The sequence below is a fragment of the Andrographis paniculata genome, unplaced genomic scaffold (genome assembly GCF_009805555.1).
Source record: "Andrographis paniculata isolate CXL003 unplaced genomic scaffold, ASM980555v1 Contig79END, whole genome shotgun sequence".
NCBI lineage: Eukaryota > Viridiplantae > Streptophyta > Magnoliopsida > Lamiales > Acanthaceae > Andrographis > Andrographis paniculata.
Window position 1 is genome coordinate 3,685,863 of NW_026137616.1, and position 144,179 is coordinate 3,830,041.

Below are 144,179 nucleotides of genomic sequence, written 5' to 3' on the forward strand. Positions count from 1 at the left end.
AAAAATCCTAAAATAATATAGGTGTATTTAGTTTGTATTTCAAATACAAATCAATTTATATTTAATCTGTATGAAATCTCATAAAAATATATTATTTTATCTCATAATTACAAATCATCTATGCTTACTTTCTCTACTCTACTGTTTTATCCAATAAAAGCAATCCACGTGTGACAAAAAAATAAAAATATCAATTAATTAATCAGTTTTTTAAAATAACTATTAATCACGTCGATAGAGTTTGTCCTTTTGCTCACGCTACTACTATAGTTCGTGTTGGAAAGATTTTTCCGGTGTATCGGAGTCGCCATAGATTTCTCCTGACAGTCGATATATATCTTTTTATTCTACTGTTGTTTGCATCTGCTCTTGTTTACTGCCTAAAATTCAATTCTACGTAGGCTTCTACTACTACTATTATCTCCCTACTACTAACTCTGGGCAACTGTTCAATGAAATATTGTTATATTTCTTGTGTAATTTGTGCAAAATCGATTACTTTTGCCTCTCTTATACCATAAATATATGAAAAAAAAATATATTATTGCATATAGTGTTGAATTCCGCACTTATGGTATGCTTTTCATACTATAAAGTGGGATACGAGAATGTTAGAATTAGACATTTGCCGTGGATTCTATAACTGGATATTATTGGGAGGATAAGTGTTTTTGTTGGTAATGTGATTGTGGGAGCAAGAAGGATTTAAGATTTTAGAATTCTGAATTTGATACGATAATAATTTGAATATTAAGTTAAATTTGATACAAAAATAAGTGGTGAGTAGAGATTGTGTGATTATGCTAAATAATTGACTCATTTTATTTATTTATTTTTTTTCAGATGCAAGTAACAAAAAAAATAAAATCAGATATGTTATCTTTTTAATATTTATAATCATTTTATTTTTTTATTCTGATAAAGATGCTTAGACAATTTATTCTAAATAAAATTTAATATGCGATTGCAGAAAATTCCTAAAACTAATAAAGAAAATGATGATCATATTATAATTGGCGGGTGAGGTTTTGATAATTTTAATTTTCATGATTCATTTCATAAATTGTTCTCAAAAGAATACATTCCTCACAAAAGTAGGAAATTTGATTCTGAAAATTCTGTTTGAAAATTTTACTCTGCATATCTTAAAATGGTTAGAGTTTGGTATTAGAAAAAAATATTCAATAGTTAAACACTATTTCCACATCTTTTACATTACCAAACTACGATTCAGATTCAAGTTACAAAATGAAATAATCAACAACATAATTGGCAAAAAAAAATGATGGAATGTTGACATGCCAACAAATGATAATAGACAAATGCCCAGCACTTTAAAAATAACACTTGTCAAACATTTGTAGATCACGCGGTAAGACATTCATCGCTTGAGGGTTGGGTAAATTTCCGTCACTGTCAATACAATTTAATTTATAAATTATGTAGAGCACAATAAATAAAAGATTCAACTATAGTTTATCATCGAACCATCTTAATTAATTAATAACAATAAAAAAAAAAAATTTAAGTTTTTTTTTTCTTTTTTTTAAACAAAACAAAAATTGATTTAGAAGAAAAATCATATAAAATTCATAATTTCAAAACTTCAAATACTTTCCTATATCGTAAATGAGTTATCGATTTTGCACAAATCAATAAGGAATCCAACAAACTTTTATCAAATAGAAATGATTCTATGAAGTTGGTTATAAGAGTGAATAGTAGTATTAGAAGTGTATCTAAAATCCAATTCTAGGATTTAGGGCAGGTATGAACAGTGAAAAAAAAAATTATATATGTCTACTCCTTCTGAGCAGCGAATTAGGATAAACATCATTTGAACAAGCAAATCTACGTCGACTCTAATACTAGAAAAATTTCTTATGCAACGACCAAACCGATCAAGAAGCCAAACTATGTTATTGTCTATGATGAACAAAGAAACAAACGAGAAAAGACAAACACTCTGTCATATATTAGAAAATCGAACAAAATACATATATGATACATTATTACAAAATATAGAGGTAAAAAATAATAAAGATCAGGGGTACTAAAATATATATACATATATGCTATTACATTATACTACTATGGGCTGTTTGGTTCAAGGATTTGATGGGATTTCATGGGATTTGGATTTTAAAATCCTATGAAATCATGTTTGGTTAAGATAAAGAAAGTAGAATTTAAAATGATGGGATTTAAAAAATGGGTCTAAAATCCTACAAATAAGGGATTTTTTTGTAATGGGATACCCCTGTTACTTTTAAATCTCATTTTTGAAATTTTAATTTTTACATTTATATCCTCTTATAAAAAAAATAATAGTATTATATTTATATAAAAAATTAAATAATTTTAACATTAATTATTATTTGAATTATATACTTAATTAAATTTATATTATTTTTTATTGTACGATATTTTTTAAATAAATTAATAAATTCATTGTTTAAATTATTATTTATTATAAATTTTATTTGAATTATAAAATTATAGGAACAACCATAAGTCGGGTTCAGTCGGAACTGATATTCATCCCAAATATATATTGTTAAATCCGAGATTCAAATTGGATCCTATTATACCAAATCCGACCGAGACTATATCCGGTAAGACTTGATGGATTCGAAAAAATCCACTTTTTTTACAATTCTTAAATTTTAATTTAAAATTACACATGTACCGGATCCAATGTATATTAAAATTTTTGTATTTTATTAGAAAAATATTATAATAAAATAATGAATACGTTAAACTCAAAAAATATTTTTAATATAATTATATTATTCGAAATTATTTTTTGATATGTTTGGTTGATATATTATTATATTACCCTGATCATGATCCGGATACAGGCCTAATACTCAAATAATTGAACTCAACTTCAAATAAATAGGTCGGGCTCGGTCGGGTCTTGAGTTTACGCGAATCTATTGTCATCCTATAAAATTATTAATATATTTTCAATTTATATTAATAGTGAATTAGAGGTTTAATTTGTCAAAATAAATAAAATTCATAAGAGGACAATTATGTCATTTAGAATATAAAAAATCCAAATCCGCGAAATATAAATTCCACCACATTTTACTAACCAAACATAATATGAGATTCCAAATCCTAAATATAAATCCCACCGCATTTTACTAACCAAACATAATATGAGATTCCAAATCCTAAATATAATAAATCCCATCACATATAAATCCTACTGTGAAATCTCAATCCCACCAAAAAAGTCCATGAACTAAACAGCCCTTAGGGTATTCAAATTATGTACTATTAGGTTATCAAAGTATGCACCTTCCGGGTGCACAAAAAATTCAGACATATCTATATTTGCATTAGACCATCTCCAACCTACGACAGTTTTAACTCAAAAAATGCAATTGTTATAGTATTTTTATTACAATTTATAACTTTATTTTTTACTTCAAAAATAGTATTATTCAAATATTTCATTTTATATATTATTTTAAAACACTTTTTATATTTATAATTACTATTATCTTTGAAAAAAAAAATTATTAATTTTTTTTTAAAAAAGAAAACACATTGCGCCATTTTATGGCCATTTTTTATGTTAAGATTGGTGCAGGATTGGAGGACATGAACTCCATTTATTTGGGTAAAAAAATCAGCCCTATTGGAGATGCCCTTATCACCGCAATCTTCACTACAACTAACATCATTTTTTTAAAAGTTAATTTTTGGGATTTTGATATTTTCGGGTGTCTTACTTCTTTCCTTCAAAGAATCATGATATAACTCACTAAATATGAGCGGCAAGTTCGGAACTAATATTTTGTCATCTCACAATAATGACATTTATCCTCAGTTTTTTCTTGAACTTTAGCCAATATCATCATGAGGCCGCTCCAAGGGCCTTTTTAGTTTATGTTCGTCAAAATAATCATCACGGAAACAGTAAGGAATAAACTTGGCTCGACCACGTCCATGGTTAGTTTCACGTCCACGTCCATAATTCATTTCACGTCCACTGATAATTTCACCTCGATAACCTCGTTCGCAACCTCTTCCGCAGTTATATTTAGACCCATTATTCAAATATTGAGTCGCATTCACTTCAGGGAATGAATTTGCACCGGTTGGCCTTGACTCATGATTTTTCAATAATAATTCATTATTCTGTTCAACAACATAATAGAATTAATAAGACCACAATATTTAGTAAAACTCATCTTTCGATATTATTGTTGCAGAACTATATTAGAGTCATGAAACAGGTGAATGTCTTTTCCAATATATTTCTATCAGTAATGTTTTCTCTATAAAATTTTAGTTGTGACATCATTTTAAGCACCATGGAGTTATAATCAACATTGGTTTTAAAAACTTGCGGGTACAAATATTGTCATGCATGTTTCGCCTTTGGCAGGATGACCGATTTCAGGTGATCAAATCGATCTTTCAAATTTGCCTACAATTCAAGTGGATCTTTTATCGTCAGGTATTCTATTTTCAGAGCTTTCATGCCGATGACTCATTTTTCTTTTTGGTCTGTCCCATAAAAGATGACAATTTATATTTTTAGTAAATTTAACCTCATTGTTTCTCTCTTCTTAAAAAACAAATATTTTTATCTATATGTAGACTAAAATGATAAAAAAAAAAAAAAACAAATAATTATATTGTATATATTTTATTGAGATATAATAATAAAAATATTTAAAATACCAAAAATATTATTCATATAAAAAATAATAAAATAATATTATAATTTATTATTAATAACTTAATAAACTACACTGTCTCCCTAACAAAAAGGGTCATCTTACCCGAGATTGAGGGATCACTTTAGTACATGTATTTGTTCATCCAATTCAATTTTTTTTACATATATTGTTTTTATATATTTATATTTTTCTATTGAAAAAATAATAAAATAATATCATAATTTATTAATAATAACTTAATAAGCTACATTATCTTCCTAACAAAAAAAAAAAAGGTCATCTGACTCTATACAGAGGGATCACTCTATTATATTGGGTTAGTACATGAATTTGTTCATCAAATTAAATATTTTTTACATATATTGTTTATATATATTTATATTTTTTTATTTAAAAAATAATAAAATAATATTATAATTTATTACTAATAACTTAATCTTCCTAATTAAAAGGGTCACGTGACCCCTAGATGGAGGGATCACTATATTATATATATATATATTGTTTATATATATTTATTTTTTTTTATTGAGAATTAAGAATTTAATACAAAATATTACTTCCTGTCCCAGATACCATATCCACGTTGACGTTTCTGTCCGTCCCGCATACCATGTTACTTTTCTTTTTTTTTTTTTTTTAAATGATTACATACTTTAATCTCATTTTAAATTTTCTAATTTTATTTTTTTTAATTTTAATTAAACTAATTAGTTATCTTAATCTTAATTTATAATTATTTATATTATAAGATAATTATTTTCACTAATACATTCTTAATTATCTACTGGTTACACCCTCCTAAAATACCGTCTACCGACTGGGACGGATGGAGTAATATCTTTTATATTATTGATGTCATTCCTCAAAGTCTAATAAAAAAAAAATATTATGGTTCGCCTAGTGTGACTGGTCTGTCGAGCTTAATTTGCAGGATATTAAGTTCGACCGCACATTCGGCAGCGGCTGCGGTTCCCACGTAAAAAAAAAAAAAAAAAAAAAAAAAAAAAAAAAGAAATACTAAATAAATAAACTCTTGGATGGATATTATAGTTTTAATAATATCACAAAACAATATTGAACACACTCTCATGTATTCATATATTTATTTTTATTTAATATGTAAGTATTTTTCAAAGTAAGTCAATAAAGATAAAATAAAAATTCTCAAACTATATCTGTAACACGTCAGAAATATCTAAATAAATAGTATGAGACATAAATCTATTACTATGAATTGTGTTTGTAGTAAGTATCAATTAATATTAATTAAGTCAAATACCCATAAATATATATATATATATATATAGACAAAAACAGAATCCATTTGAATTCAATGCACACGCAGAAACACATAAATTCTGCAAAACTTCAATCAACAGTTCATGAAGAAATGAGAACAGAAAATCTCCACAAACAAGCTCGCTCGATATAGTGGATCGTGTTGTTTGTTTCTGTTTTGTAAGAACGGTTCTGCATTGATTTGTTGCTGCTTTGTTTTCGCACTGCATGTTTGTTGTATGATCCGTACTTGAGGATTCGATCGTGTATGTTGTCATCTGCGCTCGAGGTTTTTTATTCAATTGAAGATTGGATGTTCGCTTATTTAGTGCTGAATTTGTTTAACCTTCCTGCGCTGTACGATTAGGTGGAGTTTCGAAGCAAATTTTGTTTGGATAATAGGGAATTGGAGGAATTTTGATGCAGTGAGAACTGGTTTGTTGTTTATTTGGGGGAATTTTAGTGAGCTAGGGTTTGTGGAAATGTCGCAAGGTCCTAAAGCCATCGATGGGGATATTAAGGATGTCCGCAGTTCCAAAAAGGCACTTGATGAAGGGAAAGATGCTTCTAACGCGGCTGGTTGTTTTGCATTCAGATTTATTGGAAGGTGCTCTAAAAACGCCAGATATGAGACCTCTGATAATGATTCTGATCCCGAAAATGGTATATATATATAATATACATATTGAACTCTGTTTTCGTATATGCATATGGAAATATTTGGTAGATGTAAAATTACTCTTCTTATTGAATGCAAGATTTCTGGTTAATTTAGAGCGCAGTAATTGTAACTTAGCGATTGAATGAGTATTTGATTGTTGACTCTGTTAATTTGTGAAAGTTATGTTTGGTAGATTGTGCTTGTTGAATACTTTTTTCTGTCTATAAATTGGGGAATAGTTTATACAGTTGTTTTTTGAGTTCATGTATATTATTTTGGATTCACTGATGATAACCATTTTTGCATTTTTACTGGTTACACTTTTGGAGCCTAATATGTAACTTAAATATACAAATTATTTGATAATTACTTTCCCTAAATATGTTTGTCAAATGGCCTGGTTAATGACTGTTTCTGCAATCAATTCAACAATCAACCTTGAGATTAAGTTTTTATGGGCCAGAAACTGTTGTGTTTGTTAACCTTTTTGTTTATAGTTGTGTTTGAAATGATTTAGTGATCTCTCTGCATCTTCAGTAAGTAAAGCCACAACAGATTCGAGTAAAGGGCGTCCAGTTGTTCCAATCACAACAATCGATGTTGAAAGTATTCCATCAGCTCCCGACATAAGCACAACCGAATTGCTGATCTCTCCAAAGCTCCGGAAGTTCACCTACTATGAATTGAAGCAGGCTACAAGGAGCTTTAGGCCGGATTGTCTCCTCGGCGAAGGAGGCTTCGGCTCTGTTTACAAAGGATGGATCAGTGAAAATAGCAGTGTGCCATCAAAATTGGGCAAAGGGCTTGTGGTTGCTGTAAAGATTCTTAACCACAACAAGCGTCAAGGCCACAAAGAATGGCTTGTACAACACTACCGAATCTTTATTTACATTACTAAGCATGAAATAAATGTTCTTTGGAATGCTTACTTCCAATATCTGATGAATCATTCATTTTTGCAGACAGAAGTGAATTATCTTGGCCAACTTGTCCATCCAAATCTGGTTAAATTAATAGGATACAGCATCGAGGGCGAACAAAGGCTCCTGGTCTATGAATTCATGCCACGGGGAAGCTTAGAGCATCATCTGTTTAAGAGTATGACACTGAGCACAATCTCAATCTGTTTTGGGAACATCATTGGATATCATTCTTGTTTCTTTTAATTTTTATTTTTATTTTTTTTCTCAGTAATATTCTGCTGCTATGCACATTAATATGATGACATACAATATGTTTTCTTGGTGCTGCAGACCAGAATACTCTTTCGTGGGATCTAAGAATGAAAATTGCATTAGGTTCAGCAAAGGGTCTCGCATTCCTCCACGAAGAGATTGAGAAACCAGTCATATTTAGAGATTTTAAATCTTCGAACATTTTATTAGATTCGGTACACGGCGTGACAATATATATCCTAATTAATATGCAAGTCTTCAACATTAACTCACATTCCTGTGCTGACAAATGCTATTGATTGATCTTCCTGTTGTTGGTTCAGGATTTCAATGTCAAACTTTCTGATTTTGGACACGCCAAAGATGCCCCCGAGGGCGATGCAACCCATGTTTCTACCCGAGTGATAGGAGTACAAGGCTACTCTGCCCCTGAATATCTAATGACAGGTTTGCCTCTTTCACTTGCATTATGTTTCTGATGAGATTTATGCTGTCTTTTATGCATTTTTCAACCCCATTGTCTGAGCTTCTATTGATCTTCAAACTGTGAGATTAAGTTAGGAAAATCCATCTTCCATTGACAAATTTTAGTAATGCTTCATAATCTTGAGTTCAAAAAATTAAAAACAAAAGAAGCTTTTGGGCGGATAGTGTTACTTTTTGTGTGTAAAGACTTTTCTTTTTTTTTCCCACTTTTTACTTTAATTTGATAATGATATCGATGTAAATAAGTGTAAGTTTGAACGTATTTATAACGTTTAGTGCTGTCAAATTTACTAAAAGGAAAATGTATACTTTGTGTTTGGATTGATGAACTAAAAACACATATTAAAGTAATATTTTAAAATAAAAGTGGAGTAGGTAAAACATAAAATAAAATATTATAAAAAATTTATTAAAAAATTAATAATAATAATGCAGTGGACTAAGCAGAAGAAGTATAACAAATTGATTATTATTTGTTAAAGTAGGGATAATAAAATTGTGAGTGGATAAAGTTGTTTATGCATTGTGCATGAATTTAGCTGACACTAAGAAAAGAAAATGTGACATAATTATGGAGATAGAAAAAGTATATATCTTTTGATTTGATGGAAGTTTACTTGTAAGATTATAGATTTTGATGAAATAATTTTTTATATGATATAAATATAAATTGATGTGATGTGATATTTTGAATATAAAATTATATTTTTAGTGTAATAAAATAAATAAAAATTAAGTATTTAATTTGATATTTTTAGAAAAAAAAATTAAAATATCAAATCTACGGTAAAATCTTACAAATAAACAGATATGAATGGACGGAAAGAGTATAATAACTAATGACTCTTTGTAACTTACAGAAAGATCTTCTTTGGATAATTACTTCCAAGATATGTTTTTGACCAGGACATCTTACGACAAAGAGCGACGTGTACAGCTTCGGTGTTGTCCTGCTGGAGCTAATAACGGGTCAAAAATCCATGGACAAGAGCAGGAAACAGGGCGGGAAGTACCTGGTCGAATGGGTGCGCAAACATATAGTCGACAAGGAAAGGCAGAAGCTGGTAGACCCTCGGCTGGAGGGGTGCTACCCGATTAAGGCCATGCGGAAGACCATCCAGCTGGCCGCACATTGCATCAACCGCTGGCCAGCAGACCGGCCTCTGATGACTGAGGTCGTTCGATTTCTCGACCACTTGATTAATACTACTACCCGGGAAGCTTTTGATTCAAAGCGGGAGAGGGCTGAATCTGACGACGGCGAAGATTCCAAAAATTGAGGCTCGGGTATTTATTATTATTATTATTATTATTATTATTATAAGTTTCTAGCGTTGGTTTATTATAAATAAGGTTGGGGAAGGAAATTGGTTAATAGAGACGGAGAGAGTTTGTGCAATTTTTCTATGGTTAAGAATATATATATAAGAATATATATCTACATATATATATATATAGACAGCATCAAATTATGTTTGTGTTTCAATTTTGGTCCAAAATGTGATGTGATGTGATGTGATATGTATTTTTTGATAGCATTCATTTTAGAGGCAGCAATAGGGGTTGGGTTGAGCTTCTAAATGAGTTAAATTGTTCCACGGGAATTGATATCTTATACTCTCTCTGTCCCATAAATAAGTATTCATTTGCTTTTTGTACGTAGTTTTAAAAATATTAATATTATATTAAGATATAGTAGAAATAAAGTAGAAATGACCAAAATAACGTTATTAGTATGTGTGATATAAAAGTAATGACATTTGTGTAATATATTATAAGTTGTAAGGGTATTTGTAATATTAGGCAGATAGTACAGTTAGTAAAAAAAAAAAGAAAATTGATACTTTGTTATGGGACGGACTAAAATGAAAAAATGGATACTTTGTTATGGGACTGAGGGAGTATTTAAAAGATTCGGCACTAACCCAACTCATTTTAATTCAACCAATTCAAAAATTAACCGTTAACCAATTTAATAATTTTTTAAAACAAATTACATGATTCAACGGCCGACACGAACTCGACACAATTCGACTAATATAAAATTAATCTGTTATCAAGTTATTTAATTTTTTTATAATTAAAATTTTATAAATTAAGTAATCAATAAAAAAAAATAAGTTAAAATTAAAAATTATTACTAAAACTATTATATTTGGATTGAACTAATTTAAATTAATATTTTTGAAAATTTTATTAAATTAAAATTATTTTATATATATAATAAATATTTTAATTAATATTGATATATTATAATCAAATTGTCGAATTAAATCTATTTATTATTGTGTCATATTCATATCACCTTGTATCTATAGTCCAGCAAACAATTTCAATTTCAAATCTAATTGTCTCATGTCAAATTGTATCAATTTTTACCAGATTTAATTCTTTTCTATTCAGATAAGTGACAAAGATAGATAGCATAGTATCAATAACATATACAAGTAAATGGTCTTGAACAAACCCCCGACGCCTCGGGTCACTTGGCACACATGGTTCGTCTAGTGTGATTTGCACATCAAGTCTGATTTGCAGGGTATTAGATTCGGCCGAAGATTTACCTAATGCGCACTTATAGTTTGAATTTAAGTTAAGAACTAGTAATTGTAAATTTAAAATTAAGTCTAAATCAATATGGATTCAGATTTCGAATAATCTAATGAAAACCCACTTTAAATTTTTTTTATTTTTTTTTTCCGGTTTAAGGTAAATTATGCACATATATATATATATATAATAGTATTTATTCTGATACAAATCCATTCCTATTTAAAAATTTCATCATTAGAGTGCGTTTGTTAGGGAGATTGGATTGGATTTACATTATTCATCCAATTTTTTCCCTCAAAATTATCAAATCAAACACCTATTTTTCATTTTTTATATTATACTAAAAATCAATTTTACATTCAAAACATCACATCAACACCTATTTATATAGGTCATACAACTATTCAAATTCAAAATTTTTACTATTCAAATCTCGATTCAAAATCCAAACCCCCAAACAAACACAATTAGTAAAAAAATTATACATCAATTCCGATCAAATATATATACACAACAAACGCCTGTTATGTCATAATATTCAAATATAGGAATTTCGTGCATAAATTTTTATAGACACAAAGATGAACTATGCTTTATGAGAGTCCCCTTAGGGGATGACCGGATGGTGTGATGATGAATTTGTAATCGTAACGTCATTGATTTTTGGTTTATACCCCGATGCCTTGTCGGGCCGGGCCTAATTTGTGCTAAGAATTCCCACATTATCAAAATAATAATAATAATGACAGATTCAATGCAAAAATAAATAAATAAAAAGGCTTTACTTGACAACCACATAAACCATAGCATGAATAACTATATGAAAAGTGAATATGAGCTATTGAGAAAATGGAGATTATCTCAACTTAATCTGCCTTCACTTTGCAACTACTTTATTTTTTATCTACTTCACAAACCCCTATAAAAATATACTATTTCCCAAACACACACCGAAACTTCTGAAACACAATTACCTAATCCTACGGGAGTGCCGATCATCTTCAGCTCGGCATCCAATCCAGCAAACCATCACAAATTCACATGAGACAAAAAAAAAAAAAAACAAATACTTCGCAATTTTGATGCAAAACCACAGCTATTCAAAAATGCATATACACGATGGCGCTCTTCAGAATCGGATAAATATAAGCTTCGTAAGAATCAAATAAAAACGTACCTGAAACTGGACGGTCTCCAGCAAAATTCCTGACAGTTATTTTTCAAAAATGTAATAAGTTCGTAATCATAAAAGCTCAACCAGAAAAAAAACTGTTTGATACCTGAATAAGTCCACCGGGGCTTATCCTGCAAGCAGAGATATTTATAGAAAAGAGCTTAGAATAAAATTAAAACAATGGACTCCTAATTATTTCTCATTTTAACAAATGATGAGAATATCACAGCTAGCTATGATTTTAATCTAACTTGCAATATTGAAACAATTTGTGGCGAAACTACATACCTGATATTCCATCGCTAAGGTCGAGATCAGCAACAATATATTTAGAACATAAGGCGGCAGTAAAAAAAAATTCAGAAAGCACATTAATTTCCATTAAGATTATCCAAACGTAATGGAATACCACATATAGGCAAGCATAGATATCGGACCTTATAATGCAAGGATATTACGGACATACGTCAAATCAGCAACACAATATATATATATACATCAAATTAAAGACTCTTCATAGACCCTGAAAATAAGATGTCATACATTCTTACGAGTGTCGTCCAAACTGCAAGAACCGCTAATTTTTTATTTGTCTTTTTGTATTTTGCTGTTTTCATATAACAAACATTTTGGAGAAAACACAACCATCTACAGGAGAATCAATCTTGCAAATTCTGCTCATCAATTGTGAGCTCCAGGGCTAGTCTGCGGTCCAACTCTGTTCAACAATCTCACGAACTTTCCTGTTGTATTCACGCTTGTTCTCGCTGAACAACCTTGCAGCTTCTGAGTTTGCTGGTGAATTTGGGTTTGGATCGCACAACAGCGACTGAATTCAAAATGGAAGAAATTATGAGTATTGTATCATCACTTTGGAGAAAATCATAATGATTTTGACAGTTTAATTCCGCCAAAGTTTAAATATTTTTATATAAATGAACTTGTTTACACAGGCAATAAGCTCATACATTTCTACATCAACGTAATCCTTTTTCCATAAAGTATTCAGCCTACCAGAATATCGACAAACTTGGTTGTACAGTGCACAAAGATCAAAATGCTTGACAATGTAATTTTAATATCATAAAGAGAAAAGCAGTAAATTACAGAACAATTGTAGAAATAGAAATTGAAAAATTAATACAACTAGCAATGCCGCTGATGAGTTTGGATGACAATTAAGGTGTCTATCCACATGGGGCCGTGAGATACCACTAATTAATTATAGTGGCATCACACTGTATCAAGGCAGAATTACCAAAGAATTTAATGGTGTAGACAAAAATTGCTGGTGAGGCAGGAATTAATACAACTAATTAATTGTTGAGTTTCCTCAAATTAAGTTTAACAAAAAGAAGTTTGTTTAGTTTCCTCAAACATAAAAAACAATTTTTCATTTTTCATATTTTAGGAAACTCGACATAATGTGGTGACTAGCGAGCTGTTCCAACCTTGTGATAACTCAACACCTCATGTGGCAAGTTTCCAGAATCTCACTACTATTGTTGCATTAATTTCACAAAATTTATAAAATTTTACATGACTCTTAAATTTAATCTCTTTTTAATATTAAAATTAAGAGAAAATCATGGTTTTGGTCTAACAAATGGCATCCCTCGTAATTTGGTACTTTAAATGGATCCCATACGAAAATTATAATGCATATCATTTAGTGTCGCTCTAATAATCTTGTACTTGACCATGTCTCATTTTCTATAAGCATACATGAATGTCCGCATATATATGACTATTAAAGTGACAACAAATGATATATACTATACTATTTCTATATATGATCCACTTAGAAAACCAAAATGAAAGGTAATGCCACTGCAAGACCAACATTACAATTTTCCCTGCAATTAATTAGTTCAATACTTACTATATTACTTGTTTCATACATATATATAAGAATAACATATAAATAACCAGAGGTGATAACTTCAAGAGGGCCAAAGGTTTCAATTAACTGCAATTTTTAATAATTATGTGACTTATTTATTATTTCATCCAACTGTTTTCTGAGTTCTATATATTCTGATATCTATTCATAGTGTAATATACCTGGATTGATGTTAGTATTGCGGCAACATCATATATCGGGCTCCACTGATTTTGTAAAATATCCAAGCAAATACTTCCATCAGCATAAACTGATCAATGTGCATAAAGTCAGACCAGCAACAACATAAAAATGCAACCATATAATACACTATGAAAATAAATGACTGGTTTAGGAGTCAAAGGATGGGGTGTAATGAGTCCAAAAAGCAAAGTTTATCAACAGTGGTAATTATTCCTAAATTGCAGTTACTCCATGAGAAGAAAACTAATTTTATATGGTTATGATACTGCCTTTGCATCTACTAATCTTTAGATACAGTAGGAAAACAATTTCTTCTTTGCTTTGCCAAAACAGAAAATTTCAAAAGCTCAAAAAGAGAAGTTAGTTATTATATGTACCACCACAATACATCATTTCCACAATTAGTTATGGAATTGAAAAGGCAGGACCCAGCAAACAAAGAAGAAAAAGCATTCTTGACAACCCAGATCAGAACAAGAAGTCAGAGAGAAGCACACTAAAGAAGTAAGCATGTATGCAGAAACTCCTTCACAATAATAAGGCATCCTCAGCCTGCTAAATAAAAAGTACAACCTAGTAAGATGGTTTTTCTGTTTAGTAGTAGCTAGATATCAGGATGATAATAAGTTAGTTAGAACATCAAGGAATCACTTATGTGTTCATAATCAATCAGAAATATAGGAGCTGCCAAATGAGAATGAAGTTAGTCAATGGTAAGTCCAAAATGCATATCAATAAGACTTACATATATATTGTGATTCACAACAATCATAACAGTAACTATTAACATAAAAAAGGACAGGTTGGATATGCAAAACTACCAGTGCAAACCAACTTGCAAGAAAATTTTATGACTCCGTACATCAGTCGCAGATGCTGGTTCATTGTCACACAAACTTTTTCTCAGTTTTACAGTTCCAAAACATTTCTCATCGTGCCATTAATCATGGCTTCAAAAAATAATGCTAGTCCAACAATTTTCAATGACGAAAAATAAATACCGTCCAACAATTTTCAATGACGAAAAATAAATACCCAAATTAACTTACTGTTGGGATGGAACATTCTAGATACAAATCGCACTGTAGGAGGCTTATTTGGGTAATCCTCTGTGAATTGAAGAGTTAACTTAAACGTGCCTGCAAACGAAAATGTAACTAGCGATCAAATCACGAGATATACAAGGGAAAAAAACAGGAAAAAAACTGAATACCACCATATGCTGGCCTTGAGGAGTTCTGTGAAGAATTTCCTTCAATGGATTTAATATATGATGGTAAAGAAAAGCTTGTAAAATAACTACAGTACGCGTCTTATACACACACACACTATGGCATGGCGTTTAATCAAGAATCAAGACAAGGATCTATTCTAAATGATATATGAAGTCCTAAATGCAAAATAAGATAACACTTAGTACAGAATGGTGGGGCCGATAAGGCCGACTAATCAATATATTCAGCAAACTACTAGAGCTAACGTAGCCCATGCCCGAGTACTCATATTCTGGGCCAAAGGAATAAACCCGTTTGAAGATAAGTCCAGTACCGGCTACATCAACAACTCGTAGTTTAAGTAGTTAACCGAATAAACTATTAATGCATGCATTTCTGGCCCACGCCGCCCACCAAGCAGAAACAGGTGGTTCCTTGATCACAACAGGCCACACCTAAAGTGTAATTCCATTTTTCGTATTCACAGTCCTCTACAAAGCTCGACACCCATGCAAGTCACAAAAAGGAAGAAAAAAAGACTAAAATGAATGCAGCATCAAACCAAACATTTCTAACTAATTCAAAATCCTAGCTCAAGAGAAGAATCTTCTCACCTCCATCCCAAGGGGTATCATCAGGACTGCAAATTTAAAAACAACTCACATACATTAGTCAAACCAATAAGTTCAAAACGCATTTTCCAGCAGCATCCAAAGAGACCATTATTAATTCACAACAACATACCCAAAGATAACAGCATTCCAAAGCATAATGTTATTATCATACGGCGCCCCGCTGATCCCAGCCGGAGGATCCTGCTGCAGCCGCTTGAAATCCCTCATCAACCGCTTTCTCGCCGGGGTAGACATCCTCACCGCCTACAAGACAGAACAGATTAAATAACCTAATCTAAAGCTCACGGCGCGATTTTTACAATATCAAACACCAAACAGACCGCCACACCAACCACAAAACCTCGTGTAAACATGAAAATGATCGTATATAAAGCCAAAAACCCTAGATCCACAAACTCCAGGCATATCCATAATTAAACCAATGATTCATCGATTAAAAAAACTAGGGTTAGAGCACAAAAGCCATAATTAATCTGGCGGAGAAATAAATTAACCTGAAACGAAACTAGCAATAGTCCTTTCTAGTCACGAATTTCCAATATTGGTTCTTCTTCAGAGATGCATCGCCCAGCTGCCGCTGTCGCCGTCGCTGCTCGAAGATTGATTGTCTGGCGTCATATGCAAGCCAAGTATCTGTGAGGGGAATATATATACACACACAAGACGCGTTTAAATTTGTATTTACTTTCATGTATGATAGTATATGTTTTGTGAATTTATCGGTATTGACTCTATCTGTGTGTTTGTTAGGGTATTGATTTTAAATCCATTATTCATTCAATTTTTTAAAAAAGAAAATATCAAATCAAACACTTATTTTTTTATTTTTTATATTATACTTAAAAATTAATTTTACATTTAAAATATCACATCAGCACTTATTTATTTCACATCATACAATTATTCAAATTCAAAATTTTTACTATTCAAATTCCAACTCAAAATCCAAATCCGCAAACAAACACACCTTAATAAATTTAAATTACTGAGTGTGTTTATTTTGATGAGTTTAGAAAAAAAATTGGTTTAAATTTAATATAAAAATAATGTTTAATGAAACTTTTTGTGAGATTTCTTTGTTTGAAGATTGGATTTTAAATTTACTATTCATCTTATTTTTTCTCCTAAAAATATCAAATCAAACATTTATTTTTTATTTTTTATATTATACTAAAAATCAATTTTACATTCAAAATATTATATCAACACCTATTTATATCACATCATATAATTATTCAAATTCAAAATTTTTACTATTCAAAATCTCAATTCAAAATTCAAACCCCCAAACAAACACACTCTAAAAAATACATAGTCAAAAGAGTAAAATTTTTAAAAAAAAATTTACTAAAAAAATACCATATTTTTTCAGTTTATTTTAATAATTATATTTATTTTTGTGATGTTGTATTCAAATTAAAAATATTATTTATTATATTTTTATATAAATATTATTTTTTTTCTTTGATTTGTAAGATATAATAATTAATACTTCATCCGTCTCACATATCATGTCCAAGTTGCTCTTTTTGTCCCACATGCCATGTCCATTTCTTTTTTTTTAAAAATGATTACACACTTTAATCTCATTTTAAATTTTTAAATTTTTTTAAATTTTAATTAAACTAATTAGTTATCTTAATCTTAATTTATAATTATATATATTATAAGATAATTATTTTCACTAATACATCCTTAATTATCTACTAATTCTACTCCGTGTTTACAGTGTAACAAACACGATATGTTGGACGAAAGTAGTATCAAAATATAAATATAAAAGTAAATATAAACTTAAATGGATGGAGATATTATTAAATTTCTATATTTTAAATGTATGATTATAAAAAAATAAATTATTTCTATCTTTTTCAATAAATTTAATTAACTTTTTAATTTATTTGATCTACTTAAAAAAAAATTATTTCTCTATCTCTTTAATATACAAATATTTTTATATACTATGTACTTAAAATTTTCTATATTTATAAGAAAAACAGCTTATAGTAATTAAAAATATTTTTTATTTAATTATATTATATAGAACATAAAATTTTATTTTTTACACAATGATATTTATATATATTAGTTTATTCATATTATATAGCGTATTTTTTATTAAGATATAGGATTCAAAATATTTAAAAATAAATATTTGAAGTTTTTAATTATATATATAATTATTAATTTTTATTTTAAAAATATCAACATCATTATTCACATAAATAAAATAAATAAAATGATATAATAAATAACTACTATTAATTATTAAATTTGACTGCCTTAAATATCATGCACGTACCAAAAATATGAAGCTGAGTATTTTTTGGAGCCTAAATAAAAAATAACATACCTTTTATATTTAAATATTTTTAAACAGTATTAATGTGATATTAATATAAGGTTTATCCAATAAATTTTTATGATATACTTAATATTATTAATAAAATATAATATATACACACATTAATACAATATCTATAATAATGTATTTTATCTAAATTATCCAGTAGAAAATTGTCTTCCTTACTTTATTGTGTCTGGTTGGATTTTTCAGTTGAAATTGTTTTCATATACCCCCTTCGTCCATTTTTTCATTTTTGTCCGTCCCGTAATAAAGTATCTATTTCTTTTTTAGTAACTCTACTTCTACCTACCATTACAATACCCTTACAACTTACAATATATATTTATATCATATAAGGTTATTTTAGTCATTTTTATTTTATTCATACTATATCCTAATATAATACTAATATTTTTAAAATTAAGTGCAAAAAAGCAAATGAATATTTAATTTCGGAACGGAGAGAGTATTTCATTTGATTTTTTTGATGATTCCAATAGTCAATATTGATTTACCCTAGAAGATTAACTCATTGCAAGCTGTCCATATGTTGCACATCAAAGTCATACTGCTCCCACACAATACTTTTTTGTGTCACCCACAATACCTTATACTATTCTATAACTTCATTTCAATTGGCTGACGGTATATCACATAGCGGAAAGAGAACATGGTTTATCGTCTCCGTTGAAGAAAGAAAAAATGGAAAACTTGCTTTAACTCACGCTGAGGATTCCCCTGTTAGTTAGAAAAATATATATATATATTGAAAATCGAGATGCGGAAATCAAATTCAAATAACAGATCTTATTAAGAACAAATTCGAGTTTCGCGTTGCACACGATCTCCTTGAAGCAAATTCGGCTCGCCACCGGTTGCTTTCCAGGATAAAACGAATCAATTAGGAATTCACGATCCCACCACGAACCGAACCAATAAAACTTTGGAAGTTTTTGGAGGAATTTGAAGCGAAAGAAAATAGAGAGTAAGGGAGCATAAAGTATTTTCTTTGAAGTTGATTCACTCCAGCGTCTTCCATAGCTGCTTAGCCGTTAGCGCATTCCGGTAGACACCGTACAGAGAGTCGCTCAAGCTATTCAATATATAATTTTTGCACATAAAATCTGAGTGATTTCAAGCTTTCAGAATTTGTGTTTTTTGTTTTTTCGAGGATCCTTCAGGCACAACAGGTGTATCCTCCATCAGTCAGTATGCCAGATACAACGTGGTCGGATAAAACAACATCTTTTGCTGTTATGTTTTAAATTTATGTCCGTTGAATTTTTCTAGCTTTTCGGTGCCGCAGCAACAGGCTGCCTAAAAAGTTGTAGCGACAGACTGCATAAAAGTTGTAGCGACATACTGCATTACATGGTCCGTAACAACAACAAGCTATATACCCTCAAACTCGTCTAGTTGTTGTCCAGTAGGCACAACGAGACCCTGCGCAAGTCCTGCAGCCATACGTTGCAGACGAGGCAAAACAACATCAGGCTGTCTCACATGGGTATCAACAAGATCCCGTTTTTACCTCCAACAACAGATTGGTTGGAGGTCGCAGCAACAGGTTGCGCTCCCTCCATCGCGGCCTTGAAAGCCTGTTCGTACGCTGCCTTCACAACCTTTTTGACAACAGCCCTCCTGGCTGCGTTACGCGCTTGATACCTGGTAGCAACGATTTTAGTAGCCTCACTGAGTGGCTGCAATTTTGGAATGGATGGAACCATAATCGGAGTGTGCGATTCGTTGGAGTTCACCTCCTCGTTCTCCTCCTCTGCACCAATTTGAACGTCGTCGTTCAGATTTCTATCGCCTCCATCGCGCACAATGTCGATCATTCCTTCGCCATCAGGTATGTTCTAGGCAGCCGCGATATGATCGAAAATTTGGGGAATTTCGTAAGCTATCTCAAATTTTCACACAAATTTGCTTCAAGATTGTTAGCTAAAAAAAAAAACACATTGAAAATCAAGATGCGCAAATCGAAATCAAATAACAGATCTAATTAAGAACAAATTCGAGTTTCGCGTTGCACGCGATCTCTTTAAAGAAAATCCGGTCTGCCATCAGTTGCTTCCCATGATAAACGAATCAACTAGGGATTCACAATCCTACCACGAACCGAACCAAAAAAAACTTTGGAAGTTTTTGGAGAAAATTGAAAAGAAAGAAAATAGATAGTAAGGGAGCACATAGTATTTTCTTTTGAGTTGATTCGTGTTCAATTTTGTTGGTGAGTCTAATGTTTAATTCAAGGAAGAAAATTAAATTAAAGTGTCCAACCATCCTCCACTATTTAACACATATTGCATTATGTTGTAACTATTTTTTTCTATCCGATTAATTTGAATTTCAACGGTCAAGATAAATTAATCGAATAAAATATAAATTTTGAATTAATTAATTTTATCTCAATTGAGCCCGGCCCACGAGCCTTAAGGCCCAAGGCCCAATTTTAAATATATATATATATCCAATGCCCATGTCAATGCTAGGTTCATTCACAATTGAATCCAATCCAACAAATTAATTCTTTAATCATAAATGGGAACTATTATATTTACAGATGATGTAGTCTGTTTATTTTTCCAATATGTGATAAACCGTTCATATTCTTTTTTTTCTTCCTTCTTCACCTTCACACACCAACACCTTTCTTCGTAGGACATCTCAGAGTAGAATAGTTCGATCAATAACTCTTCATATCAAATAGAAAAACTTAAGAGAGGGTATCATTTTTCACGAGGTATTATTAATTTATATCCTTATATTTGACCGTCTTTTTAAATTATGTCCCTTTAATATTAATTTTGTAAAATATATCTTTAATTTTTACTGATCAATGTCAAATATAATTTAATTATCAGTAATTAGTGAATAGTTATGAGTTTGTCTCTCATCTCTCTTCGTTAATGTTTTTATGATTCTCCGTTCTTTGTTATTTATCTCTCTCTATATATTTAAGTTTAGATTATTATTATTATTATTATTATTTGCATTAATTTATATTAATATTTTATAATATATTTTTAATATAATATAAAAATATAAATAAGTATTTTATTTTATATTTTTCCAGAAAAAAGAATTACGAATAAAAAATAATCCTTCAAAAACTACTCGGCCAAATACGCACTTAAATGTCGTTTTTAGTCAAAATTGATTATACTATGAATTTATTCTTAAATAATAAGCACATTCAGGTGGTACATGCTTCCTGTTTCATTTCATATGACTCATTTGATTGAGACACAATATTTAAAATAATAAAAAAAATTAATTAATTAATAATATGAGTTATGATATTATTTTATTATATTTTTATAAAAGCAATATTATTGATAATTTTATTATAAGAATTAATATATAAGATTAAAATAAATTTAAAAGACATATTTAAATATTTTAAATATAATATCTTATAAAATATATATATGTGAATATTATTATATCGAGGGAAAAATATTTATTTTAAATAATATATTATTATTATTTAAAATATGAATTTTATATCGAGAATAAAATTTTAAATAATATATTATTATAATTTAAAATATCTTATTATTGCATGTGAAGTTTTAGTTTTGTGTTTTGACTTAGAATAGTAAAATTTTAAATTAAAATTATTGTTTGATATAATATAAATATTTATTGATATAATATTTTAAATGTAAAATTAAATTTGAATAAAATTTGACAACAAATAAAAAAGAACCAATTAAATAGAACGTAGAGAATATATTTATATATTAAAAACAACTTTTGGCGGGAGTTTTCTTTTTCTTAAAGAACATTTATAGGTGGTTTCTTAAATAAGCAAAAATATTTTTAAAAGAATTGAATTAGCTTATTTAGGGTGTATTTGTTTGGAGATTTGGATTTTAAGTTGGGATTTAAATAATAAAAATTTTGAATTTGAATAATTGTATGATGTGATATAAATAGGTATTGATGTGATGTTTTGAATGTAAAATTGATTTTTAGTATAATATAAAAAATAAAAAATAAGTGTTTGATTTCATATTTTTGAAAAAAAATAAAATTGAATGAACAGTGAAAAAAAAATTCAATCCCTCAAGCAAACACACCCTTAGGGTTTTTATGTGTCGTTAACATAAAAAGTAGTATTTCATGTTGTAGGTATGTTTTTTGTAATGGTAAAATATATATATTGAAATCATGTTATTTCTTAGTGTGTTTTTTTTTTTTTTTTTTTAAAACAAACCCTTTGGTTTTATAAAAATTTACTCAAATATAAGATCAAATGGCTTCTCTCTCTCTTCTTCTTCTTCTTTTGTTTTTTTTTTTTTTTTTTTTCCTTTGACTTTTGATTATTAAAGCTAATCCAAACATGCCCTAAACATTACTTCGTCCTTCCCATATAAGTCTAAATTTTTTATTTAAGTCTGTTATACATCTATTTTTTTTAAAAAAAAATAATTATACATTTTAATTTATTTTAAATTTTATAATTTATAATTTTTTAATCTTAATAATTAATATTATAAAATAATTAATATTATTAATATAATCTTTAATTATTTACTGATTATGCTTTTGTTTAGATTCTTATATCTACACAAAACAAAACTGGACAACTAAAGTTAAACGGAGATAATATACTTAATAAACATTGTTTTCAAAAACAATATACTCCCTCCATCCGGTAATTAAATATCTATTTAATTTTTATCGTGTTTATAATGACATTTGTACCAACAATCATTATAAAAATATTTTTAATATTAAATACAATGATACAAATAATAAATAAATACATTGTTACGAAACTGAGAAAATACTATTTACTCTTACAAAAATATCACATTCAAATATTATTTAAATATAAATAATATAACACTTCATTAAAAATTTAAAACTACAACCAAACAAGTATTTTAATAAATAGTTTACTGCCTCTAATAAAACAAAATTAAACTCGAAAATAGTATTTACAGAATATTTCATCTAAATATTATTTAAGTAAAATTTTAAATTCAAATCAAAACCAAATGTTTCTCTTAGCATCCACTATAATCTTTTATGAGCAAAAAAATCAAGTAATGTATTTATTTTTTATTTAAAATATAAGATCAAACAAAATTTCTATTTCCCCAAATGTAGTAGTAATGGCCAAATACAGTTAGGAGTATAAAACCATCTTTTATTAAGCAGTATTCCCTCCGTCCCTATAACACCGTGTCTGCTAGACACGGTATTTTAGGATCCCACGTATACAGTGTCTGCTACACTATAGATACGGTATTTTAGGAGAAATATAATAAGTAGATAATTAAAAATGTATTAGTGAAAATAATTAAGATTAAGATAACTAATTAATTTAATTAAAATTAAAAAAAAAAAATTTAAAAATGAAATTAAAATGTGTAATATTTAAAAAAAAAAAAAGGAAATGACATGGCATGTGGGACAGAAATGGCAACGTGGACATAATATCTGGGACGGAGGGAGTAGCTATAAGAAGTGAGAGAGAATATGTTAGTAGAATACAAATCCCAGCAACAACGTAACATACACGAATGAAACCCATCATCAACAAGCCTTAATCTAATCCATCATCCATCCATCCAATCAAAACCTACAATCTCTTCGGTCGAAAATAAAAATGATAAAAATATTAGTGGCGTGCCGTGAGGACGTATAGATTTTATAGGCAGGCATATAAATATTATTGTTCATGTCGACGACGACGACAACAACAGCAGCACGGCTTATTCATCAAACTCCAATAAACAACAAAAACTCAAATAAGGCAGCAGCAGATGAAATGAAATCTCAACCAATTTTTAGAAGCACGTATGTAGTCGGAAATTGTGATGCATTCATTCATTTCTTACTAGAATATGAAGACCACGCTGTCGTGTACTCGCGATTTCTGGTTCTGTGCTACGCATTCTGATATCCACATCAAGTTCCGGATCTCCTGCTCTCTCAACCTCATGTATGCGAAAAATACACCATAATGGAACTGCATGTCAAAATGGTCGCTAAGTCAATAAATTATCGCAAGATATCCGTTGGCGATGCCAAGATTCAGTAAAGGTGTGTATGTTTTAAGCTTTGGATTCTTAGTTGGGATTTGAATAGTAAAGAATTTGAATTGAAATAGTTGTATGATGCAATATAAATAAGTATTGATGTGATGTTTTGAATATAAAATTGATTTTTAGTATAATATAAAAAATAAAAAATTGGTATTTGATTTGATATTTTTGGGAAAAAATAGTGTAAATAGTGAAAATCTTTCAAGATCCTCCAAACAAACACAATGTAAACAAACCTGCTGCTCAAATGCCAAGCAGAGTCGTTTTACTTCCTCTTCATAAAAGGCTTTGTCGAGCATCTGACTCTCCCCGTAAGATAACTTGGAGAATATGGATTGGTAAGGAGGGTACTTTTCCATGGCACCACGGACCTATGAATATTGAACAAATTAAGAGAACGGGACGGGCAGAGGTTCTAATCAACAAGAAGAAGTGGACCAGGAAAATGCAAGAAAATAGTAACTATTAAATGACCATTTACCTAAAAGTTTAAACTGATAAGAAAATCCATCATTAATTACATATTATATAGTCTTCCAACGGTAACAAAAAATACAGCTACCATGCCTTAGGCAAATATATACCGAAGTAAACATGATGCCTGGTATAAAAATCAGGTCCCTTTGCAAAGAGGATTGACAAGAAAACTTGTAGGCACACGGAGATTCTCAACACATTAGATGCAACAAAATTTTTAAAGCTTCTAGTGATTAAGGTAAGTTTGCATGTCTGATCATCAAATAAGCTCCCAAGTACGCATCATCACATGCAATCCAGCCAGGTAATCAGACCACAAGGAATTTTACAAACCTCCCAAAGTAGAATTTAGTAAGATCTCAAATTACAAAAAAAAATAAAAGACGTTACAAGGAGGCTAGCTTAATTGCAGAACCCATTACTAGCAAACCACTCACCATTCCTCTTCGTTTACTTAATTAAAAACTACCATTACAAAGGTTTATTAAAAAACCAAAAAAAGTCCAATGTCAAAGAGCTTTAGTCCATTTTCTGAAGTCCTAACTTTTTGTGCTTTTCATGTCCGGGTAAAGAAAGACACCACAAACAAAATGCCTTTTGTTATCATAGATTAAATATCTTTCAGGCTGTATGATGGATAATCAGTCCTCAAGATCTATAGGAAAGAAAAGTTCTAGTGGTGCTCCAAACTTTCCATTTTCATTAGCAAGGGCAGCAAAATAACAGCATATGGAGTAAATCATTAAGTACCTGATCAATGTCTTCACAGATAGCAAGCTCCTCGTGACCATAAGGATATCTATAAAAAAAGAAGAAAAGAAAAAGCACACACCCCATCAGTGACAGGAAAAAGAAACTATAACAGAGCACAAAAACTAAACTTCTAATTTTAATTTTTCATTTTTATAGAAAAAGGTCCTTACAGTAAGCCAAAATTAGAGTACAGCTTCCTCCGGTCATCTCGAGTAAGCTCGGTGCCAATGCTAGAGATAAACACAAACAACAGAGTCAGGAAATGATAAAAGCAGATAATTTGTGGGTGTTTGCGTAAAGATCGGTCTGGACCATGACCAACCTGTTTATTGTGATATTAACTGCTCTTCTGTCAGCTTCAAATGCAAGGAGGTCAGACATAATCTCTGCTGTGGCACCACCAAGTTTCTACAAGTAATTTATGCATTAGTAAGCTTCAAAAACATATTCTAATGTAAGCAACTACATCAAAACACACCAAACTGACCATATACCTGGCAAAACCTGTAAAAATCTTCAAGGTATGCCTTGTAAAGAGTATTCCTCATAATTTCAATGTTCATGTCATCCAAATCCTGCCAAATAAGCCATGTTATGATAAACACACAATCATGAAAACATATACAGCATGAAAGTATTTACTGCTCGAAATTATTTCTACAGTTAAGTGGATCAGTGACAGGTCATCAAGCTAAATAAAATGGGAAGCAACATAAACCTCCGAAGTGATGCACTCAGAAAAGTATGGGGCCAGGGGTGTGTCAACAAGCACCAGTCTGTAAAGCTCCCGCATATTCTGGGCAACAGCTAGAGTCGCAATGCTGTAGAAATTATTGATTACATTATACCAAGATAACAGTTTTATATGAGCCAGAAAGTTGGATTATGCAAAGTTAACAGTACCTGTCAAACATCCCCAAAGGATGACATTTCTCCAATAACTCCTGAACATCCCTCTCATGCAAAGTTCCAGTAACAATGAGCACAACATTGTCGATCATGTGGCCATAACTAAATAATAAGATAAATTTTCTGGTGAGAAGTTCCCATGCCAGACAAATGATGGTAAAAATGCTTAACAAAAGAGAAAAAAGATGTGACAAATAAAGAGTTAAACAAACTTAGGGAACATTTCTAATTGTGTATCAGAAGTTAGGTTCCACTCGTTGCAGAATGAATATTGCACATGGCATTTTATTCCTAGATCATTAATTGAAAGCGTTAATTTGCAGTATGCAGGTGAAGTCCCCATCTAAACGTCACCAAAGATAACTACCCCTGAAACGAAAGCACATTATACATTTGACAGAAGCATCACAATGAACCCACATACGTGATGTACTCCAGAAAGGTCGATAGAGGTTCTGTGGCTTGGGTTAACATATGCTTGTACTCATCAACCAGTTTGAGGGTGCATTTCTCCACAATTGTAGTAGTATGCAATGGGGAGGGCTCTGCATAGACAGAGCATTAACAAATTATATGCCATTCTCCGAAAATTTCACCAAGCAGAAGAACTAGAAAAGCTTCTGACAATAGATGAAATAAAAAAACCTAACAAGGATTAATAAACAAATAGATATCCACTTTGTAAGTAAATGCTTCAAAGGAGGCTAAAATGGATTTGAATTGCAACGTAACATACTTTTTTATAGTGAAGCCTTTAAGTAATATACTAAGAATTTATTCTGATAAATAAAACTTGACCTGATGAAAACTGATGAACCCAACTTAACTATAATGGAACTAATAACAATAACCGATTGAAAACAGGCTCTTAAAATCATGGAAGCAGAGTTAAAATGCATATACACATTGAACATCTAAAATCTTCGACCAGAATAAGCATAGACCATCTCTCACTGATGATCCAATAATTTCCTTTAAAAGATGAATAATCAAGTAATGTGTTACTCAACTTCACTTTATTCAGAAATTCAACTTAATAAGTTTAAAACCATGCTGTCAGTTCCAATTTATGAATCTCCTATGGATCAATAAGAAGTCTACTCGCAAGCCCCAAAATTAAGAAAATTGAACATCAGCAAAACACAATATCCTATCGAAACCAATGATTTGGAAGATCAGGAGCGTGAAAACGAGATCAACAGGATCACTCCACAACGAACACTCTGATCCAATCCAGTAACACCAATTCAATATATCTCACGAAGGTCGCGCAAAAGAAGAGAAACTCAATCCCCTCGTTAAATTTGGAACGGATACTAACCATTTTGGAGGTAGGGCCCGTACTCGGTGGCGGAGAGATGCATTTTGATGTCGTCCAGTGTCTCACACTGACATAAGTTGTTGTAATCAGCGGCGGTGAGGAGACCGGAGCGGTATCCTCGAACGATCGCCTCCAGGTATCCACCGTGGATGTTGAACGTCAGCGCTTCGAATCCGTACATTTTGTTGCTACAGATCTGAAGCGAATCGGTGAATCGGAAAAGGGAATTGGCAATCGCCGGCCCCTTCGAGAAAACCCTAGGAAGAGAAGCTGGAGATGGAAAGGGGACCACGTTAATGGCGATGGGATGGATGGGGAGGGAATCGATCCGAGCCGTGCTGTAGGAGTATCGACAGTTGTGATTTGATCAGACGCGCGTCGCAAAACCAGTTAACATCTTACGGGGTAGAACCGAAAAATGTCATAGATTGAGGGGTGTATATGCAATTATGCATAATGTATTGCATTTAATCACAATTTTTTAGCTACGTTCGTATTCAGAATTATTATTATTATTATTATTATGTGTTGATAAAATCTAAATTATACTAATAATTACTCCCTCTTGCAGTTTCTGTCCATTATATATTCAGTGTCATTTTAAACTTTTTAATTTATTTTTTTAAATTTTAATTAAAATAATTAGTTATTTTAATTTTAATTTATAATTATTTATATTATAAAATAATTATTTTTGTTAATATATTCTTAATTATTTACTAATTACACCCTCCTAAATACAGTATGTACAGTGTAGATATTGTATGTGAAATTGAGGGAGTATAATATAATTAATATTAAAAATAATGATAAACTAAATAATAATCATCATAAAAGAATGTCTCAAATTAAACTCCAGTTTTGTTTGTATTTTTAGGGTATTTTGCTTGAATTTGATTGGTAAATTTTAGAAAAATTGAATTTAAATAGTTATTCAATAAATTGATATTGACGTAATATTTTAAAAATAAAATATATTTATAGTATAATATAAAAAAAATATAATTATTTGATTTGATATTTTAAAAAAAAATTAAATTATAATATTTTGAAATGTAGTCACCTAATAATATTTTTATATATGTTTAATGATTAATATTGTTAAAAGAATATAATGGGTATGTTCATTTTATATTTTAGTATGAATGTATTTTAATATTAAATGTACAAACTTCTCACAGTAATATAAAATTAATATTTTATATTAAATTATTTATTTTTATGAATAGATAATATATATTATATATATTGTGTTAATATATACAAATAGATTTATTTATTTTTGTTATAATATTTATGAAAAATTTTACCACTAGAAAATACAATATCTATTCATACTCACAATATATATATATAGATTTTATCAACTCATAATCAACAATAATTTATCATAAAATATTATTTTTATATTATCGTCATACACTTTATACTTAATATAGAAATACTTCAAATTAAAAAATGGCAAAATTGCCCATAATCCCATTGTGGTTTCGAAATTCAGCGTAAATTCCCCGTCTACTTTAAAAATTGTATGGTACTCCCTTATACTTTAAAAAATATTGCATGAAACCACATTGTGATTTCGAAACTCAGCATAAATTCCCATTATACTTTAAAAAATTGCATGAGCTCACTTATATTTTCAAAAATATTGCATAAAATCCCCTGTCATGCAAAACATATAGATAGGAAATCATCTTCATATCACATGAGGAAAGTTTCATGGTGGTGGGGTTTCATGCAACGTTTTTTAAAGTATAAGGGGGTACCATGCAATTTTTAAAGTAAATGGGGAATTTACGCTGAGTTTCGAAACCACAAGGGAGTTATGGGCAATTTTGCCTTAAAAAAACTAAACAGATACACCATTTTTTAACGTAAATTGTTCTCTAATCCCGTACATGAACTGTATTATTACCTTAGAACTATAAATCGATTTTGTATTGAAATTGTCAAGCAATTCATTTTTTTTTCGTGGAAATAGTCTCACATCATTGAAAATGACACGTTGTCGAGAATATGTCTATGTCGATTTGACATTTACATGTCTAATTTGTTAGTGTTACATGAACGACATGTAGATTTTAAAATTATTTTTAGTAAAATCCATGCATTGACTTTAGTCAAAATTGTAAACAGATTTTCTAGAATTTTGTCTAATTAATTAAATTAAAATAAGTGTCTACAAAATGAATCGAACCACACACTCTCTTATTTGTTCTTATTCCCAATCTTGCGTGTCCTGGTGAGTGACGTTCACTGTGAATCTCATCGCTAATGCCATCAGAGTTGAAGTTTGGTCGAATCTGATCTTTGAGATTGATAAAATAATTCTTTTGTAGAAATTTTGAAGTTTCATAATGTTGATATGTATATACAATCCGAATTGCAAATTTATAAAATGTAATGTGATTTAACAACTTTGCAAGAATGCCAACTTAATCAATAACAACCGACATCAGTGAATATTTGTGTTGACGACAGAATGTCATTAAAACATCCTAGACAAATGAAAATCCAGAATGAAGATTTAATTCTTGCTAGCAATAGTACAGTTTCATATTTTTGTATTTTTATAAATTATTATTTTACCTATCTATTTATGTAACCAAATACAAAAAGTTATTATGGCGTATTTGAAAAACAATTTTTTGGAGAGCTTTTAGCAGTCAAATAAATTAATATAATGAGTGTTTGAAAAACAATTTTTCAAATAATTTTTAGCTTTTTGAAGTTTCACTGATCAAAAAGCTAATTTAAACATTTGATTTAATTTTTTAAAATAGTTTATTGGACCAGCACTAAATTTTTAAATATAGGTATCCCAACTTTTCAGAATAATTTTTTCACTATATTTTTCCTTATTCATTTTTGCTGCTAAGAATTAAATATTTATTTCATTCCTGTTAATATAGTTTTTTATTACAATATCATTAATGATTTATTATATTTATTCTAAAGATATATAGATCTAGTTTATAAATTTAAAGTAGTTGAAATTATAATTGTTTTTTAAAAAACTTTGTTAAAATAAAGAAAAAATAAAAATACGAATATAATTAATTTATTTATATATATTTTTTTATGACATAATTTTTTTATGGAAAATATTAAAATAAATTTATTTAACATTATAAATGTAATGAAAATTAAATTAATTAAAAATATATATACAAATAATTTATTCTTTATATATTACATTATTTTTAATCAAATAACTCATATTCTTAAAAATATTATAAAAAACAACAAAATCAAATAATTTAATAAAACTTTCATGATTTGGAATAACTAACAATCAAAATTCTACCAAATCTTATGCATCAAAATGATGCAATTAGATATTTTTAGAAATATATAAAATGTCGTTAATTATTATTTTACGTATAAGTAACTAATATCAAATAACTATTTTACCAAATATTTTAGTACAAATAGTCGATTAGTCAAACTAACTAATTAAATCAACTAGCAGTTTAAATAAATATGAGCTAATTGCCAAACATTTCTTAAATATTTGATAAATTAACTTTTTGAAATAACAACATTTCAAAATAAATTTATTATTTAATTTCTTTTATTTTTTATTTGTCTTTAAAATAATTAATTCATTTTAGATATATTAATATAATTTTCATTGCAATATTATTTATTATTTTAATATATTTTTTAATAAACAATAAATTTACTTTTAAAGTATTATTATTTATAAATAAATTATTTTATTTGTAGAATTTTTAAATTTGTCCAAAAAAATAAAAATTATTATTATTATTAATTTATTTAATATATACTATATAATTTTGTCACATAATTTCTTTATTGTCGACAAATATATTAGAAAAAATTTATTTAAAACTATAAATTTAATGAAACATAAATTAATTAAAAATTAATTTAATAAAAATACATATACAAATTATTTAGTATTTATTAAAAATTTATACTATTCCTAACGAAAAAATATTTATATTATTTCATTAAAAATACATTAACTTTTACAAAATATTTAATAAATTTTCATATTTTTAATAAGTAATAATAAAAATTTGAAAATATTCTATACACAAAAAAATATAACTAATTATTTTAAAAATAAAATATAAATATTTTTAATTATCCATTCATGTATATAACTAATACTCTCTCATTCAATGTGACTTTTTTTTTTTGTTTGTTTGTCATCTAAATTTATTCCGGTTTATTTTTTTAAGTAAAAAAATATCGTTTTTTTTACTGAAAAAAAAATAAAATTTTCTATTCTTACATATTTTTCTTAAAACCACAATTGGATGATTGAGGGAGTATTAAAAGAACTATTTTACCAAATACAAATAGCTAATATATTAAGCCAATCAAATTAAGGGTGCGTTTGTTTGGGATTGAGATTTAAATAGTAAAAATTTTAAATTTAAATAGTTGTATAATGTAATATAAATAGATATTAATGTGATGTTTTGAATGTAAAATTGATTTTTGATATAATATAAAAAATAAAAAAAAACTATTTAATTTGACATTTTTGGGAAAAAAAAGAGAAATAGTGTAAATTAAATCCAATCCCCCCAACAAACACACCCTTGACAATTAATAAAATCTAATAGCTACCAGACAAACACCACAATGCTCAAATCTCAAACTCCAGGGTTTGTTAACAAAGGGGTATTTTTTTTTTTAAGAAAAATTTGAAAAATTGGAAAAGTTTTAAAATTACTCTGTTTCACGTAATTAAAAAAATGGATTATATATTTTAATAATATTTTTAAATTTAAAATTTAAATTTTTTTAATGGTAATTAACTTATTTAATTATTTTAATTTTAATTTATAATTATTTTTACTAATATATTTTTTAATTATTTAGTAGGATAGAGAAAAAAAAATAATATTTAATTTAATATTTATGTAAGAAATGACTGAAAATGTGAAAATATGTCGAGTAAACAGAGATACCAATCTCTATGAGAGAAAAAAAAAATAAAGGGCTTCAGCTTGAATCTATTACTATTTGGAATCACTTTTCAATCGCAAAGTTTACGGGGAGATGTTGAGGAAGGCGCTGCTCCGAGCTTCCGCTCGATGCCTCGCGGCGTCGGCGCCGCCTCCACGGCCACACGCATCACTGCTGCGGCACTGCTTGTTCTCTTCCTCTTCTTCCTTCTCCTCCTCCTCTCAAGTTCCAAGCGATCATTTCGTCGAACACTTGGAGGACCCTTCTCAACCGCAGCCTTCCGCCACTGTCTCCATCGACCGCTCCGCTTTGTTCCATCCTCCTGGTAACACTCCATTTCTGATATCTATACTTCGCTAATTATTTCTTTAGATTGTAATTAATTTAAGCGTGCTTATGATTTCAGAGCATTCTCACGAGCCATCTACTGATTCTGAGCTTGTGAGGCATCTTAAAAATATCATCAAGGTACTCCGGGTGCCTTTCCTTTTATATGTATATATATAAATTTATGTTCAGTGGAGAATTATGGAATTTTGGTGATGTTAGTTTAGAGGGGGTCCAATTACTGTTGCTGAGTACATGGAGGAAGTCCTGACCAATCCGAAGGCTGGTTTTTACATCAATCGGGATGTATTTGGAGCTGGAGGCGATTTCATTACCTCCCCAGAAGTTAGCCAGATGTTTGGAGAGGTGTTTACAACATCTCCTTTTTGTCAGTAAGAGTCGCAGAGATTGAAATTTAGTGCTAAAAATTTAATTGCATCATGAATTCCCGAGGTTCTTGAATCTTACAGCTACATATAAGATTAAATGATTAGATGAGTGACTATGTAAGTGAGTTTAATATTTTTAGGAGGGTCATCTTCATTTCAGATTATTTGAATGCAATTTGTTTAGTTCATTGGTATTATTTTCTTGCTTCAGATGATCGGTGTTTGGACAATGTGCCTTTGGGAGCAAATGGGGCGACCAGGAAAGGTTAACTTAGTTGAATTGGGACCAGGCAGAGGAACTCTTATGTCTGATCTTTTACATGTATGGATCAGAATTTCAAACTTTTTTTTACAGAGCACACTAACCATACATGCTAATGATCTTGTGACCTGAAATGTATGTATCTATCTATTCCCTTAGTTTGCTTTGGGGCCTCAAAATTTTACTCACTAAGGTTGTATGCAGGGTACATCGAAGCTAAGGAATTTCACAGATTGCTTGAATATACACTTGGTTGAATGTAGCCCTGCATTGCAGAAACTGCAGTATGAAAAATTGAAATGCACGACTGAAGCTAGCAGTGATGGAAGTGGTGCAGAGACACGGTGTATTAGTGGATTATCTGGGACCCCTGTGTCATGGCACGCAACACTTGAACAGGTTCCAACAGGATGTAAGGAATTTATCCTTGTAAGATTCATATTATATTCTGTAGGTAGTTGAAGTTGAAGTGTAGTTGAGTGCATTTCATAGAGCTAGAAAAAATGCTCGTAGTTTCATCATGTAGATATCCGGTGACATTGTTTAATTTGGCTTATTACCAATGACTATACTGTCGCACGTGTTAGCAAGTGCAAGTTTACGATTTCATCATGTCAATATAGCCCATGGATTCTCATTTGGATCCTAGTATTTACCTAAATTGCCGCCCCTTGTGTGAAAAGCAATATCAGTAAGGAAAGGTGCACAAAAATCACAATATAGATGGAAATTTTTTGTGGGCTGAGCTAATCAGTGTTTTCATTCTTTTACTTTCAGTGCCTACAATCATCATTGCCCACGAGTTCTATGATGCTTTGCCAGTACACCAGTTTCAGGTTTGTCTAGCCCCTGGGTATAATTTCTGCCCGATGCTCTCTGATTGTGTATTCAATCTATGTAATATATCTATTTTATTACAGTACATATCAATAGTTTGCCTTAAATTTCTTGGATTGAAAAGCTTTTTCTTTAAGTAACAATGTATTGGCACAGGCTATATAAGTACATTATTTGGATTTTGGCTCCTTATTTTTCTAAGCACTACACGTGGAAAATGATCGCTTGAATGGCATTTAAAGGTGAGTTTAGCTTAAGATTATCGCAATTTTCTTGCAGAAAGCTTCTCGTGGTTGGTGTGAGAAGATGGTCGATGTTGATGAGAATTCATCGTAAGCTTCTGAATCCTGTGTCATTTTATGCATTAGTCACAAGTCCTCTAATTGATATTGTGGATTAATTTCTTACTTGTTAATACATTTTCAGATTCCGGTTCGTTTTATCTCCACATCCCACACCGGCAACTCTCTATCTTTTGCAGCGATGTAAATGGGCTGGTTCTGAAGAAACTGCTGGTGTCAATCATATCGAAGTCTGTCCAAAGGCGATGGATTTAACTCAAGAAATTTCCAAGAGAGTAAGCACTGATGGTGGCGGAGCTCTCATAATCGACTATGGCCTCAACGGAATAGTTTCGGACAGCCTACAGGTCTGCCTTTAAAAAGTCTTTATAATATATGCTCTAGAAACAATAAACTGACTCTAATTAATTGCAGGCCATTCGGAAGCATAAGTTTGTTGACATACTTGATAATCCTGGAACTGCTGATCTCAGCGCATATGTTGATTTTGCTGCTATTCGTCATTCCGCTGAAGAAGTCTCAGGTTCCCTACTAATTCTATACTCAACCGTTATATGTTCTGTGAAAACCTCAAAGAAAGCAACTATAAAATGTCATTTCTGGGATTGACATAAGGATATATGCATGTTGGAAGTATGTGAGATAGTTTTGTTTTGTGGATATGAATATTGATAAATAATATTTTAAATAAGCATTTCATTTTATTGAAATCTTTTGCTCACTTATATCTTCAACTTTGTTTTTGCTCTATTGATCAAAGTTTCTCTTTAAAAAACATCATATTTAGAACATTTTTTTTATAAAAATTTTCTATTCAAAATATTTACATCCAACACATCACATCAAATATATATATATTTTTTCATTTTTTTTACTTAAGTCATGGTTTGAAGATTTTGGGGAATAATAACTAAAAATAAGTATATGATTTAATATGTCTTTGATGCAATGTTTGGTATAGAAAATAGATTTTTTATGCAATATTTTAAATAGAATATGAGTATTGAATGAGATGTATTTTACAGATAAAACTTTATGAATAGTGCCTAAACAAATTTGGAAACGAATGTAAATGAATTGCAAAATACTTGCAAAACATGGAAACATGGTTTATGGAAGTTATGTTTAGTGATTAGGTGTGGCATAATATTTTCTAAATGACCTCTTAGTCGTCCATCTCATGCGACAAAATGGTTTCTAAACTCAAGCGCGTGCTGCAGGAGATGTATCCATCCATGGTCCAGTAACTCAATCCCAATTTCTTGGTTCTCTTGGAATCAACTTCCGGGTTGAAGCTTTGTTGGATAAGTGTAGTGATGAGCAAGCTGAATCTCTAAGAACAGGATATTGGCGTCTGGTGGGTGACGGCGAAGCCCCATTCTGGGAGGGTCCAGAGGAGCAGGCCCCCATTGGGATGGGCAATCGGTACTTAGCCATGGCAATAGTGAACAAGAAGCAAGGAGTTCCGGTGCCGTTTCAGTAAATCATAAAACCAGGTATTGCTAACTTGTGTTCATTTTTCCGTATTATACTCAAACTTTGTCCTGTCATGTCTTGTTTTCCTTTTTTCTCATGAGTTTAGGAATATTTATGTTATGTAACATGAATATTATACAATGAGGTTATACTGTTCTTCACTGGCCTTTTACATTAAGCTGCTGCTGCTACTTGCTTGCTTTGGTCGGACTATTTAATTAGTTTCGGAATTTTTGGAATGAAATAAATTCCCTACTTGGTTGTCGCATCTATTCTCTATTCTCTGCTATAAGTAAATCGAACAATACCAAAAAAAACAAACTACAAACACTTGGATCCTCTTCAATTTATTCTCTTGTCTATCTCAGAAATTGATTTTGTGTAACCCCATAGATAGGGTGAAATATAATTTTCGAAAAGTATTTTCGTAATACGAATGATTGTCCATGTTGAATATGTAACACATTGGTAAACATGTGGTAACTTTCTTGGCTTATAAAAATGAAAAATTATTCCACCAAATACCAATTGATTTTAGGTTGGAAGCTCAGATCTTTTTTTAAAATGTACATGTTTTTTTGAATAATTAAAAAGTTTATTACTATAAATAATTATTATTTATTAAAAATATTATAAATTAAATTATAAAATTTAAAATTTAAGATGTCAAATGTATAATAATATTTCTAATAAAAAAACGACAAATTATGCGGGACTAAAGAAAAGTAATACTATATATTTGTGATCTTTTAGATCTTTAAGTAAAAAAAGTAATGGAGAGTAAATGAGAAAGAAAATTATGAATGAGAAGTTAATAAGGATAGACTTTGGTAATTTATGTAAAATTCTCCATAAATAGAAACAAAGTAAATTGTTTTTCTTTACACAATATATTTGTTGAAAAAAATTTATACTATTCAATCTTTCAAAAATATTACTATATATATATTTAAAATGTCATATCAATTTGTTTCAGTAAATATATTTACAATAGTACCATATAATTTAGGAGAAATGTTATTATTGAATAATTAAAAAATATATTACTAAAAATAATTATTATATGATACAAAATATTTTTAAATTAAGATAATTAAAAATTATAAAAATAATTATGATATAATATAAAATAATTATAAATTAAAAATTAAAATAATTAAATAATTTAAAATACGATTAAAATACATATTTATTTAAAAATAAATTATGTAAAATAGAAAAAAAATAGTTTGATAATAATATTTTATATGAGACTAACGAAAATAATATTTTTAGTAATAATTTTTTTAGTTTGATCTAAATTTTAAAACTCCATCTTCTCTCCAAATTATTTTTCCTAAACGGAGCCTGGTTTCTTGTGATATCCAAACCCGGATCCAGGAATTCTCCAATTTTCACCCGGCTATAAGTAACAGCCCTTAAACGAAAAATAAACCCATGTACTGAAAATATCCCATGGGTGGGTTTCTCTCTTCCGTGATAGGCGGCGAGGCGGCGGCGGCGGCGGCCGAATCATCATCCGAACCATCGCGTGTCTCGGTCTACCACTCGTCGCAGCGCTGGAAGCTCCATTTCCAATCAATCAAGGAATCGAACAAACTGGTTCGTCGCTTAATTTCTGTCTCTTACATACTTCTCGCAGAACTGCAGCGGCGTTGCTACGACATCAGATCTCCGGTGGAATAACGCAATTCGGCTTTGGTTGAGCTGGTTTTCGGATTTCAAATCGGAGATCATTATTCGTTGCACCCTGAACTTACTGTTTGACAATACCTAATTCCTGTTCTCGTCGAATTCTCCGTCTAATCTTCAATTTGGCTCTAAATTTCTCCGATCTGTTTGTTTCTATAGGTGGTTGTTGACTTCTCGGCCTCATGGTGCGGTCCTTGCAAGTTCATATTTCCAGCCGTAGAGGCGATGTCCAGTAAATATACCGACGTCGAGTTTGCCAAATTAGACGTGGATGAGGTCCCCGTACGTGTCTTCTCCTTCCTATTTCGATCCAATTGAACTTTAGCGTTTCTGCTTTACATAGTTGCATTTAATTCATTCTAGTTTCTCTCATATCTATTTTACCCTTGTTTTTTGATTTGAGAATTTCTTCAATTACTGAAACATGGTTGGTTGGGTGAAGGATGTGGCGCGTGAGTTTGAAGTGCAGGGAATGCCAACATTCGTGCTGCTGAAGCAAGGGAAGGAAGTTGATCGAGTGGTTGGAGCCAATAAGGACGAACTCGAGAAGAAAATCTGCAAGCACAGGGAAGTTCCTAAATTTGCTGCCTAATTAATACTACTATCTATCTTTCTTTCTTTCTTTACCTGCAACTGGAAATATTGCTTCTCTTGTTGTGTTGGCCATCATCTATATATGCACTGCACGCACCAACAAAGAGACTGAAATAAGTTGAAACCTGCTTTAATTCGGAGATGTTGGGAAACTGAAATTACTTGTTGCCATCTCTACCTATGATTGAAATCTCAATGTTGATTAGAAGGTGTTCCATACTTTCCATACTTTTACAAGTCGCCAATGTCAACCAATCTTGTGATATGTTGTACAATGTCATTTTTTGCAATTTTGTTGTAAGTTTGATTAGGAATGAGATTAAGAAATAATAGTATGCAAGTGTTAGAGTAGAATAGATAAAAATAAATTAAAGGTATTATGAGAAATTTATTAAAAAATTGGTAAACATGCTATGGATTATATAGTGAGGAATTGATTATTATTTGTTAAATGAAAGGGTAATTAAGTTATGAAAAGATGAACTTATTTGTTATAAATAGAATAGATATAAATTTAGGGTTTGTTCTTTACTACTTACTCATTCTCGAAAATTTAATCTCACTTTTTTTTGTAAAAATATAAAAAAAAAAGGGCTAAATATCCGGGATTGAGAAAGTATTTTCAATTCAAATAAATATTATTTATTCCATATAGTTTTCAACAAAATGTACTTTCTCCGTCAGTTTTGAAAGTTTACATTTTGAAAGTTTACATTTACCTTATGCGTCATTATATTTAACTTAACGTTAAAAATATTATTATATTGTATAAATTTTTATACATATGTCATTATATTTGTATTATAAGACACTAATAGAAATATTTTTGTCATTTTTATTTAATTTATACTATGTATTGATATAATAATTAATATTTAAATATCAACATCGCAGAAAAGTAAAAGTAAACTTTTAAAGTGGATGGAGAGAGTATCATTTTTCTTACAAAATATTGCATCAAAATACACTAATTTGTTTTTTAATCAATAATTTTATTTCAAAGCAATTTTATACCATAACTAAACAAATTTTTAGTAGTTTTTTTTTTTTTTTTTTTAAATGATAGAGAGAATATTATTTCTTCATTATTTGTAACATATATATATATGTATGTATGTATATTATTAAAAAATATTCAAATATAAAACAATTCAAAATGACCATGGTGTGCTTATTTGCGTGATATTGAAGTAATCCGGTTAGTATATATAAAAAAACAATTTTTATTTAACATGACACAATAATACAACATTGTATTGTTCAATTGCAATACGAATATATTTGTAATGAATCGTAGCATGTATTATGTTAGATTATGTAAATTATTAATTTATATGTTTTATTTGTATTATATTAATATAATTATTTGTGTTTTAAAAATTTGAAATCTTTTAATTTAATAGTAGCGATTAAGGTACTAATTAGAGTTAATTAAACATGTGGCAATAGGCAAGTATGCATTGCTGTTGACAAGTATTGGTTCATGTGCTAATTAGGATGGCAAAAGATCTCTTGATTTTCAATTAAAGATACTTGAATTCGATTGACGAACCCATTTGGCTATAATCAAGTAGTATAACATGCTTTCTTAGAGAGACTTGTGACCTGGACTCAGTGTGTTTTCCGGCCAGATTTTGATTTTAAATAGTAAAATTTTGAATTGAAATAATTATTTAGTGAGATAGAAATATCTATTGATACGATATTTTGAATGTAAAATGAAAATTTAATATAATATAATAAATAAATAATAATTTTTTTAGAGAGAAAAAAATTGAAATAGTTAAATTATGTAAAATTTCACAAGTAAACAAACCCAAAGTTTTTAAGAAATTGGGTTGTGTGTGATGTGAGTTTTTTTTTTTTTTTTTTTTTTTTAAGTTAAAGAACTTGCTTAGAGCATCTCCAACCATGCTCCATATCTGGCTTTTCAACACCATTTTTGCCGCCGAACTGCTCCAATCTAATGCTATTCCCAGAAATTTAGAGTTTGCTACAGTGTAACACCATCCTATTTTTTTTTTAATTTTTTTTTTAAATTATAAATTAAATTTTTAATTTTTAAATTTTTTTATATTTTATTTTAAATTATAAAAATAAAAAGTTATTTAAAATAATAGGAAAAATTGAATATTTTTAAATTGAATATTTGAAGAATAATAGTAAAATAATTCAGAGTAAAATTACGCAACTGTATATTTGGAGTTAAAACAGGATAAATAAATAGAGATGATGAGTTGGAAATGGCGTTAGAGCATTTGCAAAAGCCGAAGCAAGAAAAATAAAAAAAAAATTTGAAAAAATGATGTGTTCATCAAACCGTGAGTGATTTGAACCGTGAGTGAGTTATTGTTGCTGCTCTCAAAGACGATGATAAATGAATTTGTCAATTAACAAAATAAATAAATAAATAAATAAAAATTCAAAAGATTGGACTTGTGGTTATTCTCTTATATTATATATTTTATATGATATTGTTTTAAAATTGAATAATGTTTATTATTGTATAAACAAAATCTTAATAATATATTCTCTCCGTCCTACTTATTATGTTCACTTTTCTATTTCTGTGTCTCCCGTTTATTTTGTCACTTTTATTCTTTTAATCTTATTTTAATAAAATTATTTATAATTTTTAAAATTTTAATTAAACTAATTAATTATTTTCATTAATTCATTATTAATTATTTACTATTTATATCATTTATATAATATATAGTATTTTTTAAAAATTCTTTAATAACCTTTATTTTTAATATTAATAGTACTAATATTTATAAAAAGATTAATAATTCATTAAAAACAATTTAATATTTATGTTTTTGTACCCTACTAGCCTATTAGTGGGACGTTTGGCATAGAGAATGAAATTGTAGAGAAATAATAGTAGAGAATAGAATTGGAGAGAAATAGAATTCATTAGAGAATGATAATCAATTCTCTTGTTTGATAAAATAGAGAATTCATTTGAGAAATTTAAAAAAAAAATACAGATATATATATATGAATGATCAAACAAAAATAAATGATTAACCCGATAAAAAGAGAGTTTTAACAATTGAGAATTCATGAAAAATATTTTTGGTAATTTTTTTTTTAAAAAAATTATAAATTATATACGATATTTTTTAAGATTATATTTTAGTACAATATCGTAAAAATTAAATACTTTAAAAAAAATTAAGTTTGTTTTTTGTAAAATTAAAATAATATAATTTTAAAAAAATTATAAAAATTAAATAGTACAAAAAAATTTTAAAAATGAAAAAAAACATATATTGCAACATCATTTCTCTGCATATGGGAGAAAAATAAAAACAAAAAAATAGAAATAATTTATTTTTCAAATTCTATTTCTCTAACTCAAACAAATAAGAGAAATGATATCATTTTTATTTATCTGGTCTCATTTTTTTTTTTACCAAATAAAACATAAATCTACTACAGGCGCCGCCGCCACTCACCCATTCTGTTTCACACCATCATCATCGCCAGACGCTGTTCAGATTTTAGAACCGGCGGTTTCACAGGAGCTGGAACCGAACCGTTAAAAACTCGGGTTCGGTCCTGTTTCGGGGCGGTTCGGTTTGTAACCGGGCGGGTGAGCTGCAAGTTCCGATCGTCACTTCCAAAAGTGCCGAAATTCCATTCCATTTCATTCCATCCCAACCAAATCATCTTCGTCTTTCTCTGCCCTGCCGCCTTCCTCGGTTCTACATCGTCCTCCGAGGCAGGGCACCATCCTCGTCGTCTTATAGTTTTCTTCTTCGTAAGTTCGATTCTTGAATGATTTATTTGCTGTTATCATATTTTCAATGGCGGTTGCTAGGTTTACATTGATTGGTGTTGGTTACATTTAATTGCATTGATTTTAGATTGGCTCGAAGGATTGAAGTCTATTGGTTTAATTTTATTATTGGCTTTGTACGTTCTTTTTGGGATTTGTGGTTTCACTTTTTTTGTTTCTCGAATGATTTTGGATGATTCTAATTAGTAACGTGCTTTGATTTGAAACTTAGAGAAGATTATGCGAGGAGTCTTAGTAGTGAATTATATATATATACATATATACATTTTCCTTTTGTATTTGGTTTCCTTACAGACACTGGTGATATGCACATTTGAGATGTTGTATCTAATGATTAAGTTTCATGACAATCTCAGTTTCCATTTAGATAGAAGTTTTGAAACTTTTGAATGTTTGACGTGGTGTTTTGTGCTACATGTGATATTTTTAGAAAAAATTAGTGTACAAAAGTATTTGATGTTATGTTTTCTTAGATAAAAAAACTGTTTGATGTGATTGTTTTGAAGACGCTAATTGTGATGAACAGTGCCAAAAGTTTCTAAAGTATCTTTGAAGCATGATTATGTGTTTATTGAATTTTGAATATATATGTGTTTGTGTGTATGAGATAAAAATAGGATGCTAATTTGTGAACTTTGCATGAAAGTTATATCAGATTTCAATTGAGTTTTTGCTAGAAAAATGACTATCCGAGCCTGTGACCTATTTTAATCTTTACATCCCATTGAGTTATTTTTCCTGATAGCACCCAATTTTATTTTTTCTTTTGATCAGGTTGTGTTTGTTCTTATGGCATTGTCTTCTACTTTTTCGGGATGGTCCTTGAATGGGAACACACATTGCTCCTATGCTTCTAAAAGCAATTCTTCGATGATTTGCAATTATGGGAATGGAATTTTCAAGCCATCTGTAAATAAGAGATGGAGAGAAGGAAAATTGTACATGATGAGCGATGGCTTCCCGAGCAAAGCGTTGAAGGTTGAGACAAAACCTTTGTTTTCAACTGGGAGCAAGTTTCATCTGACAGACATTATTGAAGCTCAACAATTCGACCGAGAAACCCTAAGTGCCATATTCGATGTAGCACTTGATATGGAAATGATCGAGAAGAGCCCCGTCAGAAGCCAACTTCTTCACGGATATCTGATGGCCACACTATTCTATGAGCCCTCAACCAGAACTCGGCTTTCATTCGAGTCTGCTATGAAACGTTTAGGTGGGGAAGTCTTGACTACAGAAAATGCACGGGAGTTCTCGTCAGCAGCAAAAGGGGAGACTCTTGAAGGTATGGTTTTTTAGTATATTTACTTTTTATTTTTATCCATGCCTTCGATTCTCATTTGATTTAATAATCGAGATGAGCTAAACTACATCCGAATGTAACTACGATTAATGTCATTATGGTTAGGCTATTAGAATTGAAATAGAGTTGTTTGTTGTAACGTGCTTAACTAACATCTATATTGATTTACAGATACCATTAGGACAGTCGAGGGGTACTCAGACATAATAGTACTAAGACATTTCGAAAGTGGGGCTGCCAAAAGGGCGGCATTGACAGCTGGAATTCCTGTTATCAATGCTGGAGATGGCCCCGGACAGCATCCGACTCAGGTATCAGTTATAATTCATTCCTTATGTTTGTGCATTTCAAATTGTGAGTCGGTGGATGAAATCGGTGTTTTTCGACTGATAATGATTTATTAGAAGTTTTTATATACCATAGAAAGTGGCTTGATTATGTTATCTCGAAGTTAAATATTCTTTGGTAACGAGCAGGCCCTTCTGGATGTTTATACTATTCAAAGAGAGATTGGAAAACTTGATGGTATAAAAGTCGGGCTTGTTGGTGATCTTGCTCACGGTAGGACAGTTCGCTCGCTTGCCTATTTGCTCGCGAAGTACGAGGATGTTAAGATCTATTTCGTGTCACCTGAAGTCGTAAGAATGAAGGTAAGAGAAGCAACATTGATCCCGACTAATCAGTGTGAAATGAGAAATTACGACCTTTTTATTTTCCTTTAAATTTACACTTTTTTTCAATTTCAGGATGATATAAAAGATTACCTAACATCCAAGGGAGTCAAATGGGAAGAAAGCGCTGATTTAATGGAGGTGGCATCGAAATGTGACATGGTGTATCAAACTCGTATCCAACGAGAAAGATTTGAGGGGAGAGACGATCTATACGAAACAGCCCGGGGCAAATACATTGTGAATAAGGATGTGCTGAATGTGATGCAGAAACACGCAATTGTGATGCATCCTCTACCCAGGCTTGATGAGGTTAGCCTTTCGATATCCACTTATACATGTATATCCTTACATTCGAAGTTTGCATTTCAGTCCCATCTTCATATAATGAATTATATGCTCGGATTTCTTTCATTCAATTTCAGATAACCGTGGAGGTTGATCTTGATCCAAGGGCTGCTTATTTCAGACAAGCCAAGAACGGCCTCTATGTCCGGATGGCTCTCTTGAAGCTTTTACTTCTCGGTTGGTAAGGTTGTTATTCCTCATTTTGGACACCATTATTCTTCGTATCCTTTATAAGCCATTCGATTTTGGTCAGCCTAGAACCATTCATCCGTGGTAGGTTTTTTAAGGTAACTCTTGCCAATTTTGATCATAGAAATTTTCTCGTTTATTGCTCAAATATATATGTAGTAATATTTACCAATTACTACTTGGTTTCAGTCAATTACTAATTTACTATCTATCTTCCTCAGCACTCAGTAGCATGTTTTCTCATTTCTTGTAGGAATATATTTGGATTTAATTCACTTGTTGAACTAACTAACTAACATCTCAAGATTAGAGCCGGCAATGGGTCGATTCGTGTCGGGTTGACTATTTTAAACGGGTTAAATTACTCAACTCTAACTCGACCCGTTTATTATCATATCGGGTTCGTGTTAACTCGTTTATCATCGTGTCGGGTTCGGGTTGACTAGTGTTGATCCGTATACATAATTACGTCTAATTTCTTGATTCAAATTAAATAATTTTTTGTTTTGTTGTCGTGTTATATTAGTTTTTATTGATTTGAGTATAAATCAGGTTGAATTATTTAAAATTGAATTTAGTTTAAATTAATTTATGAAAAAATTATTAAATTATGATTATTTTATATGTATAATAAATATATTAATCAATATTAATATATTATAATCGGGTTGTCGTGTCGGATTCGAGTTGAGAGTCTCAACCCTAACCCGACCCGTTTATTATCATGTCGGGTTCGTGTCAACATGTATACATAATTGGGTTGAAATATTTGACCCAAATTCAATTATTTTTTGTCGGATCGTGTCGAATTGTCGTGTCGAGTCAGTTTTTGCCAGCTCTGCTTCCATTGTTATTCTCTTTATGCTCCAACATAGGGAATAAATATGATCAATCTGTGTTTTTCCATATTTGAAGTCTAGGTGGAATTTGGGTGGTGTTTTATTTCTTTTTTTTTTGTAAGATTTTGAAGTTGGGCTTTAGGTTTTGAATACTAAAATTATAATTTGAAATAGTTGTTTTGAATATAAATATTGAAAAATTGATTGTAGGTTTTGAAGTTTGAATACTAAGATTTTGATTGATAATAATTGTTACATAGCAAGACTTGCATACCTTTCTCCTATTTTTTTTTGCCAATAATATGACGTGTGTTTTCATGAAAACTACCATATTCAATGCTATTTTTTAGTAACAAAATTTAAATATATAACAATTCAAAAGAAATAGATGAAATTAGGTTTAAAAATATTTTTTTCAAAAAAATATTATATGCACTCGTTACTTTTTGTATTATCTACACAATTTTATATACTTTACATTTATTACTTTTGTATTATCAAAACAATTTTTTACTTTTAATCAAATTATTATAGTCATTGAATATATGTAAGTTTGCTTTTCAAAATTAATATTATTGAAAGTAATAATACTACTACATATTATAGACTTTATTTTATGTCGGATTCTAATAATGCATAGTAAATAAGTATATGATTACATTAGGGTGTGTTTGTTTGGGGGATTGAATTATATTTCCTCTGTTCATCCTATTTTTTCCCTCCAAAAATATCAAATTAAACACCTATTTTTCATTTTTTATATTATACTAAAAATCAATTTTACATTCAAAACATCACATCAACACCTATTTATATCACATCATATAACTATTCAAATTCAAAATTTTTACTATTCAAATCCCAACTCAAAATTCAAACCTCCAAACAAACACATAGAATCATATTATGTGACTTAGTTATCCAAGGTCAGTTCTAAAGCTATTTTTTTGTGTTGTTACTGTGCAAAAATGGTGCTCTCTCTATTTTTTTTTTTTAAATTTTAATTTTTACATTAATTTTATATATTTCTAAATTTTTTTAAAAATTATTGTAAATCATAAAAAAATTGTTTAAAATAATATGTAAAATAAAATATTTGAAGAATATTAGCGAAAAATAAAATTATAATATAAGTAAAAATACCGTAGCAATTGGATTTTCTGGATTAAAACGATATAAATAAAATTTATGAGTTAGAAAATGGTTTAGGGCTTGTTCTTTAAGTAAAATTTATTTGGGTGAAATAAAATTTAAAATATTTTCAACACATCAAAAAAAGAAAGGCATTATCAAAGAAAGTATTTTATTACTAATGCTTTTGTAATTTGTGTTAAAACTTTATAAATTATATTAAAAAATAAATTATCTAATAATAATTTAAAAATTTTATAAATTTTTGATTTGGTATCTCAATTATCTTTTTCAATTTAAATTTTAATATAATATATAAAAATAATAATTAAAAAAAAAATTATATTTTAAACTATTTTAATTATTACTATTATACAAACCGATATTAAGTATCAAGTCTATCCGGACTCATTGTAAATTTGAAAATCTGATGGATTTTTTTTTAATAGATAAAAAAAAAAAGAAAAAAAATTACACCCTAATACTTTGAAGGATTTTTCGAACCTCACAATTATCATCCTTTATAAAGACCATTACAGAACTATTTTCCTCTCATAAAACTTCAGCACCACCCCATAGTTATTCATCGTTAAGTTCTGAAATCACTTAGGAGGTAGGAGGTGTGTTTATTCGTGGATTTTGGTTTTGGTTTTGAACAGATATAAATATGTATTAACGTAATATTTCGAACTGTATTATAATAAATAAAAAATAAATATTTGATTTGATTTTTTTGAAAGAATTTTTTTTAAAAAAAAATAATAAAACCAAAACCGAAATGACACGGGCAACACACTCTTTGTTTTAACATAAAAACCTGATAAAAGTAAATGGAAGACATTAATATAGTAAGGATCACCAAATTCGCAAGTCATTTAAATTAAAATGCATATGCAAACCTGGAAAGAACAATTATGGAAGGGGCCAGCAGTGTTCAAAGGCTTTTTCAGCTTCATATTAGTAATATTCCTGCAATGGTTGCCGATGCTCCTTCGGTTTCTCGACTTTGTTACCTTCAACAGCTCATTAGCAATCGAAGCATATTAGTACACTCTGATATGTATGCTAACTAAGTCGTTCTTATAAAGAAATGTCTAGAAATTGTACCATTGTTTGTATTGTTCCCATGCTTGTGGAAGGGCCAGAGATTGGCCAGGCGTTCGAGAACTGCTGCGCTTTTGGAGAAGTAGCCCGAGAATCCATGAGGGATCGATGGTGGAAAGTCTTCAGCTGGCATTGCGAATGGCCGGATCATCTTCTCCATCATCTCTAGTGTTAAACAAGATCCTACTTCCTGTAGTCTCTCGGGGCCCATTATTGGCAATGTATGCTCCTGGTGGAATGAAGCTGCCTCGCTGTCGTTTCTCTTCTGCAGGAGGTGAGAATAATATATTAACTATATTATGCGCTCGGATGATTTAAACCGAAAAGCTATGTCAATTGAAAATTGCTATGATCAATGTTTTATTTGGAAGTTACCTCCAGAGGGGATAAATCTGCGCCTCTGCTAAAAGTCATCTCCAAACGGAATCTCTTTGGATCTTCTAAAGCCACCTGCATTTGATTCGAACTATTAACTAACCATCACTTATTTTGTGCTTTCGTTGAAAAGGACAACATCAAGAAATTATGTTCATGTCAAAACTCAAAACTATAATAGAGAAGAGTTTGTAATTGAGAGAAAAAAAGGCCCACAAGCTCAAAAGCTTGGAATTTGATCGGGCAAAAGATGATTTCATTGTTCAATCTATCTTTGCTACAACGGAATGAAGAATAAATTTGGCTAGAGTCCAACTGCATACGAAAAATCTTGGTTAGACTCCCTGATAAGCTCACAGATAAAGTCTGATTGTAGTTGGACCCTCTGAAGAGACCTATGTAGTTTTTGTGTTTGCGGAAGTCAAATATGGACATCAGAAAACCCACAGAATTGATGGATTTGGTACCAGAAGGTCTTGGTAGGATGGTTAGAGGCTCAAAGGTTGAGATTAAGGTGAAGAATACCACACATAATAAGGAATTCATTATAAAAGGGAACGCCGAAAAATAGTATGAATGGTGCAAACTATAAAAGAAAAAAAGAGATGAAGGATTTATAATTGGGAACACAAATCTGATAAGATGTTACCAGATTTCCCTACATCAACCAAGAAATTGGGAACACAAATCTGATAAGATGTTACCAGATTTCCCTACATCAACCAAGAACCAGCAAGTGTCCTAACAAAGTCTCTCTACCGATACAATCATTTTAGAGAATGAGCAAGACTTGGGAAGAGACCACCACCAATGCCAAGACATAGAACAATGGGAGTTGAGTTGAATTCAACCAACTGAACTATTTTCTATACAACCATGTTGACTACACATTATCTGCTATTCAATGTCAGAAGAATGCAGCTAAATGATATCCATTACGGAGTTCACTATTGCCCTAAGAGTAGAAAAATTGGCTTATGAGTGTTTGATTCCAATCAGGGCAGATAAAAATACACCAAAATGAAACAGAATGCAGTATTCTTCGAGGTTTGTTCTTTTGAATGGAAATGGCGAAGTTCTCCCATGCAAACTACTAATTTATTCCAAAACTGATAGAAATGGTTAAAATAAATTAATAAACAAACTCTGACCTCTGTGTTTTCAAACAATCTCAGTACGATGTAACTCATGTAGTCGAGCTCCTTTGTCCTATACAAGCGCTCCAAAGCAATATTTTTAAAGAGGCTTGGTTCTCCTTGAAGACTTTCATCTAGATTGCAATAACGAAGTACATTCATCAGTGAGTGGATATGGGATTCCTGCAAATTCATAATGAAATATGATCAGTTTATTTCGAAGAGGCAATGGATAAAAGTAGAAATACTTTTTCACACCTGGATTATATATCCTACCTTTGTGTAATCTGAGTTAAGTCTAAAGTATTCTGGCTTGACAGAAAGCCAAGAATATATGAAAGGCAAAATTCCAGTAGCATTTTTATGAGTTTGTTCATATTTAGAATTAATTGAACCAGAATTCTTGAAGGGAAAACCAATATTTCTCTGATATGACAGATTACAGGTTACGACACATATCCACAAATATCTTGGAAGATGCTACTCTAATTAATGGAACTATCAACCATGAAGGCCTAGCATATCTATTTTCCAGATCTCACTCTAATATATAAATGTTGTTATATCTCAGTAAACTACTTCTGTTTTTAATGACCGAATAGGCTGTCTAATAAAGTTTCCAATTAATTGAGTTTAACTTCAAGGAAAATAGGGACATGGTAAGATTTTTAAGGAAACCATAACAATGGAAAGCACTACGATCTCCAATCTCCAAATATGAGCATTCTATATTCCTTTCCATCAACATCTAAATGATGAAGGTATTAACAAGGCCAAATGATCAGCAGATATCTCAACATTTGCATTTCATTGTACAAAATTGCGTCAATTCAGCTTCTAAACATATCATGCTGCAAGCCTATAAATGTAACCAGAGTGCATGAATTGCTCGCAGTGAAAAAGTACACAGATATAGCTACATAAGCAATGTACCATGAGTCATTTCAAGACAGGTTCTAGAGACAAGCAATTGTAGGAAAACAAAGGAGTAATCAAGTCATGAAACAATAAAACTCACGGATGTGAAATATAGCCGGGTTCGCACATGACGCCTCGGGGTTTTCACATTTGCATATCTGATGAAGAAAGAAAGGATGTGAATATAATTGATAAAAACTATTTTCAAGAATTTAATCGAGCGTTGGATATGCTTTGACTTAAAATAATGATGATTATGTCTGTGTGTGTGTCTGTGTACATAATTAGTAATATTTACTTTGGGTCCAGTCGATATTTTATTTCTCCGTCATCATCATCCTCTTGATCCATAGACTTGTCACTGGTAAAGCTAGCTCTTCTTGTGTTGTCAATTTTGCTGTGAGCTTTGTAGTGTTGATTTGCATCGTCTTTACCATGACTAGAGACTACTGAATTGCTGCTCTGATTAGTCTTGAGTTCTGCAACATTGATTGCTTCTTCGCGTGTATTTCTCAGATCAATCAAGATCTTCCCCAACAAGCGGCGAGCAATCTAAAAGTTTTGCAAGGCTAGGACATGCTATTATTTTATAGAGAACATTTAAAATAATCTACTGACAATGCATAATTTATAAATCAGCGCAGAACAAGATGCAAAGCCACATGATAAATACTTTTAGACATTTATTTAACTTCCCAATTGATCTTAACTACAATAAATTTGGTGAAACAATGAGTTTTAAGCAAACTGAAATAGTGGGATGATGTACATAAAGTTTAGAACGGAAACTACCTTTGATCCAATCGCTAGTTTTTGCCTAGGATTGATACCGTACTCGTTTGGAATAACACCGTCTGCAAGTAACTATAACAGAAGGAACAAATGATGTGATATTAGTCATCAGAACTATCTAACACTGAACCTGCTTCATTTTTACTTGATAAGAGATTGCAAGTATCTTAAGATTTGCCAATGATCATACCTGTGCAACTTTGAATAGTTCATCCAATCCTTCAAGATTTAAATGTGCATTGTGCAAGAGATCGTATCTGTTAAGAGGGAAGGCATGATGGGATAGAAGCATGATTTTAGCACAGAGTTAATCCATCTTCTGAACACCTTCACTTTACATTCAGATTCCAAACATATTCATTTTATGTCTCATGGTTCCACTCTGAAATATTGTTTAAGTACTACACCAACAGAGTTGAAACTTCAAATGAATTGCCCCCTGCGCAACCCAATGTTCTCTTCGCTTGTCCAAAGTCTAGGACTCCACACTTGACTATGATTAAATATTTAATGCATGCCACAAGTGCAATTGAAACCAATATTCCATGTGAATACAAGAAGAGATATAATAAACTTATCCAAATAAGTAATTTAAATACTAAAAATACTTACTTGCAGGAGTCATAAACATCAGGGATTTGTGTTATATCATACCTCCTGCAATATGTGCAGTTTGTTGGCTAAACTTTCTATAGCAGTAATCTGGTTGCAGATTACTTTTTCTGGTGGTAGATGAATAAAAGCAAAATAGTGGACAAATTTATTTTAAAATAGTTACCCTTTTCGTTCATTGTACAAATCCCTCTCAAGTTTTCTCCAGCGAGCAAACATGAGTAAAAATCCCTCATTACCACAAGGTAAACCTGCAGCAATCTGGTTCGCGTCTATATTTGTCTTGCCAAGAGCCTTAGCTTGATCATATGGAGTAACTACATCAAATGAACTCCTCTCTGCAAGCTCCTCATCTTCATCCTTGGCTAGAAGTCGTACTTGTTCGGTAACTTTCTTTGTTAATTCAAACTAAATATCATTCACAAGAACACATAAAAACTCAGAGATAATCGTTAATGTAACTCTCTCTTCGGCGAAGCAACTCTATCAGCAATATGTAAAGAACATGTATTACTAGGAAGTGATATAGATAAAGGAGTGGTAGCATTGATGACTTGCACAGCATGTTAGGAATATTTACCAATTTGGGTAAAAGCTCAGAGGCATTTGAAGTAACTCCTGCACCATCAACCATCCAAGGTTTCTCAGGTGCCTTACTGTTTTGGTCAGCTTTTGCCCCAGATGTTATTATCTCATTTAGCTTTACCTGATAAAAATTTTGGAGGACACCAGTAATGAAAAGAAAAATAGCCCAATTCTGTAAATTTTCACGAACTGATTTTTCCAAAAGTCATGCTTAGATCTAAAACTGTAACTTTGCCATATCCTTTAAACAAAAATTGTAAGGAAAATAAAATCAAATTACAAGAGGCACTTGGATTGTTTGATAATCAACATAAATCACAAGGACAATATGTAGGAAATCTTGAATGAGAGATAGTTTAGATAAATTAGTGGAGGTAATCAGGGTACAATAGTGATTTAGTGGAGTAATATCAGGACTAGTGTAACAGGAACTTGTACAAATTGATTAGAATGCATTGCAGGAAAAGGAATAGAATTATGCAATTCCTCATATTCTTTTTCAACATGGTATTAAAGCTTGTTACGGTTCCTGAAAAATTACCACTGTTGCTTCTTGAATTCCAGCCTTAATGGTTGGTTCCTTTCTTATTCACTCTAGCCTTCACTATTGTTTCTTTTACTATACATTTTTTTTTTTTGTTCAATTACTTGACCCCATCAATTATGGTGGATGTTACATCTTCAATGCAGCATTTTTCTTCAACGGTGGAAGAAGAACAAATCACACAGAGCACATTAGATAATTAGAACTTCAAAAGATCCAGGCAGCATATAAGATTGAATGGAAAAAATTATTTGAAGTGGTCTCAATTGGTTAGAGCTTTTTGGAAGGAAAAGAAAAGTAGGCCATCTATTGGAATCAACACTAGATACAAGAACGACAAGGTTTGAAGCATGGAAAGAAGAGGACTCAATGATAATGTCTGGATAATGGAATTCTATGATTCTTGACATCTTCATTAGACATATTCCAAGGTTAAAGATGCAGTTCTTATCTATGATATCAAGACAGACAATTAGGACTGAATAACTGTTAAAATGTTGCTCACAACACAAACCTTAGCTTCTTTTATCTCAATACTGGCATTTTCAAGTCCATCCAACATTGAGGAGTCCTTGCTGACAAGTGAAACCTTAGCAAAAATAAAAGATGATGACAGTGAACTCATCCACCTGAAGATAGATATATATATATATATGAATATCAAAATATATGAAAGTACCAACCAAAATAGGTGTTAATTCTCCTTCCAAGTCAAGGAGTCCTTTGGCAAAAGCTGCCGCTGACATCTGCCAACAGTAAACAAATATCTGAAGCAAACACTTTATTACATTTACAGCAAATGAAGATTGCTGGACAGCCAGAATGAAATGAGTAAAGGTCAAAGAGAAGTAGTAAATTACACTACTTTCTACAAATATATTAAGGAACCAACTGCATACATAAATGGAATAGAGCACTTGGCTTCATTAAATGAATCAACTAAACTTCAGAATCTTAACCTGCACACGGCCTTCATCTGAGCTGTATATTTTCAAGTCATGCCGATATGTACTATGGAGACGAAGCAAGCCAGTACCTTCTCCTGAGACATAGCACCAGAAAAAGAGAAAAGGTAAAAGCTTAAACAGAACTTGGGAACAATAAATCCAAATATCATTATGTTGCTCAAGTTCAATGGTAAATTGCACACAAATTTACAGCCAGGAGGAAGAAATAAACAAGCTGAAGATAACTTAGTTACAATTCCAATTGACAATTGTAAATGTTTATTTTATTCCCAATATATTATAGAGCTACACAACACAACGAATAAATATACATAGTCTAAACATGCGTAAACTAATAATAAGTAATTGGCCTAATCTCATTCTTCCTATCAAGTTAGAGCGGACAAATCATACGATCCAAACTTGTCACATATGAACTCAGATCTAGAACCTTTAATCTGTTCTTCCACCAATTCCAAAAAACACATTTCGCCCCCAAAATTAATATATTACACACACTCATTATTTTTATATTACTTATACAATTCTCTATACCTCACGTAGAAAAATATCTTTTCAAACAATTTCACTAAACAAACACACCCTAAGGCTTTCGTTATATGTCTATAAGTTAATCATTTGAAGACACATTTGGTACCTATGCACCCAAATAATACTCTACCTAATAAATAACAATCTATTTCAATATGCTTCGTTCGCTCATGAAATACCGGATTTCAGGCAATGTGGAGTGCTGACTGATTATCAATTTATCACTGATCAACTTCATCTTTGAAACTAATAGAAAAAATAAAATAAAATAAATAAGAATGTAGAGGAATTGATAAGAAAAATATCTTTTCTTTTTTTTTTTTTCGTAATGATTATTATATACAAAACTATTAGAATATATATATAATGGATAAACACCATATATTATTAATTTACTACTTCATTATTCAATCACAAATTAATAGAAAATAATACTCAATTAATATCATAATTAAACTCCGACACTAACCCTATAAAATTTGAGTTCAAAAAGTAATTGTTTCACTTATATAAACTCACATATAGCTAAGGCCATGACATAATATTGAGCTTCGGACTAGAACTAGAAACGACATCTTGTTTCGTACTCTTCAAGATATTAGATTATCTTCAACAAACACACAATAGCCTGAGGTGACGCCTATCAACTAGAGATCCTGAACAATCAACATATGAATATCCAACAATTTCAGAATGACCTTGATTTGTGTTAGTACCTTTCCTGGGACCTCTTTTTGTACTGCATGCATATAAGTGCTGGAGACTGAGAGAACTAACTCACCACACTAACCAAATGATATATATGGTCAGGTGATAGATAATTAAGCTTTCTAACTAGTTTATAAATCTTCCAACATTTGAGTACGTACTTTTTCTATGATAGAATAACACCTTCTTTGATAGGCAACCTCAATCCCTATTGTGGTTGTGGTCCCAAATCATTAGTTTGAAAATGGTTGTGCAGGTGCTCCTTCAACTGTGTGATGTCATCTATATCATCTCCGGTTATGACTGTTAAGCTGTAATTTACAGTTATGGATTTTATCGTTATTTACTTTCTACAATTGTAGATATTTACTCACCAAGATTAGGGTAGAATTAGAGGATTCATATATGTAATTTAGATATTTACTTACCAAGATTAGGGTAGAATGAGAGGATTCACATATGTAATTAGTTTTAATTAATTGCTGAAAATTAGCTTGTAATACCTATATATTGTGTAGTTGTTAGGAGGTGAATACACATAAAAACATAATTTTCCTGATCGTTTAGAAATCACCCTCAAAGTTTGTCATGATATCAGAGCCAACTCTGATCTAAATACTTGTTCTGAGTCAATCTTTTCTTGTTTCCGTATTCTCTTGTCCAATTCCTCGAAATCATGTCTTCAGAAAACTATGATACTCCTCTTGTTTGCCTTAATGGCAAAAATTATTCAACGTTGGCATTCAATTTCCATACTTTCGTCAAGAGTAAGGATTTATGGGGCCATGTTGATGGCACAACTTCTGCTCCAGACAAAGGATCTATGGGGCCATGTAGATAACCCTCAATTTGGGCTTATCTTAAGAGGATTTACAGTCAGCATAATACTGCTCGTCGATTCCAACTGGAACACGACATAGGGAAACTTCATCAGGATAGTTTCTCCATCTCCGAATTTTACTCATGTTTCATGAATTTGTTGGCTTAGTACATTGATATTGTCTATGCTAGCCTACCTCCGGAAGGTCTCATTTCTGTTCAAATTGTTCATGAGACAACTAAAAGAGATCAATTTCTTGTGAAATTGAGACGTGAATTTGAAGCCACCAAGTCTAGGATTATGAACCGAGACCCTGTCCCTTCCTTGGATAGTTATTTAAATGATCCTCTTCGAGAAGAGCAACGCCTCTCCAACCATCGTAAGGACCTCTCCACTCAAAATCATCTTACAGAGCACGGGCTGCATCCGTTACAATGGGTTATGCAACACAAAACAAGCCAAAATGTTTTTCTTGCAAGGAATACGGACATTATGCTTAATTATTGCAAAAAGGAAGGTCATATTATTAAGGAATGCCTTATCCGCTCACTTAGGAGATCTGAGATTGCATACATAACCTCAATTGTACTTTTAGGCGCTGATGGTTCTGCAAATATATCACATGTTCAATCTGTTACTCCTGAAATGGTCCATCAAATTATCGTTTCTGCATTTTCAGCCTTGGGAATATCTGGCAAATCTCTTCCTAAATCACATACTTGGTATTTTGACTCAGGAGCCTCCAATCACATGACATTTAGGGTGTGTTTGGCAATCAGCTGATAGCTTTTAACTGTTAGCTGATTCAGTTGGCTATTAGGGTTTAGCTGATTCAATCAATTAGCTGTTTGTATTAAAGTGTTTGGTAAAATAATTGTTTGATATTAGTTGTTTATATGTAAAATTACAATTGAAGACATTTATATTTTAACTTTTAAAATTTTTTAATTGTGTTTTTTAGTTTTAAAAATTTTAAATTTTTTATTATTAGTTATTTGAAATTACGAATGTGTTATAAAATATTTTTTAATTAATTTTAGATTGAGTAAAATAATAGCATATATTTTTATTAAGAAATATGAATATTTTTTATTAAGAATGATATAAAATATAAAATAATAAAATTTTGGTATATATATTTATTATATTAATTATTGATTAATATATTATATTTATAATTTTAGTAAATTTATTCTATTTTATTTAATTTTAATATAAAAATAAAATAATATTAAAAATATAATTACAGTTTACAAATAAAATTAATTATATATAAAAATTAATTAATTTAAATTTATGAAAATAAAATTATAATTTAATAAATAGTATATTAAAATCATTTATAATTACTGCAGTATAAAATATATTTATATGTATGCGAAATAAATAATAATATTTTAACGGTAAATAAAGAATAAAGAAAATTAAAATGAAAAAATTCTTTCAAAACGCTGGATTATATAATTTTTCGGAAATTAGTTTTTTTGGGGCCAATAAGCTTTTTCAAAAAGCTAATTTACCAAACACCTAAATTAGCTTTTTGACCGATCAAATAGTTAAAAACTCTTAAATAAGCTAAAAGCTTTTGAAAAAACTGTTTGCCAAACACCTCGTTAGGTCTCATTTTTTGTCCATGTAAAAACATATTGTGGAAATCTTGATATTCAAACCACTAGTGGGAGCCATTTGCCTATTACATCCACCGGTGATATCTCCCCTTTAACTAATGTCTTTGTCTCCCCTGGTCTTACCACAAATATGATTTTCATTGGTCAATTGGTTGACAATAATTACAAGGTGAAATTTTTTAAATCTGATTGTGTTGTGCAGGATCTATAGAGTCGGGAAGGATGATTGCGAGGGGGCCTAAAGTTGGACATGTCTTTCCTATCAAGTGTCTTTTTGCTTGTTTTTCGTCACCATGTGTCTCTTGTAATTATGCTCATGTTGACCACCAAACATGGCATAACCGTCTTGGTCACCCTAACAATAAGGTTCTATTTTCGTTGTTCAAATCTGGTTTACTTGGGAATAAAAACTTGTATCTCTTCGATCTATCCAATCTGATTGCAATTCTTGTTGACTTGGAAAAAGCAAAACATTACCCTTTCCCACATATACACCAAATGGGGCCAAACTTTTTGATATGGCACCTTTTCCTTCTCATGCCCATTTCATTGATGACTTTAGTAGATTCACATGGATTTATTTCATGTATTCTAAGAACGAAGTGTTTACCATTTTCAAGTTTTTTTATGCGTATGTCCAAATCGAAATTTCTACAAACATCAAAACACTTCAATCGGATAATGAGGGAATATATGTCTGGTCCATTTCAAGAATTTTTGCGAGTCAACAATATAGTTTCTCAAAGATCTTGTCCTTCAACACTTCAACAAAATGGGGTGGCTGAATAGAACAACCGTCACCTTCTTGATTTCGTCCGTACTCTCTTACTAGAATGTTTTGTCCCCACTAAGTTCTGGTGTGAAGCTCTCTCAACAGTGGTCTATCTAATCAATAGGTTGCTCTCACCTTTGTTGGCCAATACTTTTCCTTTCACTCGGCTATTTGGTCGTCTTCCAAACTATTTTCATCTATGTTCATTTCCCTAAGCACAAACGCACAAAATTCACAGCTCAATCAGTCAGATGTGTTTTTCTAAGATATTCAGTCCACCAAAAGGGTTTTGTTTGTTATAATCCTGATTTACATCGTATTCGGGTTTCTCGAAATGCGATATTTGTGGAAAATCAACCATTTTTTTACTAATCACGATGATGGATCATTTCTTTCTTCATCTCATTCTTTTCTATCTCTCTCATTGATACATCTACTCTTTCAACCTCCATTGACCTTGCACCTATGAGTCCAGCCCCAAAGCCCCTCTTGGTATATCGGAGATGATAGTTAGAAATCGCATGCATTAAATGTTCATGTTATATGCAATATTTGATTGATTTTGATTGGATTCTACCTAATTTATATGCGTATTGTTTATTTGTTGTGTGCAGAGGGCAAATATCAAATTTGACGTAATTGGTAGAAGAAGTAAAGAAAAATTCAGATTTCCATCACCTAGTCAGTCAGGGCCATGACTAACTATACCCTCTTGACATGAGAATTTAATTAAGGGCCCAAAAGCCCAACTACAAAATAATTAGGGCAAACATTAAATAAAATGAGGGATCACACGTTTCAAAAGGGGAGAACGGCTAGAGCAGATGCGCACAGGAGCAGAAGACTGACGGACTCATAGATCGCGCAGGAGCAAATCGACAGAGAAGATTCCCCCCTCCCGCTATGACTTTATCTTTATCTTTTGTTCTTTGTTATTTGATTATGAAGTAGATACTTTTCTGGTTTGAGGGGTGATAATGTTTTGGTTCTTTTGTTTTGGAGATTCTTAATTTTCTTTATAAAATTTCTTTTTTATTATCAATATTTGTCTAATTCTGAGAATAGCGTTTGTGATTGTTAGATTGATTGAATATTTTGGTACCGATATTTAAATTAGTCTGATAATCTAAAGTCAATTCAGATAGGATATCCGTAATTGTATTCGCACTTAAATAGGTGACAACCGGGTTGAATAGTTCCTTCCCGGGGGTTAGAGACAATCAAATCTAATTGCTCCTCCTAGGTAGTAATTGTTTTGAATTGGGTTTTTCTAGATTACAATGCAATTAGACAATATTCTTGTGGGCGCACCTAGGTTTATTTGCTTAATTAGGGGTAGTTAACTGTCGTACCTTAATTACCTACACTGTAAGGAAAAATTTTGTCAGAGCTTGTTGATAACTATAACCAATTTATTGATACTTTAATAAGAATTAACTTTATTGAATTAATAATAAAACACAAGTGCCATAACTGCATCATCCCTTGAACCAGACATCCCCTTGATAGTTAGTTCCCCTTAATTTAATTGCTTTGTTATTTTATTTTCACTAGATAATAAAATAAAATCCCCCTTTATTTACTGCATTAGAATACGAAAGAATGAATCACACAATCCCTGTGGAGACGATCACTTCCCCTGTATTACATTAAATTGTGATAACGGATTAGGTGAAATATTTGATTGACCGCGCGACAGGTCAGGAGACATAGTCTAGCCTCTAGTACTAGATCAAACTGTCCAATTCTCATCTCCAGCACCAGATAAGAATGTCCCAATTTCAGCTCCAGAACCTCCAACTTCGAACTCCTTGCTGTTGATTCCTCTACTGTTAATCCTGCTCTGGCAACCACTTCTGAAATTACCAATTGCAGGCATAGTTCTCGGGTTACTCGTCCTCCTGATTGGTATGGTTTCCCTAACCATGTTTCTTTAATGGCAACCTTATCCTCTATTCCTATTCCCTCATCTTATAAGCACGCAATGAAACATGAGTGTTGTAGAAGAGCTATCAAAGCAGAACTTCTTGTCCTCGAAGAAAACCAAATATTGGATGTCGTGCAATGTTCACCATCAGTGCGACCTCTTGGTAGCAAGTTTTGGATTCACTATCAAGTTAAGCTCTGATTGTTCTCTTGAATGTAATAAAGCTTGGCTAGTGGTACTTGGGAACAAATAGAAGTACGGCCTCAACTACGAATAAACCTTTGCAATAGTAGCTAAAATGACCACAATGCGAACCATATTAGCTCTGGTTGCTTCTCTGACGTGGCCTTTGTTTCAGATGGATGTTAAGAACGCTTTTTTACATGGGGAGCTCAAAGAAGATGTTTACATGAAACTCCCATTTGGTATGTTGACTTCTTCACCAAATGATTGCAAATTAAAGCGTTTTTTATATGGTTTAAAGCATGCACCAAGAGTTTGGCTGGAGAAATTCTTCACCAAATTTTGCAAATCCCTCGGTTTTGTTTACGTGGTCTTCTCGTAGAACTTGGTTTTCCCCAAACCCAACCAACCTCTTTACACGCTGACAACACAAGTGCCATCCAAATTGAATTGAATCCAGTCTATCACGAGCGCACGAAGCACATAAAAGTTGATTGCCACTATATATGTGAGGCTGATAGGAACAAGAACACAATTTAATAGAATTAAGAACCAATTTTATTACTCAGATGCCCAGCCCTAACTGCTCATATTTCTTCTTTTTTGGATAAACTTTTCTAACCTTAATTTCATTTATTTATATCAACTTATAAATATTATTATAAATAAGATAAGGACTAATTTGCAATGCAAATATATAGTAATTGTGGTAATGCAGTGACTAGACCAAAATTCTCTTTTCCACGTCGTGTAGAAACACGCAGCGGTATCGGGCCATTGTTTCCGGTGTTTGGCGGTTGTTCCATATCAATTCTATCCCCCTCTGCAAAAGCCTTGTCCTCAAGGCGAAATTCTGGAAATTGGCCATGCAAATCCTCAATATCCATCCAGGTGGGCATCATCCTCGGAAAGCCCTTGCCACTTGACCAAAACTTGAGTTACATCTCGCTTTTCCTGGTGTTGCACTCGCTTCCCCAACACTCGCTCCGGTTCAAATAAGGGGATGTCAGAAATATCTAACCCATGGGGCAGCTCGGATTCGACTGGATGATCCCCGACTACTCTTTTTAGTTGTGAGACATGAAAAACAGGGTGAATTCGGCTGGATTCCGGGAGTCGCAAGCGATATGTTGTAGCACCAATACGCTTCTCTACTCGGAAAGGGCCATAATAACGCGCAGATAACTTGTGGTGGCCTGTGATCTGAATCGATGTTTGCCTATACGGTCGAACCTTCAAGAACACTACATCCCCAACATCAAATTTCACCTCTCAACGGTTCGCATTGGCGTACCTTTGCATCCGCATCTGCGCCTGTTCTAGGTTGAATCGTAACAGCCGAAGCGCTGCATCTCGACCACCTAGAAGTTCAACCACAGCTGCTACCTTACATTCCCCTGGGAGGTAGCGGCGTAAATCCTGTGGTGGCCGCCTATAAACTGCTTCAAATGGGGTGATCTTGACTGTTGTTTGGAAAGCAGTATTGTACCAATACTCCGCCCATGGAAGAAACCCAACTTATTTACGTGGTTGCTCCGACGAAAAACATCGAAGATATGTTTCCAAGATACGATAAGTACCTTTGTTTGCCCATTAGTCTCAGGGTGATATGCAGAACTAAATTTGAGAGTAATCTCTTGGAGCATAAAAAAAGTTACAGAACGGGCTGAAAAACGCATGCGTAAAGCAATAAAGTACGCATACTTGGTTAAGCGGTCCACCACCACTATTACACAAGAGAACCCTTGGGATTTAGGCAACAAGGTGATGAAGTCCATTGAGATATCTTCCCAAATCATCGTCGGAATCGGCAACAGTTGTAGAAGACCCGCCGGAGAAGATGTTTTATATTTAGCTTTCTGGAAAACGATGCAAAGGCCACATAATCCCGTATCTTACGGTACATACCCCGCCAATACAAAACGATGATATGTGCGATAAACACCCGCATGTCCTCCACCCTGGGTTGAATGAAACTCACAAAGCAGTCGCTGAATCCATTCAGAACCCTTCGGTATGACCAGCTGACCTCAATAGAGCAGTTGGCCACAATCAGCTCAAAGTTACTATGCGTTGTGCCTCCATTTTGTAACTCTTTTCGGATTGCTTGGAGAGAAGGATCTCTACATTGTTCATCGCGTATCTCCTCCCAACCTAGCCATATGGGTGCACTTATGGCTCATAACTCCCCTCCCTTCTCACCATGCCGTGACAAAGAATCAGCTGCAGAGTAAACTCGGCTCGGCTTATAGACGATATCGAAATAGTACCCTAATAGTTTGGCCATCACACTTGTTGTGAAGGGATAGCAATTTGTTGTGTGGGCAAGTATTTCAGACTATGGTGGTCTATCTGTACTGTGAACCTTCGACCAATTAGATAAGGACGCCAATGCTGAATTGCAAGAACTAAACCCATCAATTCATTTTCATAGGCGGATGGGGCAAGGGTTCTATCTGCTAACTCCTTACTAAAGAATGCGATATGTCTCTCATCATGCATAAGAACAGCTCCTACACCTGTTCCGGATGCATCACACTCTATTGTTAAGTGCTTTTGAAAGTCAGGCATAGCTAGTAAGGGCGCCGTAGTAAGAGCAGCCTTTAAGGCATCAAATGCAGCTTGTGAAGGGGTTGTCCATAAGAATGGCGTGGCTGTTTTCTTCAGTAGTTGTGTAAGCGAACAAGCTATGACTCCATAATGTTGGATAAAGCGCCTATAGTATCCTGTAAGACCAAAAAATCCTCTTACTTCCCTCACCGATTTAGGAATCGGCCAATTTACCACTGCATTAATTTTCTCTGGGTCCATCGCCACTCTTTTTTCCGACACGACATGCCCCAAGTATTCCACTGAAGTGCAACCAAAAGAGCATTTTTTTTCTGTTGACTTTAAATTCATTTTCCTGCAAGATCGCTAGAACACGAGATAAGTGACCGAGATGGGCTTCCCACGATCGACTATATATAAGTATATCGTCAAAGAAAACCAAGACAAACTTTCGTAAGAGTGGCCTAAATAGATCATTCATAGTAGCCTGAAATGTTGCCGGAGCATTCATGAGCCCAAATGGCATGACTAGAAATTCGTAATGGCCACTATGTGTCCGAAACGCCGTCTTTGGTATATCAGATGGTGCAACTCGAATTTGGTGATAGTCCGAACGAAGATCAATATTTGAGAAGACCACTGCACCCGCAAGCTCATCTAACATCTCTTGAATAACAGGAATCGGATATTTGTTCGGGATGCTAAGCTTGTTTAGTTCCCGGTAATTGATACAAAATCGCCAACTACCATTTTTTTTCTTCACGAGCAACACGGGGCTCGAGAATGGGATTGAGCTTGGCAATATGATGCCTGTGCACAACATATCTTCCACTAGTCTTTTGATTTCGTCATTTTACCCATGCCCATAACGGTAGGGACGAACGGAGATATGCTTTGCTCCATTCTGTAAGATGATATGGTGGTGCACCGATCTGGTTTGAAGGAGTTCCGTGGGCTCACCAAACACCTCTGCATATGTCTTTGGCAAAGTTTCGAGAGCTGCATTGGTTTGAGAGGTTGATGCACCCTCTTTCCGCAGCATCAAACACCATGCTGAGTCCACTACGATGGCACAAAATTCTGATTGGGTAATGTGGAGCATGGATCGGATGGCTACCGAGGAACGGCTAAGAGCTGGATCTCCTTGTAAGGTGGTCGGCACCCCATCCACTTTGAAAGACATTGACATCGTATGCCAATTTACCCGCACATTCCCTAATGTCTTAAGTTATGCAACTCCCAAGATCACGTCCACCCCACCCAAGGGGAAAGCATAACAATCAGCTTGGACTATGCATCCTTCCAAAGTAATCTGTAAGCCTGGGCATACTCCTCGGCATTCCAAACGTCGCCCATCCCCTAGTGTGACTCCAAACTTGCCTGTAGGCTCTGTCAATAATCCCATCTTTGTTACGATAGAATGCGAAATGAAATTATGACTTGCTCCGCTGTCGATCAGCACAATCACACTTTTATCCTGCAAAAGTCCTCTAATTTTCATAGTGCGAGGTCCTGTAAATCCCGCCATCGAGTACAGAGGTAAATCTCCCAAGTTTAATTCATCTTGAGCTGCAGCCCCCTTTTCGGGATCCATAGGTGCGTCACCCGTCATTTCCTGCAATTCTCCACCCCACGAATCTCCCTCCTCCATTAACAAAATTCTCAATTGTTTCTGAGGGCACTCATGTAAAGCGTGATAAGGAAGATTACAACGAAAGCAGAGGCCTTTACCTCGTCCCTTACTGCATTCCTGTTGCGACAAACGACGAAAAGAAGTTCTTGCTGTAGATTGACCCGTGCTGGTGGATCGATTCGATCTAGCCTTCGAGACAGTAGCACCTCCTTTTTCTGGCAGCCTCGAGTTAGTGCCCCTAGGTTGAGGCATCAAATTACCAACTGTGCAAGTCCCCATGATGCCCCGCATGATTGTGGTGGCCGATCAGCTCTAGATCCCGAGTAGGCTCATTGCGATTCCTACAAATCCAATTCCACACTTCGACTCACTCGAATGGCTGTTTCCAAGTCTTTTGGTTCAAAGGCACGCAACTTATTGCGAAGAGAATGTTGGAGGCCATTCAGGAAATACCCCAAGTAAGGATCCTCAACGAGTCCCGGCACCTGATTCGCTAACTGTAGAAAGTTATCCACATAGGCATCCACCAGGCCAGTCTGTTTCACAGCCGCTAAGCGTTCAAAGGGGCTTCCAACATAGCGATCATCAAAACGGACCATCAAAGCTTGGGAAAATTCCACTCGATACCACCGGAACCAGTGCAGGATGGATCCCTCCATTGCAATCATTGCCAATTGCACTCGTTGCAGACCGTCACCCGATGTAATTCAAATTGCTGTTCTGCTCGTGCAATCCACCCGATAGGACCGGTGCCATCAAAACTCGGTAAGGTGACATCAGAAAGGCGTCGTATAGGGGCTTGATTATCTCCAACTTCCTTTTGCTGCGGGAGTGTATTCGGCGACTTCCAATTGATGCGGACGCAGATGGGTCTAATGATCTTGTAGGGGCTCTTTGAAGGGCCTGAACAACCGCAAGGATTTCCGTAGTCTGCTTTGTAGCGCTTCTTGTTGTGTTGCGACGGACATATTCAGTGCTTCAAGTTTCTGTCGAATGTCTCGCTGCTCCTCACGGACCCCTCCCAATGTATTCTCTATTTCCACAATTTTCGCATCTCTTGTAATCGACATGTCGAACAGATCCGGCAGGTAAAACCAATTTGATAGGAACAAGAACACAATTTAATAGAATTAAGAATCAATCTTATTACTCACCAGCCTTAGCAGCTCACACTTCTTGTTTTCTGGATAAACTTCTCTGACCTTAATTCCATTTATTTATATCAACTTATAAATATAATTATAAATAAGATAAAGACTACTTTGCAATGCAAATATATAGTAATTATGGTAATGCAGCGATTAGACCAAAATACCCTTTTTTGCGTCGTGTATAAACACGCAGTGGTACCGGGCCATTGTTTCCGGTGCTTGGCGGTTGTCCCATATCAGAGGCTCACAAAAACCTTGTCATTACTCTCCCTCTTGTTTCTACTACTCAACAAATTACTGATATCTAAGTGTGTTACATGTCAGCGCTATCACTTTCTTGTTGGCAAATTGATGCTTTTTGATTTAACCGCATCAATTTGGGGGGGGGGGGGGGGATGTCAAGCTCTAATTTACAGCTGTGGATTTTATGATATTTACTTACCAAGATTATGGTAGAATTAGAGGATTCATATCTGTAATTAGATATTTACTTACCAAGATTAAGGCAGGATTAGAGGATCCACATCTGTAATTAGTTTAATTAGATGCTGAAAATCAGCTTGTAACAGCTATATATTGTGTAATTGTTAGGCGGTGAATACACATAAAAATATAATTTTTCCGATCGTTCATAACCCTCAAAGTTTGTCAATGACAATATCACCAGCATAGACAACGAAGTATAATCGAGTCTCTCTGGAGCATGCGTAGAGAATATAGTGTGATCAAATGAATATTGTGTCATCCTAAATTCTTGAATAACAAGACAGAATCATCCAAACCATACCTGTGATAATTGTTTCAAATTATGGCGATGCAAAATCCTATGATACTATGTAAATGTTTATTCTATTCCCAGTTATTATAGAATTACATAACACAACAAATAAATATCCATAGTCTAAACTAGCCTAAACTAATCATAAGTAATAGATATAATCTAACAAAAATATTTTCTATTTCAACTTTTATTATGCCACAATGTACCCAACTTTGAACATATAGAATGTCACTAAATCCACGCCTGCACAATTGTAAGCATATGTAGAAGAATATCAAGAATATGAAAAAGAGATTCAGATGGATGAAACAAACATCTTAATAGACCACATTATTAAAAATATAAAAGCCTTGAAAGCTACAAACTACTTAAACAGGGATCTTCTATGTGTAATGCTCTAACCACACGCACAAAAGTAGTATTTGTAAAATTCTGACGATAATAGGCATGAGATTTTAGCAGAAACAATGACGAAAAAGAATTAGTTGGAATATACATAACTACAGGTATTGTAGTTGACTGCTAACCTGGATACATATGGTAGCGGAAGTACCTTCCCAATTCTTCAGCCTGTCAAGTAATTATATAGATTACCACAGTGCAGGTACTACTAATCAATGAATGAAGTAAGATATTCCCATAGATTACAGCATCGCTTCATAACAATTAAAAGAGTAAGCCTGTGGCACATTCTAGGATCAATATAGATTGAATTACATGATCCAACTTTTTCATTACCTGCTTTCTGCCAGCATGAGTAAGAACTCCACCATATTTCAGAACCATTAGAGCCTCAGTCGGTCGTTCCACTTCTTCACCATTTTCTTTTGACACTTTCACCCATTTTAATGGTTTAAGTTGAACCTTTCTATATATTCCGGAAAAATGCCCTCCCTAGTACCAAAAGTTCAGATACTCATTAAAAATACCATTACAGCCATCTCCAAGAAATCCCTTAGAAGCAAATTGAAAAAGGAAAGGAGAAAAAGGGAAAGCAATAGAGTAGGCAAAACAAATAATATACCTAGAGAAAAGAGAGCAAAAACAAGAGCTTTGGTTTTGAAACACCATATTAACAGGATACAAGCAACACTAAAATGTGGATGTACATATGGTTCCACCAATCAGGGTTGACATGTACTTTTCACCAAGGTTGTCACGACGGCCTTTTGCAGAGGCACGTGCGGACAGCCCATGGCGGGTGCCATGGTGTCGCCGAACCCCCTTCTTTAAGAAAACAAGGCAGATGCTCCCAGCGCTCCCCAGAAAGCCGGGGACGCCGTGAAAACACTGCTTTTAACAACATAATATATCAACTAACAACATGCTTCATTATCTTTTTTGGGCCCTTTTTGTTCCCATCCCCACCTTTCCAATGAAGTACTAAAATAGTCCATGGCCAAAACAGATGCCGCGCATCAAAATTATGTTAATCACAATAGTTACCTAAACATGCAAATGCAAAATTTCTATGGATCTATTATTTTTCTTTTGTTCAATATGACATGAATCATTCATTAGCAAGCATATGAAGAATCAGAGATGATCTACTTAAAATATTCAAATCCAATCAATCAACCAAAAAGAGAAGCATTTATTTTATATACATTCAAGACATAATATTCAGTTGACCTCCTCTAGCACAGCTTTCACTTGGCGAAGCTTTTCTGCATGCTCAAATTCTTCTGCTTCACTATCACTTCCACGACCAGGTCTGCATGATTGCTTCATCAGTGTAGTCAAGAAGCAACTAAGAAATTGTAGAAACTATTTATATTTTAGCCACCTAGCATAAGAAAAATGATGCCACGTGGACACTCCTCTATAAGAACATCAACTAGTGCTCCATATTATTCAAAATGATAACCAATATGCACATATTCACAAGAATATTAGTTCCTTGAATATATTAAGAAACAGTATTCACACACCTATTACGACGTACTAAAGTCCGTGTAGCATCCAAAAGGTCTTGCAACTGAACTGCACTTTTCAGCTTTGTCTGGAAATGCACATGAGATACTGAAAAGGTTAAGACATAAGACTTGGACATGAAAACTAACAAAAGAGTATGCGATATAAGACTTAATAAGCACCTCTGCTCTAGGTCTTCCCCCATTGTACTGTAACATCAAATTTAAAAGCTTTTCCTCAGTAACTTTCAGCTTCACTTTCTGCTTTGGAGTTCTGTCACCACTATACAAGCAAAACCCAAAAACAAGAGATATCTGAAGAGCACACAGACCTACAAAACTAATATAGAAGCAAAAGTGATATTATCTTACTGACGGATAATGGCAATCACACAGCGCAGCTCTTCAGATTGCCCAGATGCCCCAATTATACTGCGGCTTTGATGTGTTAATCCTTCAGATGGTTGAACTGGCTCATTGACCATCCATGGTAGTGTAGGAGGAATTGCTGAAGAAATATGTGGAGCAATTGCATCAAGAAACATCTTCCTCAACACACAAGCAGCATCATCATAATATCTGAAATTAACAATAATAATCACTATTCAAAAGGAAAGAGAACTAAAAAGAAACTGTAATGACAGCATGACTAAATCTTCTGCTTCAAGACAACAAACATCCAGATCAGACTGGTGCAGTTCGAAACCCAGAAATGAAAGAAAGTGGAATCAACAACCAGAAAGTATTACTTGTGGGAGTTCTTGACGAAGCTCCATCCATTGACATCACAAACATATGATCGCCCCTCACAACGCAAAAGATCAAATCCACAAACCTGAAATAAAATTAACAGAAAAATGTTCATTCAATAAGTTCTCTGCAAGGCTCTTCTCGAACAAACTGAGTAAAGACAAACCATGGATGAAATAAAAAGGTCATAAGCAAGACCCTAAACACAATTATTGAATAGGGAATTAAATTTGAAGTGTCCAATATGAGTTCTAACAAGAAGAGTAGGTAAATCATCTCTCAGAATGAATATAAACACATTTGTATAGCAACAAGCACCAGAAAAATAATTTACAAACAGAAACAATACAATCTGCCCAGCTGCTTAATACAGTTTTGGGTGGTAATGTTGCTGCATTTCTTTAAGGTTATCCACCAAATTCAAATGATAATCAACAAGCTAAGAACACACATGGCGATCCAATATTTAAAAAGCTCAGTTGCTAAAATCCATTTCAGGCAATAAAATATTCAAAATTCTAATAAAAGAATTCATTGCATTCGAACAAGAAATGCACAGTTAAGTTTACATCGACTTACACCTTGACTGAATGCAAGGCAAACCTCTCTTGCTATTTGCTTCTCTGCAGGAGTAAGCAAAACAGGATACCTGACCTGAAAAGAAGGTAACGTTTCAAAATATGGCAATCAAGATGAATTAAATAAATAAAAGAAGAATCCGCAGAATATGTAGAACATGGGTACAACATTTTATAACTTTATTGGGTTATTACATTGCATGTGAAACATAAATTTCAATCTGAAGTTTTGTATGGTTAGATAATAATTCCGTATACAACTTTAAGTTGTAAATGGCAGGAATCTAAATGACAATTATCTAAACATTGTGCAGATAAAGTTTAGAAGAAAAACACGATGTAATTCAGTTATCATTGTCTTATATGAGGCCATGAAATATCTTTGATCACATTTAATATTGTTTATATGTGAACATCTATAGAAATAAGGAAGCGAACAGGACATGAGAATTTAGAAATGGTCATTATATTTCACTATCTTCACTTATGCATATACAAAGAGTAAAGAGCAGCCAATATAGAAGATAAGCTTCATGTTGCTCTTTTATTTCCTTAGTGGAATAAAACCCCATGTGGCTGCAACCATTACCAAAATTCTAATCCAGAATATCCAATCGCAGATCACTTACTTCTTTGCCATCAGGATTTCTCATAACAACACCATCAACCACAGGAGACTTCCTTGCCTCAGCATGTGCATATTCAGGGCCCACTGTATATACCTGAGGTAGACTGAGGATTATACTTAATTCTTCATTATTCAAATGAAATGGAGAATATACTAGAAAGTTTAAAAATCATCAATAGTACTCTCAAATTAGAAGGAAAAGAAAGATATATATATATATATATTAGCTCATTATGAGGTCATTTGACCTATATATATACATGGGCTGTCAAATGCGGATAACTAGTTCTAGAGAGAGAAGTCCCTGTGATTATGGTATTCTTTCTAAGCACATACCAAGATATAGTTGTGATAAGAATCGAACTACAAGAGTATAAAATATAAAAAATTCTAAAATAAAGAATAAACAATACAGTATTGTCACTGTTCATCATCTTGGTGAGTAAGTGCTCCATTCCCATCTTGGATATAATTCTTTCAAAGACAATGCAGTTCAGCCCCCTGGTGGGTATGTCTGCAAGTTGACTTCGAGTGAACTTGATAAAATGTCCATCTTAATATGAGTAAACAGGTTCTTTCCCGCTTTTCCTTGATAAAATGTCTTCCACCTTAATATGTTTAGTTCTATCATGTTTCACGAGTTATGGGATTGCTTTCTAACCAGCATTCCTAGTATTAATAACAAGATACAGTTGTAAAACTACAACTATAAGACTTCCTAAAATACACAATATGCAACGCAGTCTTGATAATTACAGTTAAATATCAAAGAACAGAACGATGCATTCATCCCTTAAGAGAGACACACACAAGAAGTTCAAATGATCACAGAGAAGACAACGTAATAAACAGTAAAACAATAAAAATTATGTCATGAGGACTCGAGGAAATAGAAGAACAATAACAAGAGAACACAGTAATAGCTATTGGTTTTGGTAAAGCTCTGAGGTGATAGATGAGAACAAACCTATAACCCTACATTTGTTATGAGTTACGAGGCATTGCAATTAAATGAGTAAACATAGCTGATGGAATCAATCATTCATTAGAATTTTCATGCCCACAGACACAAAAAATTTTAAGACAGCTATTGTGAGACACAAACTCAAATAATGAGCAATCAAGGTCAAAACTCAAGGATACTCAAGGACAAAAAAGTATGTCAATAATAATGTTCATAATACAGCACAGATAACAAAAAATTGAACAGCTAAAGCAGCATGTGTATATATATATATATATATATTTGTCTTGTAAGTTGACTAGTTCTTGAAGGATCAAGAATTGAACGTGCAATAAGACCAAAAAGGGACACGTGGACCATTTTTCTAAATCAGAAGTCTCAAGACTCAAATAGTTAAGATACTAAAAGAAAAAGTACAAAAACATCATAAAATTTATTAACAAAGAAAATCTCAGAATGGTAAATCATAGGTCAAACAACCTTTACATCGGTCCCTCCAGTAGGCATAAATTCCTCATATATGTAAGATCCTTCACGTCTTACCCTTCTAACCTCTGGATGGAACTTACTAGAGCGATTACCAATCTGAGAAATAACATGAGGATTTCTGAGAAACCATTAAGAATGAGTAATCATGAATAAAAGAAAAAAGGAGAACATAAACAAATGAAATTTAGAATGAAAAGTGGGGGGGTGGGGGGGGGGGTGGTCTCTTCATCTAAATTAATATTTGGAACAAAGAGGGCAACAAAAAACAAAAGAGAGCTCACAATGAAAAAGAATGACGTTGAGCATACATATAACTTTGTTAGACATAAGAACTAATGTATTTCAATATATATATGTAATGGCAAGTGGCAACAAAAAGATGATTAAAAATCTTCCACAATTGCATATGGACACAAAATTATTACAAAGAAAAGAGAAGAAGCTAAACTGGATGGATCGAATCCTTGTGCACTTGTACCGGGCTTCAATCTTCCTTTCAGGAAGCATTTTGGACTCAAATTGTGTGAAGCTCGGATGTGGTTCAAACAGGTTTTAGAATGAGAAGATGTACTCGCGAGTAATGGGTGTTTGGAAGCTCATTTGAGGATATTTCATGGTTCGAAGCAAGGTGGAACTGGTGTTCATCATTGATAACGTTGGTTTTCAAGTTTCTTTGGTTTCTACTAGGCCTACTTGTGAGTTAATATTCAAGGTTCTTACATCATATACTTTTGAGAGTGGAAAGCGAGAATAGTTAGGAGATTTTTTTCAAGGTGTAAAAATGGAGGCTATAAAAGTGAGCTTGCTGGATAAATTGTTAGATGTTTACAGCAATCAACTTTCTGCTATGGGGGGGTGAATCCCATTGAAAATAGTAAGATTTCTTGTTGTTTTTACATTCATTTGTTACCTATTATTAAAATCAATGTAAATAGAGCACAGGCTGTTACACTTACTCGACTTCACACAATGTATCAAATTGACAAGATAACGATAGTAACACGGCAGAAGTACAAACCACAGTGACCAAGTAAAATTAACTCAATATCAGTTACAGACATCACCTTTCGAAACAACTCCTTCATTCCCCCTCCAGCTGAACTAGGGTAATATATCATTATGCTGTGGTCATCACCTTCACACAACAGAAGTGTAAATTAGCAGGCATTGTAAACTATAAGAAAATCATATGTTAAGTTATGCCATTTGAAATTGTTGCAATTGTAACCCTAAAAAGGCTAGAAAAGGAATGCCACCCCCACCCTTATAAATAAATAGAAGAATATGAAGGAATAAGATTACTTTACATGTCTCCTAGAGTGAAGTTCAAACTCTAACTATAGTTTGATTGGCCCACTCCCACAATTCAAGTGCTTATTGATTTACATGATTTCTTCTGTGAAATGTTAAAAAGTACACCAATGAACTAAGCTCTTGGTAGAGATACTGACTAAACAAACAGAATGAATTGATGCTACATAGAGTAGCATCCATAATTCATAATGTTACAGCTCCATATTGAGTTTTGATTTCGACAACAATGCCCAGTAGTAAATTACCATAATTTTTTGGTACTGAAAAACCGGAAACCATGAAACAATCATTTGCAGTGAATAGCACCCAATACACAAGGGCAACAATTTTATCTTTCAGCTATCGTGTATCCCTTCTTTATTGTTTAAATATTTTTAAACACAAAACTCAACACTGTTTTGCTTTGTGAGTTTCGAGTTAAATGCCAACCATGGGCAGTCCATGAAAACAAATTACACAAATTCGTGATAAAAGAAGGTGAGACAGGACAATACAAACTTCCTTTATGATGTGGCCAGAGGCACAAAAACTGTACCCCAAAAAATAAAAAATAAAAAGAAATGATACTATCTCAAACTCAATAGAAACATATCATGCATACCTCAAGCAAGCAATATGTGCAACGGTGCAACATTTTTATATTGATGTAACAATCATATTTATATAATGATGGCAAGGTTAAGATGATGATGACAATTCAAAATTAGAAAGAAACTAGATTTGCTAATATATATTTATATAATGCATGACTATATTACCATCAACAGGTTTCTCAACAAAAGGCTTCCAAAACCGATTTCCATGGACCTCCACAAAATCTTCCTCCTCAACCAAATAATCCAAATCTTGATTTGGAAACTGCCGATTAACTAGAGCATATCTTGGGATGGGGACTTCATACATTTTAAGTCGCTGGAATGCTCATCAAAGAAATCATCCCAGCACCAGTCCAACATAAATAAAGTTAATAAGAAAATTGCAATATTTGAGGCCTGTTTAGAGAAAGCAATTAATCAAACAAACAATGCTTGGAGACAATGAGAATCAAATTCAACAGGGGGCGATGATAGGAAATTTGAACAGCAGCAAAATCAAGTGCAGGAAATAAAAAGTTTAATTTGGAAACAATCAATGTTCAGTTTGTGAATGCAGCAAATGGAATCCACAAACATTATGGGTGTGTTTGTTTGGGGGTTTGGATTTTGGATTGGGATTTGAATAGTAAAAATTTTGAATTTGAATAGTTGTATGATGTGATATAAATAGGGTTTGATGTGATGTTTTGAATATAAAATTGATTTTTAATATAATATAAAAAATGAAAAATAGGTGTTTGATTTGATGTTTTTGGGGGGAAAAAATTGGATGAATAGTGGAAATCCTTCAAAATCCTTCAAACAAACACACCCTATGTGTATTAACTAGGTGAATGATGTCCTGTTGATATGATGTGGATATATATAATCCCTCAAGAAGCTAAAATTATACAAACCTCATACACTTTTGTTCTATCATGAAGAAGATGTTGCTGTCCCAGCGCATTGACCAGAAAGGGCCTTCAACAAGAAGAAATAAAAGGTGATACATCATAATAGAAAGAGAATTTCGTAAGACAAAATTAATAGTATGTTCCAACTTATGGTGTTAACATTCACATGCACAAGAACATTTATATGATAATATGAATGTTGAGACACCATGATCAACATATTTATAGGGATTTTGCAAAAAAATCTACTATTCATCCAAAATTTTCCCCCAAAAAATATCAAATCAAACACCTAATTTTCATTTTCTATATTATTTTAAAAATCAATTTTACATTCAAAATATCACATCAACACCTATTTATATCACATCATACAATTATTTCAATTCAAAATTTTTACTATTCAAATCCCAACTCAAAATTCAAACCTCCAAACAAACACACCCTTAAGGAGAAGCAATCATATTGGTGAACCTGCACAGGTATACAAATCCATTCAGGCAGCCAGGCTGTAATCACATATTTTCTTCTTATATTGGAAGTATAATAAATATTTCAAATGAGAAAAAGAAGAGGTTGGAAAAAACAAAAATCAAATTCTCAATTTGTGCAAACTTCAATCCAATGTGTTATATTTTATCTACAGGGTTCCACCCACCATGTTCACATTGTCCTCTGCAATCATTTAACATGCATAAATGTGTTATATTAACTCATTTTGAATATCTTATTTTCCTGTTATTCAAGATAGTTGCATCCATTTCAACAGAGCAATCTTCAAAACTAAAATAGCATGGTATTCACCAACTGGTATATGATCACACAGAATGAAAGCATTTGTTTATCATATGTTCTAAGATTTTGCTAATTAAGGCTTCTCTAAAGCTGGCTATGAAGCTTACACTAGAGCCTTTAAGTTCAAATATATGCCGAGATTATTATCATAACTCAGTGATAATTACGCTTGTGACAGTTGACAGGATTTATGACGTAGGAGCAAGATCATAGTTCTGTGCAAGTGCAAATAGCGAGTGAACTAGCTTGCTGATTAAGATGATATAGATGGATGCAATAAGAAAAAAAATTATGTAGAAATACAAGCATACTTTCGTAGTGCAGCATATGCTTCAGCCTTCTGCAGAGGATAGCCAGTTGAATAGAAAGCGATCAGGCATTTACATATAGGCCACCTGCAATTCAATACCAAGAACGCTATCAATCAACAATCAAGCATCAGTTCACATGTTACGAGTATGAATCCTTGCTAACGGCATATTGAAGATGTGGATTTAGCAGTAAGAATTGGGTATAGAACTCCTCTCTGTAACTTCACATTGTCTTATCATCTTAGAGATGAGGATTCAATGGAAATTTAGTACACAAATATAATCATCATCTCATAAATATAATATCACTCAAAAAAAAAACTCACCTCTCAACAGGCTCTTCTAGGATTACCTTGTCCCCAAAATGCACTATCTGTAACCATACATGTTAAAGTAGTGATCTTTATAGAAATAATAGTAAAACTAAGAACTTACATAATGTTGTGAACAGTGTAACAAAGTCATTTCCGCATGTGTCATAACTAATCTCTTGAGAAATTCACATATTATTGACAACTGTTTAATCACCTCAAATTCTCCAAACGCCTGCAGTCTTTCCAAAATCTGGAACATTGGTGCCGAAGAAGCCTAAATCATATGGAACAGGCAAAAATTAGCACGAGACATGTACAAGAAGCTGAACCCTCGTCACAGGCATTCCAACTAAACGACGCATGGTTTTGTGCAGTGAGATTTTGAAAAACGAAAAATTCTCGGAGCTTCATTTCACCTTCTTTTCTAATGCACACACTCCTATCGTTATTTTCTTCATCCGCCTATCCTCTTCCCCCTCCATTCAATATGTACCTACGAAAGTCTGACCAATACTTCTTCCTAAGCCTTCAATCCGTAAAACCAAACCAAAAAAATAACTACATTTATTCATTAACATCCAAAACAAAACCAAAAAAAAAAAAAAAAAAAAACAAGAGAAGCTAACCCAATCAACTGAATTACCACCGAGAAGCTGAGATTTGAAACGAACTATCGCACACCGACTTCCAAACTGCAGTAGGTTCTACTGATCGCGAACGGAATAGCCACGAGGACTGCAACTAGCTACAGCAAGACGACGAGAACAACGCGCGCACTCACATACATACACTAGATAGATAAATATATATATATATATATATATTGTCGGATGCGCAGAGTCCCAACATATATTAAATAAGAAGGATGGAAGACAAGAGCGTGATTCGGGTATATACGAAAATAAAACAATGCAATGGTACCACCAAATTTAGTGCGTAAATTATTTCAGGCAAAATTACATGCCAATTTAAAACGTTAGCACCGTTTTCTTTATCCCAGGGATCAGTCTTATTTTTATTTTTTATTTTGACCAAAAAATTCCAAGATTTTACTATTCAAATTTTATATTTTTAAAAATATATGTATTTTTTTAAATAAAATATCACATTATACATTATTTTAATATAAATTTATATTAAAATTTTTTCGAATTCATCAAAAAAAACACACCCCCTAAAATTAAGAGAGATTCGGTGTGGTTTTAGAAGTGTGACCGTGAGGTTATAGCTCAGATCACTTACAAGACATGATTGGGATAGCAGCTGCGAATTTTCGTATTATAAAAAAATATATATATTAAATATAAATAATAAAAAAATATATGAGACAAGGGTGGGTGCGTTTGGGTCGTGGAAAATGACGTACAGGCGCAACTTCCCGGTCATGGTCGATTTTTATTTTTTTTTTCCGGTCATTGTCGATTGAATAACGCACACTTGTTTGTCCTTATTTGCGGGGAAATATATATACGAAAAAGGGTCGTGTCATTTTCCTTTTGTGACAAGTGAGATTAGGTATGGCTTTTCTTTAATGTGTATTTTATTTATAAATAATAGGCTGGAAATTTTAGGAATATACTTGGAACAAATGCGTTAGGAAGATGGGTTTTTATTGGCTGGTGTATTTCGGAGACTTTGATTAGTCGCAGTCTTTTTTTTTTAGGGTGGGTATTGTTTGGGATTTTGAAATTATTATTATTATTATTTTTTTATAGAATTTGAATATAAATAGTTGTATGATCCTATATATATTAATGTTGATATAATATTTTATATATAAAATTAATTTTAAATATAATATAAAAAATTAAAAATAAATATATGATTTGATATTTTTAAGAATTTTTTTTTAATAAATAGTAAAAATCTATAAAATTTTGATAAAAGCATACACACTTAAGGTGTGTTTGTTTGGGGATTTGGATTTTGAGTTGAGATTTGAATAGTAAAAATTTTGAATTTGAATAGTTGTATGATGTGATATAAATAGGTGATGATGTGATGTTTTGAATGTAAAATTGATTTTTAGTATAATATAAAAAATAAAAAATAGGTGTTTGATTTGATGTTTTTGGGGGAAAAATTTTGGATGAATAGTGAGATTTTGTCCAAATCTCTCAACCGAACACACCCTTAATGTCATTAGCAGAACTAGTAACTTTTTTGGTAATATTTTTAAATATATATTATATATGTTTTAGAAATATATGATTGTTGCATACAAAAATTCATATATTCTAAATTGTACGATGGCTTGATAACATCGATCGAAGAACAGCCAAGAGTTCCCTAGGACACTCCAGAAAGCCAGTAGGTGATATTTCGCGTTTGCGAAAATGAAATTTAGCGAAAAATTCTCCGATGGAAATTCAAATAAAAAGACTTTAAAATTGTAGTTGTATCAAAAATGGAAAGGAAAGACTTGGAAAATACATTTGGAATCGAAAGAAAGGTTGAAGAAAAGTTGCGGAAAAATAAATTGCAAGGAATATAAAATGCAGAAAAATAAAGATAAAATGATAAGCAGTTTGGTCACTAAACATTTCTCAATGGAACAATTTCGCATAAATATTATTAAAAAATACAAATATACACACACATTAATATAATATATACATTATCCACTCATAAAAAGTCAACCATTCAACATAAAATATTATTTTTTATATTATCAACTAAGTTCTCGTACCTAAAATAAAAAATCAATTCATCTGAGCACCGACTAAAGAAATTATTGTGTTGGTCAAAAACCTCTTCCCCATCATCGATCATAATTTTTATAGCTTTGTTTGAGGTTGAATCTTCATCATTAACTATGCGTAACTTATTTCATTAAAACATTGGGTGTGTTTATTCGGTATTAGCTTGGGAAGATTTGGTTTTAAGTTTTGGTTGAATTTGAATTTTTTTTAGTCTTTGGGAAGATACATTCGTTTGAGTTAATAGGTTTTGTTTTGATTTGAGGAATTTTGATAGATGTTGATTTGATATGTAATAATAATATAATGATGTAAAGTTATTAAATTATATTATATAATTAATATAATGTGAATTAAAACTGAAATTCTCTATTTTAATCATAAGAATACGCACATAGTTATAATAATATACAAAGAACTTTATAAATTTCGTAAATAAAATAACTACTATAAATATAATATATTACTTCTAAATATATTTTAACACCCCTCTTCAAACTCAAGTTATGATCGAACAAACTTGAGTTTGTCAGAAGTGACCGAAAAAAATATAGCCGAGATATTCCATGAATTTGAATTCGCCAAGATTGACTGAAGTTGGTGTAACCGTTCACTAGATCAAAGTCGGAAGCAGAACTCTCAACACCGTTAAAGTTGGAAACAGGACTCGTTCGCTCACAACGGAACTAGAGTCGAAAACATGACTCGCTCGCTCACAACAGAGCTAGAGTCGGAAATATGACTTCCTCGCTCTCAATAGAGTTAGAATCGAAAAGAGGACTCTCAACGGTGTTATAGTCGAAAGTAGACTCTGTCAGTGGAGTAGTAGACGGAGACGATATGAAAATGACAACATGATTGTGAATAGAAGCAAATAAATCAATAAAATATAAAAATATATACGGGATATAACGAGTCATAGATGTACCCGGAGAGAATTTGGCTATGATACCATGTTAAAATGTGAAACGAAATTCTCTATTTTAATCATAAGAATACGTACATATTTATAATGATATACAAATTTTCTAAATAAGACAAGAATCCTATAAATTTCTTAAATAAGATAACTACCATAAATATAATATATTACTTCTAAATATATTTTAACAGTTCTACTGTCGCACGACTAAGCAAACCAAAGTGTATTTACCTGTTTTGAAAAAGTCAAAACATATTTATGTAGAGTTTAGATTTTGTCTTATGGAGGGTGGTTTGGCGCTTAATTAGGCTTCTACAGTAAAAACTCAGTAAGTTTCCCAAACTCACGGCCAAAGAAACGGACTATGTTTACTTGTGAGATTGTATTCATGATTTTATTATTTCAATTTTATTTTTTCTCTAAAAATATCAAATCAAACACTCAAATTTTATTTATTTTAGTACATTAAAATTTAATTTTATATTCAAAACATCATCCGCTAGGTTTCTAACGGATCTGAGCCTTCTTCCACCACTTGCCTCCTAGGATCTTGGGCCAACGTGTGGATTTTCTGCAGCAAAATGACTTTGAATTTCTTCGTGGATTGACACTATTTCTTTTGAGTTTTAATCCGCTTGGGTCACCATCTAAGTGGATTACTTCATTATTTTGGATGTGTTTGTCAATTAGTTGATAGTTGTTAGCTGTTAGCTTATTCGATTAGCTATTAGCTGATTTAATTAGCTGGTTTGACTAGCTGATTCGATTAGCTTTTTGTATTAAAGTGTTTGGTAAAATAGCGATTTGATATTAGTTGTTTATACATAAAATGACAATTAAAGACATTTTATATTTTATTTTCAAAATATTTAATTGGGTTTTTTCGGTTGGTAAACTTTTTTATAATTTTATTATTAATTTTAAAAATTAGAAAAATTTTAGTAAAATATTTATTTTTATTATTTTAAAAATATTTTGTAAAGAATTAATACTAGTTTATTGAAGCAATTTCTTCCGTATGTATTTGTATTATGTTCTAGGGTTTGGGGGTTGGATATATACCATTGCATATGCTCTTAATAACTGATCGGATTGGCGTTGGCGATTGCCCCTTCCCCAAAGGAGATCAAAATGACATTTTGCATTCAAAATTACTCTGCTTTGAAATTGAGAGTTTTAATAGATCATTTTCAAATTATTTAATTTGGTATTCTTAAAAGGGCAGTTTCAACTCCTAATTTTAAAATATTTTAAAAATTTCTCATTTATTTTCTATATAATTATTTTTTTCTTTTATTCCTTATTTTTGATAATTTTTTTTCTTATTCACTCCATATATATATATAAATATTACTTATAATATCTCTATTTAATTAGGGATGTCAAATGGGTCCGGATTAGCCTTGGACCCGGTCTTAATGAGCGGGTTCGGGTTTAAAAAATTTAGTTCGGGCCGGGTTGTAAATTTTGAGTTTTAGACCCGGCCGGGTTCGGGAAAGGTTACGGGTTTTACTATAAATCCGTCTCACCCCGGACCCGAACCCGAATATTTTAATAATTATTATAATTTATTATATTTTTATACAATATAAATTATATTATTTTTTATTTAATTTTTTTTAAATATAAAATAAAACTTTAATTCTAAATCAAATTTATTTTAGCATTTGTTTATCCTACAATTATCTTTATAATTGCAACTATTGTTGGTCGTCATCACTACGAACTATAGTCAATATTTGATTGTTTTTATTTTTCGAACTATAATTTTTTGGTACTTTGACGCATATTTTTTTTAATGTTAAATTATTTTTTTTAAAAAAAATTATTATTATTATTTAAAAAAAAAAACGGATTTGTCGGGTTGTCTCTGAATCCGGAGGGACGGGTCCTAGAGCCGGGTTGAAGTGGGGCGGGGCGAATCTTGGGTCATAATATTTTCTAACGGGGCGGGTCCCAGAGCCTGCAAAAGCCGTCCCGAACCCACCCCGTTGACATCCCTATATTTACAAACCGGGTATGGTCCTGAATACAATATTTAGGACCGTCCTGAAAAAATATCAGCCGTCCGATCAAAATTTTAATCAACGGATGAGATTGCAGTCAGGGGTAGATATGTAATTTGACTTTAATAATTAATAAATCAATGTTTTGTTTTAACATAAATTAAGAGAATATAAATAGAGATAAATGCATATCGTATTCATAATTTTAGTCGTTTCACATCCAAAAGCCAATTTTTTTTTCACTGATGTCCATCGAAGAAAATAAATAGTGGAGAAGCGGGAGCATATAATAGGATGAAGCAAATTGATGCGCATTCCACTCAGTTCCAATGTGACGCAGATGGATATAGCGTTCCAAAAATGCAGAATGTGGTAAGTGTTTTCTATTTTTTATCGATCGCGAGAGTAACATTTTGACGATTTTTTGTTACATCATATCCATACTTTATTAGCATCTTATTCTAAATATATATGCATTATAATCATATTAGTCATTCACCATAACAATAGTTGCAATTAACATTAATTGAATTAATTTATAGAAGTTATGTAAGTGCTAATTCAAAAATGTTAATTTTCTAATATAAATTATTCGATTGCTATATGAAATCATATCTGTAACCAATACGGTAAACAAGATCACACTATCAAAATTGAGAAGTATTGAATTATACTAGATTGCCCTTGAAATTAGGGTCAACATCTTAAAATTATGGGTAGTTGGACGACTTGGGGCAGTCCCCATATTAAATCATATCCACTATTTTTTTTATTATTTTAATACCTCAAACACGTATAGAATATTTACCCAGTCATATAATGCACAAAAAGATGGAGGTAGGTTTAGTTACTCAATATTTGCACCGGAGCAACATCATAATACAATGTTTCATAAACCATAATAAACTACTATAGACATCATACGTTTTAACGTCATATATCATTTGATTACCCAAGTGACGATTATTGGGCTAGTGTATCTTTTTCAACTTCAGACGATGCGTACGAGTCATATTGTAGATACACACATATATGAGGATTTTCCATGCGAAAAAAATGCAAAAAAAGGCAAAAAGTGATCCTCATCGTGTGCAATACATTCACTATTGTTGCAATAAAGAGGGGTACAAAAAGGACAGTAAAGTAGACCCTAATAATAACGAATATCTTCAGAGGATGTTGGCGCTCCATCATATACATTCATGTTAAGAAAAAGGTACGAGACGTGTACTGGGTGTGAAGCAAGATTGAAGTTACAATTCGACGAACAAATGCAGAGATACTACGTCACCGAATATGTGGACGAGCATAACCATGAACTGCATCCTCCTAACTACGCACATATGCTTATTTTGAATAGGGCTGTAGATGACGCTCAGATGACTGTAGCTACAATTAATAAAGAGGCAGACCTTTCCTTAACAACTGGAAATAAAGAAAAACTCGAGTTTCTTAAATCTGATTTAACAATCAAATAAAAAAAAGAAAGTGTAATTTCGTGATAGAACATCATAATAGTATCACAGAGACATCATTTTGGGATGATGTATACATCATTATAACTTGAGTGTATACAATTTTGAAAGTAATTACTTGAGAAACGTTTTTGTTATATAAGAAAAATATTTCGTGGTAAAACATCATAATAGTATCATAGAGACATCATTTTGGGATGATGTATACATCATTATAACTTGAATGTATACAATTTTGGAAGTAATTACTTGAGAAATATTTTTGTTTGTTTAAGAAAAACTTAATCCCGAAATTATCAGAGGTAGTTACGATAATTTTTTCTAATTGATTTTTTTAATTAAATATCTTAATTATTTTTTTTTCAATTACCATAATACCATCAATCAAACACAATCGTTGGATTGTCAATAAAAACAATCCAACGAATTAAAATGATTCAGGATGCTCCTAAAATTTAACCAACCTCAAAAGGAAATTGCTATATTTAATATCTTTTTACTTGTTGTCTTCTCATTTACACCTAAATGTAAAAATAAAATTTCTTTATTATATTTATGTTTTTAGCTTAAAAAAAAAAGGACAAATAATAGCAATAATTAATAACAGTATAAATGTCTATCATCTACATATGTATATATATAAGATATCGGTATTTTTTCTCACTTTTTTGGATTTTTTAAATAAAATAAATATGTACTAAATATTATTAAGTATATTATAATTAATACATTGTTAAAGATAACAAAATAATTCATTTATATCCCTAATTATCCTAATTAAGGGTAGTGAAAATCTAATAATTTTGAAATATAATTTTTATTATTTTTATAATTAAAATAGTTATATTGATCATCAATAAAATAAAAAATAGCTGATTATATTTTGTAATCCTAATATATATATAAACCAATAAATTTCATAATTTTATAATTTTTTTTCATTTTTAATTCTTAAAATTAATTTTTTGAAAATAATGTAATATTTTCTTAATTTTTATTTATACCAGTAATTAATGAATAATAGAATTTTACTAAATTTTCAATTAATTGATATTAAATTATTATAAAATTGATATAGTTATAAGGGTTAATTTTTCTAAAATCCCCAATTCCTAAATCATTTTTTTTATCGGTTCCTATTCATATAATTTTTTCATTAGCTCCCTATTTATTCCACATCACTCCCTTACTCCCTATTTGTAATTATTACACATTTTTACTCATTTTACCTTCTAAATAACTTTTTATTTATATTTTTATCCACAAAATATAATTCAAAATCCTTAGGTAAATAATATTTAATTATATTATTTGTTTATCTATGGAACAAATCTATTTATTTTATATAAATAAATTTTTGTATATAAAATCTATTTACTTATGGCTCAATAATTTTTGCATGTTACAATACAAATTATATTTCTAAAAAGAAAAAAATATTACGTGGGACATATCGAAATAGAAAAAAAATACAAATTATGTGAGAAAAGTGGAGTATTATACTATTTAAATGTATAAAAAATATTGTTATGTAGGTTATTTTATTATACTACCTCCATCCCGTAACATGAGTAGCATTTATTTTTTGTACGTAGATTTTTTAATATTGTTATTATATTAGTTTGTAGTAAAAATGACAAAAATACTCATATTTTATTGTCTAATATAAAAGTAATGACATTAGTGTAATATACTGTAAATTGCAAAGATATTTATTATATTAGGTAAGCAATACAATTGGTAAAAAAAATGATACCATTATTTTGAGACGAATAAAAATAAAAAATAAAAGTTTTTTTTATGGGACAGAGAGAATATATTTTCAGATAACAGTTAACAATATTACAACAATTTTGGATAAGAAACTCAATAACCTTAATATAACAAAAAAAATTGTTCAGTAATTTACATAAGCTCAATTATAGCAAATATCCATATATTAACGGAACCTATAAGATGATATATAATCACAATTACTAAAAATCAAAATTTGAATATATTGTTTTTTTTTTTTTTTTTTTTTACCAAGAACAGTTTAAAATAATCATAGTAAAGAATAAATATAAAAATAAAAATGACTGAAAACAACTTTGATGCCTTATGAATCTCGTGATGTTGGTGTAACAACGACGACGTTCATAGTCGCCCTGTTAGGAGGAAGGGACAGTCGAAGAGGATAGAGTTTTCCGGTTACTTTGTTGCGAGAACACACGATTATGTTCTCAAGCCCGGTTTCTTCCTCGAGCTTACGAGTCAATTCCTCGACCCCATCCCCTTTAAATTGAAATGAATGCCCTTCATACTCGTCGTGTACTTGGTGGTCCTCGTCCGCAACATGGTAATATATTAGTCGTCCCTCGGATTTTCTCGGTGAATCTTCATTCGAGCGATTCGACTGCTGAGAATAATGCATTTAATTAGTAATAATAATTATATAAAAAAAATACAAATAATAGTTTATTTAGTTGGGATATATACTTCTTTGAAAAGTTAATTATATGTTATTTTAGTGAGATAAAATAGTACTTTTTAATTCAATACTTTTTTTTTTAAATAAAATACAAAAGAAATGAAATCAAAATTTCCTCTCACACAAAGAGATTGATGGTAAATAGAGGTGACAATTCAGGCCGGACAGCTAAGCCCGAGCACAACCCGTAAGAATCGAACTTACAACCTAATATAAATAACTTAAACACTTTGCTATCAAACTATATCTGTATTTTTGTTATTATGTTATTAGTTATTATATATATAAATATATTATGTTATGTTCTTTTGTGAATTTTAGGTTTTTACTTTTCAGAATTTTTTTTTTTAAAAATATTAAATCAAACAATTATTTTTATTTTTTTATATTATACTATAAATTTATTTTACATTCAAAACATTACATCACAATCTATTTATATCACATAAAACAACTATTCAAATTCTAACTTTTTACTATTTATAAATCCAAACCTAAAACTCCAAACCCACAAACAAACACACTCTTAAATATTATTAATTTTTAAAAATCGGGTCGGGTTAGGCATGACCCAACCTTTATGGGTCCGAGCACGGCCTGGTTTATTAGCGTGCCAGGCCAGGTACAACTCGAAAAAATTCGGGTATATTTTTGGAGCTCCGAGAACAATTTTTTCATGCCAAGTTCGGACCAAAAGTTTGGATTGCGCCTATTTTTGCCACCTCTAATGAAAATAATATATTTTTATGAAAAATCGTATCTTTAAAAAAAAAAATTACGAAATAACCATAGTAAAAACCAAATAAGGACTAACCACATGGTTGGGAAAGTGGAAAGAATCTTCCGGCTTGTCGTTATTGATCGTGTTCTTTTGTCGGGGCTCAACTACCTCAACCTCCCACAACACCCATTCGTGGTGCACGTTGGGGATATCGTGTGTGATGGAGCTTTTCCATGGCGTCAACCCACCGTTGGCGCGCAAGTAGTTTCCGTACCTTGTCTTGAGCTTCACCATCATGCCATCCCTCAACGGCTCCCACTCAACAGATGAGTCGAGCCTCTGTGGCAAGCTTTGGATAACTTTTCTCCCAAGCTTCATAAATTCCTCGTCTGTAGCTGTAAGGTACTTTCCGTGACAACTTTTCAAGCGCACAATGTTTTCTACTCCTTCGACTAGTTCTACCGTCCATTTGGTGGATTCTTCGTTAGACATACGATCTTGGACGATCGATGTTTTGTCAGTGTGGGCCGATAAGTATTTGTTGTGGTAGCTCTTGAGTCTAATTGATTCAGCGTTTTTAAACATTTTCATCGCGGACACCTTTAAAATTTAAAAATAAAAAAGTAACTATAAGTTTTTTTTTTTTTTTTTGTAGCTTAATATATATTCTAGCTTAAAAGGTATAAAATCAAATACTACTTATGTCCCATAAGAAAAGTACCATTGATTTTTTGTGCGTTAATATTTGAATATTAATTATTACTACAAATCAATAGAATAATACAGATATACATTTATTATAATACAAATACAAGGACATTTGCCAAATAAATTATACAAATATAAAGATATTTTTAATATTAAATAGAGTTACTGCAACAAACAAATAGTACACTTCTTATAGGTAGTATTAATTTTATAAAAATAAACACTTCCTACGTTCAATATAATTTGTTTTTTTAAATATAATTATATACTTAATTATATTTTAAAAATTTATTTATAATTAAATTATTTAGTCATTTTAATTTTAATTTATAATTATTTTTATTATATTATAATTATTTTATAATATATTTTTAAATTATTCACTAATTATATATTTTTAAAGTTTTATAGCCTAATTAAAATGGACAAATTAGCTGGAGGTGGAGGATTAATAAAAATGATTGCTTAAACAAAACTTTATTTCCTTATTAGTTTAAAAAAAATTGCAAAGAGTGTTAGAAAATTAGAAAAAGAAAAAATAAATAAAGCTGACACGTGATGCATTTCATTGACTTTGATTTGGTCACACATTTGTTCACCAAACTCAATGATCAGCTGATTAACTATTTTTAGTAAATTGAATATTTAAATTTTTCAAAATTAATATTCTAGACATTGAATTTGAAAAGTAAAATTATTTTTAAATTTTTTTTTAAAAACGAAAGAAAAGTAAAACGAGAAATACCTTGTTCATTGACGAATTCCCCAGCTTAGCAGGAGGCCGGGCGGCAAACGCCGACCGGATCTCCGGCGAACCGGAGCAATCATCGGCGGCCGATGAAACGCTCGATTCCGGCGAAAAATAACCCGAATCCGTAATTGTATCCGGATCCGTATCCGAATCCGAAACCACAATGTCCACTACATCCACGCCCCACAGCACCCAATCCTGCGTCGCCGTCCTATGCGGCACGTCGTGCGTGACGGAGTTCCTCCACGGCGGGGGGCCGCCGTTACCTCGCAGGAACTTTCCGTCATTCGTCATTAGCTTCACGTGGAAGCCTTCCTTCACTGGCTCCCACTCGACGCTAACGTCCGTTTTCTTTTCCGTTAGGGTTTGGCGTACCTTCTTCCCCGTCATCCCCAGAAGGTACGGTTCGTCCGCTGCGGTTAGGTACAGTCCGTAGCAGCTCTTCAGACGAATCCGGTCGCTTTTCCCCTCCACGTGCTCCACCGTCCACCGCGCGTTCTTCGACGCGCCGTCGCGGCTTTGGTGGACGGCCTCCTCATCCTCGCCGGCGATTAGGTACTTCCCCTGATAGCTTTGCAGCCGTACGGCTTTGGCTCTGCTGAAAAACTCCATTCCTTCCTATATCAAAATAAATAAATGAATAAATCTGGAAAGTTCCATACTTATGGAATTAATGCTGCACATTATACCGGTCGCCGGCTATTGTTATGGGAAGATCTGACAGACGAGATGGACGGTCGAAATTCAACGAGCGACGGCGAGTCGGAAAGTTCTTCCGGCGAGGAGGAACTGAATCTGGACAGATTTCCGGGCAGGTACTGATTTTCGAAAACGGATAAATCGATGGAATCGATTTCCCAGAGGACCCAATCCTGGGTGGCGGTGCGGTGGGGGAGGTCGTGGGTGATGGAATTTCTCCACGGCGGCGTTGCGCCATTGGCCCTAAGGAACTTTCCCCCTCTGGTCCTCAGCTTCACTTTGTAGCCTTCTTTGATCGGCTCCCACTCGACGGCGGCGCCGGCGCCGGAGACAGGGATGGTCTGGAGCACTTTCTTTCCGGTCATGCCGAGGAGGAAGGGATCGTCGGCGGCGGTGAGGTAGCGGCCGTGGCAGCTCTTGAGGCGGACGGCGTGGGGGTTTCCGGCGACGAGCTCGACGAGCCATCGGGCCTTTGTGGAGGAGGCGCTGCGGCGGCTCTGGCGGACGGTGAGCTCGTCGTCGTCGGCGACGAGGAATTTTCCGATGTGGGATTTGAGCCTGACGGCTTTGGCGCCGTTGAAAAACTCCATTTGGATTTTTTCACTTTTTTTTTTTTAATGTGGAAAAGGAAATAGAAAGGGAAAGGGGAAAGGCTGCGTGTGTAGTTTAGTTTATGGAATTTATTGTGTGTATCATCACATAATATAATAGTATTAAATGTACGTGTGATTGTTGTAATAAATTTGGGGGGAGCTTTGGGATGTAGATTTTAGGAGGTTTCTGAGATGCTTAGCGGGGCGTTTTATTGTTGACCGTTGACTTGCGCTAGGTCAACTGATACAAGTTGTGGATGAGGGAATTTATTTTTATTTTTATTTTTATTTTTAATAAATACGAGACCTGTCCTTTCACAGGACAAAATTGAGGTCTTGTATTTTTTATCCGTGAATTGAAGGTGTTGGAACTAAAATAACTACGAACGTATTTGGAAATTACATAGCTTTTAACTTTTTATTAAAAAAAAAACTACTTTATAAAAAAACTATATACTCCCATTCCAATAGAGTTGTTTTATTTTTTTATTTTTGTTCTTTCTAAAACAATTGTCTTATTTTTTATATTTAGTAATCATTGTTTCCACTCTATAATAAAATTATTTCTATTTTTTTAAATTATTCTTTACTATTATTCTAACATATTTTTTAAAATTATTCAAAAAGCAAGGTTATACTCACTTTCAATAAGACATATTTTATGGGACCGAATAAAGTATTTCATTGTAATAGTACATATAATAGGTCTTTTAAAAAATAACATCGAAAGGATGATGTGTCAAATTCAAATGCAATAAATCGAATAATGGAAGATAAATTTCATGCAGTGACTCTTTCGTTCTACAACACTATAACTTATATTAAATTGAAGAGTAAATAAGTAATTTTTTTTTATTTATTTTCTTCTTCTTCTATCTTTGTTTTTTTTTCATCTTCTACAAATCACTTATTGTTTCTCAAATTTTTCTCATCTAACTAATATAATTGATTTATTATATGTTTTTATCTTCTTACTTCACAGACAACATAAGTAAAATGTTAAATAAATAAACATAAAAAAATCAAACAACTCAATCAATTAAAATTAATTAATAAATTAAATAATTATATATGTAAAACAAGAATGAAATAAAGACAATAAATAGTTACTACTTAAACAGTGCTTAGTGTTCTCTGTTACTGAAAGTATTGTTTTTTGTGAACAGAAATAGTGTTCTATGTTAACAGAGTGACACTCTATTTAAACAGTGTTTTGTGCTTTTGAAAAAGAATAGTTATGCTTTCTTATAATTAATATTGTACTTTTATAGTAGTATTATTGTAGGAAGAGAACTGTACGAAATACAATGACAATAATTCATTAATATTATTATTGTGATTTTTTTGTAATTAATATTATATTTTTATGATATTATTATTATGTTTTTGTAATATAATTAATGTGCTCTTCATATAAGTTTTTGAGGGTTTTTATTTTTATTTTTTTTGCTTTTCTTTAATAATATCTGTATTCTTCTATTTTTTATTTTTTATTTTAAATCAATTACTTCTTAAATTCCCGTCTCTCTCTATTTTTAAATGGATCATCACCTTTGTGTATTATTTAAATATTATTGTTGTCCTATTCTATGATTAATATTGTGCTTTGCCAATATAATCATTGTTAATAATTGTACAATTGTGATGTAATTATTGTGCTAGAGATAATCATTCTGTTTTTATATAAGTTTCTAAATTTCTTTTTTTTTTTTTTGTTTTGTTTTGTTTTGTTATTTTTTTATTCTCAAATTAGTATGAATTACAGGTGTGTCCAAATATATATGCGGTGACTTATGTGCTGCAATTTAACTTATTGTGTTTTTTTATCATATTTTTTGTATTTTTTAAATATTATTATTTGTACTTTTTTATAGTTAATATTATACTCTTATAATATAATCATTGTGCTTTCATAATATAACCATTGTCCTCCCGTTATATAATTACTGTGGCTCTTTCATATATATATATATATATTTTTCTCAGGTTGATGTTTATTGCACTATCAAATGTTATGGATTCATATATTACTAAATCACAACAATCAATCTCAATCTCAAAATTTCATTAACTACAAGCACACGCACACCCACACCCACTTTTATTGTTATTAGTTAAATTTGACTATAATATAATTAGTTTGGACAGGTAATTATACATTTTGATTTGCCAATTGGATTTTTATTCGAAAGCAATGCTTACACTCTTATTTTTATTTTTATATTATTGTGCTATTTTGAAAAAAGTTTATTGTGTTCTTTTGAAGTAATATTTGTACCTTTTAAATATTATTATTGTGCTCTTTCACAATTAATATTATATTTTTTTTGATATAATTATTGGGTTTTTCAAAAAATTTAGTAATAATATATATATATTGTGTCGCAAATATAATTTAATTTATTGATCATAACTTTTTAGAACCTTAAATTAATTCTTTTTGTATTTACAAATGCGGTTATAAACACAAAAAATATTTTTTAAGAAATCAAGTATAGTTTAGTTAAAAACAGAATTATTAAATAGCCATAGCATATAAAATATTAATAAAAAAAAATATATTGTATTTTGTCTGTAGCAATATATTTATTGTCTTACCGTCCCAAATTATTTTATCTTTAAAAAATATATATAAAAAAATTACAAAATTAACTTTATTAAAATAATGACCCTTAGATGCTAAATTAAATAAATTTGACCGTTCAGATTTAATCAAAAACCCTACTGATTCTTTAGGTATAAGCACAGTAACAGAGCCGAAAATATAATTATTGTATGAAGAGAGAAAATATCTCTTCCAAATCATACGAAAACTTTCCTTACCTCTCTTGCCGAAGCCACCGCCACATCCTCAAATCCACCAACCACCAAATTCAAAGTGTTATGAAACTGAAATTATTTATTTCAATCATAAAAATACGTATATATTTATAGTAATATGCAAATTGTTTAAATAAGACAAAAATTCTACGAATATTTTAAATGAGACAACTATCATAAATATAATATATTGTTTCTAAATATATTTTAGCATCCTTCCTCAAACTCAAGATATGATTGAACAAACTTGAGTTTGTCAGAAGTGACCGAAAAAGATATAATCGAGATCTTCCACGAACAAACTTGAAGTTGCCATTGACTAAAAGTGGTGTAGCCGTCCATTCGATCAGAGTCAGACGCAGAACTCAACACCGTTAGAGTTGGAAACAAGACTCACTCGCCCACAAAAGAGCTAGAGTTGGAAATATGATTCATTCTTTCTCAATAGAGTTAGAGTCGGAAACAAGACCCTCAACGGCGTCAGAGTTGAAAATAGAACTATGTAAGTGGAGATCGAAATAGTAAAGATGGAGACAGCATAAAAATGACAGCATGATCGTGGATAGAAGCAGATACATCAATAAAATATAAAAATATATACGGGATATAATGGGTTATGGATGTACCCGGAAAAAATTTGGCTCTGTTAGAATATGAAACTGCAATTTTCTATTTCAATCGTAAGAATACATACATATTTATAGTGATATGCAAAATCCTATGAATCTCTTAAATAACACAACTACCATAAATATAATATATTACTTTTAAATATATTTTAACAAAAACCTTGTGACCGTGAAGTCATGGGTTCAAACCCCGACATCTCTAGATTCACCTGTAACACATGGTTCGCCTAGTGTGACTTTCCTTGTCAGACTTAGTTTGGAGGTATTAGATTCGACCGAGGATTTACCTAGTGCACACTTTCGAGTAGCGCACGTCATAATAATAATAATAATAATAATAATAATAATAATAATAATAATAATAATAATAATAATAATAATAATAATAATAAAATGCAATCGTCTCTCAATTTGAATTGCTATATTGTTGGATTAAAAATCTAATTGTGGGTTAAATGTAATTATTTGAGCTATTCAGTCAGATTAATCATAAATTAAGTGATTTATTAATTTATTGTGCTTAAATGTATTTAATAAGTGCAGACCTCCTATGTGCAGAAATTCGGTAACTTATTAATTGGATGATGAGACCAATTAGTAATAAAGGATATAAATAGAGTTGCGATCTCAAGTTTAGATACAACATCTATTACTCCTCCTATGTCATTAACAGCAGAAACCCTAGCGGTTCTCTCAGGAGCAGGCTTGAAGAACACAATATCCTTCATTAATTTGCAAATCTAAATTCGACTATACTGAGGAATAATGTTAGATTTATTTGTTTTATTTTTTATCTAAGTTATTTTAACACGGTAGATCCTGGGTTTAGGGTGCAATTCCTGATAAGTTCCAATAATTGGTATCAGAGCCTTTCCGTGTTGAATTATTTTGAGAAATTAATTTTTGCAAAACATGTTTGTTTGAAAAAAAAATCCCTCAATCTTGTGCGTGAATTCCCATTTAGTTGAAATTTTAATTTTGATTAAAGTCATTCTCTGCGCATCTATTCTTGGAATCAGTAGATACATGGCCTGAATGAGCCCTGGAATCCGCGTGTGTTTGTTTATTATTGTAATACGTAATTCATTAGTATTCATTATTCTTTAATTGAATTTATGGAATCATCTATATATATACACGTATATATAAGAGATCGGTGTGGGGTCCACTTCTCTCAAATCTTTTTTGTCAAATTTTTTGATTTTTTTGATTTTTAATTTTTTTAATAAAATAAATATGTATTAAATGTAATTAGTATATCATAATTAATAAAGTTATAATTAATACATTTTTAAATATAATAAAATAAGGGAGACTTAGACTAAAATCCCTGTCAGTGTAATTTACTTGCAATTCAGTCCCTATTGTAAATTAATTGATCTGCAGTCTCTACTTTATTGATTGGATATGTTATAACTCTCTTTTTGTATTTTCTACTCAATCACAATTGTATATGCAACATGTACTTACGATTGATTAATAAATACTTCCAATTTTATAATATATACATACATTACCTCCCACTCTACCCCCAGTATACGATTAGATAATTCCATTTAAATACTGCGTACCTTATTTTGTGATTTTTTTTAAAAAAAAAATCACAAAAAATATGCACGATTTAAAAATTGAAACATTCCCTAACTTCCCTCACTCTCCGTTCAAGCCCTAGTTCTTCGAGAAGGAAATCGTCCCTCGCGAACTCGACGATCAGCAGTAAGACATTTTGTTCAGCGAAATGGTGAGAAAAACCGCGAATCCGCCGCGATCCCCCACGAGGAGTTCAAAAAAGTAAGTGTCTGGTTGAAACCCTTTTCGTTTTATGATTTTGTTGACAATCGAATTTTATATCGTAGTTTGTTCGATTGTTTGGGGTAGAAGCCTTGGTCCCGTGTTTGTATGCCTCGGTTCAGTGATGAGGAGCCCTGGGTGTTCGGTGTTGTGTTTGTTCAACGGGTGGTTTGAAATTGTTCGAATTTTTGGCCAGGAAACCCGGTTCGGCCGATTTTGGGTGATTTTATCTGTTTTATCTTTGATTTTGTTAATTTTGGAGATGTATATTTTGTTTAGTTACTCGAAGTTGCATATTTTAGGTTTTTTTGTGGATTGTTCAGTAATTAGTCATATTTGTGGGTTGACAAATGCGGTATTATTAGGCACTAGGAGTTTCATTTGTTTGGTCTAATTTGCCAATTAATATACCTGAATGGCACTATTGTATACTCGGAATGCGTTTTTACTCCTGATAAATTGTGAAAAACTTTTAACTAAATTAGAGATTTGGATAACGTGGACTTATGGTTTTTACTTACAGGCCAGGGAAAGAGCACAAATCGGTAATTAGCCGATTTGCATTACCATTTTTTCATAATGAGCTGGGCAAACTGAAGCAACACATGACAGACGAACACATCACAGCTATAAAAATGACACCGTTTGGGCATTTAAAGGATTGCCCGAAAATGAAGTTTCCGTGGCACCGACTTGTTGCCCTCGTCAATAGCTTTAGTTCGGAATCTATGTCCTTCAAGATTGCAAGTGACATTGAGCTTCCGTTTGAAGTTGAAGAATATTCTGTAGTATTAGGTCTAAATGCGAAAGGAGTCTACGTGACCGAAAACACATCGGTCGAAAGCGAATGGTTTGTTCGGATTTTTGGGAGCAAGCCACGTTCTGTAACCTGCGGCCAGGTGTTGCAGAAGCTGCGTGAGGCTCTGTTGCAGGGGCTGGAGCCTCTTTCTGTTGCAGACGTTGCTTGTCTCTTTATTTTGCTTGTTTTTGCAAATATTTTATTTTGTTCTGCGAATTATTCTGTACCCCTTTTTTTTGTTACCGTATGTGGAAGACCTGAGTGCGATTGGTGACTACGCGTGGGGACCCGCGAGTCACCGTTATCTGTTGAAGTCTATAAGCGACTTCAAGTCCGGGAAAAAATATTTGACAAGTTGCACCGCGGGTTTGTTGGTAAGCAATGTAATATCGGATTTGTTAATTTTTTCTACTTATTTTGGTATATTGCACAATATGTATTATTGTTGGTAGTAATGTCTATTACAATATGTGCAGGCTTGGTTCAATGAGAGGGTCCTAACTCTGGACAAGGCACGGTGCCTTCCGAAGGTACCGCGTCTCTTTCGGTGGCTGAATAGCCTCGGTCCAATGTCCAGGGTTCATGCAGTTGGTGAATTGACATCCCTAAAGCGGTCAGATATTCAGGAATTCTATCGGATAGGCACGGAAGAAAAGTTTGTCCGTGCAATTTGCCATGCTTCAGAGGTAAATGCATTATTCAATGTTGCTACCATTGTAAATGGATAAAATAATTTCTTATATGACATTATTAACATATGTTGCAGGAAGCAGCTTAGCAAATTGCGGCATTGAAGGTGGAGCTGCGGAAAAAAGACACTGCAATTGCCAGACTTGCTCATAAATTGCAAAGATCTAGAGCCGGTGTTGTCGATGACGACAGTGAAGGTGAGGGTGAGGACGAGAGCGATGGCGAGGAGGGTGATGCAAACTATGGGGATGAGGAGACAGCAGACCGGATGGCTGTGGAGTCAGAGAGGAAAGAGAAGCAGGCCGACATGGAGGAGAAACAGGGTCAGGAGGAGGAGAGTCAGGGTTAGGAGGAGGAGGAGGAGGAGAAAAAAACTGGGGAGGAGGAGAGTCAGACTGAGGAGGATTCCGAGGAGGCAGCGGAAGAGCGAGCGAATACGGAGCGATGAAGCAAAAAAAAAATGGACATCCTTTTGGCCGAAGTTGATCCGATAAATGAGTCAGATGACGAAGGGGTTGGTAGCCTGCTAGAGTTTAACCAATTGATGGCCATTGTTCCTTATATTGCACCGATAGATGTCAAGGTAAGCTAATTAATATAGTAAGTACAATTTGTAGGTCGTAGTTGTCTATCTGTTGAATGATTATTTGCTTTGTTGAAATTGTAGCAGGCCGATGAGTCCGACCGTGAGACTTGTAGCAGGGCCGCAGATTCATCGATTGTACGTGGTGTAATGGCACGTAAGGATCGGAAGAGAAAGAAAAAGCCTGAATTCGTGACATCTGTGTCGACACCGCGAATTGAGAAAGCGAGAAAAACACGGAGGGCGAAAGGAAAGTCAGCGGTCGACGTCAATAATGAGCAGGTACGTAGTTCCATACAAATATAAGTCGTCTGGCTCAAAATACTTCGGATAGATTCTTAAATACCTAGTGTTTCTGAGTCAATACCTGTACAATAAATACAGATACCTACGGAAACATGATTATCTTCATTGTTGGTTCAGGAACCATTTTTCGTCAGCGACGATGGGGACTCGGATGCTAAGGTTGTAGCAGACCCTGGAGCACAAAAGTGGGAGGGATATCGCAATAACGACAGCTACTGTGGAAAGGGTACCTTATCTGAGGATGAGACGAACACCATTGAACATTTTCTCGCGTCATTCGCCGTCCGGTATTGCTATTCACTATTAAGGCTTTATATATTTTTCTCAATCGATGTTTTTATCCGTTTGCGACTATCATCTTGTAGGGACACTGTTTGGCAGCAGGGCGTCGTGTTTGTCTCGTCCGATGCCGTTTTAGAACTACTGTTTGACGAAGCTGTGAAAGGCGAAGTCATCGACGCGTACCTATATCATCTATGCAGCAATGAATATCAGCTCCAACACAATCCGCAGGTGCGGTGTGGTTGTGTGCCATGGTTCGTATCGGTGAGTATCCTATTTGGAATTTATAAGGTTAGTATTACAAATCACATTGTTATTATTGCGTTGGTTGTTGTGTTCGATTTTCAGAAAGCCGTGAACGACGCGCTATCACGACCAAGCAGGGGAGCGAAAAAGCCAAGCATCAATAAAGGTAATGTGCTCGCGTTTGCCAACTCGCTGCAAGTGACCGTAGGCCAAGAGATTGCCGGAATCATGGACAAAATCCGGTCTGGGTGCCGGTACATATTTCTACCCGTACACACCCGGTTCCACTGGCATCTCTGCATACTGGATACCGTCAAACGTGTTGTGTTGGAGTGTAACTCAATGCGCGACCCCTTTGGCCAGGGGAATGCAAAGATATTGGTACGTCTTTCGAATGATCATAATTAATTGCCTATGGGTAGGGTGAATTCCTTAACGAAAGAGTAACGTTATTTGTGCAGACGCGATTTTTATCGTTGTACATGAACGCGTCACGACTATGGCCTATGGTCAGCGACACGCCCGAGTACATTAGATGCCGACACCAGGGTGAAACGTTGGACTGTGGACCTTTAGTCTGCATGTTCGCAGAGTGTTATGCGCGGGCAGGTCCAGATGTCAATGTCGTGGGCGTCCTCGGCGAGGACTTCGGCGATGTTAAGAGCTACCGAGGCACGATTGCGGCGAGGATATTGAAAGGTCCCCCCTTCTGAAACGTAGACCCCGATGGAAAAATAGGGCAGGTTAACACATGTAATGAATTTGGATTGATTTGGGAAGTTTTTGCGTTGTGTGGCGAGGTGATGGATTTGTTGAATGTCTTCAGTTCGGATTGATCTGGGAAGTTATTGTGTTGTGTGGAGGTGATGGATTTGTTTAATGTCTTCAATTTGGATTGATCTGGGAAGTTGTTGCATTGTGTATCGAGGTGATGGAATTGGTAAATGTCTTTTATGTGGATTGATTTGTCATCTTCATTATCTACCTGCGTTGTGTGGTGATACCCGTTGATAGCTTTTATGTGCCTACGGAAAACTAGTATGTACTTCCATTTATATATTACATGCTCCAGTCACTTGCGTTTGTGGGACTGGTCATTTCTTTTGCACTGATCACTGAAATAGCGTTCACTTTGAATCAGTTCAACCGTGTCGGCGTTTCTCATAAAACCTTACTGGACGCCATGTTTTAATCGACTGGAGAAACTGCAAGGGCTTACTCGTTAATTTAAAACAAACAGTACTAAAAAAATATGATAATATTACAACAAAATATTTGTGCGGGACATAGGTGTCTGGTAATTGCGTGTGGGCCAATGTCTAGATTACAATCAACTATTTCCTGCGGAATGCTAAGCAACACGTGGTTACAGATAAGTGCTACTATACCTACAACTAGGATACCTACAACTACAACACAGATACCCGCATACGCAATCTGTGTACCTCGTTCAGCGAGTCCGGTACTCAGCTCAGATGCATAAGTAACGGAGTCGTTACTAAAAATACCCTATAGTATCTATTATGTACCTACGGAAATAGACTTTATACTTCCGTTACCATTTCAAATGCTCTGGTACCCTACGGGTGGGGACTCGGCCTTTTCTCTTAAAATATTCACGAAATGATGGTAAGAGTGTATTGGCTTAACCATGGTAGTGTTTCTCGTCAACCCCATAATCTTGAATGGCGTGTTTTAGGCAACAGATAAAACTTACATCGCTTACCCTTTAATTGAATTAGAACACAATAGAATAGACACGATAATATAACCACAATATAGTTGTGTGGCATATGGAAGTCTGGTACGTAGCAGTGTGCTGAAATTTAATCAATACTACGCCTTCAAGTTATTACACGGTAATACAATTTAAATACCGTATAAACAAAATAAAATATGGTTTGTACTCGGACCGTAACCCTATTTGTTGGAATAATTATTCATATACCCTCTGTAAGCTATTGCGTACTTACAACAACCGTGACATTATACTTCAGTTGCAATTATGTATGCCCTGGTTACTTGTGGCTGGGGAAACGGTCTTTTTTTTTTTTTACTTCAAATAGCATGTATTTACTGCTGATGGTTAAAGAAGGCATCAACAAATACTTAAGTTGTATGACATATGCACTTGGTTAGTATGACGAGTTTAATACAACACCTATACCTCCTAGTAATAACCCAAAAATAGGATAGCATGTACTTTCAAAACAATTAAATATTACATTAACCATTCGTCCCTACAGAGCTACATCATCAAATGCCTCAGTACATGAAAAATATACCTGCAGAATATAACTATGAACCTTCACAACTTCATCATATACCTGCGTGAGAGGGCTACATACCATTTACTACTGCAAATAAGTCGGTGGATCCAACCGGTTACATCCAAGAGACACAAAAAACAATTACAATATAGCTATTGAATACATACCTACTGTCTTAATATATACTCCTGGAAGCCAAAAAGATGTACAATGAAAAAAAGGTTCGCTAATCTATTTGTTGCTTGCAACTTCTTCTATTATGTCCAAGACGCCCACAACGACCATATTTTCGTGGATTCTTTACCTGCTGGGACTCGAACCTTCGCTTCTTTGGCCGGCCTGGTTGGACAGACGACGGAGGAGGGTGAATTTGGTCCGCCTGAATTTCAACAATCACGTCCATATCATGCGTCGGTACGGGATTTATTGGTTCCTGGTACGTTTTTCTGTAGCATTCAATGCTATAGTAAAGATCGCAAAAATCATAAATTGACATACTGCATTTTTCAATGCAAGCGCAGGCATGCTTGCAGGGCAATCTGAACATTTGCCATTCTCGACAAGAGCATTTGCGCGCCTCCAAATCGACTGCGTATCTTTCATTACAATCTGTTACCTCGAATACAGTTCTAGAGGATGAACTGCATTGTAGCTGTCGAGACGCCATGTACGATAGTGCCAACTTGCTCTCCTGTTTTGGACAGAGCCTTCCGTGCATTATCTCCGACTTTTCGCGGCGTTCATTCATCATTACCATCACTTGCCTTCTAATGGTATCCAACATCCCAACGAATGGCATTGACCTCACGGATCTCACCCAACTATTCCATGACTCAGCAATGTTATTATTTATTATTCCCCAACGAGTGCCTCTGAATAGTGAATTTGCCCAACATTCTGGGTGTGATTGGGTAATGAAGTCCCTGGCCAATGGCATTGATTCGACCACAGAACTAATGTGGTTTTCGAAATCTCTCCTCAACGGAGCATAGACGGCCTTATTGAAAACAACGGTCCATCGTTTCTTATTATGCATTGGGTATCTCCGCATAACCTAAAAAAAAGACATTTTTAGGCTGATCATAACCAGTGATGTTCATTACAAATTAATATTGACGTACATATACCTGGGTACGGAAGTTGTCCACTAAGTGTCGGAGACAGTACACATGATGTGCTCCGGGAAAGACGCACGAGATTGACTTTAGTAAACCCGAGTGCCGATCCGAGAAGAATGTGTACTGTTTCCAATGAGTACGTCCCTCACATTCTAAAACAGATCGCAGCTTCCAGCAAAACCACTCCCAATTTTCATTATTTTCCGTAGACACAGCTGCAAGTCAACAAATAAGAACACAAATAACTACAAAGGTTTCCAACGTATAAGGGTACATACGTGCCTAAAGAGAGCATGGAAAACAGCATACACGAACAGCTATACCCAGCATTCTAACAAAATGACAACTGTAGCTAATATCAAATTACATACCAGAAAATGCTAAAGTAAACATCCCATCATCCCCATCCACTGCAATTGCACTTAGCAGACACCCTTTGTGTTTTTTTTTTATATGTGTCCCATCAAGAAAGAGTAGGGGCCTGCAACCCCTCAAAAAACCCAGCCGGCATGCACCTAAACAAACAAAAAGGCGCTGGAAACGTTTGGTTGCCTGCTCAACTTTGCAGTCTATAATACTTCCCGGATTTGACTCCCGAAGTGCATGACAGTACCACGGAAGTTGTGAGAAACTGTCTCTACCTCCACCATTAATTGCCCTTATCGCATTCTCCTTGCCACGCCATGCTTTATGATATTTCACGTCAATCCCATAATCTGTTTGGATATGCTCCCGGATGTCGGATGCCTTATACGCTGGCATAGAACGTATCTTATCTTTGTAGACCTCAGAAATCCAGTTCGCATCGGCTGCTGGATGATCTCTTGATTGCAATAGACTCATAGTACATGTGTGATGTAAATTGCACTTACGAATGTTGAATGATGCATCACGAGCATGGAAGGATGCATAAATACGCCAACCACAGCCTTTGTCGATGCACACCGCAATAATTTTGCTCGAATCATTCTTTCGGTACCTGAAGTGTTTCTGAGTGGCAATAGAATAATTCTTCAGTAACTTTCTAAACTCCTGCGGTCCCTTGAATGTCTGACCTTCCCCGACAATGCATCTCTGCATTGCAATTAGACTAGTACTTTCGTCGGGAATAAAGATACCATCTATGCAATCTTCGTTCAATCCCGAACATTCGGCCTCACCCCTACATTAAAAATACAATAATAAGAATGAAAATTATATCAGATGTAAGTAGTTCTAATTTTATATGGTAATAGATATTTTCTTCGTAAATAGAAAAACATGGGTACCCATCTTACTCAACCGAGTATGTCCACGGTGTCTATGGTTACCTACCGTGTCATCCAGGGTATTTAAAAGAACAACTGCATCTATTCACCGCAGCAGGCTACGTGATGCAGTAAATGCCATGGGCTACAGAAATTTCAACGCATCGATCATGGTACACCTACCTAAACCGGATTGCTAGAGGATATTGACAGTGGCGTGTAAAGAAGGAGTGAAAATCGTTAAATACCTTCAAGACGTTATATCCCCACTACATATCTTTACAATCTCTTCAGTGGTTCGTTCTGCACCGCGCTACTACAAAATCGCGGAGGTAGATACTTACTACCTACAAACAACATCGCAACAATATACCACGGTATTGTTGTATGCCAATATCATGAAAGAATTATTACTAACGTAACCTATAAACAATATGTTTTTAGATGTGTTGAACATGACATTATAAGTGCTTACAGACTGCATTCTTACATACTGCATTATAAGTGCTTACAGACTGCATTCTTTCATAAGGAACAATTGTGACTGCATTCTATAACAAAGTTTAATAAAGACTACTTAATTACAAATGATGAGTAACGTACCTGCGTCCAACCGTGCTTCGGAGAGGCACGCTCTGGTGCTCGCTTCTACACCGTGCAATCATATCCACAAACATTACCTTTAACAAGATATGCATTCTCCACATATTAGCGACATCATCGTCACACAGTAACGTCACGTAGCTTTTCTGAATAGGTGCAATATATTGGAGTTTTACCGCCTCAATACTCACTTTATTCCATCTTTTCGATATATTCCGGTAAAGATCCTCCAGCGTGGTGCCCTCTTCTAAACGAATTACATGATGCTCACCTTCGTAGGAACATATAATTAATAATTTCAGACTACTTTGCTCCATGTCCATCGGAACCTAACGATCCAACCAATGAATGTATGAACTATATTAGGTCGTATGGGCGATTAGATAATCTTACACAAAATACACTAAAATCATATGTTCTTACGGAATTCTAGTAATGTCTTGATCCTCAATAGCAACAAATTACCCATTTCACAAAATAAATATTACCCTTAAACCCTAAATAGCAACAAAATTTATTATCAAAATCACCCAAAATAATACCCAAACATTTTCTTCCAAATAATAATTTTCCAATTAAGATATCGATACAAAAACACACCTGGTACATCTAATTTCGCCGGAGAACAAGAAAGACAGGCCAGGGAACCGGTGACAGCCTTCGGTAGTTCTTCGACCGAATCAACTGACACAAAAACACACCTGGTACATCTAATTTCACCGGAGAACAAGAAATACGGGCCAGGGAACCGGTGACAGCCTTCGGTAGTTCTTCGACCGAATCAACCGACCGCCGACGACAGGGAACCGGAACAGGATTCGGAGAGTGCCCTAGGAAATTTTTCAATCGAACCAGACAAGAAGCGGCGATGTAAAATCGGGCGAACAATTAAGAACCTTACCTGTGCGGGATGTGGCTTTCGAGCTCACGGAAGAGGACAACGGATTGAGAAGAATTTTTTGCGCGAAGAGAAACAGAATGAAGAAAAATACGAGTAGGGAGGAAAAAGAAGGAAGAAGGAAAAATGGGGGAGTGCAGACCAATTTTTTATCATTAGGGACTGAATCCCAATTGATAAATGGATAGAGGGATTTTTGCCCAATTGTCCGATAAAATAATTGATTTAATTAATATTTTACCAAATATTAAAGACGTCAATTACAATTAATTAATGTCGACATTAATGACGAATTTTATGACAACCATCATTTGAATGTATATAAAAGACCATATCTTCACCCTCATTTCAATCACGCATCACCTCTCATCCTTTCATCATCTCAATTTTCTTCATTTTTCCGGTAATGTTTAAATAACGTTTTTATTTTCCTTCAGCCACCCAATATAGTTGTTTATTTCCCTGCATTTTAACAATCGGAGTTCCAAAATATTGTGGCGCCACCTAATCTGAAGATGATGCGTTGTATTAACGTATAATTTACTTATACTATTTTATTTTATTTTTATTTTGTACCGTATATAAATAATTTCATATAATTTTGTGTTTACAGATATTTTTGTATTATTTATTTTTAGGTATTTCATATATTAGTTTATATTTAATAATAAAATTAAAATTAAAAATGGATTTATTTTTATTTGCAATATTAATTATATTTTTGTGTTATCCAGATTGCCCCCACACGACAAGATCAGTTTTTTTATCCATTTTAGTCATACTTTAATCTCATTTATTCTGTAATTCTCTTATTTTTTAGAAAATCTTTTTTCTGTGAGTTTTTCCTCAATTTTTGGATAACGTTTCTCTCTTTTTAGCTACCACATACAATTTTTTTTCCTTCATTTTAGTTCATTGAAGTTCCAAAATATTGGGATTGTATCTAATCCAAAGATAATACAATAGTTTAAAAGTATAATTATTTATAATATCTTATTTTGTTATTGTTTTGTACTTTGTATAAATAATTTAATAGTATAACTCTTTTTTTTTTGTATATTATAGATATTTTTCTATTATTTGCTCTTTAAATAATTTCTATATTAATTTCTATTTAATAATAACGTTACAATAAAATTGATGATTTAATGGAGTTCTTATAATTTTATTTACATATATTTGTGTATATATAAATTTTCAATAAATCTATACAGTTTTTTTTTTATATTTTTATATTTTTGATATTTTTATTAAAATAAATTTATATTAAATATTCATAATTAATACACCATAACTAACATATTTAACAAATTATAATTAACACAATCAATAAATATTTTATAAATATAAAAGTTGATAAAATTATTAAAAATATGATACTATGATGTATATGTAGAATACTTATCTATTTAATTTAAAATTAAATAATAAATTTGATTTTAAAAATTAAATTTGCTATTATATATATATATTAATTACATAACAACTGATTACATAATAGATGTGTTCTTTTAATAAAAATTTAACGAAAAAATAAAAAAATATATAAAAATATTTGATGAACAAAAAAATAAAATATAAAAATGTTGTGCATCGCACTGGTTTTCCACTAGTATATATATATTGGAACAACACGTGACATTGTAAACTTAGGTTGTGTTTGGTACATAGAAATATAAATGAAAATGGTATTATTTCTCTTCTTTGTTTGAGCCAGAGAAATGAAACTTAAGAAATAAATCATTTCAATTTCTCTATTTTCATTTCTCTCCCATACACGAGAAATTGAGAGAAACGACGTTTTAGTATATATCTTTTTTTATTTTTTTAATTTTTTTTATACTATTTAATTTTTATAATTTTTTTAAAATTATATTATTTCAATTTTACAAACTTAATTTATTTTTAAAGTATTTAATTTTATTGTACTAAAATATAATCTTTAAAAACATCGTATATAATTTATAATTTTTTTTTAAAAAAAATTATCAAAAATATTTTTCATAAATTCTCAATTCGTTAAAGCTTTCTTTTTATCCGGTTAATCATTTATTCTTGTTTGATCATTCATATATATGCATTTTTTTTTTATATTTTTCAACTGAATTTTTTGTTTTATCAAATAAGAGAATTAATTCTCATTCTTTACTCAATTCTATTTCTCTCTAATTACATTCTCTACTCTCATTTCTCTACAATTCCATTCTCCATACCAAACGCTCCCTTAGGTTCTCCACGCCATTTGTTTATATATCTATTTCAACAAAATAATCATGCATGTTTATTGAAATAATTAATGGAATAATGCCAAAATTAATATGGAATCATGGTATTTGTCATTATGGAATGAGATTAAGAAGCTAATGGAATCAGCCTTTATCGGTGAATAATTCCATTATTGTTTATTCATAATTTTATTGGAAGCGATTATTTGAATAAATATGTAATCCTGTCTCTATCTTGCAATATAAATTGCATGTAAGCCAATCCGTACACGTCTATATTATTATGTATGTAATTATTAACTTATCAAATCAATATGCCATCTTTGTACTATTGACATGCTAAGAAAAATTGACATATGCAGTTAAGTGAGATATTTATTTATTTATTATTATTATTATTATTATTATTATTTTCAATCAATTGATGTCTAATAGATAGCTATTTTATTGATACTCAAGAATATATTTTATTTATTTGATTGGTTCAATTAATAGATGCAACCAATATAAATATGAGTGCAATTTAAATAAAATAACATTTGGATATTTGGTTATTTTTATTCGTTTATTCTGGAATCAATAAATATGTCTTAATATTTGCACCGATTTTGGCATTATGATTAGATTAATTTATTATTTAATCAATCGGATGGGTCGAAATTGACGTCCAATTTATATATGCATCCGATTTGATGATTGCGGAGTTTATTAATTAATGTGCGTATGTTTATGTATCTGAAATTAAATTTAATACGTGCAGAATTTATTTATTATTCATTAGGGCTGATTTTCTATAAAATTAGATTCATTATGAACTATTTTAATTTTCAATTAAATTTGGGATACGACAACATTTAATTTTGACAATATGTATTTGTGCAAATTCGACTATAAATATTCATTATATTAATTTATAGTCTCTTTAGGTGACATATTTTATATGTAATTCCGTTGCATTTAGTATTTTCTGGACTATTTAATTATTTTAATAAGTCCATAAATTAATTGATGTTGTTATAGCTTTCATATATATTGGATATACATATTTATTTAAGGTGAAGTTAATTAGCAATAAATAATATAATATATTTTATGAATTGATTGAAACAGTTATGTTGTCAAAGCAGCCTCTGCTGTGTAAATCAGTTTATTTTATGTATTAGAAAGTTGTGTGTGACTGATAAGGCTGCTGATTGACCCAAAGACAACTCATCAATTAAATAGTTACATGCATGTTTGGTGGCATTGAATGTGGTGATGATTATTTGGTTATTTGTGTGTGAATAATAGATCTCTCCAATGATAGGGTGTTGTTTAACACACTACTTTATTGTCAACATTCGATTGTCAAAACAAATTTACCACTAGTGAGTCAGTAATTTGTCCAAAGACAATTGCTGATGTTGCTTCATAACTTATGATATAATTGCTAGTTTATTTTATAAATTCACATATGGAACATTCAATTGCTTATAGACATATGCATTCAGTTGCTAATAAACATTCTTTATTTTTTATGGAATCAGATTCGTATACATTGAACGTGATTTTTATTGTAATTTAGTTTAAGAAAATTATATATTCATTAATAATGCATGCTACGTTTTGACGGTGAAAAACAAGTATTTGACGTTGCCAAAGTAACATCTTTTATATGAAACTTTTACTTGATGATAAGTGTTTATATGTGTATTTAATTCATGTGATTATTTTTCGGCCCAAAGGCGACAAAATAAAATATACATCTGCGATAATATGTATGGACGATTATATGGATTTAACTTATGTGAATAGTAAATCAGTCCAAAGATTGGTTGATGTTTGACATTACTTATTGTCCGTATATGATTATTGCAACAAGATGATTGCTAGCAATCAATGTTATTGATCCAAAGATTGATCATTGATGTTACACTTAGTGTCTTGGGATAAGAATTCATTATTATTGAGCTTCATTATGATTCATTTGGTTGCATGAATCTTGATTTGGCATTAAGAATAGACCAACCCACTCATATGGTGAAAAACACTGCATATGAAAATTAGTTGTTCGAGAAGTGGGATAGCTCCAATGCCTAAGTCTGATGATCATTAAGAAAAGCACTCCATAAATTTTAGGAGTACAATATATAATGATATGGATTTCTTCTCGAAATTAAGAAACGTTTTACCAAAAGCGATAAAGCGAAAAATGAGTATTCTTCTTAAGAGTCTCATTACCATGAAGTACAACGACAAAGGAAACATAAGGGAGTACATCCTGAATATGTCTAATATTGCTACTAAATTGAGGGCACTTAAGTTAGACTTTTCGGAGGACATGTTTATCCTATTAGTCTTTCTCTTGAAATTAATTTAATTTCAGTTCATAGACACACCTAAGGGTGGATTTTGGTGTAACAACACACATCAGTGTGTCTATGCAATATTATTTTATTGTCAAAATCAATTGATGTTGAAAGATACATTTATACGGGTGACGACACGAAAGTTCAAGTTGAATTCATTGACAATTTTAGATTATTACTGAGTACTGGTTACTATTTGGATTTGGATGAGACATTTTTTGGTAACATCTTTAGACAAAATTTAATTTCGATCTCTATTTTGAACAAATTCAGTTATTATTATTCATTCGGATATAGAGTTTTGTCTATTCCAGAATTCAAAATTGATTGGAACTAGTGCATCATTTGATAATAATAATAATTATTTACTTAATAGTTTGACTTCATATCATAAATTATTTATTGAACATTTCATATAGCTTCCATGATTGCGGATCCACTTAGTTAATAAAGGGTTTTCACTTAAGTTCTACAGTGAACATGTTGCTCGTTTGAGAGTGGAACCATATTTTCATACTTTGGTTTAGTGGGAGCTAATTAGTAATGTTCAAATACACTAAGGTTACTTTATTTTGTACTGTAGTATTCAGTATGCACTGTTCAGTATTTAACTTTAATTCAGTATTCAGTTATTCTGAATTAAAGTTAAAGTAGATCAGTTGGAAATAAGTATGTTAAGATCACATTACAAGAAATTTCCATGTTGTGCATCATCACTTGATCGAATCTTAGATTATATTAGTATTGTGACCACTGTTCGGTCCCATTGCGATAAATGCAGTGACGGCCGCTTTGATCCGTACTGATGTGACTTATAGATAAAATTGATAATATACATTAAAGAATCCGCTTTAAATTTTCATGAGCTCATAAGGTTATTCAGTGTACACTTACCCAAGTGGGAGATCGTTGGATTAAAAATCCAATTGTGGGTTAAATGTAACTATTTGAGCTATCAGTCAGAGTAAGCCTAGATTTATTAATTTATTGGACTTAGATGTATTTAATAAGTGCGGACCTCCTATGTGCAGAAACCCGGTAACTTATTAATTAGGTGATGAGACCAATTAATATTAAGGGATATAAATAGGGTTGTGATCCCAGGTCTAGACGCAACATCCATTACTTCTCATATCTCATCGTGAAAGTAACGGCAGAAACCCTAGAGGTTCTCTGAGGAAGGGTTGCGCCATAGGCTTGAAGAACACAATACCCTTCGTTAATTTTCAGATCTAAATCCGACTATACTGGGGAACAATGTTAGATTTATTTGCTTTATTTTTTATCTCAATTATTTTAACACGGTAAATCCTAGGCTTAGGGTGCAATTCCTGATAAGTTCCAACATATATTTCACCTCCGATCAAAAAAAAAAAATTATGCAAATTGTAAAGCAAGATATGAGGAGAGAACTTACACAGTTGCACCTCAGTTATTTCCGAAGGAGAAATTCGATTAATCAAATGTAACAACATTTGCATCTTTTTTGTTGCAGATCGGCGTTCTCCAAAACGTCGATAAGGTTTTTGTGGAATAAGAGAAAGAAATACAAAATCTTTGGTACATTTTTGTGAAAAGAGAATGGACCACAAAGATGAGGTGGAAAATAGCACAGAATGGCGGAGATAGGCTGGTGTTTGCGGCGATGGTGCTAGCTTTGGGGAGAAGAGAAGAGAGAGCCACGTAAAGGAAGAAACCGACCCCGATTGTACTTCGCCTACACCAGGCTCAATCCATTTTTAATCAAAACTTTAATTTGAAGAGTTGAGTCACTACATGCATTTATCGATGAAGAGACAAAATGCCTCAACAAAAATAGGACTTCTATATGTGAATAGTTGCTCTAACGCCAATGAATCATATACACCTAGATCAACTATAGACGGTCCACGTAGGGGCTTGCCTCTGTTCCCTAAACCTTAAAAAAAGGGATAATTTTTATAAAAAATAATTTACTTTTTTTTTTTTTTTATCTAATTATGTTGATTTTCCCTTCTTATTTTTATTATTTAACTAATATCTTAAATTATAATTATATTTAATAAAAAAACCAATGTTGAACTACTGATTCAAATACAAAATTGATAGTTTATAGTTTGAAATGTGTTGAAGTAAAAATATTAAATTGACAAGACAATTCTAACCCAAAGTCTGAAAGTTGAATCATAAATCACAATAACAGCAGCTGCAATGGACGCATTTGTATTTTAGAGATGCGTCACCTCAATATTTTTTTAAAAAAATAAAAATAATAAGAGATGTTCTTTCCTTTTCTGCTATGTATCCTATTTTAATTGGGATACATATATGTATGATATATATTAGATATATATGTACATTATTTGTTAATTTATATTAAATATATTATTATATTTTTAATTTATAGTATTTTTATAATTTATAAAATTTTATATTATACAAATGATATCAATATTGGATATATTTTTATTGATTTAAATTTTAAAATATATAAATATAAATATTATTTAATTTATTGAACAATCAATATTGACAAAATAATACTCCATCCCTCCCGAGGGATTAGTAAGTTATTAATAATAAGTTATGATATTAGTTTATTATTTTTTATAGGAATAGTATTATTGGTATTTTAAAATTTTTTAAGATTATATCTCGAAAAAATATATGCAATATGGATATCATTTTGTAGATAATAAAATTTTATATAATACATTTTTATTTATTTATCATTACCATAAATTAGTTTTATAAAAAATGAGAAGTTTTAAATATAGATAAAAAATTATGTTAATTGAGGAGAGATACAAATAAATGGGTTTTGATTGAGTCACGTGTAAGATGTTAGAAGTTTCATTAAATTGATTTATATTTGTTAAGTATGTTTAAAATTAATAAAGTTACCAAAAATGGAAAAGGGTCATCTTTTGTGGGACGTACAAAAAAAGAAAAATGAGTCATCGGTGGCGGGATGGAGGAAGTATAATTTATTGAATAAAATATATTTAATATAAATAATATAATATTTTTGTTTCCATAAATTTTTAATAAATCAAAATATTGAATAATAATAATATAATTAATTACAAAATAAAAAATATAATTAAAAAATAATGTGTGTATATATAATATGATAATAAAAATTAATTAAAAATTAGAATTAGTATCTTTGTTGTGAGTATAAAATAAAATAGATTATCTCGCTGATGTGAAGAAATGAGGTGCATAGTGAAAAGGGGAGTAGAGATATCCAAAAATGCATATCTCCATGACTCATGGTCTAAGTGTACATATTCTATATTTACCGCAGTAAAACATAACATATGTATATGCGGTTGTTAGTGTAAGAAAATAATCTAGAACCAAAATCAAAGATTCGCCCAAAAAATTAACAATTCTAACCCGAATCGACAACAAACAACACGATTTTATGAATTGCATATTATATACCTCAAATAAAACCAGTCTCAGGCTCTTCACAAACCCATCCAAAAATGATGACCAAGCCAAGAAACAATGAACCAAACCCAAACTAGGCAGCCAACAACTCACACTCACCACAAACCCAAAATATTCACCGACGGGGCAAAAGAAAGAACACACGAATGCTTATTCGCGACTAAATCTTACTGCAGACAACTTACACTGCTTCGAAGAAAGCTCGTCGGACTAGGAAGGCACCGGTCAACGGAGGCACGCCGGAAAACCTCAAGGAATCGATTCACATGTGAGCTCGTGAGAAATTGCGATGAATGAGAAGAGAGATTGGGGCTGTTGTGTCACGTGAATGAATGATAATAATCTTCTCAACCCACAACAGACATATATATCAAAGAAATCAATGACCCAGATTAACCCTAATTAAATGGACGGACTGGATCTATTTTGAATAAATGGGTTGCGGGTTGGGTTACACATGTTTGGGTTTGGGTTTCAGGGTATGGGTACCAAAAAACCAACACATCCTCCCCCTGTTTCTTGGCCAAAGTCACGGAAGGGCTATAAAGGATCATCATCACTTTATAAAACCTGAAAAAAATAAAAAACACAAAATCAGTTTATATTGTACATTATATAAGTTGGAAGTAATATCATCTTAACCATATATCCCACAATTTAAAGTTTTTAAACAAGATAAAAACTTTGAAACAGATAACACTTTAGTTCCCATATCCGACGGATTAAATTGAGATGAAACCTTTTTTAACTTCACCAAATTCTTAGACACTATATCTCTAATAAAATGAAATCGAACATCAATATGCTTAGTTCTATCATGAAATACCGAGTTTTTACAAAGTTGGATTCCAGATTGGCTATCAGAATAAACTATAACATCATTATTCAAATAACCTATTTCAGAAAACAACCCTTTTAACCAAATAGCTTCTTTAAAGCTTCGGTAATTGCAATATACTCAGATTCAGTAGTAGAAAGGGCTAAAACATGTAATTGAGACTTCCAACTTACACAAAAACCACAAAAGGTAAATATATAAGTGGTTGCTTTTCTACTATCTTTATCATTAGCATAATTGGAATCGGCATATCCCTTTAAATTTAAACCACAATCAGATTTAGTATAAAACAGTCCAACATCAAGTGTCCCAGCAAGATATCTAATTAGCCACTTTAAAGCATACCAATGTTCCAAGCCAGGGTTAGACATGTACTTACTCAAACAACTTACTGCGTAGGCAATGTCGGGCCGTGTACCTACCATAAGATACATTACCGAGCCAATGGCATTAGCATATGGCACATTCTTCATGTGCTCAACATCACTTTCAGATTTGGGACATTTCTGTTTACTCAAAACAAAGTGAGAAGCCAAAGGAACACTAACAGATTTTGCATCAAACATCGAAAATTTATGCAAAATTTTATCTATGTATGTTGTTTGGTTTAAGAACATTGAGTTGTCTTTCCTATTTCTTATGATATTCATTCCAAAAGTCATTTTTGCATCACCTAAATCTTTCATATCAAAATTTTAACTCAAACAGCCTATTATATGATTTATGACCTCTAAACTTGGGCTAATTAACAACATATCATCTACATATATCAACAAGAATACATGATGTTTATCAGCTCTTTTATAGTAAAGACAATGATCATATTTGCTCATAATGAAGTTTAGTGACATCATACATTCATCAAACTTAATATTCCATTGATGGGGAGATTGTTTTAAACTATACAATGATTTATTAAGTAAGCACACATGATTAGCCATATTTTTATCAACATAACCCTCCGGTTGCTTCATATAAATTTTCTCTTTCAAGTCTCCATATTAAAAAGCTGTTTTTACATCTAGTTGTTTTAATTCCCAATTAAAATAAGCAACAAGAGACAACATAATGCGAACAGTAGTAAACTTAACCACTTGTGAGAAAATTTCATTATAATCAATCCCCTCTTTTTGAGTAAAACCTTTTGCAACTAACCTTGCTTTAAACCTAACCCCTTGTACTTCTTGTTTTACTTTATAAACTCATTTACAATCTATAAGAGAAAAATTCATAGGTTTAGGTAATAAAGTCCAAGTATTATTCACATGCAAAGATTCTATTTCGTCATTCATGGCTTCAACCCATTCTTTTTTATTTTCAGATTTAATTGCCTTTACAAAAGACTTAGGTTTATTGCCATCTAATTTTTCAAACACATTGAAAGCATAACAAGAAAAATCATATTCATTCAGCCTAGGAGGAGGTCTAGTTTCTCTTCTAGTTTTATCCCTAGTCAATCTATAACCTTCTAAATTTGGGGATTCATTTTCAACACTTTCAAGAGTATTTTCAGGTTGAAAAACAGGTTGTTCAGGGCTAGAAGAAAGTTCTGAAATATCAGTTTCAGTTTCATTTTCAACATTCTGAAATTTCTGATCAATTTCAGTAGTTTCAAGAGTTGGGTTTAAACTATATCCTTGCTCCACCTCATTTGGGGTATAGGTATTTTTATCTAAAGAAACAAGTTTTTCTTGAATTAAACAGGGTATTTCAAATTCATTGAAAGTCACATCTCTGCTGATAATGGTTTTAAAACCAAGTTTACCTCTTAATCACAATTTATAACCTTTGACTCCCTTGGGATAACCTAATAACACACACTTCTTAGCCCTAGGTTATAATTTATCCTCTTTAACATAAACAAAAGCGCTACACTCAAACACTTTAATATTAGATAAATCTAATTGTTTACTTGACTATTTAGCTTCCGGACAACCTCCACCCAAAGGAATGGAAGGACACTTGTTAATCAAATAAGCAGCTGTTAGTAAGGCTTCCCCCCAAAACTTTTTAGACAGTCCAGAAGATGCCAAGAGGCTTCTAACCCTTTCCAAATGGTTCTATTCATCCTCTCGGCTACCCCATTTTGTTGGGGAGTGTATGAAACTGTTTTATGCCTAGTTATGCCTTGCTCAACACAAAATAACTCAAACCAGTTATTACAGAACTCTAAGCCATTATCAGTTCTTAAGTATTTAATTTTTAAACCTGTTTGATTTTCAATTTGAATTTTCCAGTTCTGAAAAATTCCAAAAACATCAGACTTATTTTTCATTAAGAAAACCCATGTTTTCCTAGAAAAATCATCAATAATAGACAAGAAATACATGTTACCTCATTGAGTTGGTTCACTAGATGGCCCCCAAACATCAGCATATAGATAGTCTAACTTCTTATTTAAATTAGACACTTTAGAAGCAGGAGTACAAGGAAATTGAACCTTATGATGCTTACCAAACATACAATCATCACAAAAAGGTACAACAATAACTTTATCATTGCCAAAACAACTAGCTTTATTCAAAATTTCAATTCTTTTGTTACTAATGTGTCATAACCTTTTATGCCAAAGTTTTGTCTTATCATAAGGAACAACATTAGCAAAATTATCATTTTGACCCATAGGAACAGCTGAAACAACATACAAATTGTTTTTCATTTCTGCCTTAAACAAAACCAATGAACCTTTGGATATTTTCATACAATCAACCCCTCATTTGCCCTCTAAACCCATAGAGGATAGCCCGGCACATGATAAAAGATTATTAGACAAATCAGGTGTATGTCTTACATCATTAAGCTTCAAAATATATCCTGAATTCAATTTCAAGTAAACAGGACCAATACCTAGTACATTACATACCCTATTGTCAACCATAGAAATTGAACAGTTATTTAAAGATTTGTAGGCTGAAAAAACAAATTTTAATTTAAGGGTGTCATATGAAAAGTACAAGCTGAATCTAATAACCATTCATTCTCTAAAATAACAGAAGTTTTAAAATATTCAGCTTTCACAACACAAACATCACCTAATCACTGATCAACATATATAAAGTTTGCACTCTCATTTGGATTTGCTTTTTGATTAGTTTGATTCTTTTGGGGACAATCTCGAACAAAGTGATTAGGATCACCATATTGAAAACATCTTTTAACATTCTTAGAAGAAGTTTTAGGCCTAGACAGAGATCTACTTTTAAATCCTTTCTTATTGTTGTTATTCTGAAAATTACCATTATTTTTATTTCCAGTAAAGTTCCTTTTGTTAGACCTATATGGAGACCTACCTCTAGTATACATAACATTCCATATTTTATTGCTACTTTTACATCAGCATAAGAATTGCATTTAACAAAATAATTGGACTATAGTCATCTATGTTCTTATCTATTTTTATATCTTGGATTAACTTTGTAAATATATCAATATTTTCATCAACAGATTTTGAAAAATCCAATTTGATACTGAAATCTTTTTCTAACAAGTGAATCCTACTTGGAAGAGAGGTATTAGTGTATAATTCATCAAGCCTTTGCACTTACTTGTTTCTCTACTTTTCTTACTATAGAGTCGGCTAGATTTAAAATTATACACGAAGAAGCTAATTCATCAATTTCAACCCTTTTTCTAGAGGAACATGTGTAGGGTGTTCATCCTCAATTTCTCTTATTAATCTTTGTGTTATTAAAACACTTCTCATTTTTTGTTTCCATACAACAAAATCGATTTTACCATCAAAAGACTGAATATTATAGTAACTGGAGGCCATTTTCAAAGAAAAGATTCAAACAGATCTTCCCAAAAAATAGAACAAAGGATTAAAGGCAGAAGCACATAAAAAACAGATATATCTTTATTTGGAAAGACAATTAGTGATAGACAAAGTAATTTCAATTCTACTACACTATCACATATAAGGCAACTACGGCAACACACAAGGCAGAATATATCTCACAAGGAAACAAAGATAATTACTAAAAGAATACTTAACCTGCCTTACCAGCTTGTCGAGTTTATGTTGGGAAACAGCAGACCCGACTTTAACGCTCAAGAAATCAAAACCAAAGATTAGTAGTCCCAAAAAACAATAAGAAAACAAAAAAACCAAACTGTTTTATGCGATTGAAGTATACGCAGTTCAAGAAAAGATTAACGAATAGCTCTGATACCACTGTAAGAAAACAATCTAAAACCGAAATCAAAGATTCGCCCAAGAAATTAACAATTTTAACCCGAATCCACAACAAACAACATGATTCTATGAATTGCACATCATATACCTCAAATAAAACTAGTCTTAGGCCCTTCACAAACCCAACAAAAAATGGTGACCAAGCCAAGAAACAAGGAACCAAACCCAAACTAGGCAACCAACAACTCACACTCACCACAAACCCAAAATATTCACCGACGGGCCAAAAGAAAGAACATGCGAATGCTTATTCGCGACTAAATCTTACCGCAGACAACTTACACTGCTTCGAAGAAAACTCGTCGGACTAGGAAGGCACCGGTCGACGGAGGCACACCGGAAAACCTCAAGGAATTGATTCACAGGTGAGCTCGTGAGAAATCGCGATGAAGGAGAAGAGAGATTAGGGTTTCTGTGTCGTGTGAATGAATGATAATAATCTTCTCAACCCACAACACATATATATCAAAGAAATCAATGACCCAGATTAACCCTAATTAAATGGACGAACTGGATCTATTTTGGATAAATAGATTGCAGGTCGGATTACACATGTTTGGGTTTGGGTTTCAAGGTATGGGTACCAAAAAACCAACATTTAGGATGTTGACTAAATAAGTCAACATTATTGATTTGATCAAACTAGCATATTAACTTGAAGTAATTAATATTTTATTACAAAATAGATAATATATGTTATATTATATAAAAATATATTGTGTAAGTTATATACTGCATTACCTTGTATAATCTATCATTTAAATTTTAAATTAAAAAGTTAATTAAAATTTATTTAAAAATTGTGTTTTTGCTTAATTATTTACTTTTTTTTTTATTTTATTGTATTATTTGTGAATTTTATTTTATTATTTATAAAATAAATTATTTTTTATATTTATATTTATATTTTAATTTCATAATTAATATTAATATTTATATTGTATTTATATATTTAATATATTATATATTTTTATTTTTATTTAACATAAATATTAATTAATAATATTAAAATTTTAATTTATGTAATTAAAAAATATTTTTAACTTTTATGATAAAAAAAGTTATAAATTTAATCTATCGATATAATATTTAAAATATTTTTAGAAATTAAATATATAAAAATAATAAAATATTTAATTTTATTTATAAATTTAAATAATAAAAAATATATAAAATAAAATATAGATAAAATATACTTTAACTTGCAAAAATAAAGAATGTGATTGAAGATGAGAAATAGAAAAATAATGTGTGTTTGTTTTGTGAGTAAAAAGAAATTTTTTTACGTGAGGTATACAAAATCATATAAAAAATATAAAAATATTGAATGTATCTAGTGTATTAATTTAAAAAAAAAACATGTAAAAATAATTAAAAAAATAGTAACTCTGGCATAATAGATTTATGAATGACCATCAATAATTTAAATTTATATACTATTAATTTCAAAATTAGAGTTATGAGTTGAAAATAATCTTATAAATACTTTTGAGCAAAAAACAAATGTCCATCTTGTTTGATTAATAATTTGAATATGTATACTCCCTTCGTCTCATTGAAAGGTTTTTATTTTTCATTTTTGTCCGTCTCAAAAGTTACCATTTCTTAATTTAGTAATTGTACTACTTACCTAACATAATAAATACTCTTCTACCTTACACTATATTACACAAAATGCAACTGCTTTTATATTACACAATACTAATTTTTGTCTTTTTTATTACAACCCATTATAATACTAATATTAAAAAATTTACGTGTAAAAAAGTAAACAACAACATTGCACCGAGACGGAGGAAGTATTAATTTTACTTAGAAATAATATTCCACGGATGATTCAATGTTCACAGACTACACCCAATAATACTATAATCTATTTTTGGGAGTTCTGAATTTAAATTTGGTGAAGTTGTTCATAACTTATATGTATTTTGAAAACTCCACATAATTTTAATGTATATTTGAAAATTCTTTTACATTTTAAAAAATATTACATCAAAATTTTTAATAGAGTGTAAACTACATCCACTGATAATAATATTGCATTGATGAAGTGTGTGAACTTTGAAATTTTTTGTACGCTCTATATTGCAATATTTCGGCTTTAAATTTTATTTTAATATTGTAAGTATATCGAAAAACAATGCCCTCTAATAAATGCTTTCCCTTTTAAAAGCGTGTTACCTATTCAAAAAAGCAAAATGAAAAACGCGACTTCATATCACATATAAACGCTTTTGAATGTATCCTGGAATTGGAATTACACTGCCGGGGCGGGGCAGTTTTATCGGAGTTCTGTTCATCCATGGCGTTGGCTCCTTTCTCCACATTTCGCTCTTTTGAAAACCCTACCCATAAGTTGATTTTCTCCAAATCTTTCCGCCGAAAGCCATTCAATCTCATCAATTGCAGATCTAGCTCAACAGATGCATCCGAACTCGAAGGCGCCGGACCATCGGCGCCGACACGAGGCGAAGTCTTCCTGCGGCAACAAGAGTTTGCAGCTGCAGCTGCTGCTGTTATATCGGAATCGAAGAAGAAGACGACGAAGAGGAAAGACAAGGCTGTGAAAGCGGCTCTGATTACTGTTCCGAGCTGCTATGGATGCGGCGCGCCGTTGCAGACATCCAAAGAGGATGCTCCCGGGTACGTGGAGCTTGAGGCTTATAATCTGGTGAGGAATTTGTGTGTGGAGATAATGACTGGGTTTGAAGATTGTGCGATTTGCTTGATGTAAGTGTTTGCAATTGTTTTGTGCAGAAGAAGAAGCATAGACAGCTGAGAAAGGTGTTGTGTGGGCGGTGCAAGCTTTTGTCCCATGGTCATATGGTTACTGCTGTTGGCGGAAATGGAGGATATTCCGGCGGGAAACAATTTGTCACGGCTGAAGAGCTTCGGGAAAAGCTGTCACATTTGCGTTATGAGAAAGCTCTTATAGTGAAATTGGTAATTCATTGGGAACAATATTGAAATTTCTAGCTTTGGATATATATTAATATATATAATTATATATGTATGTGTATATTCTTTTGGTTAAATCCTGATGTTTGTGTGCATCTACACTCTTTTATCTTGTTTGAGTTATCTAATGGTTGCTGTTTTTTACTGTTCCAATTATTGCATATATGGTGGTCGTTTATATGTAGGTGGATATAGTCGATTTCAATGGCAGTTTCCTGGCCAAGGTTCGTGATCTTGCTGGCGCTAATCCGATTATTCTAGTCATTACTAAGGTGATGGAAATGAGTAGCATATTATCTGACTATTGTTTTGAATATGTATAGATTTTATTTTTATTTTTTTACAAATGTCAAGAACATTGATTTGATATTTGATGGTTTCTAGGTTGATCTTCTTCCTAAAGGGACTGATTTTAATTGTGTTGGTGACTGGGTTGTGGAGGCAACAATGAAGAGGAAGCTAAAGTAAGTTGTTTTTATGTTGGACTTGCCTTGAGCCTTCTCCATAAAGACATGCCAATATGATGTTTGTGATTTCAATCTAATTTTAAGGCCAGATTTACCTTAACTTCGATCTTGTTTAATTACAACTTTGACGCGATTGAACTAAAAGAAAGCTAATAGTAATAGGTTCTTTGTAAGCTACCATTTTTAGAGGATTCTGGCTGGGAAGTCTATACCACTGCAATTTGCTTTTGTGGCATTGTATTGTTGGCATTTAGTTTCTACGTGACACATTGAAGATAAAAGTGGTCGATGCCAAGATTGCTTTTGTGCAGTCCTGACACAGTCTGATAGACCTAAATGTAGTTCTTTTTAGGATTCTAGAGTTCTAATGCATTAATGTGTTCTTATAGATGTTAAAGATGTTAAATGGCACAAAAAACACTCATTTTGCAGTGTGCTGAGTGTGCACTTGACGAGTTCTAAGTCTTTGGTGGGCATTGCTGGAGTGATCTCAGAAATTCAGAAAGAAAAGAAGGTTGGTTATTTCCTGATATAGTTGTTATTAAAGTCCCGTTTATAGCTTGTCCTGTCTTAGGTATGATTACTTTAGAAGTGAATGAAGAAGCGACTAACTAGTATACCCGTATTTTCTAGTCAACATCTGATAGAAGCAATTGGTTTTCCTTTAGGCCCTGTTTGGTTCACTGGATCTGGACTTGACAGTGATTTTAAATGAATGGATTTGAATTACTTTGGATTTAAAGTACTTAATAATTAATATCCATCATGATGTTCTTGAAAGCAAATTAATTTGATGCTTACCTGGCTGTGGGAAGTATTTGAAATGATACAGTATAAAGAGTATTTGAAATATTACAGGGGTGGGATTTCAAATCCACAACCAACTTTTGGAGACTTGAAATCCACCGTGTTGCCAAATGAAACGAATGGATTTAACGGAGTCATTTGAGATAACTTTAAGCCAAATCCTTTCAAACAAACTGGGCCTTAGAGAATTCTTTTTCATCTTCATAGACTCTCATGCTCCACACTAGCCTAGGGAAAATTTTATATTCTACAATGGAAGGCTGGTAATTGGAAGCATCATGTGAGGTGATTTAGTTACATCTCTAAAGTATATAAACTTTTTTGAACCTGAAGGGGTGAGCCACCAAATGCTTGCCTTATTATATCTTAGAAGAAGTTGTGCTATATTAATAGGGTTTATGTAGTGTATTAATGTTTATGGGAGTACCTACCTTAGAATTATTGTGTGTGTGTGTGTGTGTGTGTGTGTTTACATTGAAACTGGAGCTGGTGCACCACAAGTTTGTTTTGTGGTAATTTTTGTCTTTCTCATTTTCTTGGCTAGCTTCTCATATTGACATCGTTGTTCATAAATTATAAGTTATGCAGATGAACTTAATTTATTCTCAGTTTCTTTTATATTGTCCTTAAACTAAAGAAGGTATGACTTTCTCATTTCAGGGGAGGGATGTATACATTTTGGTAAGTCCTTTACTCTGGAAATCATGTCCTGTTCAGCATCTTATTATGTTTCATACCTTATTCTCTTGGGCATGTTAACTAAATTTCTCTAATTCTTGTATTTGGAATGAGTAATTGCTACTTATTGTTTTGACAGGGATCAGCTAATGTTGGAAAATCTGCTTTCATCAATGCTCTCTTGAGTAAGTATTCCTGCTGATTTTATAATTGTTTTCAACTAATTTAAGTGTTACCACTTATTAAGTCGTTTATTCCATTAAAAATGTCATTTTCAATTTTGATTTGAATTTTGAATGCTAATGGAGTGTGTTCCCATACTTCGTTCACAAATTGATCTCCACCAGAGAGAGTTGCTTTCAATTTACCATGGAACAAATTTGCTATTATCTTGTTTATATTTGAACTTCCTCTCTTATTTTATTGTTTAGTATGTGTAATCTTCTCAAGTTGTATACTCAGCCTGATTAAATTCCAGTTAATGCCGCTAGCAAGGCAAACAGTCAGAAAAGTTTGTATGAACTTGTTCAAAACCCATGAACTTATATACTTAGTTTTGTTATCAGAAATGTTATCTTATAAGGATCCAGCGGCAGCTGCTGCCAGAAAATACAAACCAATTCAATCTGCTGTTCCAGGAACGACTTTGGGTCCAATCCCAATTGAAGCTTTCCTAGGAGGAGGGGTATGTCCTACTTTCCTAAATTTCAACTGTCTTTCATTTCATCTGTACTATTCCACGCTCATAATTCCAAATCCATCTATTTATTCTTTACTTAATTTCTTAAACTTTTTACTTAGAGTTATTACATACGTCCCAAAAGATTGAGATTGTATGTGTTGCTAGACAGCTTGAACCAATTGATTATGTAACAATAAATAATTGTCCGTTCTGTTATTAAAACATTGGATCCATATTTCCACCTTATCCACATATCTGTCGATGATATTCCAGAATTATTTGCCCTCTTCAATATTTTGCAGAAACTATACGACACACCTGGAGTTCATCTGCACCATAGGCAAGCTGCAGTAATCCACTCAGAGGATCTACCTGCCCTTGCGCCCCAAAGCCGACTTCGAGGTCAATCTTTCCCAGTACGTTGACTCCCTTTTTATCTATTTTCAGAAATGCTTAGCTTTAAGCATCAAAACTGAACAATTTCCCCCCTTCATTTTGGTGTGAACCAGAACCCCCATGTGAATTTGGACAACTCAATGGTCGAGCAAATCAGGTCAGATGGTATGGTTGGTTTTTCAGTATTTTGGGGAGGTCTTGTCCGAGTAGATGTCATCAGAGCTCTCCCAGAAACACGCCTGACCTTCTACGGACCTAAGGCACTTCAATTACATGTGGTACCAACTAGAGAGGCAGATGAATTTTACCGGGTAAAACTGCAATTACATCAAGGCTTCCATACTTTTCTTCCTTTTGGCATGAGCAATTATTACTGTATGAATTTGTGTTATGGGCCAGCTGAATCCAAAGGAATTGACTGTATAAGTAATGTTTCAGAAAGAAGTTGGGAGCATCTTGACGCCTCCAACTGGGATACAGAAGTTGGACAGCTGGGCAGGTCTTGAAACAAAACGCGAGTTACAAATAAAATATCATGACCGGGAGAGGTAGTAAAAGAAACAAAAAAAGAACATAGGAGTTCCTTTTATAGTTGAGCATCAATAATAATAAGCATACATAAATTATTAAAACAAATATGCTGTTGTATGTACCCAGGCCGTCTTGCGACGTGGCTATATCAGGGCTCGGGTGGATATGCATCGAACCATTTCCCGGATCGGCCGAGGCCACTGCAGCAGCAGAATCCGGCGGTGAGATAAGTATAACTGTTCATGTTCCCAAGCCTGTGGAGATATTTGTTCGTCCTCCTTTACCAGTAGGTAGTGGCGGAGAGAAATGGTACGAGTACAGGGAATTGACAGAAACCGAGCAGGAAGTAAGGCCAAAGTGGTACTTCTAACTCAGATATGAGCTTGAGCTTGATGATGGAGGTATGAATGAGGAGGAGACTCTGATCTGAGGTTGGGTGAGTTACGTGTGTTTCTTTTGATTTGGTTTGGAAAGAAAATGTATTTTTTTCAAAAAATACTGGGTCCAAATGGTAAAACTTTGGAAATTTTGGGCAAAAGAAACACATTATTATTATTATATTATTATTATTACTCGTACAAATTTTACTTTGCTAAGGTCCTTTTTTTACTAGGCAATTATAGTCATTTTCTGAAAGTCTTGCTACTAAATGAACCATCTTGAAAATGGAAGATGAAGCAAAACTAGAAGATGGATCCGATCGCTAAGAATATCCAGAATGTTACATTTCAATATGAAAACTGCTTCCAAACTGCCTATGCATTCAGATCAGAGCAGGAAAATATCAAAATTTACAAGCAATCTATCTACTTATTCTGTAAACACAGCAAAAACGTTCGTGATTTCTTTCTACAAGGCCAAATCCAAATAATGGAATCATTTGTCATGAATGTGAAGATTATACAAGCCACCTGGGTTGACAATGATCGATGAATTCAATCTGAATGTGAAAAAGACAGACAACTTGGTTTAAAAAAAAAAATGTCATGAAACAACCCAAATCAGGTATTTTGTCCTCGTGTGTTTCTTGTTGAATATTGTCTCACATTGGTTAATATGTGGGAACTCGGTGAAAGCCACTCCACCTATCACCAATTGATTTTGGGATGAAAACCCGGATCCCTTCTTAACATTCCTAACAAATGTGAATCATATTTTGACACTGCTTGATCTATACATATGATGTGATCAAAGGGAGTCATTGAAAGGCTACTAGGTCCAACTAACATGCTTAATGAGCTAAACTTGCACAAAATTATTGACTTGGACATGTAAATAACCAATCTCTAATTAACCTGAGTAGTAGTGGAACTGTAAGAGAACTACCGAAACCATGTTCACATGATAAAAGGTAAATAGATACAAGCTGTCCGGAACGTCTAAACAACACGCAGCCAGCAGGTAGGTGTGCGGACACGTTTCAAAAGTCGCAAGAATCCATACAAGCCATGAAACAGAATATGATAACCAACATTTTGGAAGGTTCTATGATGACCTCAGCATCAAACACAAGTATTCTGCCCCAGAGACACATAAAGGAAGAAAATATCGGACTCTACAAGATACGGAACGCTCAATGGCAAAATATATAATCAAGAGTTTACAGGTTGAAGATGTGAATACAACATGTTATACCATCAATTGTATAAACTTATGAACTAACATGAAACATACTCTCTACCAAATCTGGAGAGGAAAATGGAAAATAAGTATAGAATGCCATGTAAGTAAGTGTCGGATGTGATGTTTTCAATAGAAAATGTTTTTTTTTTTTTTTTTTAATTGAAAAATAGGTATTGGATGTGAAGGGGGATTTTTTAAATGAATAGTGCGAAAACAAAGTTGGAAAACATAAGCAAATATGAATGTTCTTTATTTCAGACATTTGGCCGCAAATACTATATCCCTAATGCCATAACTCAACTATGCAAGTTTGGCTCCCATCAGAGGAAGTAATATTTCTTAATTCAAATAAAAGTACTTGCTAAATAAACACACAAGAAAGGTAACAGAATCTGCTAATGTTATTTTTCTATCATACTAATGATTCAATTTCTGATGATATGAATCAGGAAGACGAAGATGATGACCTACCTATCACAAGCATTAATCCACCTGCTTTGACTACAAGTAACCCCGGAACCTCATCTCAAGCTATGGAAATCAGACTAGTACTGAAGTTCACAATTCAAGTTGATAATCTGTATCTGAACCAAAATCTTGACTCTTGCACTGACTCTGAAAATAGAGATGATAAACACCAATATGATGGTAACGCTAGATCATCTCAGGAACGATGATAACAAGAAAATATAGAATTGAAAGGATGGCATGTTAATTAGATGACTTCTGAAAGGATTCATCCAAACAGATGTTAGAGCCTTACTTCATAAAAGTAACAATCAAAGCAATTTCAGTAATAAAAACAACACAAACGATTAGAAGCCCAAAATAAATGTATAGTAGTCTAATCAAGACAAACTTGAAGTATACAGGCATCCAGCGACCACAGAATAATTCAACTAAAATGAACAAAGATGCAGAGAAATATAATCACTAAAATGGTCCTTCTAAATATGTCTAACCACACAAACAAAACAAAACAAATCAACTCGTTTTGAACAGTAAAAGAACCTGGAGACTATTGGTTGAGTGCAGTGGTCGCTTCTTTCCACACCCCATCAACGGCTTCATTCCACAGTGTAATGTTATTATCCCCAGACGCCACAGCGAGCAAGTTTCCAGTTAGCGACCATGACACCCTCCAAACAGGGCTCTTGAAGTCATTCAAAACCTTACCAACCCATTGATCGCCTTCCTTGGCTACAGTCCATACCACAACCGTACCATCCTGAGAAGCACTTGCAATGGTGGATTTTGGAAGCCCTAAATTCGGGGCCCATGCAACATCCCTTACCCAATCAGAGTGCATTTGAAGGGCCGGGAAGCAGTCCATTTTCCAGCTCCCATTATACAGCTTCCAAACCTTCACAGTGTTGTCACAGCCACCAGAGGCCAGCTTTTGAATAGGTTCGAGCATCCCGGATCCAACCAATGCACCAGGAGCAGTTGGTGGAGCCCATGTAACAGAGGTCACCCCAACAGGATGAGCTTGGTCGATTTTAGTCATGTCCCAGCTGCCGTCTGGTTGAGATGTGTAGATGCTGATATTTCCATCAGAGGATCCACAAGCCAAGCACAACCCCAGCTCATGAGGTGCCCAAGCAATGGAATTGACGGACGAGGTGTGGTACAAGACCTGGAATTGAGACCATTCGTTCTGATTACCTTCCTTCCAGATGATCACTTTACCATCGTAGGAACAGGAAGCAAGCAGTGAGCCAAATTTGGGGTGCGCCCAAGTGACCTGCCAGACCGGACCTTGATGTCCGCTCAAAGTTGCTAAATGCTGGGAAGAGTTGTTGTTAACTCCGACAATTTTAATGGTGGCATCGGAAGACGCTGTTGCCACTCGTTTTCCATAGTAATCCATTGTCACGTCGTGAACAACAGCATCATGACCTGTCTCTATCTTCTGTGGTGGCATCTTTTGTTTCTTTTCTTAAAGTTTAAGCCTTCAACACATTTGGAAATAAAGTTAGAACACTATACATTGATCCCATAAACAAATCCCCAAACTAAATTCATACAAATTCAATCACACTTATTCTGCAATAAACAAATCAGTTGAGATCTTAAGATTTCCAAATTCCAAACATTGAAAACCAAGGGGAATTAAGCGGAAAAACAAAATTGGAATGAAGAGAGACATTGATTCAGCTAAACGAGAGTAATATTTTTGATAAAACATCTATTTCCTAATCACACACAAATTTCAAAACACACAATTATATCCAGATCGATCATTCATTCATTCACAATAGAAAACCGGACTTTCAACCAGTAATCAATCTTCTCAACCATCAGTCGAATTTATTAAACAAATCAAAACGCATCGGAAAAGTTCAGATTAATGCCCGAAACTCGTGCGTATAAAATAGACGAACCGGATCTAAAAAGTTCTAATCTTCCCAGGTCTCGACAATTCATAACGAAACGAAATTCCCCAAGTCCATTGCTGAAATAATGAAAAAACGAAAGGAACTCTACCTGAGAAAGAGAGAGAGATTGCGGATCGAATTGTGTGGTAAGGGGTGCAAAACAAAGAGAACTCCCAGCTTCAATTCCCCTGTTCTGTTTTGTTCTGTTCTTATCCCACTTGATGTATTCTTCTGTTTGAAGTTTTACCTTAATTTTGTTTCACAATACGCCTATCTAATTTTGTTTTATTGATTTCTTTTTTTCCAAAATATAATTGTTTTTGACAGGCGGGTCTATTCGTGTTTTTGGGTCGTGTTTGTGTCGGGTTGAGCTATGGGGATAACGAAAAAAATTGTCAACCCGAAATCTGACCTTGACCTGAATTAGTTTCAGGTCACTTGAAATCCGAATAAGCCCGACACGAAACATATTCGAAAATTTTAAAAAAATTAAATTGACCTAAAAAATATCATTTTTATTTTAATTTTTATATTATTTTATATTTAAAATAATATAAATATTATAAATAAAAATAATAATAATAAAAAAAATTTCAGATCAATCCGAAAAATGAAACTCAAAACTGATTTTTATATTTCAGGTTATCATGTAAATCCGAAACACGACCCGAACACGACACAAATTTTTTTCGTTTCGGATTCGAATCGACCCGATTTTTTTTAAACCCGAAATCTCAAACCCGAACCTGAAAAATTTTTGATCGAACCAGTTCGATTTTTCGAGTCGGGTTTACTTTTGACATCCCTAGTTTTTAACAAGGGAAAAATAAAAAAAATGGTCAATGCCATTATAAAAAAATCATTAATTTTAATTTTATTGTAAAAAAATTTAATTACTTTTGTTCTACCAATACAAAAAATCTAACAAAACAATTGAAGTTTTAACATATTTGAGGAGACATCCAATTAGGATACATTGGGTGTGTTTGGTCGGGAGATTGGATTGGATTTATACTGTTCATTCAATTTTTTTTTTTAAAAATATCAAATTAAACTTTTATTTTTTATTTTTTATATTATATTAAAAATTAATTTTACATTCAAAACATCGCACCACACTTATTTATATCACATCATACAACTATTCAAATTCAAAATTTTTACTATTCAAATCCCAATTCAAAATCCAAAACCCCAAACAAATACACCCAAAAATCAAATAACTCTAAAAAAAATTCGGTAAAATTATTACCTAGCCATCTCACATAAAATAAAATGTTCACATTTTTTAATTTTGGTCCTATACATGAATTTGTTATTTTTTAAAATATAATTATACTTTTTAGTTATATTTTAAAATTTAAAATTTAAAATTTTTAATATTAATTAAATTATTTTTTAAATTTAATTTATAATTTATTTTTATTATATATTAATTATTTTTATTAATATATTTTTTAATTATTTATTAAATTATCCTTTATTTTTCGTATCTACAAAATTTATTACTATTTTATACGAGAGGAATGGAGTATTAGCAACTTATGTGAGTTTGTGGGTGTAAAAATAAATAAATAAAAGGTGTGTTTCGTTTGCATAGTGTGTGAAAATTTGAAATTGAAATTTATTTTTATTTGAATTTTAAAATATCTTTTATATATAGATTTGCTTTTGAATTTAAAGAGTTTTGATATATATTAATTTGATAGATAATAAATATATATTAAATTTAAAATTTTAAAATTAAACTATAATTATTTTACAAAGAGCTGTAATTTTTGAATTTAAAGTGGGTAGGGGGATAAAGAAAGTCTCACGGTAACTTCGGACTTACAGTGCAGAAGCAGTAAGTTCCTCCATGCCAGGGTAAAAAAACATGCCCAAATAAACCTTTCTCTACAACATTTTCCCCTTCTCTGAAAGAATGAAGCTAGCCGGATCTGCTCTAGCTCTGGATTTTGATATTTATCCATTTCTTCTTCATCCACAGGGGCCAACAAAACCAGCACAGACACACTGCTTTTTCTTCCCCTACAAATGGCGTATGTTTTAAAATTATATATATATGTTCATATTCAAATTAACTAACCTCGGATTGGATTGGATTGGATTGGATTGGATTCTATCCTCTGTTAGTGTTCAACTATATGACAGCAGCAAACAGATTGAAACAGTTGGTGCGCCACATCAAACAATGTCAATGCCCAATCCAAGCGAAGAATCTCCACGCCATCGTCGTCAAATCCGGCGCACACCTCCACGGCCCGCTCTACTCCAACACCCTCATCCATCTCTACGCCAAAGCTCGCCTCCTCAACGACGCCCTCCAACTGTTCGACGAAATGCCCCACAGGGACTTAGCCTCCTGGGCCTCCCTTTTCACTGCCTACAACCATCTCCACATGCCCGCCCACGCCCTCCTCCTATTCTTTCGCATGATCGGCGCCGGCGACATCAGCCCCGACCACTTTATCTTCGCCACCGTCGTCCGCGCCTGCGCCATGCTGCCTGCCGTCGATGTCGGCCGGCAGCTGCACGCGCAGTTTGCAGTGTCGCCGTATTGCAAGGACGACGTAGTCAAGTCCTCGTTGGTCGATTTCTACGCCAAGTGCGGATTGCCGGACGAAGCCGGGAAAGTGTTCGGATCCATCGTGTCGAAGAATGTAGTGTCGTGGACGAGCTTGATCTATGGCTACGCGATGGTCGGACGGGAGGGCGTAGTGATCGAGCTCCTACGCAAAATGCCGTGCAAGAATTTGCGAACATGGACCGCAGCGATATCCGGGTTCGTCCAAGGCAGGCATACCGACGAGTCATTTAGGATTTTTAGTGAGATGAGGAGAGACGGAGTGGATATCGAAGATCCCTTTGTTTTATCGAGCTTGATCGCCGGCTCTTCTAGTTTAGCGTTGTTGGAGCTCGGTAAGCAAGCGCACGGATTAGTTTTACGTCTCGGGTACGCGTCGAACGCGTACGTTACGAATGCTTTGATCGATATGTACGCTAAATGCAGCGACCTATCGTCGGCGAGTAAAATTTTTCACGACATGAGGGAACGGGATATCATTTCTTGGACATCTATTATAGTCGGGATGGCGCAGCACGGTCGAGGCAAGGAAGCGTTGTCGTTGTACGACGACATGGTTTCGACGGGTTTGAAGCCAAACGAAGTAACGTTCACGGGGCTAATATACGCGTGTAGCCACGTCGGCTTAGTCGAAAAGGGTCGAGCGATTTTCAAGTCGATGGTCGAGGAATACGGACTACGACCGAGCCTACAACATTACACGTGCTTGTTGGATCTATATAGTCGATCGGGAGACATCGACGAGGCCGAGAACGTGCTCAAATCTATGCCGTTCAAGCCAGACGAGACGATGTGGGCTTCTTTACTAAGTTCTTGTATACGCGTCGGGAGAACGGAAATCGGGGTAAGAATCGCCGACGATTTGCTCCAAACGAGACCCGAATCGCCGTCGACGTTCGTGTTAATGTCGAATGTCTACGCTCGTGCCGCGATGTGGGACCGTGTCTCGACGGTGAGGAAATCAATGATGGGCTTAGATCGAAGAAAGAAACCCGGATATAGTTGGGTCGATTTAGGGAATGATAGTCGAGTGTTCTATGCTGGCGAGACGGGAAATTATCCTATGAAGGACGAGATTTTTGCACTGTTGAAGGAATTAGAAGCTGAGATGAGGAAACGAGGCTATGTACCCGATACTACAGTCGTGTTGCACAATATGGAGCAACACGACAAGGAATGGCAATTATTTTGGCATAGTGAGAGGCAAGCCGTCGCCTACGCGTTGCTCGGCGGCGGCCCGCCGGAGAAACCGGTCCGGGTAATCAAGAACCTTCGTATTTGCGACGATTGTCATGTTGTCTTGAAGTTTATATGCGACATTGTCCGGAGAGAGATTGTCGTGAGGGACGCGAATAGGTACCATCATTTTAGAGACGGCAAATGTTCTTGTAGTGACTTTTGGTAAATGAAATACAACCAAGGAAAGCTTTTTTTTTTTTTTTTTTTTTAATATTTATATTTAGTTCTGAACTTCTGATACGGTAGTAATGTAAATTTAATTTTATACATTTATTAAATTATTTATATTTTTTAAAAATTAAATTCACCAATAATAATAATGGATGTAAGATTATTTCTATACATATTTTTATAACGATAATGATTGTCCCTAAAATTATATTTATGTTTTTCTAAAATATAATGTCATACTCACTCCGTTTTACTTATTTTGTCAATTTTTTTTTAGAAAATAATTATACGCTTTAATTTTATACTAAAAGTTTTTTATAATAAATATGACTTTCGTAACAAAAAAATAAATTTTTTGCAATGAAAGTTAAAAAAAGAGATATAGCTACAAAAATATGATTTTTTAGCTAAATTCTTTCACTATAAAATTAAAATTCATGACAAAAGAGTTTTAACAACAAAATATCTATGATTTTTTTAATCAAATGATTTTAGGTATGAAAAATAATTTTTTAGCTAAAACTTTTTTACTGTGAAGATATAATTTTCTAGTAAAAAAAATTTTAGCTGTGAAATTAATTTTGTAGTACATAATTTATTTTTGCAATGAAATTAATTTTTCTTGCTAAATGACACGTATCAACTACAAAAATATTTCGTAATTAAATATATTGTAGCTAATTAGATATTTTTTGTAATGAAATGTTACCTTCGGATGGTTTGAATCGGATTCTCTCCGTGTTCCTCTGATCAACAACGGCACCGGAGACGGCGTGCTCGAGGAGATGGACTTCGATTTCAATGATATGAGTTTACTAACCGTCGACATATATCCTCAATGTTCTTGTAAATTTCACGGATCTTGAACAACTGGATTTCCTCCAATTTTCGATCCTCAAATATCATGGTGATTTATTTGAATAATAACCTATATTATACTATGAATTGAAAAACACACAAACATATTTCATACATCATGATTCTTCGAATATTTTAGCATGCACTATTGTAAATTATTTAAGTAAAATAAAATTACAAATCTACCCGTTATGTGTGAACCATTCGACAAAATGAATATTCAATATGATAGCTATAGTAAAATAAGTACGGTAACGGTCATCATATAATCATAAAATTATCATCATAAAATAGGTTGTTCAAGAATCAGAACTGTACTTACTATAGTCGTAGGATTGGATTAAATGATCGATTCAATGGATATCAATAAATGAGATTAAATTTGTAAATTTGGATAGAGAAATTTTTATAAATAATTTTAATTTAAATAAGTAATTGAAGTAATTCAAAAATAAAAAATAAAAAATAACATCGCATTAATTAGAAATGTAACTATAATTAAAAAATTATATGATTTCAAATTTTATCCAAATTTTGACCATATTACATTGTGATGATTTTATGCTATACAATGTTTGTTGTACAAGTTATTTGTATAATCAAATTTTATATCTATTATCTTTGACACATTTTTACGAAATTAAAATATTTTTGTAATAATTTTAATTTAAATAATTAGTTTAATTCGAACAAGAAATTGATATGATATAAATTACAAACATTACCATAATTAACAAAATTACGTTAATTATAGTTCAAATTTTATTCAAATCTTGATCATATATTACATTATGTTATCGAAAGTATATACATGATATTTGTAGTTTCAAGATATGCTTTCATACTATATCTTGTTTTCATGATATGCTTTCATGTTATAAACTTCATATATATTATCAATAGCATATTTTTATAAATTTAAAATATATTTGGTAATAATTATAATTTAAGTAACACTACAAAAAAATAGTTTATTCGTAATGGAATTCCGTTACTAAAGTTCACGTAGCTAACGTAATTCCATCTCAAATTCCGTCTCTAATATCATTAGTAACAGAAAAAGTAGATTTAACAACGAAAAAATCTTGTTACAAAATTGATATTTTTTTGTAGTGTAATTACTTTAATTCAGTAAAAAAAATTGATATGATATTAATAATAAACGTTACTATAATTAACAAAATTATAATTTCAAATCGTATTCAAAATTTGACCATATTATATTGTGCTATGGACAATATATATATATATAAGTTATCCTGTAATTTCATGATATGCTTTTATTACATATAGGGTGTGTTCGGTCGTAGGATTTTATCAAAATCCTACTATTCATCCAAAATTTTTTCCCCAAAAACATCAAATCAAACACCTATTTTTCATTTTTTATATAAAACTAAAAATCAATTTTACATTCAAAACATCACATCAACACTTATTTATATCACATCATACCATTATTCAAATCCCAACTCAAAATCCAAATCCCCAAACAAACACACCCATAGTGTATGTACAAGTTATTGATAGTATTAAATTTTATAAGAATTATGATAATTATATTTCTAAAACCCTAATTACTTATCGTATTCGAAAAGAAAAGAAAAAATTCACTGCACTTTTCTTCTCCCGCCCGCACCTTTGTCGCATTCCCTCCGCCGAATCACCCTCCCATTGCCCTTCCTTTGCCGTTGGTGCTGGTACTGCGGCCGCTGCCGTCAATGCAAAAATCAATTGAATTATCCATCAATCTTCCCATTAATGCTTGAGATTCTGATTCTCTTACTTTTTCAATACTCTTCAAATATTTTAAACTCGTCGTGAATAAGCTATATTCGGGCACGTGGTGGGATGGATGGACAATTTTCAATTGAATCCCCGCCCTATATCGCGCAATTAGATATTCGTAGTTGTGGCGTATGCTTGATGTTTTATATGGATTATTGGCCCCGAGATTTGCCCCCTACGTGAACAGATGTACAACATCGATGTTTTGGACTTAAAAATATACAAATATGTGCTCAAATTCTTTTCCAATCCGAAAATGCAGAGCTTCTTACATTCAAAAGGTTAGCCAGGGAGTTAGAATAAAAACATCCAATGTTACAAAATTTTCGGATAGGCGAGTCACGCTTGGAACTGAAGCTTCCATCGGCATTCAACACAATTACCGAGGTCGGAGTTACTTGTAGAAAAGACTGAGCTAGGAGAAATAGGAGGTAGAGGCTATTTGTTGACTAATTTCTTTTGACATAAACCATAATATTTTGAAATATGCTTAGATAATCATATTATATTCTCGATGTAACTTTCTTATGTCTTCGGGTTTTCTTTTTAATCTGTTTTTTCTTCTATTTTATATAAAAATTGTGTTTTTTCTATTTTATACATAGGACATTTTTATAATTGTTGAATTTAAATGCCCGATCCTTTAAAGCGGAAGCGTACCTGATGAAGCCATATACAAATCTTGGGTGATTAAAGGTTTGGTCTTCCAAGATCAGAGAGCCGACTTCCTTTCTGTCTTTGACGGGTGATGAGCAGAAACTGCAGGGAGAATCAGATCTCTTTTACGGCGTGCTGATCCTGGGGACCTAACCCTAGCCTATTTATAATAGGGCAAACATAATTGCAATTACAATTATGCCCTTAATTAATATTATTAATTTGTCACGTCACCAAAATAATAATATTATACGGGTGGCTGCACTTTCATTCCATAACAATCAAACCTATCAGTCAATAATTAATTATATTAATTAGACCACTTAAATAATATGACTGGATAAAATAATGACTTTAACAATATATTCGATACACATATTTGATCCCAAATCCAACAATCTCCCATTGGATCTAGTATGTGTCTGAATGAACATGTTGTTCCTTATGAGCTCAATTTTCAGTCATTATAAAACAAGGCTTGCAACAATCTGGTCCATCAATCACAACAATATAGGACTAAAGAAGCAATCGCCGTATCAACAGCTAAATTCACAGTAATCACGAATATCAGTGTAATCAAATGACATAGATCAATCATGGAACGTGCAGAGAGAAAATTACATAAGTGTGATCTGAATATATCGATTTTCTACTGGTCCAAACTAAATGAGATCGTAAATTACTTAATCATAATGTCCAAAACATCATAACCGAAATAATGATCAAAAGAGTATAAAACAAATATCAAGTGAACGACAAAAGAATATAAATGCATACTCCCACTACAGTGAAGCTTCTTCAAATTGTAACACACCCATATGAGTAGTATGCTCATGGAAGACCCTAGGCGTTACACCTTTAGTTAAGGGGTCTGCTAACATAGATTTTGTCCCTAAATGCTCGATCGAAATATGATGATCTATTACTCTCTCCTTCATAACTAGGAACTTAATGTCAATATGCTTTGACCTGGACTAGCTCCTATTGTTATTGGAGTATTCAACCGCTGAATTGTTGTCACAGAAAATCTTGATGGGTTTTTCAACCATCGGAATGATTCGCAACCCAGCGATAAAAGTTCTTTAGCCAAATCGCTTGTTGTGATGCCTCAAAACACGCCATGAACTCAGCTTCCATCGTGGAACTGGTAACGAGTGTCTGTTTGGCACTGCGCCAAACGATGGCCCCACCAGCCAACATATAAACATAGCCATATGTAGATTTCCTAGTATCTCGGCATCCTGCAAAGTCGGAGTCAGAGTATCCAACGATCTCCAATTGGTCTGACCTCCTATATATGAGCATATGATTACTGGTTCTCTTCAGGTATCTCATCACCCTCTTGGCTACCTTCCAGTGATCCAATCCAAGATTACTAAGGTATCTGCCTAACACACTGACTATGTACGCAATATCTGGACGCGTACATACTTGTGCATACATGAGGCTCCCAACTGCCGAGGCATAGGGGATCTTTTCCATCTCCTCAATTTCCATATTTACTTTAAGGCATTGGCTGAGACTTAATTTCTCTCCTTTAGCTATAGGGGTATCTCCCGGCTTGCATTTCTGCATGCTGAATCGCTCGAGTATTTTATCAATGTAGCTCTTTTGAGATAATCCGAGAATACACCGAGATCTATCACGATATATTTGGATCCCTAATACAAAAGATGCTTCACCAAGATCTTTCATTTCAAAGTTACTCGAGAGAAATTTCTTAGTTTCGTGCAATATGCTCACATTATTTGTGGCAAGCAAAAATGTCATCCACATACAAAACCAAGAAAATAAACTTGCTCCCACTGAACTTATGATAAACACAATCATCAACCACATTCATCTCAAAACCATATGAGAGAATTACTTGATGAAACTTGTGATACCACTGTCGAGACGCTTGTTTGAGCCCATAGATGGATTTTCTTAATTTAAAAACCATTTGCTTTGGGTCACCGACCTCAAAAGTTTCTGGTTGTACCATATAGATCGTTTCATTAATGTCACCATTCAGAAACGCCGTCTTAACGTCCATTTGATGAAGCTCTAAATCAAAGTATACCACAAGAGCCATGATTGTCCTAAAAGAGTCCTTCCAAGAAACCAGAGAGAAACTCTCTTTATAATCAATCCCCTTTTTCTGAGTATAGCCTTTAGCTACAAGACGTGTCTTATACCTCTCCACATTACCATTTGCATCCCGTTTGGTTTTAAAAATCCATTTGCAACCTACGGGTTTTGCACCTTCTGGCAATGGGACAAGTTCCCAAACTTTATTGTCTTGCATTGACTTGTACTCATCACGCATCGCATCAATCCATTTATCTGAATAAGGACCCTTCATGGCATGATAAATATTATTTGGATCATCCTCAGTCATGCCATCATTATCCTTACTTTCTTGAAGAAATGTCACATAATTATCCGGAATGACGTTTCTTCGTTCTCTAGTGGATCTACGCAATTGTGTTGGCTCTTGAACTATATGTTCTTGAGTTTGTTGAATTTGTTCCATAGGCATAGGTTCCTGTTCTATACGAACGGGTTCCTCAGTCGCACTTTGAAACTCTATGGGAGCTGGAATGACTGCTAACTCATGAGGTGTTTGATCAATCACATCAGTGATTTCTTGATCCTCAAAAGTAAAGTCTAAAACTGTATTTCTCCCCCTAAACTCAACATCCTCAAAGAACTTGGTAGTGGCCGTCTCAAAAATAGTTCTTGATGTGGGATCATAAAATTTATATTCCCTTGACCGTTCCGAGTAGCCAATAAAATAACTGCTTACTGTACGAAGTGCTAGCTTTGGTTCATTTGGCCTATAGGCCTTCGCCTCAGCTGGACAACCCCACACCCTAAGATGATTTAAGCTAGGCTTGCGCCCAATCCAGAGTTCATAGGGTGTTTTGGAAGTCGCCTTAGTTGGCACTCGATTAAGGATGTAGACTGTTGTCTTTAATGCTTCTCCCCATAATGATGGTGGCAAAGTAGATTGACTAATCATACTTCGAACCATATCCTTCAATGTGCGGTTTCGTCTCTCAGCAACACCGTTCATGCTAGGTGAACCGGGCATGGTGTATTAAGGGACGATTCCACACTCCTTAAGGAAGTCAGCAAAAGGACCTGGACGTTGTTCACCCGAGCCATCATTTCTGCCGTAATATTCTCCTCCACGGTCAGATCTGACAGTCTTAATGCGTTTGCTTAGTTGATTTTCAACTTCAGCCTTAAATGCTTTGAACATGTCCAGTGCCTCAGATTTTTCCTTAATAAGGTACAGATGACCATATTGAGAATAATCGTCTATGAATGACACAAAATATTGTTGACCGTTTCACGAAGGAGTGGGAAAAGGCCCATAAATGTCTGTATGTATCAATTCTAAGACATCCGTAGCTCGATAAGCACCTATCCTTTTAACCTTGATTTGTTTACCCTTAATGCAATCGACACAAACGTCAAAGTCTGAAAATTTTTATGGAATCAAGGATTTCATCCTTAATGAGTCTTTCAACTCTGTTTCTTGAAATATGACCTAAACGTTTGTGCTGCAATAAACTAGAATCATGCAATTTTCGATTAGTACCTTTTGATTCCATATTAAGTGCCTCATTATAGGAAACCAAAATATCGAGCATATATAAACTGTCATTCACCATAAAAGTACCAAAACCAACCAAACATGAATTAAAAGACAACTCAACTTTATTTTTTCCAAAAGAACAATGATAACCGAATTTGTCCAAATAAGAAACAGAAACCAAATTTCGTCTAAATGACGGTATAATAAAAGTGTCTTGCAATTCAAGAAAATGTTCCGTACTCAATAACAACTTGAAAATGCCCACGGCTTCCACCTCTACTGAGTCCCCATTTCCAAAGTAAATGCGTCTTTTAGCATCAGTTGGGTTTCGGTAGCTCAGGCAACCCTGCATTGAAATACTGATGTTAGTAGTTGATCCAGAGTCTAACCACCAAGTATTTCGAGGTACTGAAGCTAAATTAACCTCAGAACAAACCAAAGTAAGAAACGTACCTTTCTTCACACGTCAATCGTGAAACTTAGTACAATTCTTCTTCTCATGTCCAGGTTTCTTGCAAAAGAAGCAAGTCTTTTCAGGACGAGCCCGAGGAGCTGGAGTTGGAACATGAGCCTTAGCAGTCTCAACCTTAACGGCCTTATATTTTCTCTTCTTGCCGCCCGCATCCTTTGAGGTATCCACCACATATACCTCTTCAGTCTTATTACGCTTCATCCTTTCTTCTTCCTCAACACAGTGAGAGATGAGCTCATTAAGAGTCCATTTCTCCTTTTGACAGTTATAACTTACTTTAAACTGATCGTATTGAGTAGGAAGTGAGAGCAAAACCAATAGGACTAACATGTCCTCTGAAAGGTCTAACTTAAGTGCTCTCAACTTAAAAGCAGTATTAGACATGTTCAGGATGTATTCCCTTATATTTCCTTTGCCGTTATACCTCATGGTAATGAGACTCTTCAGAAGAGTACTCATTTCCGCCTTATCGCTTTTGGTAAAGTGTTTCTCAATTTCGACAAGGAAAACATTGGCATTAATGATATCATCAGATATCGTGCCCCTAAAGATTTCTGGAATGCTTTTCTTTATGATCATTAGACTAAGGCGATTAGACCTATCCCACTTCTCAAACAACTGCTTTTCATCTGCAGTGCTTTCTTCCGTAAGAGTAGGGTGAGGAGCAGAAACTGCAGGGAGAATCAGATCTCTTTTACGGCGTGCTGATCCTGGGGACCTAACCCTAGCCTATTTATAATAGGGCAAACATAATTGCAATTACAATTATGCCCTTAATTAATATTATTAATTTGTCACGTCACCAAAATAATAATATTATACGGGTAGCTGCACTTTCATTCCATAACAATCAAACCTATCAGTCAATAATTAGTTATATTAATTAGACCACTTAAATAATATGACTGGATAAAATAATGACTTTAACAATATATTCGATATACATATTTGATCCAAATCCAACAATAATATGTAAGCCTTTTTAAATAAATAAAAAATCTATAAAACATACCGGTTTTATTATTATAAATGTAATTATTATTTGGATATAATAATTGTACATCACACTGCCTATATATATATATATATGCGCTTTTATATACCTACAAATATGCTATTTATCATATATACTAAGATCTAATAGCATCTTAGTATATTATAAATAGCATATCTATAAGTATATAAAAGCATATATATAAACAATATGAAGTACAATCAATATAATATATTATAATGCACAATTTATAATAATAACACTATATGTTTTATAGCAATTTTATTTTATTTTTTAAAAAAATCATATATATATATATATATATATGCTAGAAATAAAATATGAATAAAATAGAAGAAACACAATTCTTATATAAAATACAATGAGAAAATAGATTAAAAACAAAACTTAAAGGCATAACAAAGTTACATCGACAACATAGTACGTACTTATTATATATGATTATCCAAGGATATTTCAAAATTTCGTAGTTTATGCCAAAAGAAATTAGTCAACAAATAGCCGCCCTCTACCTCCCCTTTCCCCTAGCCCGGCCACTTCCATGAGTAACTCCGACGTTGGTAACTATGTTGGACTTCGATGGAAGCTTCAGTTTCAAACGTGACTCAATTGTCCCAAACTTTTGTAGAACAAGATGCTTTTTTTTTTTTTATGACTCCCTTGCCAACTTTTTCAACATAGAAAGCTTTGTTTTTCAGACTGAAAAAGAATTTGAGCACATATTTGTCTATTCTCAAGTCCAAAACATTGAAGTTGCACATATGTTCACGTATATAAAAGAAAAATCTCAGGGCCAGTAATCCATATAAAATATCAAGCATACAACACAACTATGAATACCTGGTTGTGTGATATGAGGCTGGAGTTCAATTAAAAATTGTTCATCCCATAACTTATCCAAATATAGCTTGTTTACAGTAAATTTAAAATATTTGAAGAGTCTTGCAAAAGCAAGAGAATTAGAATCTCAAGGATCAAGGGTAAGATGGTTTGATGGATAGTTCGATTGATATTTAAGTTGACGGCAGTGGCGGCAATACTAACACCGACAGCGACGGAACGGCGAAGGGAGGGGCGATTCGGCGGATGGCGCATGGGGATATGACAAAGGCTCATTTGGGGGAATGAAAGTGCAATAAATTATTTTTGTGGGATATGATAAGTAATTGGAGTTTTAGAAAAATATAATAAGGTCAAAACTTGAATAAGATTTGAAATCATAATTACTATGATTTGTTACTTATAATAACATTTGTAATTAATACCATATCAATTTCTTGACTAAATTAAATTAATTACTTAAATTACAATTATTACCAAAAATATTTTTATTTTATAAAAATATAGATAAATAAGAGATATAAAAATTAATTCTACAAATAACTTATTTAGCAAACACTATATAGCATTAAAACATATAGTGAGATTACGGATATCATATGTATATAGTGTTGATAGAACAATATAATATGATCAAGATTTGAAATCATAATTAATGTGATTTTGTTAATTATGACATTTGTAATCAACAGCATATCAATTTATTTCCTAAATTAAAGTAATTATTTAACTTAAAAGTATTACAAAACATATTTTAATTTTATAAATAGGTGTTGTAGATAATAGATATATAATTTAATTCTATAACTAACCTAGGAGCGATAGCAGTATGTAATACAGTCAAGATTTGGATAAGATTTGAAATTATAATTAATATAATTTTTTTTTATTGTGGTAATATTTCTAATTAATGTGATGTTATTTATTTATTTATTTTTTTTGACTAACTTCAATTACTTATTTAAATTAAAATTGATTCTAAAAGTTTTTTTTTTTTTGACCTAAATTTCCATTGAATCGATTATTAAATCCAACGATACAAGTATAGTAAAAAAGTACTGTGAACATCAACACTCTAAGAGCAGCCCCGTGAAACTCACATCCAACATCAAAACGTTTAAGAGACAATTTTTATCCCTTAAATATGAAATAAAAATTCATTATGAAATGTGATTCACTACAATAAACAATCATTTTTGCAATAAAATTTTTTTTCTCTAAATTTACTTTTTCCGTTACTAATGATATTAGAGACGGAATTAGAAATGGAATTACGTTAGCTACGTGAATTTTAGGGACGAAATTTTGTTACAAATATATTATTTTATTGTAGTGATTAGGTGCATACAATCTCTAAAACATACCATTTGGTCATGTTGGTGACTTAAATGCATCAACAAAATTTTATTATTATTATTATTATTTTGGCTCTTCAAGTAAATTATGCATCAGGATACAAAAATATAACTTAAAGACACTTAGACTTTATTTTTACATATTTTTTAAAGAAAAATTAATACACTATACACATTTATTATTCTTATATTCCTTATATAATTCTCTATACCCTACTTAAAAAAATTTACTTTCCAACAATCTCACAAAACAAATACAAACACCTATCAAAATTTAACAACGCAGTTGCCATGGAGTTTGTTTGTTTTGTATTTTGATTTGAAGGGATTTTTTTTTTTTTCAATACAAGGTATAAAGAATTATGTAGATAATATAAAATTAATTTTTTTGTAGGTGTATTTTGTCTGTCTGCGATGTAAATAGACTTAGATTATTGATGTTTCTTTAGATCGGGGTTTGATTTGCATGTTTGTTGTGTTTCCGTGGATTTCGGTTGTGCTTTGGGGCTTGTTTGTGCACTACAGTTAGTTTACGGTTGTTTTTTTTTTTTTTTTTGGTAACCTGAGTCCGAACTCATTGCTTTCAATATATAAAAGAACCTTTAAGTTTTCTATTAGATTTGTATGCTTCTTGTAAATATCAGGCTTGTTGATATTGAATATAGCATTACAAGTGGTATCAGAGTTGTTTGAAGCTTTTTATGTTTATTGGAAAGTTTAAAATCGAGTTTTAATGTTGAAAAACTTGTTCTCATTGTAAAAACTAAAAGGCTTTTTGTAAATAGACTCAATATTGTCTTCAAAATCTTGTTTTGAAGCGCTGTTGAAGTGAAGCCTGGTTTTAGTGGCGTTATTTCACTTATGTAAAGTTTGTTTCACATTGTGAAGGATTGAAATAAGTCCCGTAGGAGATTGAAATCAGAAATCATTCCTACGTGTTTGATTTGTATGATTTTTTTTAGTTGTATCATCTAAACGTTACTAATATGTGTATTAAATGCGTAGTGAACAAAATTTTGACAAGTGAAGTCTCTCAGATTACAAAAAGAAAGTCAAATAAATGTTGCAGAGCTTGGAGTGGGTAACATCTCGTTTTTTAGTTTATATTTGTGAGATTCATTGAGTCGTGGTTGTTTGTTGTGGCTGGTTTTTTGACCGTTGTGACTATTTCTTGTGTGAATCTTGTCAGATTAGTCTAGTTTGTTAGAATTTGTTGAAAATACCTACAATTTATAGGGTTGGTTTCTTTAAAACAAGAAACTGCTCCTCAAATTTGTTAGTATTTGTGTGATTTGCTCTTGTGAGTTTAGTTGCTCATCTGTTTTGAGTGTCTGCATATCTGATTGTTTTCTTTTGTGTTAGAAAAATAAATTTGTTTTTCCCCTAATCTATTTGTGTGTGATTGTGGTTGTTTTTGTGATATTTTGGGTGATTTTCATTTGTTTTCTTTAAATTTGTTCCTTTGTTGAAAAACCAGGTTAAAATTCAGATTTAATAAAATGGCAAATCAAATTACTTTAATATACAACATTTTTATGAAAAAACTGATTTTACTATTTGGAAATAAAATATGATGAGTGCCATTGTAATTCAAAGATTAATAAGAGCTGTTATACTTGATCAAGTAGTTGAACTTCTACAAAGAAGAATGAACAACTAGATATCTGTTATGATAAGTGCATCATTTTGAACCTAACTTACCATGTAATTAGAATAATAGGGGTTTATGAATCGTCTAAGGACTTGTGGGACAAATTAAACAATATATTTACTGAAACTTCTTTTTCAAATAAGATACATGATAACTCTTGATTTTGTCATATTTTATAACTTATATTTATATAATTAATTATTCATTTATGTCGAGTTTTGGTATTATTTATGTTAATTTATTCTAATAATTATATTCATTTCATCTTGTTTGTATAATATTAATTTATTAGTTTTTAAGTGTAATTTATAATTATTTTGGTTTATAAATTAAATTAATTGATGTGTTTCTTAAATTATATTTGTAGGCATTATTCATGTGCTATTTAAGTATTTAGTTTTGGCTAAATTAATTTTATTTAATAAGTATTATCTATTTAAATAAATATTTATAAGGTGTTCATTATTTATATAGGTGAAATAATGTTTGAAAACTGATATGGGAGTCCAAAATTGGCCTTAAAAAGTGAAAAAATGGCTTCAGAAGCGAAAAAACTGTCACCGGCGTGAAAGTCAACAAAAGTCAACGGTCAACGCCAGAAAGCAACGTGCGAAAGTCAAAGTCAACCGAGTACGGAAGACAAGCGACGGCCGCGCGGAAGACAAGCGACGGCCGCACGGAAGGCAAGCGATGGCTTACACGGAAGGCGAGCGACGGCTGGCACGGAAAATGAGCGGCGGCTGCATAGGAGTGCGCAAGCGCGGAAGGCAAGCGAGCGCTGACACGAAAATGTGAGCGGAGCGGAAGGCCATACGTAGAAGTGAGCGAAGCGGCGGCTGCATTAAT

General features: G+C 32.5%; 12 protein-coding genes across 23 annotated transcripts; 6 read left to right on the top strand and 6 right to left on the bottom strand.

Moving 5' to 3' along the window:
• The first annotated feature begins 6,265 nt into the window (after nt 1-6,265).
• LOC127240518 (serine/threonine-protein kinase PBL36-like) lies at nt 6,266-9,586 on the top strand. Its single transcript, XM_051259236.1, has 6 exons — nt 6,266-6,647; nt 7,183-7,508; nt 7,608-7,743; nt 7,899-8,035; nt 8,144-8,267; nt 9,213-9,586. Exons 1-6 carry the CDS (start codon nt 6,467-6,469, stop codon nt 9,584-9,586), a joined length of 1,278 nt encoding a protein of 425 aa, XP_051115193.1. The 5' UTR covers nt 6,266-6,466.
• A 2,941-nt stretch (nt 9,587-12,527) lies between these two features.
• LOC127240380 (ubiquitin-conjugating enzyme E2 2-like) lies at nt 12,528-16,628 on the bottom strand. Its single transcript, XM_051259034.1, has 6 exons — nt 16,463-16,628; nt 16,078-16,211; nt 15,948-15,973; nt 15,169-15,258; nt 14,098-14,186; nt 12,528-12,862 (listed from the first exon to the last, which is right to left on the bottom strand). The coding sequence occupies exons 2-6, from the start codon at nt 16,200-16,202 to the stop codon at nt 12,734-12,736; spliced, it is 459 nt and encodes a 152-aa protein (XP_051114991.1). The 5' UTR covers nt 16,203-16,211; nt 16,463-16,628; the 3' UTR covers nt 12,528-12,733.
• Nucleotides 16,629-23,848: 7,220 nt separating this feature from the next.
• LOC127240626 (V-type proton ATPase subunit d2) lies at nt 23,849-28,207 on the bottom strand. The gene is made up of 10 exons (XM_051259405.1): nt 27,841-28,207; nt 26,944-27,064; nt 26,514-26,621; nt 26,329-26,431; nt 26,105-26,185; nt 25,933-26,018; nt 25,781-25,840; nt 25,608-25,656; nt 24,617-24,751; nt 23,849-24,304 (listed from the first exon to the last, which is right to left on the bottom strand). The coding sequence occupies exons 1-10, from the start codon at nt 28,019-28,021 to the stop codon at nt 24,173-24,175; spliced, it is 1,056 nt and encodes a 351-aa protein (XP_051115362.1). The 5' UTR covers nt 28,022-28,207; the 3' UTR covers nt 23,849-24,172.
• Nucleotides 28,208-32,824: 4,617 nt separating this feature from the next.
• LOC127240743 (uncharacterized) lies at nt 32,825-36,596 on the top strand. Of its 2 annotated transcripts, none has more exons than XM_051259576.1 (10): nt 32,825-33,115; nt 33,197-33,258; nt 33,340-33,483; nt 33,718-33,828; nt 33,973-34,180; nt 34,546-34,604; nt 34,885-34,937; nt 35,032-35,254; nt 35,322-35,430; nt 36,128-36,596. In XM_051259576.1, exons 1-10 carry the CDS (start codon nt 32,884-32,886, stop codon nt 36,388-36,390), a joined length of 1,464 nt encoding a protein of 487 aa, XP_051115533.1. In that variant the 5' UTR covers nt 32,825-32,883; the 3' UTR covers nt 36,391-36,596. The 2 variants fall into 2 exon arrangements, with proteins under 2 accessions (XP_051115533.1, XP_051115534.1); XM_051259577.1 differs by having other exon boundaries at nt 33,061-33,115; nt 33,345-33,483.
• A 1,218-nt stretch (nt 36,597-37,814) lies between these two features.
• On the top strand, nt 37,815-38,897 carry LOC127240758 (thioredoxin H2). Its single transcript, XM_051259604.1, has 3 exons — nt 37,815-37,985; nt 38,235-38,357; nt 38,518-38,897. The coding sequence occupies exons 1-3, from the start codon at nt 37,839-37,841 to the stop codon at nt 38,665-38,667; spliced, it is 420 nt and encodes a 139-aa protein (XP_051115561.1). The 5' UTR covers nt 37,815-37,838; the 3' UTR covers nt 38,668-38,897.
• Nucleotides 38,898-42,142: 3,245 nt separating this feature from the next.
• LOC127240187 (aspartate carbamoyltransferase 1, chloroplastic) lies at nt 42,143-59,896 on the top strand. Of its 2 annotated transcripts, XM_051258711.1 has the most exons (7): nt 42,314-42,438; nt 43,252-43,762; nt 43,952-44,091; nt 44,257-44,430; nt 44,527-44,763; nt 44,877-44,985; nt 59,066-59,896. In XM_051258711.1, exons 2-6 carry the CDS (start codon nt 43,267-43,269, stop codon nt 44,982-44,984), a joined length of 1,155 nt encoding a protein of 384 aa, XP_051114668.1. In that variant the 5' UTR covers nt 42,314-42,438; nt 43,252-43,266; the 3' UTR covers nt 44,985; nt 59,066-59,896. The 2 variants fall into 2 exon arrangements, with proteins under 2 accessions (XP_051114669.1, XP_051114668.1); XM_051258712.1 differs by lacking the exon at nt 59,066-59,896 and having other exon boundaries at nt 42,143-42,438; nt 44,877-47,738.
• On the bottom strand, nt 47,780-77,141 carry LOC127240185 (inositol hexakisphosphate and diphosphoinositol-pentakisphosphate kinase VIP2-like). Of its 6 annotated transcripts, none has more exons than XM_051258708.1 (32): nt 76,865-77,141; nt 76,638-76,724; nt 76,436-76,495; nt 76,234-76,280; nt 75,908-75,991; nt 74,805-74,868; nt 74,071-74,224; nt 73,063-73,133; nt 71,990-72,094; nt 70,547-70,639; nt 69,919-69,993; nt 69,339-69,424; nt 68,962-69,168; nt 68,773-68,872; nt 68,608-68,678; nt 68,309-68,390; nt 67,415-67,570; nt 67,204-67,246; nt 53,984-54,066; nt 53,708-53,770; nt 53,539-53,613; nt 52,476-52,601; nt 52,062-52,303; nt 51,896-51,940; nt 51,474-51,540; nt 51,284-51,355; nt 50,790-51,043; nt 50,592-50,649; nt 49,589-49,756; nt 48,438-48,512; nt 48,066-48,327; nt 47,780-47,971 (listed from the first exon to the last, which is right to left on the bottom strand). In XM_051258708.1, exons 2-32 carry the CDS (start codon nt 76,701-76,703, stop codon nt 47,916-47,918), a joined length of 3,210 nt encoding a protein of 1,069 aa, XP_051114665.1. In that variant the 5' UTR covers nt 76,704-76,724; nt 76,865-77,141; the 3' UTR covers nt 47,780-47,915. The 6 variants fall into 6 exon arrangements, with proteins under 6 accessions (XP_051114665.1, XP_051114663.1, XP_051114664.1 ...); XM_051258706.1 differs by having other exon boundaries at nt 76,638-76,747; XM_051258707.1 differs by having other exon boundaries at nt 76,848-77,141.
• An 8,066-nt stretch (nt 77,142-85,207) lies between these two features.
• On the bottom strand, nt 85,208-89,446 carry LOC127240034 (uncharacterized). 3 transcript variants are annotated; one of them, XM_051258449.1, is made up of 4 exons: nt 88,663-89,436; nt 87,968-88,591; nt 86,608-87,114; nt 85,210-85,718 (listed from the first exon to the last, which is right to left on the bottom strand). In XM_051258449.1, the coding sequence occupies exons 1-4, from the start codon at nt 89,260-89,262 to the stop codon at nt 85,422-85,424; spliced, it is 2,028 nt and encodes a 675-aa protein (XP_051114406.1). In that variant the 5' UTR covers nt 89,263-89,436; the 3' UTR covers nt 85,210-85,421. The 3 variants fall into 3 exon arrangements, with proteins under 3 accessions (XP_051114407.1, XP_051114406.1, XP_051114405.1); XM_051258448.1 differs by having other exon boundaries at nt 85,210-85,721; nt 88,663-89,435; XM_051258450.1 differs by lacking the exon at nt 86,608-87,114 and having other exon boundaries at nt 85,208-85,718; nt 88,663-89,446.
• A 10,339-nt stretch (nt 89,447-99,785) lies between these two features.
• Nucleotides 99,786-109,705, bottom strand: LOC127240560 (uncharacterized). 2 transcript variants are annotated; one of them, XM_051259285.1, is made up of 7 exons: nt 109,538-109,705; nt 102,841-102,978; nt 102,650-102,726; nt 102,295-102,393; nt 101,171-101,961; nt 100,809-101,014; nt 99,786-100,735 (listed from the first exon to the last, which is right to left on the bottom strand). In XM_051259285.1, the coding sequence occupies exons 5-7, from the start codon at nt 101,877-101,879 to the stop codon at nt 99,908-99,910; spliced, it is 1,743 nt and encodes a 580-aa protein (XP_051115242.1). In that variant the 5' UTR covers nt 101,880-101,961; nt 102,295-102,393; nt 102,650-102,726; nt 102,841-102,978; nt 109,538-109,705; the 3' UTR covers nt 99,786-99,907. The 2 variants fall into 2 exon arrangements, with proteins under 2 accessions (XP_051115242.1, XP_051115243.1); XM_051259286.1 differs by lacking the exon at nt 109,538-109,705 and adding an exon at nt 103,250-104,089 and having other exon boundaries at nt 102,295-102,978.
• Nucleotides 109,706-118,843: 9,138 nt separating this feature from the next.
• LOC127240238 (putative nitric oxide synthase) lies at nt 118,844-123,671 on the top strand. The gene is made up of 12 exons (XM_051258793.1): nt 118,844-119,265; nt 119,352-119,537; nt 119,738-119,824; nt 119,937-120,016; nt 120,452-120,533; nt 121,487-121,507; nt 121,644-121,689; nt 122,071-122,189; nt 122,489-122,602; nt 122,696-122,893; nt 123,021-123,130; nt 123,240-123,671. Exons 1-12 carry the CDS (start codon nt 118,897-118,899, stop codon nt 123,481-123,483), a joined length of 1,656 nt encoding a protein of 551 aa, XP_051114750.1. The 5' UTR covers nt 118,844-118,896; the 3' UTR covers nt 123,484-123,671.
• A 1,862-nt stretch (nt 123,672-125,533) lies between these two features.
• Nucleotides 125,534-127,369, bottom strand: LOC127240239 (protein transport protein SEC13 homolog B-like). Of its 2 annotated transcripts, none has more exons than XM_051258794.1 (2): nt 127,224-127,369; nt 125,534-126,688 (listed from the first exon to the last, which is right to left on the bottom strand). In XM_051258794.1, the coding sequence occupies exon 2, from the start codon at nt 126,658-126,660 to the stop codon at nt 125,755-125,757; it is 906 nt and encodes a 301-aa protein (XP_051114751.1). In that variant the 5' UTR covers nt 126,661-126,688; nt 127,224-127,369; the 3' UTR covers nt 125,534-125,754. The 2 variants fall into 2 exon arrangements, with proteins under 2 accessions (XP_051114751.1, XP_051114752.1); XM_051258795.1 differs by having other exon boundaries at nt 127,121-127,333.
• Nucleotides 127,370-129,044: 1,675 nt separating this feature from the next.
• On the top strand, nt 129,045-131,122 carry LOC127240440 (pentatricopeptide repeat-containing protein At4g14050, mitochondrial). Its single transcript, XM_051259134.1, has one exon. It carries the CDS (start codon nt 129,262-129,264, stop codon nt 131,104-131,106), a length of 1,845 nt encoding a protein of 614 aa, XP_051115091.1. The 5' UTR covers nt 129,045-129,261; the 3' UTR covers nt 131,107-131,122.
• Nucleotides 131,123-144,179: the final 13,057 nt, after the last annotated feature.

Coding starts and splice junctions, on each gene's coding strand:
- LOC127240185 (XM_051258708.1), bottom strand. CDS start 76,703: ATGGAGGGGGAAGAGGATAGGCGGATGAAGAAAATAACGATAGGAGTG. Junction 70,640..71,989: donor CTGGAGGGACCGATGTAAAG/GTTGTTTGACCT, acceptor AGTCTACCTCAG/GTATATACAGTGGGCCCTGA. Junction 68,679..68,772: donor GGGGAAGACCTAGAGCAGAG/GTGCTTATTAAG, acceptor GTGCATTTCCAG/ACAAAGCTGAAAAGTGCAGT.
- LOC127240440 (XM_051259134.1), top strand. CDS start 129,262: ATGACAGCAGCAAACAGATTGAAACAGTTGGTGCGCCACATCAAACAA.
- LOC127240380 (XM_051259034.1), bottom strand. CDS start 16,202: ATGTCTACCCCGGCGAGAAAGCGGTTGATGAGGGATTTCAAGCGGCTG. Junction 15,974..16,077: donor TGGAATGCTGTTATCTTTGG/GTATGTTGTTGT, acceptor TTAAATTTGCAG/TCCTGATGATACCCCTTGGG. Junction 15,259..15,947: donor TGATACCCCTTGGGATGGAG/GTGAGAAGATTC, acceptor TTTCGTTTGCAG/GCACGTTTAAGTTAACTCTT.
- LOC127240034 (XM_051258448.1), bottom strand. CDS start 89,262: ATGGAGTTTTTCAACGGCGCCAAAGCCGTCAGGCTCAAATCCCACATC. Junction 88,592..88,662: donor ATAACAATAGCCGGCGACCG/GTATAATGTGCA, acceptor ATTTTGATATAG/GAAGGAATGGAGTTTTTCAG. Junction 85,722..86,607: donor TCCACTTTCCCAACCATGTG/GTTAGTCCTTAT, acceptor CATTATTCTCAG/CAGTCGAATCGCTCGAATGA.
- LOC127240743 (XM_051259576.1), top strand. CDS start 32,884: ATGTTGAGGAAGGCGCTGCTCCGAGCTTCCGCTCGATGCCTCGCGGCG. Junction 34,181..34,545: donor TGAACAGGTTCCAACAGGAT/GTAAGGAATTTA, acceptor TTTTACTTTCAG/TGCCTACAATCATCATTGCC. Junction 34,938..35,031: donor GATGTTGATGAGAATTCATC/GTAAGCTTCTGA, acceptor ATACATTTTCAG/ATTCCGGTTCGTTTTATCTC.
- LOC127240626 (XM_051259405.1), bottom strand. CDS start 28,021: ATGTACGGATTCGAAGCGCTGACGTTCAACATCCACGGTGGATACCTG. Junction 26,186..26,328: donor CTGAGTGCATCACTTCGGAG/GTTTATGTTGCT, acceptor CTTATTTGGCAG/GATTTGGATGACATGAACAT. Junction 25,841..25,932: donor GTTAATATCACAATAAACAG/GTTGGTCATGGT, acceptor GTTTATCTCTAG/CATTGGCACCGAGCTTACTC.
- LOC127240560 (XM_051259285.1), bottom strand. CDS start 101,879: ATGCAGAGATGCATTGTCGGGGAAGGTCAGACATTCAAGGGACCGCAG. Junction 101,015..101,170: donor GTTTACTTTAGCATTTTCTG/GTATGTAATTTG, acceptor GTTGACTTGCAG/CTGTGTCTACGGAAAATAAT. Junction 100,736..100,808: donor TGGACAACTTCCGTACCCAG/GTATATGTACGT, acceptor TCTTTTTTTTAG/GTTATGCGGAGATACCCAAT.
- LOC127240239 (XM_051258794.1), bottom strand. CDS start 126,660: ATGCCACCACAGAAGATAGAGACAGGTCATGATGCTGTTGTTCACGAC.
- LOC127240187 (XM_051258712.1), top strand. CDS start 43,267: ATGGCATTGTCTTCTACTTTTTCGGGATGGTCCTTGAATGGGAACACA. Junction 43,763..43,951: donor AAAAGGGGAGACTCTTGAAG/GTATGGTTTTTT, acceptor ATTGATTTACAG/ATACCATTAGGACAGTCGAG. Junction 44,092..44,256: donor CCGGACAGCATCCGACTCAG/GTATCAGTTATA, acceptor GGTAACGAGCAG/GCCCTTCTGGATGTTTATAC.
- LOC127240758 (XM_051259604.1), top strand. CDS start 37,839: ATGGGTGGGTTTCTCTCTTCCGTGATAGGCGGCGAGGCGGCGGCGGCG. Junction 37,986..38,234: donor TCAAGGAATCGAACAAACTG/GTTCGTCGCTTA, acceptor TTGTTTCTATAG/GTGGTTGTTGACTTCTCGGC. Junction 38,358..38,517: donor TAGACGTGGATGAGGTCCCC/GTACGTGTCTTC, acceptor GGTTGGGTGAAG/GATGTGGCGCGTGAGTTTGA.
- LOC127240518 (XM_051259236.1), top strand. CDS start 6,467: ATGTCGCAAGGTCCTAAAGCCATCGATGGGGATATTAAGGATGTCCGC. Junction 7,509..7,607: donor AAGGCCACAAAGAATGGCTT/GTACAACACTAC, acceptor TCATTTTTGCAG/ACAGAAGTGAATTATCTTGG. Junction 8,036..8,143: donor CGAACATTTTATTAGATTCG/GTACACGGCGTG, acceptor TTGTTGGTTCAG/GATTTCAATGTCAAACTTTC.
- LOC127240238 (XM_051258793.1), top strand. CDS start 118,897: ATGGCGTTGGCTCCTTTCTCCACATTTCGCTCTTTTGAAAACCCTACC. Junction 121,508..121,643: donor GGAGGGATGTATACATTTTG/GTAAGTCCTTTA, acceptor TTGTTTTGACAG/GGATCAGCTAATGTTGGAAA. Junction 122,603..122,695: donor TTCGAGGTCAATCTTTCCCA/GTACGTTGACTC, acceptor GGTGTGAACCAG/AACCCCCATGTGAATTTGGA.